At 42.4% G+C, this 133,235-nt stretch overlaps 2 protein-coding genes across 3 annotated transcripts; one reads left to right on the plus strand and one right to left on the minus strand.

The window, feature by feature from the left end:
- The first annotated feature begins 30,907 nt into the window (after positions 1-30,907).
- On the plus strand, positions 30,908-50,521 carry LOC127567020 (tachykinin-3-like). The gene is made up of 7 exons (XM_052009643.1): positions 30,908-31,004; positions 35,107-35,219; positions 40,926-41,028; positions 41,606-41,635; positions 43,209-43,262; positions 45,833-45,905; positions 47,212-50,521. The coding sequence occupies exons 2-7, from the start codon at positions 35,121-35,123 to the stop codon at positions 47,228-47,230; spliced, it is 378 nt and encodes a 125-aa protein (XP_051865603.1). The 5' UTR covers positions 30,908-31,004; positions 35,107-35,120; the 3' UTR covers positions 47,231-50,521.
- A 12,042-nt stretch (positions 50,522-62,563) lies between these two features.
- Positions 62,564-117,804, minus strand: os9 (OS9 endoplasmic reticulum lectin). 2 transcript variants are annotated; one of them, XM_052009646.1, is made up of 15 exons: positions 117,643-117,804; positions 100,007-100,183; positions 98,936-98,999; positions 97,302-97,378; positions 95,518-95,616; positions 94,389-94,590; positions 90,203-90,373; positions 89,368-89,486; positions 85,904-85,964; positions 85,368-85,453; positions 83,394-83,633; positions 82,550-82,730; positions 78,351-78,524; positions 65,995-66,110; positions 62,564-63,756 (listed from the first exon to the last, which is right to left on the minus strand). In XM_052009646.1, exons 1-15 carry the CDS (start codon positions 117,784-117,786, stop codon positions 63,619-63,621), a joined length of 2,049 nt encoding a protein of 682 aa, XP_051865606.1. In that variant the 5' UTR covers positions 117,787-117,804; the 3' UTR covers positions 62,564-63,618. The 2 variants fall into 2 exon arrangements, with proteins under 2 accessions (XP_051865606.1, XP_051865608.1); XM_052009648.1 differs by lacking the exon at positions 78,351-78,524.
- Positions 117,805-133,235: the final 15,431 nt, after the last annotated feature.

Below are 133,235 nucleotides of genomic sequence, written 5' to 3' on the forward strand. Positions count from 1 at the left end.
GATCCAGAAATAGAGCAACGGATCTTCCCTAAATTTAGATATGACATAACATCCCGTAACCACTGAGCATGAGTACGAGGAATAGTTTCCTTCCATTTAAGCAACACAGCCCTCCTGGCTATAAGAGAAATGAAGGCCGATATGTGTAAGTCGGAAGTCTCCAGAATTATATCTTTTTCTCCAACAATCCCGAATAATGCAGTTAAAGGATTTGGCTTAAAATTTATTTTAAAAAGTACGGAAAAAGTTTGAAATACCTCTATCCAGAATTTTTCCAAACTCGGACATGACCAAAACATATGGATTAAGGAAGCCCCTCCATTATTGCATTTGTCACAATAAGGAGATATATCTGAATAGAAACACGATAACTTGTCTTTGGACAGGTGGACTCTATGGACCACTTTAAATTGAAGGAGGGAGTGAAATTCTAGAAATTTGGAGACTGAGATGTTCTAAAAAAGACTGGCCAAACTAAAGTTTGGAGGCACAAGAGACCACAGACGCTGGAATCTAGAGCAAGAAACAATCTGCTGAAGGAACTCAGCGGGTCGAGCAGCATCTGTGGAAGGAAAGGGAACTAAGGTTTGTTTGGTCACTGAATTTTAAAATGCTTATCGAGGATGGAACAATGAAACCAAATCTTATGTTACCTTGCTGATCAGTAAATGTTTGATATCTGATGTGTCAGCCCCGCTTTAGAAAGGAAAACAGAACCAATTTCAGTGGAAGTTTGTGATATGTTTCTGGAGACTGTGGAGAAGGTGCAGAAGAGCTTCGCCAGGATGCTGCCTGGATTAGAGGGTATGAACCATAAGGAGAGGTTGGACAAACTTGGGTAGCTCTCCCTGGAGCGTTGGAGGCTGAGGGGAGACCTGATAGAGATTTTTAAAATTATGAGAGTCATAGATAGGGTAGACAGTCAGAATCTTTTCCCCAGGGTAGAAATGTCAAACACCAGAGGACACGCTTTTAAGGTGAGAGGGGGGAAGTATAAAGGGGACGTGAGGGGCAAGTTTTTTACACAGAGAGTGGTAGGTGCCTGGAATGTGTTACTGGGGGTAGCAGTGGAAGCAGGCAGTTTGGTGGAGTTTAAGAGGCCTTTAGACAGACACATGTATATGAAGGAAATGGAGCGAGATGGATGATACACAGGAGGAGGACATTTAGTATAAGTCGGCATCAGGATCGGCACAACATCATGGGCCCAATGGCCTGTCCAGTGCTGTGCTGTTCTATGTTCTGTGTATGTTCTATGTATAACAAGTGAAATAGAATCATCTCAGGTAACAAGTGCTGACAACCAAGACAAAATGAGTAAACTGACATATTGCTCTCCATACAAATAAAGAAGGCTACTGGAGGATGGACACTTCTATTCATGGCTGATTCAACTATCGGAAACAAAGTACGCAGGACACCAGTCACCCTGGAATTGCATTTACTGAGAAGGTCTTGACCTGCTTTTAGAAACCTCTGTAAACCAGTACACCAGGCTACATAGAGGCACGAGAGACTGCAGAGGCAGGAATCTGGAGCAACAAAACAATCTGCTGGAGGAACTCAGCAGGTCGAGCAGCATCCGTGGGGGGGAAAGGAATTATTGACACTTTGGGTTGACCTGATGCAGGGTTTTGACCTGAAATTTCGACAATTCCTTTCTCGCCACAGATGCTGTTTGACCCACAGAGTTCCTCCAGCAGTTTGCTTGTTCTACCAGGCTACATGGTGTGTTGTATTTTGGATTTTGTTGAGAATTTAAAACGATGGAAAACCTTATGTTGACTTGTGAGGTCAAAAGAATGGCTGACTGGTTGTCAATAGGTAATGTGAAAAAAGAGTCGTTTTAAAGTGTGGAAATCAGGGATGGAAACACAGTCAAAGTCAAAGTCGAGTTTATTGTCACATGCACAAGTCCATGTGTGCACAGGTGCAGTGAAAACTTACTTGCAGCAGCATCACAGGAACAGCATCAGATAAGCAGCATTCACAAGAAAAACATAAATTAAACATACATTATACACAATTTTTACAAATAGAACATAAATCGAACAAAAAAAATACAAAGTCCATTATTTTAGTGCAAAGTGTTGCTAAACTGTAGTGATTAAGGTTGTGCAGGTTGGTTCAAGAACAGAATGGTTGAAGGGAAGTAGCTGTTCCTGAACCTGGTGGTGTGGGGACTTCAGGCTTCTGTACCTCCTGCCCAATGGTAACTGCGAGAAGATGGCACGGCCCGGATGGTGGGGACCTTTGGTGATGGATGTTGCCTTCTTGAGGCAGCGCCTCCTGTAGATACTACCGATGGTGGGGAGGGATGTGCCCGTGATGTATTGGGCAGAGTCCACTACTCTCTACAGCTTCTTACCTTCCTGTGCATTTGAATTGCCGTACCAGACAATGATGTAACCAGTCAGGACACTTTCAACAGTACGTCTGCAGAAGTTTGTTAGAGTGTTCGGTGATAAGCCGAACCTCCTTAACCTCCTAAGAAAGTAAAGACGCTGGCGTGCCTTCCTTGTGGTTGTATCTGTGTGCTGGGGCAGGACAGATTATTCGATATGTTAATGCCCAGGAATTTAAGGCTGCTGTTTTTCTCCACTGCCATCAAGGACACCTTCAAGAGGCGGTGCCTCAAGACAGCGGCATCCGTCACTAAGGACCCTCACCACCCGGGACATGCACTCTTCACATTACTACCATCGGGGAGGAGGAACAGAAGCCTGAAGACCCACACTCGATGTTTCAGGAACACCTTCTTCCCCTCCACCATCAGATTTCTGAACGGTCCATGAACCCATGAACACTACCTCGTTATTCCTGTTTTTTGCACTATTTATTTATTTTTGTAACTTTTCTATGTCTTGCACTGTTCTGCTGCTGCAAAACAACACATTTCACGACGTGTGTCAGTGACAATAAACCTGATTCTGGTTCACCAATGTAGACTGGTGCAAAACAAAAGCAACATGGAATGTAGGTGAGCAAGTCAGGGTGATGCAGCAGTTTGGCACCTCAGGGACTTTGTTTTATTTCGTTATCAGAATGCGGGCATCAATGGCAAGGCTGTCATTTACCGCCTATCCCTAACTGCCCTTGAGAAGGTCGGGGGTGAACCGGCAACTTGAACCGCTGCAGTCCTTCTGGTGAATCTCTGGAATTTTCTCCAGAAGCCTCGTGGCCTGTGTATCTCTCTTTCCTCCTTTAAGTTATTCCTCAAAAAATCTCTTCTTTCAGTCACTTAGTGGAATATTTCTGGCCTGGTGTTGAATGTTGTTTGATAACTGTCTCATAAAATTTGTTAGGACATTTTACCACTTTAAGAATGCTTTAAAAATGCAAGTTTTCATTATGCAAGGAAGCTAAAAGCATTGACCTAGAAACTCAATTGCATAGTGTACACTTGTAATCTAAAATTGCCACCATATAGCTTGTATAATATATAATGCAACATCCAATTGTGCAGATCCATGTGCATGATGCATACATGCATGAAGCATGTAGAGCAGGAGACATTGATACTTTTCCAGAGAAATTATTTTGCATATATGCAATTAATTCTCAGGCATGCTGATGAAAGCAGGTCTGAATAACAGGGGCAAGGGCTGCACCTGTGCTTTGTAAAGGGATCGTCAATAACTTGCAGATTTGTTTGGACTCATTTGCCGATGAACTCAGTGTTGAAGCTTTGACGTCACAGAGCTGGATCACTCATTTGGTTTCAGTAACAGTGGTATCAGAGCTCCCTCAGCGACAGCCCTTCATCGGGTCTGGGAAGCATCTCCTCCTCACACGCGATTGCCAATAAGGACTGGTAATGTTTGCTGACCTCCCAGCAATGCTGTTGAAGGGATTCAAAAATCAATGCTGCAATCGGTCTGTTAACAGCAAAGCGATTTATTTCAGAGCTCAACCTAACTGATGCATCAGGAAAATGACCCAGAATGTTTCCCGGGTCCCGATGCAGGGTTTCGACCTGAAACGTCGACAATTCCTCTGCCCCCCACAGATGCTGCCCGACCCGCTGAGTTCCTGCTGCAGACTGTTTGTTGCTCCAGATTCCAGCGTCTGCAGTGTCTCGTGTCTCCAGAATGTTTTCTGGCCGGTTCTACTTGACCTACAGGGTCATGGCAATATAAACCGTTACGGTGCTTAGCATACGCAATGTTATCAGGAGACTGACATCCAGCTGCTGTGTCCTGTTCGTTCAGCAGTTGCCACTCACAAGATCACAATACATTTTATTGCAAAACAAGCAGATCACGTTGTCCTCTCGAAACCTGCCTAACTTTATTAACCTGCCCTAATTATATTAACCTGTCTCATTGTTCCTCTTGCAGTCCTGAACCTGCCTGATTATATTATTCCCCTCTTACAAACACTCCCCCATCCGTGAGTGATAATGAACAAGGAGCAACCCTAATCCCCACAGCAGCACAATTCCATGCTGCCATCCCTCTGTTGCTGATCATATCGATGAGATTTTTGCCTAATCTGCCAAGAAGTTACAGCGTGCTGTAAAAGACGGCTGATGGTTGTTGCACAGTGGGGGCTCCTGTGAGCTAGCACTGCCCACAGCAACTGGGATGTTGGTATTGAAGACTCCACTGTTGGCCGGTTGGCAGTGGGACATTTATTAAATGGCGGGTGCTGCTGTGGTTGGAGGGAGAGGGAGAGGGAGAGGGAGGGAGGAGGGAAAGGGGAGATGAGAAAAGAGGAGTCTTCAATACCAAAATTCCAAACAAACTCATCTCCAAGCTCCGAGACCTGGGACTCAACATGTCCCTCTGCAACTGGATCCTTGACTTCCTGACCAACAGACCGCAATCAGTGAGGATAGGCAGCAACACCTCCAGCACGATTATTCTCAACACTGGTGCCCCACAAGGCTGTGTCCTCAGCTCTCTACTCTACTCCCTGTACACTCATGACTGTGTGGCCAGATTCTGCTCTAACTCCATCTACAAGTTTGCAGATGATACCACCGTAATGGGCCATATCTCAAATAATGATGAATCAGAGTGTAGGAAGGAGATAGAGAGCTTAGTGACATGGTGTCATGACAACAACCTTTCCCTCAATGTCAACAAAACAAAGGAGCTGGTCATTGACTTCAGGAAGTGGGGCGGAGCACACGCTCCTGTCTGTATCAGTGGTGCTGAGGTGGAGATGGTTGAGAGCTTCAAGATCCCAGGTGTAAACATCACCAACAATTTGTCTTGGTCTAGCCATATGGACGCCATGGCCAAGAAAGCTCGCCAATGCCTCTACTTCCTCAGAAGGCTAAGGAAATTTGTCATGTCCCCGATGACCCTCACCAATTTTTATAGGTACTCCATAGAAGGCATGCTATCTGGATGCATCAGGCTTGGTACGGCAACTGCTCTGCCCGGGACTGCAAGAAATTGCAGAGGGTTGTAGACACAGCTCAGTCCATCACAAAAACAAGCCTCCCCTCCATGGACTCTGCCTACACTTCCCGCTGCCTCAGGAAAGCAGCCAGCATAATCAAGGACCCCACCCACCCCGGACATTCTCTCTTCTCCCCTCTCTCATCAAGCAGAAGATACAAAACCCTGAAAGCACGTACCACCAGGCTCAAGGACAGCTTCTATCCCACTGTTATAAGACTATTGAATGGTTCCGTAGTACGATAAGATGGACTCTTGACCTCACAATCTACCTCATTATGGCCTTGCACCTTATTGTCTGCCTGCACTCACTTTGTAACTGTAACACTATATTCTGCTTTCTGTTTTTCTTTTTTGTACGACCCCGATATACTTATGGGTGTAACGATCTCTCTGGATGGCACGCAAACAAAAGCTTTTCACTGTATCTTGGTACATGTGACAATAATAAACCAATAACCAAGGAAGAGGAGAGTGGGAAGATGGAGAAGGAACAAGGTTGCCAACACTCACACATTGGACTCCCCCTGACCATACCCAAATATAATATCAATGAAGAACATCCATTTTCCTATAAATCTTCCCAACCCAGAAACTTGACCTATCAGGATCGAATCCTGGGCTTATCCTGAATGGAATGATTCTGGGATTACCCTGGAGCCATCCAATGGACGTGCACGGCCAAGGTTTTGCGATCCATAGTGAGCTGCCCACCTCTGAATGAAATGAAACCTCCCTAACTTCTTCCTGGTGAGGCGAAAGAAATCCCATCTTCAATAGGCACCACCCATTTGACTTTGAAATACAATGTTGGCAAGCCTAATTGGAGAGTCAAAGCTGAGAACGATCAGTAGATGGGGGTGGATGGGTGGGGGTTGTTGGGGGTTGTTGGGGGTGGGGGCACTGAAGGATAGAAGGAGCCTGACCTGGAGTGGGTTCTAAATTCAGCACTGCACTGGTTAAACCTTCTTGTCCCGGGTACGTCCAATGACGGCCACTTCCGGGCCAACGCAGACTAATTTCCCCAGCAGAGCTCCAAAAGGAAGGCTCACACAGGGCGTGACATCATTTGATCGACATCTGATATGGAAGTCACATCAGACCCACGAGTGCAACCCATGCTGGGAAGCGATTGGTTCAATTTCTGGAGGGAATTGAAATGACTCCTGAAAAGGTTGTTATTTTGCTTCCTCCCAGAAAGAGGACATTTTCCACTTTGTATCACTGAGATAATAATTCAGTCCATAGTGAAACCATATGCAGGTAGTTCTGCTATAACACGTTTCCATACTGTGAATGCAATTGATGGATTAGGAAACACTATTTGCGTTACACAGGCAACTTTCGTTGTAGCACGATCGGGATATGTGCTTTGAAGGCAACTACAGCTTGTTTTGCTATAACGTGACTTTCTATAATGCGAAGTTTCTTATTAGTATTGGTATTCGTTTATTATTGTCACCTGTACCGAAATACAGTGAAAAACTTTTGTTTGCGTGCCATCCAGAGAGATCATTCCGTACATAAGTACATCGAGGTAATAAAAAGAAAACAGAATGCAGAATATAGTGTTACAGTTACAGTGAAAGTGCAGGGCAGGTCGATGAATACAGTGCAAGGGCCATAACAAGGTAGATTGGGAGATCAGGAGTTCATCTTTTAGCTCATGAGAGGTCTGTTCAATAGTCTGACAACAGCGAGATATAAGCCGTCCTTGACCCTGGTGGTACGTGCTCTCAGGCTTTTGTATCTTCTGCTCGATGGGAGGGGGGAGAAGAGAGTATGTCCGGGCTGGGAGGGGTCCTTGATTATGTTGGTTGCTTTCCCAAGGCAGTGGGAAACGCAGACAGAGTCTGTGGAGGGGAGGCTGGTTTCCATGACGTGCTGAGCTATGTCCACAACTCTCTGCAGTTTCTTGCTGTCTCGGGCAGAGCAGTTGCCGTACCAAACCGTGATGCATCCGAATAGGAGGCTCTCTATAGTAAGTAAGTGAGTAGGGTGTGAGATGTGTTGTTGGTAGATGTGATCTGTTACTACTTCCAATGACTCCTGGAACCCCAAGAGAGCAGGGTCTCCCTTGGTTATCTATTCTTCCATTGGGACCTCCGGGTTGGCATCAGTGTAGTGGGGTGGCTGGTGCTATGCTTGTGTGACTGCTGCTGTTGTCATTGTCATCCATACTCCACCAGTACACAGCAACCTCCCTGCGGTGGTTAGATTTGGGGGGAGTGGGCAACCCTGCCTCACTCCGGACTTGATGGGCGAGCTATCTGCTTCCCACCCATCGATTTGAACGACACTACGGATGTCTGTGTAGAGCAGTTGGATCCGATTCTTGATTCCTTCTCTGAAGGTCATCTTGGAGATCACAAAGTTTATTTTTGAAATAACAAAAAAGCAGTGGATAGATTCAGTGGCCACCCCCACTGGCGTGACATCAGTTAGCAGTGGTTAGCTCATTTGGTGCACAGGGCTCCTGAAATCACTTACACTTAACAGGAGTTAATGGGTAAAACACCACTCTTGGTTCCTTCTAAGCTCACAAATATTTGCATGAGGTACTCCTGTGAATATCACCCACTAACATCAGCAGACAAACTTGCTTGGATCCCTTGCGCAGTTCCATATTAGTGCATCCGTTCCTGTGCTTGTAAATTTCTAGGTCATTGTCTGTTAAAACTTTGCATTAGTGTCTGTTATACGAAATCCGAGGAACGTTTTATTTTGAAAAGGCAGGCGTGAAATATCATCTATGCAGCACTCCCTCCCTGTATTATTGGAAACTAGTGCAAGATAAATGGGCAGCCAGTCACCCAATGATGTTTAACAGTAATAAATGCAAATTTGTGCACTCAGGTGGGAATAACATTGACCTGGATTACAAGATGAGTGGTCACAGCCTGGAGGAAGGAAGCAAGTGATAAATGATGGATTCTACTGGCCATTTTTCTTTGCAGCATCTGCTGTGTGAGATGGTGACAGTCAAACCAGAGTGTTAGAGGTTGTTGGCCAAGGTTGCAGTATTCACTCTGCCCGATTCATTTGTGAGACTCAACATGTAAAGTTCAAAGTCAAAGTCGATGTTGAGTTTATTGTCATCTGCATATGTATGCACAGGTGCAATGAAAAACTTACTTGCAGCAGCATCACAGGCCTCTCACCTGGACTCACCTCTCCCCTGCCAGTGTGTGCTCCCCCCCCCCCCCCCCCCCCATCTTCTTATTCTGGTTTCTGCCCTCTTCCTTTCCAGTCCTGATGAAGGGTTTCGACCTGAAACGTCGACTGTTTATTTCCCTCCATGGATGCTGCCTGACCTGCTGAGTTCCTCCAGCACTTTGTGAGTGTTGCATCAGATAAGCAGCATTTGTAAAGCATAAGCAAAGTTGTATTAAGATTGAATCACTTTGCCACTAACTTTGAAGATATGGGGGCACTCAGTCAGTGTATAGCCATCATGGTTTTTAATCTGTCCACCAGATCCCCTCACAACCTCTCTGTTCCAAGGAGGACAACCCCAGCTTCTTCAGTCTATCCACAGAACTAAAGTTCCATATCCCTGGAATCATGAGGGGGTGGCGGAGGCAGAGACTCTCACATTTAAGAAGTATCTAGATGAGCACTTGAATCACCAAGGCAGAGAAGGTTTTGGACCAAGTGCTGGTAAATGGGATTAGTATAGACGAGTACTTGGTGGCTGACATGGACATGATGGGCCCAAGGTCCTGTCCCTGCAGTGTATGACTAGGATTCTATGACTGTATGTCATGCACACGGCAGTGCCTGAATCAAATGCTCAATATAGTGCAATGTATGCTGCCCGTTGTTATTTGCAGTTCACAAATGACCTTCTGCTCAAAACGGGCTGCATCGTGCTTAAAAACAATCATTACCTGATTGAATTTCTTGGTCCACTTATTTCATCACAACTGTCAATTTGTTTGATCTCTTTCCTATATCTGCGTTAAGAGGGTCATGACTTAAGATGTCAATCAGCTTGCTTTAAATTTGAGTCTTTGTTGGTAACTGGTGATTGCTTAGCAGAATTTAATCTGTGGCTTGCCTGTGGAAACTAGAGAAAACTGTCAGCTTTTCTAAACAGCTCTCATCTATTATATAAAGTAATTTAGCCAACATATCATCATTGCAGAGGCTGGTTCTCCAAGTAACACCTGAATTTTCAAAACTCCAAACTGAAAAGAAATTGGTTACTAATTCTGGATCTCTTCTTTTCAGAACAAGGAAACTGATTTGCCCTCAACATATTTTTTTTAAATTACAAGACACCTCTATCAAATGCTGTTAATACACAATCTTTGCCATACTTCCAGTATTTTATAGAATTAAATTTGTTATAGCATTGCTTAAAGATCACTGTGTGTGAGCTGTTGTCTAATATGTGGTAACAAGATACATGGTACCACTATAAAGTTGTGCAGAAACCTTTGTCCTAGATAGACAACTCAAATCCGTCTGGAAGGTATAAACGAATATCGAATGAGTCCAGTGTTTGGTTACGTGCCAGGGGTTTACAAGGAAGGTAGACCCTGAGGTGTGGAGAAGGGTTGGTGATTTTAAGTTGTGCGGTGCTGTTCTAGAGTGATCAGAAGTGTGGGTTATTTGGGCCAGGATCAGAAGGGGCCATTGTCAGGTAAGGATTGGGAAGTCAGGCTAGGGTAACAAAGCAAGAGTTGTTATTGGAGATGGACCCAAGGGAGATGCGTGTAAATGAGGACCCAGCTGTGGCCGATTGCTAGCACTAGACTCCCTGGACTGTGATCTGTTCAACCAAGCCCCTTTAAATACCACTGAAGCAGGCCTCCCAGTGCTGTGAAAGCCCATTCTTTTCACAGCACAGTGGCCCAGCTGGTAGAGCCGCTGCCTCACAGCTCCAGTGACCTGGGTTCGATCCCAACCTCCGGTGCCGTCTGTGTGGAGTTTGCACGTTCTCTAGACATTGGATGTGCATGTGTGGATGAAAGTCCCAGAAGTAAGCTCCTATGGGTTGCATGCCATTTAACACCACTCCCGTGCCCTGTTCCTTCCTGCATTAGTGCATCAGGCATACTTGAGCCTCATGCAACTTGTTGTATGTTCATGATTTCACATCATCTTTAATTTTTCTTTGAAATTGAGAAAGTGGCATCACCTGGACCAATTTTCCTCTCTCCCACTGCTCAGACTATTTTGTGCCCAGGTCCATAAACAGTTTTCAATTCCATGAGGTTCAAATTCAACTAATTGCTCCTTATGACAGCACTTAATCAAATGGATCCTATTGTGCATCTGTAGCCATTCCCTGTCTACTAGTGAATTACCTGTTCAGTCTGTAGGTTTGTCAGACATTATCTATCCCTTCACCATGCTGCTTAGTGTAGCGGTTAGCATAATGCTTTACAGCGCCAGCGACCCAGGTTCAATTCCGACCACTGTCTGTAAGGAGTTTGTACGTTCTCCCCGTGTCTGCGTGGGTTTCCTCCGGGTGCTCAGGTTTCCTCCCACATTCCAAAGACGTACAGGTTAGGAAGTTGTGGGCATGCTATTTGGCGCCGGAAGTGTGGCGACACTTGCGGGCTGCCCCCAGAACACTCTACACAAAGGATGCATTTCACTGTGTGTTTCGATGTACATGTGACTAATAAAGATATCTTATCTTTCTCTGATCAATGGAACATTTTCAAGGTAGTTAATCACTCAATCACAGATTCAAGTAATTTCCCAACAGCAAGCTAAGGGGTCCATCGTTCCTTGGCTTCCATCTCTCACATTTAAATAAAGGAAATGACATGCACAATTTTCCAGTCTAAAAGAATAGATTCCAGAGTGAGGGAACTTTGGAAGATTATAGTTAGGGCATCTGCAATGTTCTCACCTGCTTCAATTAAAATCCTGGGATGGAACCCATCTAGTCCTGAGCATTTGTCACACTTCAGAACTGTTATTTTCTTCATTATAGTTACATTGCTGGTGTTGTTTTTGGTGAACCCATGTCTCTAATTCAATATAAGTTCCTTTGGGGTGTCAGGGATGTTATCCACATATTCTACAGTAAATACTGATACAGAGTAATTATCCAGTATGTCTGCCATTTTGTTGTTTTTATTTATAATATTGGCATTATTAGTTTTTGAAATACTCTGTTTCCTAAGATAATTGTAGAAAAGTTTTAAGGTTCATCTCAATAACCCTTTCAGGTTTTTTCCATACTACCTCTTTATAGCTCTTACATCAGCTTTGTCACTGTTATGTTCTCACATTGTTCATCTGCTAACTAAATCCAGTTCATCTGTCAGCGATAAATTTGATTTGAATGTTGAGATGTTTTCACTAGTGGGAGAGTCATGCACAAGGGGACACAGTTCCAAAATAAGGGGCTGGTCATTTAGAACTGAGGTGTGTAGAAACTTCTTCGCTCAGAGGGTGACGAATCTCTGGAACTCTGCCCCCGAGGATGGGGGGAGGCCAGATCATTGGGTATATTTAAGGTGGGGATAGATAAGTGTTTGAACGATTGGGGAATTGAGGGTGATGGGGAACTGGCACAAAAGGGGAGTTGAGACTGGCATAGATCAGCCATGATCATGTGGAATGATGGGGGCAGGATTGAGGGGCCTGGGGGTCTACTCCTGCTCCCGTGTCCTTGTGTTCTTTTGTTTGATTCAAAATTATTATTTAAAACAACTTTTTTCACATGAGCTCTACTCTCAAAACAAATGGCCCAGGAAAGGATCAGATTTATGACTTTGATGTTATTATTACCATGCTTGAAGTTTCAGGAGTAAATGGTCTTCATTTTTCCAGACAGTGTCACTGACAGCTTGGTTGAGTTGTCATATAATGAAGCATAACAGAAATAAATCAATTGGACGATCTTAGTATCTCTGCACGCAAGTTACAATTTTACGTCATGCTCCAGCTCTAAGTATAGATTTCTATTAAGCGGCTGGTGATTGCTCAGAACAAATGAATTCAACTTCTTTCTCATGTTTCCATCAAGGCATGTGGATTGCATAGACTGACAGGGCCACATTTAGTGATTGACTGCATCCAGAGAGGTTTCCTTGAGTGACAAAGAGAACAGGGGGGAAGTGAGTGAGAAATCAGTGCTGTGACACTCTAAACAGATGGATACAAATAATGTAATGAGTTAAAAGTCAATTAAATTGTACCACTTTTCTGCAGGAGAGATCACCAAAGTACTACATGCTGTGTTAATGTTGAGTGATCTTGACATTTTTAAATGGTAGCATTAATATGCAATGCAAAAGGAATTAGAAATGCAGCAACTAATATCACTCAGGAGATGTAAATGTGTCCCTGTGGTTAGATGCTGTGGAGCGAGGAACAAATTTCCTTGAAGACTTGGACATATTGCTTTGGGCCTTTCTCCCCCAATGTTGGTTCCATCCAGGGATGTAATTTTAACTGAGCCCTCAGTTTAGAATCTGTCAGTCTGATTTCTCTGTCATTTAGATGTGTTGAAGAAGGACGTAACAAATCCCTGAACAACATTTTGCATCGCATTAGACAGAATCTGCAGCACTGAACTAGACCATTTGGCTCAATAGGTTCATGCTGGTCTTTAATATCCCTGGATACAATCCATCTGCACTTCTTGTTTTATCCCCTCTAAGCTTGTCTGGTTTGTCAATGGTCTCCCCACTATTTTTGTTAACTGCCTTGATATCCTTCTAATGCCATGAGCTCCTTGCCAAAAAAAAACTGAGTCAAAGTAATTATCCATACTTCTGCCATTTTACTATCACTACCTACATTCATCAGTGGTGTTGTCACTGTCAAAATGTTTTTCTTTGTTATTTATGTGCCTGTAGAATACCTTGTTTCATTTTACTTTTAACTACCATCAATGGCACCTCTGTAAAATCCTCCAAATCCATTGGCAGGATAACCACATTGTTTGTGTGCCTGACACTGAAATCCCAAAACAGGCACTGCTGAGGTCAAGTATTAAAGAGAACTAATTTTTGTATCTGAGTGATGAATGCATTCACTACTAAACTCAGGGGATCCAGCTGGACTCAGACAGGTACAGCTCCCCCCAACATTGAAGAACATCTACGAGATGTCTTAGGAAGGCGACATCCATCATCAGGGACCCCCACCATCCGGGTGTTGCCCTCTTCTCAATGCTGCCATCAGGCAGGAGGTACAGGAGCCTGAAGACCCACACCTCAAGGTTCAACAACAGCTTCTTCCCCACTGCCGTCAGGTTCTTGAACCCACCTGAAAAACCCTAATTCTACCTCAGACTGTGTTTCTTTTATCTTTCTCAACTTGCACTAATGTCATTATGTTTATTCTGTTTATTTTGTCATGCAAGTTATGTCATTTAAGTTTATGTTAACTTATGTTTGTATGTTGATAATGTTCTGTGCTGCTGCTGCAAAAAACTGATTTTCATGGCACTTATATCCTGGGTATGTACGCCTATGACAATAAACTTGAACTTGAACTTGGCTTTGGTCTTTTTCAGAATCAGATTTATTATCACTGACATATAATGTGAAATTTGTTGTTTTGTGGCAGCAGTACAGAACAAAGACTTAAAAATCTATAAATTACAAAAGCAAACAGTGCAAAAGAAACAAGGTAGTGTTCCTGGGTTCATGGATCATTCAGAAATCTGATGGCGGAGGGGAAGAAGCTGTTCCTGAATCACTGAGTGTGGGTCTTCAGGCTCCTGTACCTCCTCCCCGATGGTAGTAACAAGAAGAGGGCATGTCCCGGATGGTGAGCGTTCTTAGTGACGGATGCCGCCTTCTTGATGCACAGCCTCTTGAAGATGTCCTCGATGGTTTAGTCTGGTGTTCATTGCCTTGTGCTGTGCTGACCTGAATGGGTTTAATCTGTGGCAGGACATGGCAGAGAAGTGAAACATGTTGTCACTCTTGTATTGTCATCTTTTATCTGGATCAGAACACAAATAAAAACAATAAATGAAATATTCCTGAAGAGTGGATTCCTTCTGATTACATTCAACTTAAAAATCTCAAGGGCCATCCGCACAATAGCTTCAACAACAAACAATAGCCTATTTAATATTCATGTCCTGTCAACATAATGTGTACTGTTGGTTTAACATGATGGTCAGCTCAATTAATCAAATGAAGGACCTTATGTTAAAGAGTCTTGAATGCACCTTTGATCCAGAAAGACAATACAAGCAACTCTACTGCATCGCACAAAGGATTGTCATAAATAAATATCAACTGTTCATGTAACAAGAAGATAGGCAAAGGATTAGTTTGAAGTAGAAGAAATCATTTAATAGGAGATTATGCTCGTGCTGAACCTGACTGCAATGGCTCACAGTGACAACCCTACCGTCTCCCCACAGAGAACCAAGTTGTTTCTCAGGTAAGTCCAACCTCATGGTCTCAGCAACCCTTTCTTGGCACTCTCTTCTGGCTTTGTGTAAAGGCATACTGTCTCAGCCTTGCTCTTTGCACTCTTCCCGTGAGCTTTCTTGTCCTGAGGTTCGTTGGTAGCATTATTTCAGAGTTTACTGTCTGTTCTATTGAATACACGTCCAGAAGATCTCCTTCAAGACTTTTTTAAATTTCAAAAATAAAGTTTATTCACAAAAAAATGTATACAAGAAATACAAAAACAGTGCTTGGCTTTCTTTATTCAGAGTGTCATTCAGCCTATGCATTCACACTGTTCAGTCTATACCTTTATGGTGTTAGCACATTCTATCTACAAGACACCATTGCTACCTGTGGCCTCTTTGGACAAAACACACTTCAATGTTTGAGAGGTTTTTACACAGGGCCCAGCCCCTCAATGTCGAGAGGCAGCAGAAGCCCAGACTGTGGTCCTTCCCCACAGAGCCTTTGTATTAGCTACACCGAGCTTCAGTGCGTCCCTCGGCACGTACTCCTGCGGCCTGGAATGTGCCAGTCAGCAGCATTCCCTCACGGACATCTCCTTACACTGGAGACCAACAAGTTTTGAGCAGACCAAAGTGGGTTTTTCAACGAGTTGATCGCCCTGCTATAGGAAAGATGTTATTAAACTAGAAAGAGTGCAGAAAAGATTTATCAGGATGTTGTCAGGACTTGAGGGGTTATAAGAAGAGGTTAGACAGTTTAGGACTTTATTCCTTGGAGCATAGGAGACTGAGGGGTGACTTTATAGAGGTATACAAAATCACGGGGGGCATAGATAAGGTGAATGCACTCAGTCTTTTTCCCAGGGTTGGGGAATCAAGAACTAGAGGGCACAGATTTAAGGTGAAAGGGGAGAGGTTTAATAGGAACCTGAAGGGCAACTTTTTATACAGAGGGTGGTCCGTATACGGAGTGAGCTGCCAGAGGAAATGGTTGAGGCAGGTACATTAACAACATTTAAAAGACACTCGGACGGGTACATGGATAGGAAAGGTTTAGAAGGTTATGGGCCAAACAGGTGCAAATGGGACTAGTTTAGATGAGGCATCTTGGTCAGCATAGACCAGTTGGGTTGGAGGGCCTGTTTCCTACTGTATGACTCTATGACTCTAAAACCAGATTGTGGAGGGGCCATTTTCCACTGCTCAAATTGATGCCCCAGTAACCACAGAGCGCATCTGATGACATGCATGGGGTGATGCTGTACCAGCCCGTGCTCTTGCTGTGGTGATGAAGAATTAAAAGGGGCAGTGGGTAAGTCGATCAAAGTGCTCCGTTTCCTCTTGATGTCAGAAAGAATAAGAGAAATGGATGAAACATTTAGTTCTGCTAAATGGCAGCAATATAATGGGGTTATTGGTATTGATATTGGTTTATTATTGTCGCTTGTACCGAGGTACAGTGAAAAATGTGTCTTGCATACCGTTCATACAGATCAATTCATTACACAGTGCAGATACATTGAGTTAGTACAGAGTGCATTGATGTATTACAGGTAAAAACAATGACAGAGTACAGAGTAAAGTGTCACAGCTACAGGGAAGTGCATTGCAGGTAGACAGTAAGGTGTAAGGTCACAACAAGGTAGATTGTGAGGTCAAGAGTCCATCTCATTGTATAAGGGAACCGTTCAATAGTCTTATCACAGTGGGGTAGAAGCTGTCCTTGATCCTGGTGGTACGTGCCCTCAGGCTCCTGTATCTTCTGCCTGATGGGAGAGGAGAGAAGAGAGAATGACCCGGGTGGGTGGGGTCTTTGATTATGCTGGCTGCTTCACCAAGACAATGAGAAGTAAAGACAGAGTCCATGGAGGGGAGGCTGGTTTCCGTGATGCGCTGGGCTGTGTCCACAACTCTCTGCAGTTTCTTGCAGTCCTGGGCAGAGCAGTTGCCATACCAAGCCGTGATGCATCCGGATAGGATGCTTTCTATGGTGCATCGATAAAAGTTGGTGAGTGTCAAAGGGGAGATGCCAAGTTTCTTTAGCCTCCTGAGGAAGTAGAGGCGCTGGTGAGCTTTCTTGGCCGTGGCGTCTATGTGGTTGGACCAGGACAGGCTATTGGTGATGTTCACTCCTAGGAGCTTGAAGCTCTCAACCCTCTTGACCTCAGCACCATTGATGCAGACAGGTGCATGTACACCGCCCCCTTTCCTGAAGTCAATGACCAGCTCTTTTGTTTTACTGACATTGAGGGAAAGGTTGTTGTCATGTCCGTCAGTGGATTTAAAAACCTGGTGCCAGCTGGAGGTCTCATTACAGGTGTAACCTCCTACACAACTGCAGTTGATTGAAGCAACATTTTTTTGGCACAGTGGAAAATAAAGTGGGTTAATAAGTGTCCAGAAACCATTAAACTGCCCTGAATAAATAGACCTCTTCAATAGGTCAATTTATTTATGCAGCATCTGTTCAATATTCATGTTTTGTCTCCTTTATAAACTCCTCAAGGTTAGGGATTAGTCTGCAGACAAATAAAATTGATTGCATAAAGTTCTTCTCAAATGAAGTGTGTCATTGGCTGTGGATACAAGGCAAAGTCCCACTCTCCCTTCCTGCTCACACAGGTAATCTACACTTCCTCCCGTTAATGGCAAAACAATGGAAGGAGTTAGCAATATTTCCAGCAGTCAATACCTACTCAGCTAGGATGTTCTTAGAGTCACAGAGTCATACAGCACGGAAACAGGCCCTTCGGCCCAACTCGTCCATGCCAACTGTGTTGCCCAGCGATCTAGTTTCATCTGCCCGCGTTTGTCCCATAGCCCTCTAAACCTCTCCTATCCATGGACTTATCTAGGTGGCTTTTAAATGTTGTTAATGTGCCCGCCTCAACCACTATTTCTGGCAGCTCATTCCAAATACGCACCACCCTTTGCATGAAGAAGCTGCCCCTGATGTCCCTTTTAAATCTCTCCCCTCTGATCTTAAACCTATGCCCTCTTGTTTTTAGCACCCCGTCCCTGGGAAAAAGACCGTGTGCTTTCACCCTGTCTATGCCCCTCATGATCTCATACACCTTTGTCAGGTCACCCCTCAATCTCCTACGTTCCAGGGAATAAAGTCCTAGTCTACACAACCTCTCCTTGTAACTCAGGCCCCCAAGTCCAGGCAACATCCTGGGAAATCTTTTCTGCGCTCTTTCTAATTTAATAACATCTTTTCTATAACAGGGTGACCAGAACTGTGCACAATATTCCAAGCTCGGCTTTACCAGCGTCTTATATAACTGCAACATAACTTCCCGGCTCTTATACTCAATGCCCTGACTGATGAAGGCCAATTCTTGTCAATCCTGAGTTCAGCTTCCATCAGAAGAGTGGCTCCAGAACTCATCACATCCTTGATCCAGGCGCAGGTGAAAGAACTGAAAGCCAGAGAAGAGGTGAGGGTAGTAGCTTCAACAGAAAGCGGCATTCAGATGAATACGCCACCAAGGAGCCCTACTAAAGCTGACACCAATGGGTGTAAAGGGAACATCTTTGGATGTGAACTGCAGTTATATCAGAAGCCAGCACAAATGCTCTGGATCTGTTCCTCGGGACAGAGACCTTGGCCCAAGCACATGCAGGCCTTTTATCAATGATTTCCTCTCTGTCGTAAGGTCAGAAGTTGTGACTGCTTTCACACTCTTCTGGTGCATGGCTCCATTCACACCTTCTCTGATAATGAAGCAAGGAAGCTTAGACTGACAAGTGAAAGGTAATCTTTGTGCCAGGTAGTAACTATCTCCAACAATACGAGCGCAGTTCTATCCTGCTGATCCGAACAATCTCGCCGTCGTTCTCAACCAGAATGTTCATTTGACCAGCTTGGCTATTGGAACAGACTGGAGGTGGTGTACCCTGTGATAACCCTGTAGCCCTTGACACCTCGAGATCTTTTCTTATCAGATCTGGGGGTGCAAATCAAGTGGACTTGTGGGCCCAGGATCCTGTCAATGGAGCAGTGTCTGGACCCATCCAGAAAAGTGGATTTGCACCCCCAGAGCATGGGAGGTCCTGTGGCAAATCACGAAGGTGAACTTCAACACCGTCCTTCTTCCTTATCGAGGAAGAATTACAAGAACAGCAAGATCCTGTGATATCCCATGTTCACCTTTAACTTATACACGACCCTGACTTGGATATATGTCACCATTGCTTCATCACTGGTGCATCATTGTCTTGGAATTCCTTCCCTTGTACCACTGGCACCACAACAACCACAATGAGTCAAATAGTGGGCCTACTCAAGGGCAATAGATTTGTCCATGACAACATCCTGAGACTATGAAATAAAACAAACTGTGGCTAGGTTAGGGAGGAAGACCACTATGTCACAATAGAGGTACTTGGTCTCCATGGGATCTTAGCAGAAGTGGAAAGAACTACTAAATCTCAACTTCTACACAAAAGACCACAGGTACTGCTTGGGAACTTACAGCATATAAAGAGTTAACTGTGGTTGTAATGAATATAAGACAGCTCAGTGGTGCTGCCCAGATGGCATCAATAACTGGCTGGGATTGCAAGGAGAAGTCTTGGCTTCTTGATGGCAATTGGGATGACGCACTTGTTCACCGTCGGTAGGTTTTATCATTTCGTAAATTACAAAGTCTCTCTCCCAGTGTGGAGATTGAGGTCTCACCAAAGTGATGCTTAAATTCCCAATGCATGTTCTCAACAGACAAGACCCTGCTCTGAGGTGCAAGCACATAAAATTATTCCTTAAATCCGACTCACAGCACAGCACAGGGACAGGCCCTTCGGCCCACCATGTCTGTGCTGAACACAATGCCGAATCAAACTAAATCCCTTCTGCCTACACACAGTCCATCTCCCTCCATTCCCTGCACATTCATGTGTCTATCTAACAGCGTCTTACACACCACTATCGTATCTGCCTCCACCATCACCCCGGCAGCACAGTCCAGGCACCCACCACTCTCTGTGTAAAAAACTTGCCCCACACATCTCCCTTAAACTTCCCCCCTCTCACCTGATAATAAATTAATGAGTAAAGGAAGAATTTGAATTTACCTAGTTTCTTTCCTGGGTTCAGGATACTGTAAGTGGGCAGTGCGTAAATCAGGGTGAGGTTAATGGTCATGTAAGAAAGAATGGGTTACTGGGAAATAAGGGTGGGAATGGGTCTGATGGCAATGCTCTGCAAGCCAGCATACACTTGATGGGCTGAATAGTCCATTGTAAGAGAATGGGAGGAGTGTGAGCACATCTGAAAGCACTTCACAGCCAATGAAACACGTTTTGAAATGTCGTCACTGTTGTAATTCAGAAAATGGGGCAGCCAATTTGTGCACATTAGGTCCTCTAAACAGTAGTGATAAAGTAAGATCTCTTTATTAGTCACTGAAACACACAGTGAAATGCATCTTTTGCGCAGAGTGTTCTGGGGGCAGCCCGCAAGTGTCACCACGCTTCCGGCGCCAACATAGCACGCCCACAACTTCCTAACCCGTACGTCTTTGAAATGTGGGAGGAAACTGGAGCACCCGGAGGAAACCCACTCAGTCACGGGGAAAACTTACAAGCTCCTTACAGACAGCGGCCGGAATTGAACCCGGGTCACTGGTGCTGTAAAACATTACGCTAACCGCTGCACTACCGTGATATACTTGACCAGGTCATCTCTCTGCTCCTGATCTCCCCAGTCCCTCCTACACCTACCCCGGCCCCCACCACCCTGTCTCTTCCCCCTCCCCCACCCACTCCATCTACCCACCACCCACACACCCCTCCCACTGGGTCTCCTCCCCCCCCACTGTTCCCACCTGCCCTCCCCACCTCCCTTATTTGGTTCCATGCCCCACATTCCTCTCCTGTCAGATCCCACCATCTGCAGCCCTCTGTCACCTCCACCTCTCACCTCCCAGCCTCTGTCACTGTCTCCACTCCCCCCTCCTCCATCTGTCCATCCCCCCTCCTCACCTGGATCCACCCATCACCTCCCAGCTCATGCCCCACCCCTTCCCCTCACCTCTTTACACTGACCATCTCCCCTCTATCTTTCAGACCAGGTGAAGGGTCTCGACTTGAAACATCGACTGTCCATTCCCCTCCACAGATGCTGCCTGACCCGCTGAGTTCCTCCAGCTTTGTGTATGTTGATCTAATTTGCCACGTTGGTTGAGAAGCTGATTGTCTTTTTTTTAAGTTCAATAACCAAGACTTCTCATTGCAATCCCAGCCAATTCCGGGTAAAAACTGATGTTGCCATTTCTTCTCTCCCCTCCTCACTTTACCCCAACTCCCCTGCATTTTGATGCCGTCAGCAACAAAATTTAAAACCCCTCGTTCATTATCACAGCATTACGATATCTTGAGGTACTCTTGGCAGTTGTCTTGAAGCATAAAAGCAAGGCTGAGACTGAAGTTAGGGTGCAGTTCATCACACACTGAGGGATCAGTACATGAGAAGAGACTTTGGGTCAATGATTTGAGACTCTTTACGTAGAGAGCAGTTCAAATGTGGAACTGGTTAGCACAGGGATTAGATCAGGCAGGTGGTATCGGTGCCTTTAAAGTAGGACATCAATAAACATCATGGTAACCATCTTTTGTGACTGCACCATCACAGCCAACTTGATCCAACTTGATAGGCAGGGTAGATAGAATCTTTTTCCCAGAGTAGAAATGTCAAATACTAAAGGGCATAGGTTTAAGGTGAGAGGGGGAAAGCTTAAAGGAGATGTGCGAGGCAAGTTTTTTACACAGAGATAGATATTTGGATAGATAGATATTTATTTATTAGTCGCAAGTATGTCGAAACACACAGTGAAATGTATCTTTTTGTGTTATTGAGAATGTTCTGGGGGCAGCCCGCCACTCTTCCTGTGCCAACATAGCATGCCCACAGCTCCTAACCTGTATGTCTTTGGAATGTGGGAGGAAACCGAAGCACCCGGAGGAAACCCACGCAGACACGGGGAGAATGTACAAGCTCCTTACAGACAGTGGCCAGAATTGAACCCGGGTCGCTGGCGCTGTAATAGCGTTACGCTAACCGCTACACTACTGCACCGTGGTCGGTGCCTGGAACGGGTTGCCAGGGGAGGTGGTGGAAGCAGTTATAATAGAAGCATTTAAGAGGCATTTGGACAGACACATGAACAGGCAGAGAATGGAGGGATACGGACCGTGCGCAGGCAGATGGGATTACTTTAAATTGGCGTCATGGTCGGCAGAGACAAGGTGGGCCGAATGGCCTATTCCTGTGCTGTACAGTTCTGTGTTCTAAGATACGCCGTTAGGTGAGATGAGTTAGGGAAGGAGAAGTTACTCGAGGAGCAGTCTGAACCAGTTGGGCCACGGCCTGCTTCTGTGCTGTAAATACTATGTGATTCCATGTAAGATCTCCCTCCTGACACTGTGATAAAAGGACTGTAGGTTTCACCGAGCTTGGCCGAATGACCTCCCCCATCTGATCCTTTTGTCCTTTAGCTGCCTTTTTTTGAAGATGTTTGCACTGATGACATAATTGGAGGATTGCAGACGGGAGGAGTTTCTGAGGCTGACTATCTGAGGGAGCTGAAGTGGTCCACTGATGGGATAAATGCCAGGAGCAATGATGCAGGCTGTGTGACTGACAGCATCTCTTGCAGTGTTAATGCCCAGCTTCTTCTTCTCACAATGTGGGGTCCAGTGACTCCTTCAAACCACCCTCCCTGCTATCATCTGGACTGCTTCTATTAAAGAACTATATTCAAAAAAGTTACCTGGAAGAGAAGCTAAACTAAGCTAAACTAAGTTATTGCAATTTTTTAATTAACATTCAGTTTGATATTAAGAATCAAGTTTAAATCTTGTATTCATTTGTCTTCCTACTTTATTTCTTGTCTGTTCTAAAAGATCCTTTTGTGCTGGGATATGGTCAAATTGATGTTAATTTAGGTTTATGTCTTTTTTAAAATTTAAAAAAAAAATTTTTTTTACAGTGTGGTAATAGGCCCTTCCGGCCCAACGAGTCCGCACCGCCCATTTTAAACCCAAATTAACCTACCTGTACGTCTTTGCAATGTGGGAGGAAACTGGAGCACCCAGAGGAAACCCACGCAGACACAGGAGAAGGTACAGCTCCTTACAGACAGTGACGGGAATCGAACCCCGATCGCTGGCGCAGTAATAGCGTTGCGCTAACTGCTACGCTACCGTTCCGCCCACCAATGTAATTTATGTTTGTCATGTTTATAATGTTCTGCAGCAGAAAGCTAACTTTCATGGCATTTATACTCTGGGTATGTACGTCCATGACAATAAACTTAAATTTGAACTTGAAAAGACACCATGTTCAGATATCCATTCTTTCCTGAACATGGTATGTGATGTCGAAATATCTAATGCCAGAGGGCATGCGTTTGAGGTGAGAGGGGGTAAGTTCAAAGGAGATGTGCGGGGCAAGTTTTTAACACAGAGAGCGGTGGGTGCCTGGAATGTGCTGCCAGGGGTGGTGGTGGAGGCAGATATTGGTATTGGTTTATTATTGTCACTTGTACCGAGGTATAGTGAAAAACTCGTCTTGCATACCGATCATACAGGTCAATTCATTACACAGAGGTCAATTCATTACAATAGAGGTGTTTAAGAGACTCTTAGGTAGGCTCATGAATGTGCAGAGAATGGAGGGATACGGACATTGTGTAGGCAGAAGGGATGAGTTTAATTAGGCACTTAATTACTAGTTTAATTAGTTCGGCACAACGTGGTGGGCTGAAGGGTCTGTTTCTGTGCTGTACTGGTCTGTGTTCTGTGTTCTATGAATGCCAGAAAGCTATTTGCTCAGTTACTACAGCTGAACCAAGTCCCACTCCTGACTATAGAACCATTCCTGAGACTGTGACTTCAAGAAAACAAATACACGTGTGGTAATCCACCATCAGTCTCTCCCCTAACCCATCACACCAGCCCCTCACCCCTCCCAACCTATTCCAAAAACTGAATGCCATTCCTAGTGTCAACAAAGTGAGTGAGGGAGGGGCAAGGTGTTCGCAGTTTTGGGGGAAGATTGTTGTTAACGAACATTCCAATCATTTGAAGTGCTGGCTTCAAATTAATGGACAGAGCAACCTATTACCCGGAGCTAGGAGCACACACAGGGTATTGCATTGTCGAGAGAGGGTAATAGTCTTGCACTGCACTGGGCTTACCTGTGAAGGTAGTTGCTGTGGAGCAGAATCAACACTTGACAGCATTTACCTCAGAAAATCTGCGCGTGGGGATGTCGATTTGTGGGATGGATATCAAATGCAGTCACCAGGAAATTACAGGGAAACATATTATTATCTGCCTCCTTTAGCAACAATGAAATAATTTGTCTGTGAAATAAGAACTCACATAAATATAGCTTAAGGAGTAGAAACACGACAGACACACCAAATAACCTGAGTCAGTTTTGGAATTCTCTTGTATTTCCGCATCGACATACAGAAGGGCACCTTCTTGACTCCCTGTGGGTACAGCAGTGCAGGTTACTTTTCTGGAATCCAGAGGGGTACTCACAGTTCTGTTACCTGTGGAACTGGTCGGCCCCCAGCTCTGACCTCCGATCTGACGTCGAGCCACAATTTTTACGTTAATAAGGGGTTTATTGTCTGAATCAGATGGGTACTTTCACAACTGAGCTGGCTGCATTGTCAGGGCTAATGGGATAGACCTATTGACTGTGTTGTATTGGCCACTTAGTCAACATCACTTTATATCTTGTCATTGTCTGATGTTTATGTGCACATTGGTAAGATAAGATAAAATGAGATATCTTTATTAGTCACATGTACATCGAAACACACAGTGAAATGCATCTTTTGTGTAGAGTGTTCTGGGGGCAGCCCGCAAGTGTCGCCACGCTTCCAGCACCAACATAGCCATGCCCACAACTTCCTAACCCGTACGTCTTTGGAATGTGGGAGGAAACCGGAGCACCCAGAGGAAACCCATTGTTGCATTTCCTACATTGCAGAAGTACCTTGTTGGCTGGGAAACTGGTAAATTGGTAATTGGTTTATTATTGTCACATGTACCGAGGTACAGTGAAAAACTTAGTTTTGCATGCCATCCATACATCAGTATCAATTTCATTACATCAGTACATCGAGGTAGTACAAGGGAAAAGCATTAACAGAATGCAGAATAAAGTGTTACAGTTACAGAGAAAGTGCAGCACAGGCAGACAATAAGGTGCAAAGCCATAACAAGGTAGATTGTGAGATCAAGAGTCCATCTTATTATATAAGAGGTCCGTTCATTAGTCTTATAGCAGCGGGATAGAAGCTGTCCTTGAGCCTGGTTGTATGTGCTTTCAGGCTTATGTATCGATGGGAGGGGGGAGAAGAGAGAATGTCCGGGTGGGGGGGGTTTTTGATTATGTTGGCTGCGGGAAGTGTAGACAGAGTCAGTGGAGGCGGGGGTGGGGGGGTGCAGGTGACCTTTATTTTACCACTGACATGACCATCAAGCATGAAGCACCCCGGGTTCAGTGAAGGGGGAAGAAGAGCATGCTGCAGAGGACGCAGTGCACAGAGCTAAGTGATCCCACAAATAATCGGACTTGGTTCAATGCTCTGTGGTCCTGCCACATCTATCAGTGAATGGTGGTGAACAACTAACAAGAAGAGGATGAGAATATCCCCAGTCGTAATGTGAACACCATATTTGTTTTTGCCTTTGAGAACAACCCTTCTGTGATCCCTGTTACCTTGAAGTTTTGAGTGTACCCAACACTATAAAGCTGAGGGGGATGTAAACTTCATGTAATGGTATCCCTCCAGGAGAGGTAGAATCATAGGGAGATGCAGCAGAGAGACAGGCCCTTCAGCCCATCGAGTCCACACTGACCATCAATCCCATTTTTTATTCAGCAATTTTCCCAAGATTCTACCGCTCACCTACACATGAGGGGCCCCGATTAACCCACCAACCCGCACGTCTTTGGGATGTGGGAGGAAACCGGAGCACCCGGGGGAAACCCGCACAGTCACAGGGAGAACGTGCAAACTCCACACAGACAGCACCCAAGGTCAGGATTGAACCTGGGTCACTGGAGTACGTTTATTCTGAGGTGAGAACGGGAACCATTAGGAGAGAGGTGAATGGCCAGGTGGAACCAGAACCAAATGGTGGGGGCCGGGTTCCTGCTTATCTCCCTCCAGCAGCCGTCTCCCACCTTCACCCCTCCCCACACCTCGCTCCATCTGCCTCTCCATATCTTCCCTCTCTCCTTGTCCGCCTCCATCTATCACCCACCTGCCACTGTCTCCCAACTCCACTCCCGCTCCCCTCCCCTACCTGGCACCACCTGTCCGTCATTTTACACCCCTCCTCAGTCCACCAATCACCTCGGGCCCCTGTCTCACCCCTCCCCCTCTCCTCTCTACACCGGCCATCTCCCCTCTCCACTCTCAGTCCTGATGCAGGGTTTCGACGCAAAACGTTGACAATTCGTTCCCCCCAACAGATGCTGCTCGACCTGCTGAGTTCCTCCAGCAGATTGTTTGTTGCTCCAAACAGCTAATCGTTGACTTCAGAAAAGGAAAATCAGGAGACCACGTATCAGTTCTCATTGGTGGGTCAGAGGTGGAGCAAGTTAGTAGCTTCAAATTCCTAGGTGTTATCATCTCCGACGACCTGTCCTGGTCCCAGCACGTTGATACAATCATGAAGAAGGTACACCAGTGCCTCTACTTTCTTAGAAGCTCCTTCCTCCCTTCCTGTCCGATGAGATAACTGTAGTGATCTAAGAGACTGCAGATGCTGGAATCTGGAGCAACACACAAAAAGCTGGAGGAACTCAATGGGTCGGGCGGCATCTGTGGAGGGGAATGGACAGTCGACGTTTCAGGTCGAGACCCTTCATCTGGACTGAAAGAGTGGAGGGGAGATGGTCAGTATAAAGAGGTGAGGGGAAGGGGTGGGGCATGAGCTGGGAGGTGATGGGTGGAGCCAGGTGATAGGCAAATGAGGGAGGCGGGGAGAGTGGGACGGATGTCCGAAGGTAACCGTGGCCATTCCTTCCAGCATCGCAAACATCATTAAGCAGACGGAGGAAAAAAGTTCACACGATGCCATTAAGCAGGGACACAACACTGGTTGGATTGGATTAATTGAAACTGTTGACATTGAAAGGGTTAAGTGCAAAAAATTAACCCTTTCCTTTTCTTATTGGTAAACTCTGCTCCAAACTTTGAATGACAGTTTTGTGGGTGATTATATTGGTAATGAATTTGAATTTCCCCAGCCCTAAGTCGCCTCATTACAGGAAGGATGTGGAAGCTTTAGAGAGGGTGCGGAGGAGATTTACCAGGATGCTGCCTGGATTGGAGAGCATGTCTTATGAGGATAGGTTGAGTGAGCTAGGGCTTTTCACTTTGGAGAGAAGGGGGATGAGAGGTGATTTGATAGAGGTGTACAAGATGATAAGAGGCATAGATCGAATGGACAGTCAGAGACTTTTTCCCAGGGCGACAATGGCTAACACGAGGGGGCATAATTTTAAAGTGATCGAAGGAAGGTATAGGGGGGATGTCAGGGGTAAGTTTTTTACACAGAGAGCGGTGGGTGCGTGGAACGCACTGCCGGCAGAGGCTGTGGGGGCAGATACATTAGGGACATTTAAGAGACTCTTAGATAGACACATGAATGATAGAGAAATGGAGGGCTATGTGGGAGGGAAGGGTTAGATAGATCTTAGAGCAGGATAAAGTGTTGGCACAACCTTGTGGGCTGAAGGGCCTGTAATGTGTTGTGGTGTTCTATGTTCTGTGTTCTAAGTCCAGATAAAAACACTGTGGAGTGATGTGAAGCCTGTACACCCCACCCCCACCCTTCATATGCTCTGTCACTCACCTGAGCATGGGGTAAATGGTCCTGTTATGCTTCTTGTCTGTTTTTCTCAGTTTTTTGCTCTCGTCTTTCTTGCTTTGGAGACAGTCGCAGAACTCATGCATGTTTGAGTCCAGATGAAGGGCCTCGACCCGAAACGTCCACTGTCCATTTCCCTCCACAGATGCTGCCCGACCCGCTGAGTTCCTCCAGGAGCAGTTTGTGTGTTGCATGTTTGCTACTGTCTCCTTTTACTCTATCAGAAGTGGCAGGGGAGGGTGTGTGTGTTTTAAAAGGGCAGGAAACAGACTTCAAGGACGCGGCCTGAAGCCAGTCTTTGAAGCGATTAAAAAGCAATTAATTATTAGTGAGATCATTTATATCAAGAACAGCATGCTGTGACCCCTTCATTGCTGCTCCAGTCGAACTATGCAAATACTGATAAATGTGTGGATATTCCCATTATAATTTGTGCTAATGACAATCATTAAAAAAGTCAGTGCTTAAGTAAATATTAATGTATTAAGCATGAATTTTAAACCATTATCACTCAAGTATTGAATCATAACACAGAATAATTGTGATCATTTATGTTTTAATGAGGTTAAGTCGTTTCTGAAACAGGATTCAAACTGTTTATAGCTCAGAGATGTACCTACACTGTCCAAGACAGAAAGTTACCAAGGTTCATCCCATGATAGACCTCCCTGAGTCAATGATTCCCTGCTCCACACTGGCTGGGGCCAACCACTGCTTCCCAAGTGGTCACCTTTGCAAATGAGTGAATGTTGGTAACCCCTCCCACCCCACCTCTAGTCAGAGCCTAGAACCCACCGGATTGATACCCTCACATCTACACAGATTGCACAGGAAAGGTTATTGTGGAACGTCTGTCATTTCTAAACTTGTCGGAGCCATTGGTTAGTCATCGGAACCTGTGGCTTTAGCTGATCGAAACCAGGGTAAAGTTGGTCATGGTACTGTAGTTATGGATTCTCAGTTTTGTTCAGCTCCAAACCTTGTTGGTTGAAACATTGGACGAGAAGGGTGAATTCCCAAAGTGAGGTGAGGGAGACTGCCCTTGAAGTCAAGATTGCTGTTCTCTCAATGTTGCCAGGTCAAGATCCTTGGACTTCCTATCCAACACTTTGGAAGCACCTTCACTGCAGAGACATCATCACCACTTTCTCTAGCGCAACAAAGAATGGGCAGTAAATGGTGACTTTCCAACAGTGCCCATATCCTGAGAACGTGTGTTTCATTAACCCTACTGGAGGGAGGAATAGCTAGCAGGGAGTCTGGCATTTCCATTGCTTGTGGTGGTGGGGGCCAGAAGGAGATGATTGGATCCCTCCCTCCCTTCAACCCCCCCCCCCCATCCTCCATCGTAACAAGGACTGAGGAAACTAGAGGTGGATAAAAACGGTGAAATGTCTTCTGAAAACACAAGTGGTGACTGATATCTCACTTCATATCAGTTGTGGAGAGACCTAATCTCGGCATGTGGCACTGGCAACAAGATTGGGAAATCAATGGTAAAAGTGGAAATAAATGGGTGCAATCTAATTGTCCTCATGGAGACATGCTTGTGAAGTGACCAAGGTCGGAAATTAAGTATTCCAGGAAGCTCCATTTTAAGGCAAAATGGAAAAGGAGGTGGGATAGCCCAGATAATAAAGAATGCAGAAGAGGGGAAGGGTCTTAGCTCAGGAAAGCAGTAGAATTGGTTTGGGTGGTGCGAACAAACAGCGAGGGGCAGAAAAGATTAGTAGGATCTGTATGCAGACCTCCAAACAGCGATGGTACGTCAGCGCATTGTATGAATCAGGAAATTAGAGGTGCATGTAACAAGGGTAATACAAGAATCATGGGGAGCTTTACAGATAGACTGGGGAAATCAAATTAGCAGTAATAGTGTGGAGGACTAATTCATGGAGTGTATAAAAGATGGTTTCCAGATCTGTACATTGAGGAACCTATGAGGGAACAGGCTACTTTAGATTAAGTACCTGTATTGTGTAATGAGAACGGGGTTAACTGATGATCTGGTAGTGAAGAGACCTTAAGGAAACAGTGATCAGAATACGATAGAACTCTATATAAAGACCAAAAATGCACAGGATCACTAAAGGCTGCAGAGGGTTGTAGACTCAGCCAGCTCCATCACGGACACAACCTTCCCTGCCATGGAGAGCATCTTCAAGAGGCGGTGCCTCAAGAAGGTAGCATCCATCACTGAGGACCCTCACCACCCGGGACATGCCCTCTTCTCATTACTACCATCAGGGAGGAGGTACAGGAGCCTGAAGACCCACACTCAATGATTCAGGAGCAGCTTCTTTCCCTCTGCCATCAGATTTCTGAACGGTCCATGAACCCATGAACACTTCCTCATTATTCTTTCTTTTTGCACTATTTATTTATTTTGTAGTTTATAGTAATTTTTATACTTTTGCACTGTACTGCTGCCACAAAACAACACATTTCATGTCATATAAATCAGGGATAATAAATCTGATTCTGATTCTGATTCTGAAAAGTGATTTAGTTCAATCTGAAACCAGGGTCTCAAACCTGAAGAAAGCAAACTACAAAGACACAAGGTGTGAGCTGCCAGCGGTAGACTGGGGAAGCTACATTCTAAACAAGCAATGACAATCATTTAAAGAATTAATACAGAGCAAATGGTTGAGCCAAACAACACATTTACAAGGACACTTGGTAAACATGTGAGTGAGAAGGGAACAGGAGAAGAGGACATGTAGGGTGAGAGGATTTTTGTGTGGTGTATAAAAATTAGCATGGACAAGCTAAGCCAAATAGCCTGTTCCTGTGCTGTAGGTCAACATGCCAATAAACTGCCTGGCAGTGATGATTCCTTTGTGAAGCTTGACTAACACCATGCTAACTTCTTGCTATCAAAACAGTGTCATTCCATTAGCACTCTGTTTAAGAGTGAAAGTATTCTCCTATTTAGGTCTGACCCTTAAATAATCTGTGATCTGAAGTCTTTTAAAATTCTTTGCATGCTCAGTGGTGCTGAGCATGCAAGCAGCATTCGAGGCAAAAGGAGGATTTAGTCTCTCCCTGGCAGCAGCTGCCCAATATCTGGTTGTTAGCTTCAGTGTGGGCGTCCTTTCAAATCTTACAGCAGGCTTTGATTGGTCCCCAACTCTCCATTCATGAACAGGAGGGCCACAATAAGCTGATTGAAGAGACAGACAGAAAGCCAGCTACTCCCAGCTGTGGGGACTGAGGTATATAAAGGGAGAAATAAAGTGAAGCACCCCATGTATTCAAACTCGGAGCAGGCAAAGGGAGGCTTGGAAGCAGTGCATTTTCCAGAAGAAAGTTTGCATTGAACAATTTACAAGGTTGGCTAAATAATATTATAGTGAAGTATTGTTTTAACTGATGTATATATTTTGCATGTGCATTTAAATATATACTAGAAGACATGAAAAAAAATAATGTACAAGGAAAGCCTAAAATAACTGTTGATTTCTCTTGTGCTGTAGGTATTTCAGAAATTTTTGATTTAAGCTTCCTAATTGTGAAATTTTTAAGTTTCTTTTTAAAACATTTTAAAATAACTCACTTTAGATGTCTCATTTTTTATTTGCTATCATTATTTGTTTCACAAAATAAAGTTGTTTAAATGTCCGTAAATTGCTCTTTTTTAATACATTGTGCACTGGCTGTATCTCACTGCTGCTTTGTAAACCAGTGTCTGAATTTTCGTTTAGTTTGGTTACCTTTGCTGTGATCTTGTCATTTATTATTAAATATCTGATAGCTCTGTATGTCCTAACTCAGTAGTCTTAATATTTAATATGCAAAAGAACCCCAGAATGCTGTAAATGGACAGCAGGTCTAACAGCATGGGGCAGAGAAAAGACAGGTCTGGACCCATGATATATGTGACCCTTTAATATGCAACTGTTGTGCTGTTTATGGTAAGCAAAAACTATTGATTTACTCTGTCAATGCAGTCTATCATGACATGAAAAAATTCACAGAAAGTTAGAACCCATGGACACATCATAGTCATGTCTTACAAGGCATTTCAGATTTATCTAAAGCTTTAGGTGACAGACTATGTTCTGAAGCTTTCTACTGTCTCCAGACTTCCCTGTGCTCCTTGACAGAATGAAATAGGAATGCTCTAAATACCAAACAAACCAACTGGCACCTGAAAGAGTAAAGTTGTCCTTTTGAATGCAGTGTTCCAGCAGCCCCAAGTTCTGAAGATGAAGCCTACCTGGAATTTTCAGCATTGAATTCAGATTTTCATTATTTTCTTTTAATCTTCACCCTGCAAAGGCTGTCTTGTTTTATTAATTGTGATATCTATATTTGAATATTCTTCCTTATTTCCTTATTGAGTAGATAGCAGTGTATGTGTGAGGAAAGTGCTGTGATTTGGAATGCTCTATTCGGTGCATTGTACTTTGTTATTGAAACCTAAAGGTTTTCCTCTGTTGTCACCTGTATTCTCACAGTATCGTTGTTCAATTAACAAATATTTACCGTTAAGAGCAGTTGCAATGTAACAAGATGCCCCAGCTGACTTGAAGGAAGGACTCCTTTAAGATGAGATGAGATATCTTTATTAGTCACATGTACATCGAAACACACAGTGAAATGCATCGGGTGTTCTGGGGGCAGCCCTCAAGTGTCGCCACGCTTCCGGCGCCAACATAGCACGCCCACAACTTCCTAACCCGTACGTCTTTGGGATGTGGGAGGAAACCGGAGCACCCGGAGGAAACCCACTCAAACCCACGCAGACACGGGGAGAACGTACAAACTCCTTACAGACAGCGACGGGAATTGAACCCCGGTCGCTGGCGCTGTAATAGCGTTACACTAACCGCTACACTACCGTGCCTGATAAGTAGGTGAGTGATAGGTTCCTCCTATCCACTTTCTCCACCAGGTCACATTGCATGGAATATAAATGGGTTTAGAACCCGAGCAAAGGTCCTTTTTAAACACCTGTGTACCAACAAAGGTTTATTAAGTGCTATACACCCTCATTTTGATTGCAAGTCGAGACAGTAGTCACAGTTTTCAAATTATTAGGTAATTATGATAAGCAAGATAAATAAAGGAAAAGTGAACAAGTATGTGTTCTAAAAGTATTGTATGACTTTTTGCATTATTCAATTAGGATTAACATACAACAGATTGGAGTTTATTTTGCTTACTTTCAGCCGTAGAGTAATTAGAAGCACTTGTCCCTCCTAAATCAGAAGGTTATGGTTTAAACCTCAATCCAGAGACTTGGCCACATCATCTATACTGACACTTCACTGCAGTGAAGGGAGTGCTGCACAGTTGTTTGCTTGTGTGTGTGAAAACAAAAATCCCACAGTACTATTTAAAAGACAACAGGTTCCTCCTGTGTCCTGACCGACATTTCTCTCTTAAACTACATGCAGAAGGAAATTAAAACAGGTTTTTTTTTGATGCTCATTATGGACCTGGCTGTGCGCAAATTATCTGCTGCATTCGCTTGCAACTGCATTTCAGTAAGTTTACTCTTTGATTGTGAAGCATTTCAGGATGTCTGAGGCGCTATACAAATGCAAGCCTTTTCTTTTAACTGAAAGGGGACAGAGAATTCTGGAAACTTATCTCTTCAAGCCAAACAATATGCAATTTAACCTTTGCCGAACTGTGGATAAAGAAACGTATTCATGTAGTTCAGGTGAGATGTGTCTGTTAGTTTGAGCCGACACACTTAACGTGTACTAAGTTTAAAGTTCAATCTCTGAAGATAATTTTCATTCTATCAAAGACAAATTCCTTCTAAAAGATGTTCTTGCCTCTGTGAAGGAGATGGGTAAGTTATTTACAATGTAAAAAGGGCTAACTGATGAAGGAGATTTTTGATACAGGGTAAAATAATGGAAATAAGTGCACAAAAAGTGTTTAAGGATTATGATTATAAGAGAATTGTCCCTGATGTCTGTGGATCTTAATAGTTTAATATTATGTTTATTTTAATGCTGTAATCGCAATGTTTTGCAACTTGCTGACCCAGGGATCCTCTGGTTTCCTTGAGCCCAATAGTGTGTTAAAAGAAAGGAGTCAAGCAGTTGGATAAAGGAGTGTAACAGTCCCATTGAATTAAATGAAAGATGCCGAGAATCTGAACCAGTCAGATGACCATGACCAGTATGTTCACAGTTCTCTTTAGATTGCTTCTGACTAGTGATTAGGCTTTAAGTAAAAACACTGATTTTTTCCTGCTTTTTATGGCTCCCTTACATTCCAAAGGATAATTGAACTGGATTACTTATTTTTAGACACCTTTCCCTCCTCCCCCAATGTAACCATTACATTCTCAAACTTAGTGAAGCAAGTTTCCATTTACTTGTCACCAACACTACCTTTCCCATCCCAACCAACCTCACACACCCACCTCTGTCTTGTCCCAACAGTGGATGGAACACCAGAATTTTGCTTTTAACACACGTCAAAACATTCCACTAAAACAAAGTTCCTTTGCGAGACAGCCCAAAATCAATGCTAAGTTGATATCTTGGTTACCACGCGTTTCTTTGTCCTGAGTTGGGGAGTTGTTGTACTGGAAATAATGTGGGGTGAGAGGTTTATGCACCAGAACCATTTGCTGGTGGTTTCGACCTGTTTTTAATAAGTCTAGCTGCAAGCACATGTGTGCAAGGGATAGATTTCACTCTGGACGGATGGTACTGAGTTGTGTGTTCATGATTTCCTGAGCCTTGTTCCATACTGTGTTCTCTCAGTTAAGTGCTGTAACTTTTTCTTCCTGTTAGGGATATTTCCTCTTGCAAGGTACCAGTGAGCAGCTCTGTAGGGAAGCCTATAGAGGGTGGTAGGTGATCAGTGAAGATAGGCAGGGCTGACTCCCTTATGACCAGTGACACATTGAAAGGATGGGACTTGAGGCGGTGCTTGGTTGCAAGTGTCACTCAGGGTTGATGGCTTGGGATTCTAACAGTGCTATCTAACTCTGGGACATCCTAGGGGGGAAGAATAGTCAACAGGGAGCACTTAGTACTGACTGAATATACATCTTAGACGTTGGCCCAGAGTATTTTATTGAGCAAGACACAATGTTACTCCAACTGCTCTGGCATCAACAAACCAATCATTTCAACTGAGGAAATCCCCAGCTACAAGAATATTTCATAGCAGCTTGGATAGTTGTGAAACACTTATTGAATATCGCTCTGATAGGTGAGAAAGTATATCAAAGCAGCCCTCTTTTTGATCTCTGGTGGTTGATCATATGCCTTGCAATTCAATTTTATCCAATTAATTTAAATGTTATGAATTATCATTTGGAACGTTAATTTGGAGATTTTTTTCTCGACTTGTTTCCCACAGACCAGCTCCTCCCTGTTTGATGAAATGCTTGTGCAATTATTTTCCCTATGATCTTTCTCCTTTGCTTTTCTTGTTAAACTTCATTTCAAATCACAGCAAGAGCTGCCAACATGAAAGGTTTCATTGTCTTGGCCTTGGTTTCTGCCGTCCTGAAAATGTGCTGGGCAAACCACGAGGGACAGCTGGCAAGCGGTGGCGCTCTGACCAAGGTACGTCTCCTGTTTCTTAAGGTCTGGGGGATTTTTCATTGAACATTTATTTTCGTATCTGTTCTGCCATTTCGGAGATTGTTCCAATTTTTGCACAGTGCAATGTTCAGCAAACCACCACTTTGACCAAGCTTTTAGTCACCTGCTCTATTTCCTGACACATCAATCTTTGATAGGCCTCATATCTGTATAGTGGAAATGTTATTCCCAGTTGAGGTGGAAGTGATTGTGTATTTGCCCTGTCAATCAAACAAAGTGAATACACTACTCTGAGTTATTGATCTCCATGTACCTAATTTGTATATAATTATCCTCCACTTACAGGCCGTTCCCAGGTTAGGAATGTCCGACTTATAGACCCTCCTACTTGCGAACGAGCTCGCATATTATTAAGGTCCAATGTACATACAAATGTTCATTCCTACCAACAGCAGAATTAGTTTCCTCTCTCTCTCCAGTCTTAGTAATTGTTCTTTCTGATCAGTCTCATGTGCTTTTGATGAATTCATCACAACACTGTGGAGGTGTGGTTACTGCATCAAGTGATTTTTGTGTATTTTCCGACTTATGGACAAAATCGACTCGTGGACGTCTGTAAAAATGGAATCCGTTTGTTGCCTTGGGACGGCCTGTACTGTATTTTCTGGAGGAATGACCCTGCTTTTAGTGGGAGAAGTTGCTGTAGCTTTCCGTAAATTAATGTTTTCCTCTGCTGTTTAAAAATACTGTTTTCTGAGTAAATTGACTTTACTTTTCCATGTACTGCATGAACCCAAGGCATTCATATGCTCACCTCCAGTTTATTAATTGACAATGTTGTCAATTGATGTTGATTTTGATAATGTACGTGTGAAACACCTTGGGACGTTTTACTCCATTAAAGGTGATGCATGAACGTAGGCTAATATTGTTGTTAATACATTCGAACAAAAGTATAAATAGGTCAAAAGCAGCGAGGTTAATGCAATAAAAATTGTCCGAGTGGATGACACTTGTTGCTAAATATTTAAATTTTAGATTGTTGTATAATCTAGTCAAGTTTATTGCCATGTGCACAAGTGCGGTGGGGCACAGGTACAATGAAAAACTTGCTTGCAGCAAGTAGGTACAGACAACACACAGAACATTAATTATGCATAAATTATATGCATATTAAACAAGACAGTGAAGAAAAAGACTGAAGAAAACAAGACATTACTGCAAAAAGATACAATCAGAGACAAGTCCACGGCAATGCAAGAGGTGGTCCGTAGTGTTCCGTTGCTGAGGTGGGGTTAGGGTTGTGCGGGTCGGTTCGAGAACTGAATGGTTGTAGGGAAGTCAGTTTTGTATCTTTGGGGATCTAAGATTGTTATATGATCACACTTGGGGTCACTGACTAATAACACTGGGAATGAACAAGAGAATATTATCAATTGTAAAATCTTCAAGGAAATTAGAGTATTGGATAGAGCGGATGTGGAGAAGATGTTTCCAGAAGTGGGAGAGTCTAGGACCAGAGGGCACAGCCTCAGAATAGTAGAATGTCCCTTTAGAACAGAGATGAGGAGGAATTTCTTTAGCCAGGGCATGGTGAATCGGTGGAATTTGTTGCCACAGATGGCTGTGGAGGTGAAGCCATTGGGTGTATTTAAGGCAGAGATTGATAGGTTCTTGATTGGTAAAGGGGTTAAGGGTTATGGGAAGAAGGCAGAAGAATGGGGTTGAGAGGGAAAAATAAATCGGCCATGATTGAATGGCGGAGCACACTTGAAGGGCCGAATGGCCTAATTCTGCTCCTATATCTTAGGGTCTTATGATCTTATAAAGAGAACTGTCTTGCTAGGAATTAAGAAAAAATAGAAGAATTGAAAAAGAAAATAGATGTGCAAGACCACCACAGTTAAGGGCGGCACAGTGGCACAGCGGGTAGAGACGCTGCCTCACAGTTCCAGAGACCCAGCTTCGATCCTGACCTCCGGCGCTGTCTGTGTGGAGTTTGCACATTCTCCCTGTGACCGCGTGGGTTTCCCCCGGGTGCTCCGGTTTCCTCCCGCATCCCAAAGACCTGGGGACTGGTGGGGTAACTGGCCACTGTAACTTGCCCCTAGTGTGTGGGTGAGGGGTAGGATCTGGGGGGAGTTGATGGGAGTGTGGGGAGAATGAAACGGGATCAGTGTAAATGGGTGGATGATGGTCGGCACGGACTCGGTGGACTGAAGGGCTTCTGTGCCGAATGACATATCCAAGAGAAATACTAGTGTGCCATAGAAGCAGGCCACAAAATGAACAGAGGACAGTTCAAAAGCAAATTACAGAAGCACCATGTGTTAAATATACAGGGTACAGTGAGCAGGGAGTTGGCTGGCAAAAGGAGTGCTCAAACTGAGCAGGGAGAAGCACAGTGAAAGGCAACAGAATGAACCCTTAGTATTATAACAGTGAACGATTGGGGCAGTGGAGCCAGCAGACAACTGTGGAATTATCCTACCTGCCAGAAATATTCACCGGGAAGGCTCATTGACCAATCTATTTGGGAGTACAATTCATAGGATTATGCAACAAGGTAGCATGAAGGAATGGATACATGGAAGGGAAAGGTTTGGAGGGATATGGGCCAAATGCGGGTAAGTGGGACTAGCTTAGATGGGAATCTTGGTCGGCATGGACCAGTTGGGCCGAATGGCCTGTTTCCGCGCTGTATGACTCTATGACTCTGAGGGCTTAAATGATACTGGCAACTATTCAGCACCTTTCATGACCTAAAGCACCTCACAGCCCAATTTAAAGTGTAGCCACTGCAGTAATGTTGGAAATGTGACAGCCAATTTGTGCGCAGCAAGCTCCCACAACTAGCAACGATGTATTTTTGTCCGGTGAAATTGACTTTTGAGAAACCTACAGGGCCCTTGCTGTAGTCATGAGAGAATTATTGGGTACCAGAGAGAGTCTGTAGGGTTGGTAGAGGAAAAGGTAACCTTCAGGTAAAAAAAGCATCAATGTGACCCAGGCAACAGGTCTGATACCTTGTCATTAGTAAGTAACTCAAAGGAAACTGGCCTGGGAATTAGCTCCAGGAGGACCGCTATTGTATGAATTACGACTAGCAGGGATTGAGAAGTGCAAAGTCCTGTTACACACTCTTCCTGGATTATTTGAGAGTGTTACAATGAGAATAACAAAAACCTGCATTTGCATAGCACCTGCAATGTTGCAAAATCATCTCAAGATGCTTCACAGGACTGTTATCAAACTAAAAAAATCGATGAGAAGATCGATGAAAAAATCGACAAGAACGTGAGAACACAAGAAAATAGGAGCAGGCCCGATCATGGCTGATCCACACTGGTCTCACCTCCTCTTCTGTGCCAGTTCCCCATAACCCTCAATTCCTCGATTTTTCAAATATTTATCTACCCCCACCTTAAATATGTCTAATGATCCAGCCTCCACCACCTTCAGGGCAGAGAATTCCATAGATTCATCACCCACCGAGAGAAGACATTTCTACACACTTCAGTTTTAAAAGACCAGCTCCTTATTTTGTAACAATATCCCCCTGCTTGTGACTCTCCCACTATTGGAAACATCTCCACATCCACCCTGCCAAGCCCCCTCAGGATCTTATGTTTGAATAAGGTCCACCCCTCATTTTTCTAAACTCAAGGTCCAAGCTGTCTAACCTCTCTTGATCGGACAATCCTTTTGACCCAGGAGTTACCCTGGTGAACCTCCTTTGGACTGTCTCCAATGTTACTGTATCCTTTCTTAGGTAGGGGGACGAAAACTGCACACAGTTCTCCAGGCGTGGCCTCACCAACACCCTGTACAGCTGGAACAACACCTCCCTCTTCTTAAACTCCAATCCCCTTCACAATAAAGGCCAACACCTGTTTGCCTTAGTAACTTGTCTGTTGAATTGAAATGTTTTTAACAGAATCCAAAATATTTCCAGTGGTGGAAGGAGCCCAGTTGGCAGGAATCTCCAATTTAAGCTTTAATAATCAAGAAAGAGAGAGGGAGAGAAGAAGGGGAGAAAGAGAAAAAGAGTGGGTAGAGAGAGAGAGAGAAATAGTGAGCTGGAGAGAAGAGGTGGAGAAAGAGAAGAGTGAGTAACTTTTATGCCTTGCGCTGTACTGCTGCTGCAAAGCAACAAATTTCACGACATATGTCAGTGATAATAAACCTGATTCTGGTTCTGATTCATACACCAGAACACCCGGATCCCTCTGAACTTCACTCACTTGCAGTCTGTCTCCATTTGGACAATAATCTGCTCCATATGAGAGAACTACAGGCTTGGACATTTGGTGTATGTGCTTGGCTGAGGTACTAATGAGGGAGTGTCATTGACCAGCTCCAAGTCAGAATCCCACCTAAAAACGTATGAGGGGATATTTTGGGAGGGAATTGTTGCCAACAGTGACCAAAACATGATAGGAAATCAGCTTCAAAGATCACCTTAAAGGAGGGGAGAGAGGGAGAAAAACACTTAGGGAGGGAATTCCAGGGCTTCGGACCTGCGGCAGAAGCATGGCCAGCAGTGGTGGATGAGCAAGAGTCCAGGATCAGAGGCATGCAGAGATCGGAGGGTTGTTGGGCTGGAGGAGCTTACGCAGATGTACAGATCGTGTTGATCATGGAATTCCTTAAATGTAGTTGAAATGGAAACCGTACTTGTGGGGAATGTATGCCCCAGTATTACTGTCCCTCCCCTTGGCAAGGGGCAGGAGAATGTATGAGGGGGTTCGGGGTGTAATTTTGAAAATAAGAAATCTGGCAATGCATCCCCAACTGGGCTAGCGCACGTCTGTTACCATTCTTATAGTGACTAATTTTACAGTCTGAGAGTCCTGACATGGAAAAGTAGGACACTTCATTAACCTGTTTAAATCGGGCATTTCGAAGCCTGATTTAAACTTAAACAGCTGTCGAGGGGGACTGAACCTGCCTGCTCAAGATGGTTAATACCTTTTCTAATAATTGTGGGATAACAAAGTTTAGGTTCTTTCTCTCTCAACATCGCTCCCTCCCCCTCCCCCTGCCCTCTTGTCTCTCTCTCTCTCTCTCTCTCTCTCTCTCTCCCCCTCCCCCCCCTTTTCTTTCTCTCTCTCTACCCCTCCTGCCCTCTCTCTCTTTCTCTCTCTTGCTTCCTTGCCTCCTTTTTCTCACATTTACCCTTGCCTCTTTCCCTCTCCGCCTTTTTGTCTCCCCCTTCTCTCTCTCTCTCTCCTTCTCACTATTTTTCTCTCTCTCTCTACCCACTCTTCTGCTCTGTCTCCCCCTCTTCTCGCCCTCTCTCTTCTGATTTTTGACTGGGCTCCTTCCACCACTGGAAACATTTTGGATTCTGTTTAAAAACGTTTCAATTCAACAGATAAACAAGAATAAAAATTATCATCACAAAGGATGGTGAATTTAGGAAAGGCAAACCAATTGACGAAGATTTTTTTGGATCAATGGTATTGGTGGATGATGCTAATGTTGGGGGCGACATTTGCAAATCTGCTCGTTCTGCCTCAAGATATTTGTATCTCAAAAGCTTTCGTCAAGACAAAGTAGGATATTCCACATGTAATAATGATGAGGCTTAATCATAGGAACCAAATGGTGGTAACTCGGGGTAACAGCCACTGTTTCTGGAAGTTATATTTGAAGACAATGAAAGAAAGTGGTACAACAGTGACTAGTAGGCATGTGGGCTGAAGCTCCTGTCTTCTGTTGCAGGGAAGCCTGAATGAGGAGAAGCTGCCTCTCCTCTTCCTGAAGCGTTTCTATGACGGTCTGTCCTATGACGGATTTGTGGGATTGATGGGACGGAGGACGGCTGGCAAGTACAAAATCAATTAGAAAATCTAGAAACTCTCTCTTAAATTCATTTTGCGGTGCTGGCGAGGCTTGGCCCGGTTGACTTCAACTGGGTAATGTGTTTGGTCAATTGTTGTACAAATTAAAGGCCAATGTTTTTGGAGCCACGACAGATGGAGATTGGCAAGTTCCCTTCCCTGAAAGACTGTATGGAACAAGTTAGGTTTTATACCAAAAAATCCCATCTCTTTATGGTCAGTTGTGCAATTCCAGCATTTTACTTCCAGACTGAAACTGTCTTAATGTAAACTTGAGTTCTCTGCAGTATTAGTCCAGGCCTCTGTGTTAATAATCGCATAACATAATCACCATGTTGCTATACCCCTACAGTATGGCATTGTCGTGTTATTATGTGGGCATTGTGGGCAAGGTCAGCATTTACTTCCTATCCTAAATTGCCCAGGGTGAACCACCTTCTTGAGCCCCTCTTGAGGTAGGCAGGAAATGAAATACGGTGTTACGACCTTGAAGATTATAAATGTTGACAGAAGTGCCATAAATACACGCAAACCAAACTATATTTCTTATTTATTTTTCAGGTGCAAAGGAGATTCCTGTGGCTCAGAAACGTAAGTGTTTCCCAACAGGTTTTTGCAATAGACATTGGCCAGACGATGCTTTATGAGGGTCCAGCTATGTCTTAGAGAATAGACATCTCTATCACCCTACAAACCCACCTACCATCTGATGCAGACAATTTTTATGGGGTCAGCGTAATTCACGTGACCATCATTGACCAGGCCTTAGGAATTTGCCAACGTGGACGGTAAAAGTAGAGAAGGCTGTTTGCAAGATGGTCAAGTCTCCAATAGGTATAAGGATATATTTATTTCAGAAATAAACTTCTTATCAAATAAAGGATGATAAAATGTGAACATAATTCCAAATGTTGAATGATGCAAGTAGCGCATTGGGAATTTGATTGAGACTGGGTGTATAAGGTATAGATTTCAGCAGGATAATACGCAGTGAGGTCAAAGTCGAGTTTATTGTCAGATGCACAAGTCCATGTGTGCACAGGTGCAATGAAAAACTTACTTGCAGCAGCATCACAAGCACATAGCATCAGATAAGCAGCATTCACAAGAAAAACATAAATTAAATATAAATTATACACAGTTTTTACAAGAAAGAATACAATTAGAACAAAAAAAACCAGTCTGTTGGAGTGTAAAGTGGTCATAGTGTTGCTATACTGAGGTAGTGATTAGAGTTGTGCTGGTTGGGTCAAGAACCGAATGGTTGAAGGGAAGTAGCTGTTCCTGAACCTGGTGGTGTGGGACTTCAGGCTTCTGTACCTCCTGCCTGATGGTAGCTGCGAGAAGATGGCACGGCCCGGATGGTGGGGATCTTTGAAGATGGATGTTGCCTTCTTGAGGCAGTGTCTCCTGGAGATCCTACCGATGGTGGGGAGGGATGTGCCCGTAATGTATTGGGCTGAGTTCACTACTCTCTGCAGCTTCTTACATTCCTGCGCATTCGAATTGCCGTACCAGACCATGATGCAACCAGTCAGGATACTTTCAACAGCACATCTGTAGAAGTTTGTGAGAGAGTTTGGTGACATGCTGAATCTTCTTAACCTCCTAAGAAGTTAGCATTCAGGAGGAAAGTTGGACAAAGGGGTGTGATGGGCAGGGTTAATCCACTTGTGCCTGTGTTGTGCTTTTGCCCAGATTGAGTTTCACTCACTCAGTCTCTGATCTCACATTTGGCTTGCGTAAGATAGTACAGATCACTTTACTTGTGTGGAATTATAGGGTGGTAATGAACTACCCTCAGGAGAACAAAGGAAGATACAGGGGGAGAATGAACATGAGCAGGAGTGTCCAAAGCAGTTGCATTATTTTGGAGCATTAAGACATCAAGGCTTTATTTACCAATTCCGATATTCGCAATGAGAAAACAGCACAAAAGGCAACCCTGTCCAAATCACTAGGCCTACTGGATAAAATAGCAAGTTAAAAGGTGTTGTGATAAACACAAACTGGGCTTTTCAGGGCCACATTGCTGGTGGGCAAGGATGGTGTGAGGTTTAAGATAGCCCTGGTATATGAACATATAGCTTAGGGAACCTGGGACTGAAATACAATAAAGCAGCCTGCTAGATTAGTAAAATGACGATTTTCTTTTTGTCCGCAGGGGACCTGGATGATTTCTTTGTCAGTCTGATGGGAAGACGAAACATGGAGCTTGGTGAGGATGAATCTCTTGAAGTTACTTATTAGCTCTTTATTTTAGCTTTCATAGCAGAAGTTTTGCCTTTGGATCTGAAAAAGCTTAAGGGGCTATAAAGTAAATGGTGAATATTAAAGCCACCCAATTATCCAATGAGTCATAGAGAGACGTGGAACTTGAAGACCTTTACCAAATCTTACTACAAAGAGTCTATTTAAACAGAATCTCTAGAACTGCCACAAACAGAACTACAAAGTCTCCAATAAAAGCAGGATTATTAAAAATGCAGTGAGCAGAGGATAATTATAAAATGCAGACACTCTCGGTGTAATAGATAGAGAAAACTCCCCACCGTCTCCATTCTGGCTGAGAATAATGCAAGCCCAGCATTTATTGCCCATCCCTAATTGCCCCTTGAGAAGGTGGGGGTGAGCTGCCTTCTTGAACCGCTGCAGTCCCTCTGGTGAAGGCGCTCCCACCGTGCTGTTGGGGAGGGAGTCCCAGGGTTTCGACCCAGTGACGATGAAGGAACGGTGATATATTTCCAAGTCGGGATGGTGTGTGGCTTGGAGGGGAACCTGCAGGTGGCGGTGTTCCCCTGTACCTGCTGCCCTCGTCCTTCTTGGGAGATAGGGTCAGAGTAGCCTGGGTGAGTAACTACAGTGCACTTTGTAGATGGTGCTCACTGCAACCGCTGTGCGCCGGTGGTGAAGGGAGGGAGTGTTTAGGGGGTGGATGGGGTACGGTCAAACTGGCTATTTTGTCCAGAATGGCGTCAAGTTCTTGAGAAGTGTTGGAGCTGCACTTACCAAGGCAAGTGGAAAGTGTTCCAACACACACCTGACTGTCTTTCCCTTCCCCTGGGAGACCTCTGCTGTCCAGGATCAACAGATATTAAGAGATACAGGATTAATGGTGGAAAGTGACGATTACCTTGCTGAATGTGTGGACTTGGCACATTGGGGTGGATAGCCTTCTCCTGCTCCTCATGTTCCTAAGTTTTTGGCAACTGTGAGCAGTTCTGTTTATTACATGGGGGTCTCACCGGTAGAGGCCTGTAATCTTTAACCTGTTGTGAAGCTACACCTTGTGGAATTCTCCTCCTCAGTAAATTGTTGGTGAGTGGCCAGCAAGCCCCATAAATTTATGCAAATAATCTGTGCTTCTCAACACCTGAAGCTGGTGCGTTGCACTGGGAAGGGAAGAAATTCTACAAATTGTTTTAAACTTAAATGCTGGAAAAAGTAAGGGAAACATTTTTTAAAATTACCATCTGTGTATTAGCTACTAAGTAATGGAAGTAAGTACAATTTTAATCCTGTTTGCTAGAAATTTTGGTGTGTGCAGATAGAACTGGGAATATGCTACACTAAATCTATTCACCTTTATTTCTTGTGTGTGAGATAGGTACTGTCACTGCTAATGCAAAGCATATGAAAGTTTCTTGGTGCTGTTTTAATGCAGATGATAACCCATCATGTACCGGGGATTTGGTGAGAGCCATGTTAAAGAAAAAGCTTGCATTTATCAAGCGCCTTGTAGTAGCTCTGGCAAAAACATTGCAAAGTTCTTCGCTTTGAAATGCAGCGGAAAGCCAGCCAGCGCACAACGAGCGCGCACGAGCGGCAATGAAATCAGTGAACGCATTAATTTCTATTGTTCGATGGTGCTGTTTAACGAGGAGATGTTGGCCACGACATACAGCTTCCTGAAGTTCAAAATATTAAAATACTGCAGATGCGGGAAATCTGAAATAAAAACAGAGAATGCTGGAACTATTCAGCAGGTCAGGCAGTAACTGTGGAAGGAGAAATGGTTGATGTTTCGGGTCAAAGACCCTTTGTTCAAACTGGGAAAGAGAAAACTGAGACAGAGAACAGTTTTCAGTAACAGAGAAGGTAGGGGAGGGATGGGTAAAAGGGAATATCTCTGATAGGGTGAGACTAAATGGGTAAATGGGGGCAGTTAGAGTCCGATTACACTTCTTTATCTGTGTTATGTGTTGCTAAAAGAGTGCTGTGGGACATGCCCAGCGGGTCAAGCTGTACTAATGGAGAGAGAAAAACTGAGCCTACGTGATGACAGGCAGAAATGGCCAATTCGGATACAGACAAAAAGATAGAGCAAGTTACCTAAAGTTGGAGATTTCTCTAACTGGAGCTTAGATGATCTTTAACATCCACAGAACATTAGCCCGAGGCTTCTCTGCAGCTTAAAACTGACTTGATTTTTCTCTTTTTCAGTTCTGATGAAGGGTCTCAGACCTGAGACATTAACTCTGCTCCACAGATGCTGTCTGAGCTGCTGAATGTTTCCAACATTGGCTGTTCTTATTACTCAAATTCAAATTATGCCAGATGATCTTAAACATCTATAGAACAGCAGCCTGGGCTTTGGTTTAATTTCTCATTGAAAGATAGCACCCCTGACAGTGTAGCACCCCCTCAGTGCCTCAAGGTGTTAGCTCTAGTCACTGGAGTAGGACCCGAACCCACAACCTACTAATTCAGAGCCTGGCCAAATTGTGCCATGGCTGAAGAATGAGTAAAAGAATCTGAGTATTAATTTCAAATATCACATTTAAACAGATGAATCAACTGCTCTAAATAAAGATGTTCCAGAAAGCAAAGGACACAGCATTTCCAGCAATTGCAAGCTGAGGTAATAATTACATACCTTGCAAATATTTACTTATGTCATTAAAGGTGGTACAATTTCATTGCAACCTACTGTTGTTGTTGTTGTCTAGGCTCCTTTCTGACTCGGACATCCCCTGTCAAAGCATCATTGAGATTGGTCACTTGGAGCTGTGTGGCCCAGCAGGCTGACCTGTCTTGCTTCCACCAACACTGCTGCTCTGTTTGGGCGCTCAACTGAGATCAGGAAGTTGGTGCAGTAACTTAGATGTCAGCTGCAGCACCTGCCTTAACACGGACACACGGGGGGCTGAGAGAGGCCACTCCCTCTCTTGGGCCTGTTCCTCCAGTCAATCAGGTTGTGTCTGATCTGTGCCTCATTTATTCATCTTGGATCCTTATGCCTTAACACCCCAACAAAAATCTAGCAATCACTTTTGCAAGTCGAGGAACACATCTTGTTCCTTACACAGCATGTATACACCAGGTCCTCGTTATCCGTGGGGGATAGGGGCACAGACATTCCTGCAGATCATAAAAAACCCAGATACCATGAGGCTCTCTCCTTTGTACTCAATGCACTCTGCAAATAAACATAAATATGTCCCATCATGTTCTAAGAGCAATAACATGCATTAATATACACATTAAAATTTTTAACTACCTAAAAGGAAATGATATGAGCTAACTAACTACTTGTATTAAAACTTACAAGCAGTGATTGGTTTTGAAATCACAAGGTGCAGCTGTGCAAATGAAGACTACTCTCTATTAGAAGAGTGCACAACAGGGAGCCAGTTGACACAAGTGGTCTGGAAACTGATCACCTTTTTTATACAGGCAATGATTGGTTCCTCTGTGTGTACATGTATATAGATATATTTGTTCAAAAACAATTCGAGATTGGGCCTGGGGGGTAATCTCACGAGTAGGTGGATTCCTGGACAGCAAATCAGTGGATAATGAGGACTGGGTGTATTTTCAAGTTGCACTGACTATTGTGTGGTCACTTTTTCTCCCCCTGCCCCTCCTCTTCACTTAATTTTCTCTCCTCCTCTTCTCCTGAAGGTAGTGGCTCACCAAGTGAGCCTGTCTTCACTTTGTCAGCCCAGAGGGCATCAAGCTGTGAGCTCATGGAGTATCACATTGACCCTGCCCTCATCTGTCACCCACCCCTTGCTGAGTGGTCCAGGTCAATTGTCCTTCCACTGAGCCACCTTGAGGCGAGGTCGGTTCGCAGCACAGATCAGCTGTGACTCTTGCATCTTCTGGGGTTGCATTTACTGACTGAGACCAACTGCAAATTAAACAAAGCTCTGCTCTGTCTTTAGGGCTTGTGGGTCCGTTTAACGCTGGAAGGAATCGGGGCCATAAGAAGGAAGTGATTGCTCCATCTACCAAAGTGCACACCTTTCCAAAATAAGCTAGTAAATGTGTTTTACACAATGGAGAATCGTATTTACAGTAGAATTATGTTTGTATTCAAACCCTGCATGGGTGTGGTGACTCTGGTTTGAGAGAAAATCAGTGGCCATCTTCATGACCAGCCAAGGCGATGAGGAAGAAATCAGTGGTAAGAACATGATTCTGCAGCTGGAACTGGTGTTCTGCTTTATACCATCTTCCCTACTGTCCACTCCAAATAAATATGCATTTTCACTTACTGTTAGGATTTCAGTGTATCCTGAAATCCGTGTTTCGTGTTCCTGCAATCTGTGTGTGCAGAGGTCAAAGTATGCTTCACTATGTTACACTTATGTTCTGTGTCTCTCGAACTGCTGTCAAACACTGTCAAATCCACACTGCCTTTGCAATTTCAAGTAATCTGGCTGCAGAATTCACATTTCTCATCACAATCGACACCTCAGCTTCTTCCTTTATGAGCTTCAATTCAAGGGACTACTTAGGTATTTCGGTTTTCAGAAAAATTCCATCGTGCCTGTAACAGTTCTGTCAAGCTCCAAGTTGCCTGCCTGTTCAATGTGTTCCCCATATAAAGCACGTGCACTCCCATTACACAGTATTCCAAAGGAGTTACATTTCAACAAACCCTTTCCTAACCACTCTGCTTTACAGAATTCAACCCACCAAATGATTAGAATAAGATTCTCCAGAATCTCTTTTTCTCTCGTCCATAATGAAAGCAAGTTTGCGTCCAACGGCCTTTAATCTTGTAACTGTGTCCCCTCATTCGAGACTCCCCCACTGATGGGAACATCTCCACATCCATCCTGTCAAGCCCCCTCAGTATCTTATAAGTTTCAATAAGATCACCCCTCATTCATCTCAACTCTGAAGAAGACAGATCTAATTTCTTTAGCCGCTCACAACAGGACAACCCTCTCATTCGGGAATTAGCCTGGTTTAAGTAACTCTTGTGCACATAATAATCTGGGGCAGTGGGTGCTCCATGAGTCATTGACCATTTATTTCCTCTGTAGCAATGAATAAGCTCATGTCACACACTTGCAGAACAGATAATGTAGCCTTTATAGAAAAAGCCCTGAGGAGCTGAATAGTCAGATAAATTTATTTGATTGACCTTTCTGGAATAAGATGGATAAACGCTGTTAATCTACTTCTTTCATGTAACTATATCATGCACTTTAATCCTTTGGACAGGCTTATCCACAACTATTACCCAATTGTTTCATTGTTATAACCTTGTCCTTTTAAGCAATCAGTCTGGAAGATGGAAGTACTTGACTCAAAGGAAATATGGGATACTCACCCACCCAATCCCACCTATACAACAGCACACTGTGGTATTCATAACACTTGCTAAGTTGGCGAACTCCGAACTGAATTTTCTTGTAGCCTGGTGTGATCTGTTCATTACATCTTGTATTTGGGTGTGCTAGCTGACTGGTACCCACGCTACTGTTAGCAATTACCTGTATAGTCTTGACGAGCTTTTTTTTTCCTTGAAGTAGGTCATGCAGTGCCAAAAGAATAAAAGCCAGCATGCAGTTATAGGAATGACTTAGGGGGTGGAATCTCTATTAAAAGAAGCTATTTTTAACTGAAGGAACCGAGCAGAAATAGCTTGATTTTTGTCACAGAATTCCCTCCCATTAATTGATGACATTAATAATATTTATCTGACCTTAACATTTCATTTTAAATGATAGTGGGAGAGAGAAAATTCTTTACAAAAATAAATGACTCCTTGCTATAAAAGGTGCATTGACAACAATAATTAAGTGGTTACCAAATGACTCACAAGGAGTGTGGCAGAAATGTGTCCTCTCTTTGGACAGCCTATCGAGGTCTACGCACACTGTCAAGGATGTGGAATTAATAAAAGGTTCCAACTTGCTTCTTGCCAGAGGTTGGGAGGACAGGCAATGCTTCCTGGGCATGGGAAACAGTGTGCTTCAGTTGCATGTCCTCCTGGCTGAATGGAGAATGGCATGCACACCAATTGTGGCCAAGCTTTGGAGCCTTGTCTTCCCAGGTTGATAGTATCGGTGGCTTTAAAGACAAACTAGAGGGGTAAAAAAAGTGTAAAGAAGCTGTAACAGTTTCCATTCCTTCTCCCTAAAAATGAGATCATTTGTTGGATATCTCCAGATCACTGGGCCCTCAGTGGTCTTTCACTATCATCTTGACCCATGAAATGTTACTCATTGAGACTGAGAATTCCTCACGCTGCTTTAAAGATTGGAACCAGTTTTGGTGAAGCCTGTCCCAATTTAAGTGTGTTCGCAGAGCTACAGTCCTGACTGTTTCCAACATGCACTTTGGTGTCCTTTTACAGTAACGTCCTTTACGAGGATGTTGCCAGGACTAGAGCGCCTGAGTTATAGGGAGAGGTTGGCCAGGCTAGGTCTGTATTCCTTGGAATGTAGGAGAATGAGGGGTGACCTTATAGAAGTGTTTAAAATTATAAGAGGCAGAGATAAGGTGGACGGTAACAGTCTTTTCCCCAGGGTAGGGGAGTCCAAAACTAAGGGTTATAGGTTTAGGGTGGGAGGATAAAGATTTAAAAGGGACCCGAGGGGCAACTTTTTCACATAGAGGGTAGTGAGCGTACGGAACGAGCTGCCAGAAGAAGTGGGTGAGGCAGGTACAATAGTATCATTTAAGCACTTGAATAGGTACATGGAGGGGCAGGGCTTAGAGGGATATGGGCCGAATGCAGGAAATTGGGACTAGCTGGGCAGGCACCGTGGTCGGCATGGACTGGTTGGGCCGAAGGGCCTGTATCCATGCTGTATTGCTCTCCGATACTGACCAAAAAAAATCACCAGAGTGGTGCATGAGTGGATCAATCTTGCATTGTGGAAGAACCGGATATTTATTCTTCTAGAGAGACACTGGGAATCAGATGCCTTGAGGCGTGGCTACTGAAATGATATATATGGCACGCGTTTGCTACAACGCAAATCCATTTGTGCTCCAACAGGAACTGGAAAAATATTTGTCCTTTTAATTAACCCAAATGAAATGATGGCCCTGTTATTGTGAAGAAGGTTAATGAGACGTCCCATGCCCTTCTCGACATAGGCAATGGAGACTCAAGTGAGACTGCTACATTCTGCATGCGTTGTCGGTTATCTTTGTTGTTTTTGCTACCATTAAAATCAAGCTTTGAACAGACTGACAATGGCCACAGAATAAAATGGGTTATCAATACACTCCTATGTGTAGAAAATGGGTTTTTATATATTTAGACAGTAGCAACATAAATGTATATGTTTAAACATCATAAAATCATATTATTTAACATTTACAACGTTTAAAGGACAAGTACATGGACAGGAAAGGTTTAGAGGGATCTGGGTCAAACACAGGCAAACGGGACTAGCTTAGATAGGTACCTTGGTCAGCATGGACTGTTCGAGCCGAAGGGCCTGTTTCCGTGCGGTATAACTCTGACTCTATTCGTTGAGCAAAAGCACACTCATTTACCAGCTGGGAAACATACTGCCCATCATTTTAGGGAAGGGAAAAGTGGTATCATTAGCCTACCCTGTCTGTGGGCTCTCCAGCACGAACGTTTATGAATAGTCAGGCTGCTTGGATGTGAGTCACTTGGGCTCCAAGCTCTGGATTTCCCTGCCTCCTCTCCATCTCTCTGCCCTAATTTGAGACACTCTGTAAAACCTACCTCTTTGACCACAAGCTCAGCTTACTTGACTCTGCGCATCCTCCTCACAAAAGTCATGAAGACTAGTCAAGGAACTAGTCATGGTCACAGAATCATACCCTACTGTTAGTCTGTCACACTCCCCCATCACAGTTCCTGGGTGCATCCTGTCCCACTGTGAACGGACACACCAGAGGGAGCAGCCCATTGGAATACAGGTGGATAGAAGTAGCCCTGAAAGTCTCAGCATTAACTCCAGACCCCATGAAGTCCCGTGGCATCAAGTCACATTTAGGCAAGGAAACCACCTCCTGATTCCCACCTCCCACCCTCCCTCAGCGGATGAATCAGTGCTCTTCCACACTGAGCAACACTTGGGAGAAGCACTGAAAGCAGCACAGGGACAGAATGTGATCTCTGGGTGAGATGGGGTTGGATGTTCATCACCGGGAGCTGGTCAGCAGCACTCTCACTGACTAAGCCGATAAGTCCTGAACTGCCAGACCAGGTATTGAGTGAATCAACACCAGGGCTAAACCATCAGTCTCAAATGTATCAGCCCAGAAAATACCCAATAGGAGTGACCAATGTATTTGCACACCACTCCATTCCCCCAACTACCTCCAAATCTCCCCAGCTACCCACCACCCCATCCCCGACCCAGTACCCCAGGCTACATGTCTTCTCCATCCCAACCCCATTACTACCCTGCCCATTCCAGGTGAGTAAATCAAGTTCAAGTTTATTGTCAAGGGCGTACATACCCAGGGTATAAATGCCATGAAAGTTAGCCTTTTGCAGCAGCAGCACAGAACATTACAAACATAAATTACATAAACTTAAATTAACACATATTATACATAACTTACACGACAAAATGAACAAAACAGTGATAATAGTGCAAGTTGCGGGAAATTCAGTCTGAGATAGCATTAGGGTTTTTCAGGTGGGTTCAAGAACCTGATGGCAGTGGGGAAGAAGCTGTTGTTGAACCTTGAGGTGTGGGTCTTCAGGCTCCTGTACCTCCTGCCTGATGGCAGCATCGAGAAGAGGGCATGGCCCGGATGGTGGGGGTCCCTGATGATGGATGTCGCCTTCTTGAGACATCGCCCTGAGCTGTACCCACAAAGGAACAGGCTGAGTCCCACCATTCTCTGTAGCCTCTTGCGTTCCTGTGCATTGGAGTTTCCATACCAGGCTGTGATGCAACCAGTCAGGATGCCAAATACAGGCTAATATACAGGATCCTCCCTCCACCCTGCCCCATCTCCAAACCCTCACTCCACCAAAGCTGTTCCTCACCACAACTCCCTGCCCCTTCTCTGCCAGCTCCCAGTACATTGTTCTTTTTGGAAATTTGTCTTTGTGGAGACAAAATTCTGTCTTTACTTTGAGGAAAACCTCCAACTCATCTCCAGTATATCACTGTCTCTTCATCATCACTGAGTCAAAATCTTGGGACTCCCACACCAACAGCACCATGGGAGAACCTTCACCAGAAGGACTGCAGCGGTTCAAGAAGGAAGCTCACCCCCACCTTCTCATGGGGCAGTTAGGGATGGGCAATAAATGCTGGTCTTGCCAGCGATGATCACATTCCATTAAATAAATTAAATACAACGTTTACTTTTTCATCATTAGTTTTAACAGCAAGAACAGCCTAATACATCAAAAAACTATCTGTATTTATTGAATTCCCTCATGTGTATTATTAGTTTCTGACACAGCTTTTTACTCTGTGGTGCTGAAGTTGAGAAATGATCTGGATTCACAGCCCAGGTAAGAATCAAATCACTTTGGATTTCACAATTGCAGATCAGAGAGACAGCACTGTTTGTTAATGTAATAAGGACACCATATTGTAGACGAGAACAAAAAATATTAAATGCAGATGCTGGAAATATGCAAATTAAACAAAATGGGGGAAGCCCTGAGCAGTGAAGTTGTGTGGGTCCTTTATTAATAACGCAGGTAAGCACCCACCATCCCTATTAATGATAGATTAATCTGAAGAAAATCTGTAGAATTTGGAGATAGACCTCAAGATAAAAAGCTGTGCCAATCTGTATGACCTGAGCAGTAGCACTGCGACTTACAAACCCAGTGCAAAATCCATTTCACCAATATGACATAAAAACTTGTTATACACAAGTGTAATGGGAGACTGTCACTGCACTTGAAACCAGGACATGTCAATTCCATAAAGCCCCATGGAGTAAAATTAATCAAAAGGAATTCTTACAGGCTTTTACTGTCCTAAGACAGGCCATAGAATATTACCTGCAGGCTCATAGTTATCGTTCATACCTCTTGGCTGAGGGACACTGGTTTAAGAAACCAAAAATGGGACACTAATTTGGATCATCCATACTTTTAAATGCTGCTGCACTTTCAGATACTTAGCGTAAACTATGAACGACCAAGATGTATGAATGTAACACCACTTTGTTCCTGGCGGTGGTAGCTTTGAAAGCGAGCAGTTTGATAAGGTCAGCAGTGACACCAACTGGCTGCAGGAGGTACGCTGTGCACTTGCATTGAAACGTCAACTTCAACATGTGAAATTTGGTCCAAATACCTTTCACAGTTGAAGGTCTTTTAAAGTGCTGTTGTAACATTATTACATTCTGATTATGTACAAGTTAGGGGAACGTCAAGGGATCACAAGAACAAAACATCACAGAATGAGGCCTTCCGTCCCCGTGCTAGTTATTTGGTAGAGTTAGCCACTCAGTCCCACGCACCAGCTCTCTGCTGGAAGCTCTTCATTCTTTTTTTCCTCCTGCCAAGGATTTATCCAGTTCTCTTTTGATAGTTACCACTGAATCTGCTCCCACTGCCCCTTTCAGGCAGTGTTCCTGATCACAATTTGCCTCTGGTTACACACTCTTCTGCGCGTGGAAACAGACTCTCTTGTTTACCCAGTGATGTTAAACATTTGACCCATACCAGCTGATTTAGAATAAACAGTGGGCCTATTAAAAAGAGGGCTGACAGCATTGGAGGATGATACATTTTTCATTATTTATTCATTTTCCAGGATCTGTGCATCACTGGCATGACCAGCATTTACTGCCCATCCCTAATTACCCCTTGAGAAGGTGGGGGTGAGCTGCCTTCTTGAACCGCTGCAGTCCCTCTGGTGAAGGTGCTCCCACAGTGCTGTTAGGGATGGAGTCCCAGGGTTTAGACCCAGTCAGTGACAGTGAATGGCCAGTGATATATTTCCAAGTCATGACGGTGTGCGACTTGGAGGGGAACCTGTAGATGGTGGTGTTCCCCTGCCCTGCTTGGTGGTAGAGGTCACAGGTTTGAGAAGTGCTGTTGGAGTAGCCTGGGCAGTGCATTTTGTAGATGGGGCACACTGCAGCCATTATGTGCCAGTGGCAGAGGGAGGGAGCGTTTGGGGTGGGGGGGGGGGGGAAGGTGGTTGATGGGGTGCCAATCAAGGGGGTTGCCTTGCTCTGGATGGTGTTGAACTTCTTTTGAGTTGTTGAAATCATCCAGGCAACGGGAGAGTGTTCTATCATACTCCTGACTTAGGCCTTGACAATGATGGAAAGGCCTTGGGGTGTCAGGAGGTGAGTCACTCACCACAGGATACCAAGCCTCTGATCGGATCTTGTAGCCGTGGTATTTATGTGACAGGTCCAGCTGAGTTTCTGGTCAACAGTGATCCTCAGGATGTTGGCAGAGGTACTTGGCAATTATAATGCCTTTGAATATCATGGGTAGGTAGTTAGACTCTCTTGTTGAAGGCAGTCATTGGCTGGCACTTTAGTCGTGTGAATGTTATTTGCCACTTATCAGCCCATGCCTAAATGTCATTGAGGTTTTGCTGCAGGCAGGCATGAGCTGCCTCATTTGATAATAAGTTGTGAATGGAATTGAACATTGTGCGATCACCAGCAAACATCCCCACTTCTGGCCTTATGAAGGAAGGTCATTGAGTCTCAGAAGATCAGTTCTGAGCCTGTCCCGTTGAGCACAGTTGCTGTACCACACAACTCGATGGAGGGAGTCCTCAGTGTGAAGATGGGACTTTGTCTCCACAAAGACCATGTGGTGGTCACTTCTACTAATGCTGTCATGGACGCTGCCACTGGTGAGGACAAGGCCAGTAGGTTTACCCCTAGTGTTGGTTCACTCACTACCTGCCACAGACCCAGTCTGGCAACTGTCTTTTGGGATTTGGTCAGCTCGATCAATGGGGGTGCTACCAACCTACTCTGGATTTAGACACCTCAGCCAGGGGAAACATTCTTCTTGCATCCACCCTGTAAGAATTCAGTAAGTTTTGATGAGATCTCTTCTCAACTCTAGAAAATACAGTATATACAGCACAAAAAATAGTCTACTCAATCTCTCCTCACATGGTAAACCTAGTGAATCATTGTCATATTCCCTCTATAGCAAGTATATCCTTTAAGTAAGGAGACCAAAACAGCACACAATACTCCAGGTGTGGTCTTACCAAGGCCCTATACAATTGCAGCAAAACACCTCTACTCCTGTACTCAAATCCTCTTGTAATAAAGCCCAACATGCTATTTACCATCCTAATCACTTTCTGCACCTGCATGTTGGCTTTCAGTCTCTTGTGTACAAGCACACCCTGATCCCTTTGAATATCAACACTACCCAATCTCACCATTTAAAAGAATACTCGTGTTCCTTGGAGGGGTGGGGGTGAGGGAAGGACCTGACAGAGGTATTCAAAATGATGAGGGATATAAATAAGGTAGATAGAAGGAAAACTTTCCCTGTAGCTGAGGTGTCTGCAACCAGAGGGCATGGGTTTAGGATAAGTTTAGTGGAGGTCAGAGGGGTTTTTTTTGCACTCAGAGGGTGGTTGGAATCTGGAACACACTGCCCTAGGAGGTGCTGGAGATAGAGATTCTCACAACTAATTATCAAGACAGGCTGTGGTCGTTGAACTGTTTGTTAATAGCAGCTCCCCTCTATTTATCCAGTCTGAACCTGTTGTGATCCCATACGCATCTATTGTCTCCTTTGCTCCAGGGGGAACAAGCCCAACTTCTCCAGTCCAACGCTGCAGCTGGAACCCCTCACCCCCAGAACTGTTCCAGTAAATCTTTTCCGCCCCTCTCTGGGACCTTCACATCCTTCCCAAAGTGTGGTGACCAGAAATGGCCGCACTCCTCCAGTTGTGGCCGAGCCAGCGTCGGTCCGGGTTTCACATTACCTCCCTGTGTTTGTTCTGTGCCTCTCTGAACCCCAGGATCCCGTATGCTTTACTCACTATTCCCTCAATGTGTCCTGTTCCTTTCAAAGTCCTGGGCACATACACACCCAGGTCACTGTGCTCCTGCACACCTTTTAGCATCCTCTGGCATTCTATTCCAATCCTTACTTAACCACATTTCCAAGCTTTGTCATTTTTAAATTTGGAAATTTTATCCCGTATACCAATGTCCAAATCATTAATATACATTAAAAAAAAGTGACCCAATACCTCTGGAGAACATCACAATCACCTTCCAGTCTGAAGGACAAAGTGGAATGACTTTCTGCTTTCTGCCTTTAAGCTAATTTCCCATTCACAGCACGACTGACCCCTTGATTCTATGAGCCTCAGATCTGCAAACCAGCCTTTTGTGTGGGACTTTATCACCTTATTAAAATTCATACAAATATCATTGCATTCCATTGTCTTCAAAAGATCAGATTAGTCAAATATGATTTGCTTTCAACAGATCTGTGCTGGCTCTATTTTAATCGGCGTATCAAGAAGTTTGAGTGTGTCAAGTTTTCCCTGATTATTGTTTCTGAAAATTTGCCGACAACCAAGGTTAAACTGGCTGGTCTCCAGTTGCCAATATATCCTTGCATCCCTTTTTGAACAAAAGTATTATACTTGCCACTTGAGTTCTCTGGCACCAGACAGGATTGGAAGATTACAGCAAGTCACTTGTTTAACCTCCACCTCCCTCAGCAACAGAGGATGTATCCCAACTACACCATGTGACTTGTTTACTTTAAGCTTTTGGATTTGCATACTCTTTGTTCACCTCTATTTTGAGCCAGATTCCCAGTTGAGAATTTTAGCTGACATACCTCATCCATTATCTTCATCTCTATCATCTGGGGATCTCTGGCTTTGGCTCCCTAGATTTCTCCTTGAAGGTATGTAGTAACCTGTACAAAAAACATCTCTTTTCAAGCTCACCCATTGTTTTGCTACAATCTTACCCACCAATTATTTGGTTAAAATTGACTCCGGCCAGATCACTCCTCAGAATCAGGTTTGTTATCAGAGACACATGTCATGAAATTTGTTATTTTGCGGCAGCAGTACAGTGCAAGACAAAGATTACTATAACTTACAAAAATAAATAGTGCAAAAGAGGAATAATGAGGTAGTGTTCATGGGGTCATGGACTGTTCAGAAATCTGATGGCGGAGGTGAAGAAGCTGTTCCTGAATCGTTGAGTGTGGGTTTCCAGGCTCCTGTACCTCCTCCCTGATGGTAGTAACGAGAAGAGGGCACATCCTGGGTGGTGAGCATCCTTAGTGATGGATGCCATCCTCGAGGTACCACCTGTTGAAGATGTCCTCGAGGGTGGGGAGGGTTGTGCCCGTGATAGAGCTGGCTGAGTCTACAACCCTCTGCAGCCTCTTTTGATCCTGCACATTGGAGCCTCCATACCAGGCTGTGATGCAACCAGTCAGAATGCTCTCCACCGCACATCTATAGAAATTTGCAGGAGTCTTTGGTGACGTACCAAATCTCCTCAAACTCCTAATGAAGTACAGCCGCTGGCGTGCCTTCTTCATGATTGCATCAATGTGTTGGGCCCAAGATACATCCTCAGATGACGATGCCCAGGAACTGCTCACCCTTTCCACCACTGACCCCTCGATGAGGACTGGTGTGTGTTCTCCCAACTTCCCCTTCCTGAAGTCTACAATCAATTCCTTGGTCTTGCTGATGTTGAGTGTAAGGTGGTTGTTGCAACACCACTCAACCAGCTGATCTACCTCACTCCTGTTCACCTCATTGCCAATGTATCCTGTCCAATTGAAAGTTCTTGGACATTTCTGTAATTTCCATGTAGATTTTCTCCTCCATCTCCCACTCACTGCTTGGTAACTTAATGAACACTTCTGAACTCCATCTAAGTGGATTCTATACTTGACTCCTCAAAGGCTTCCCCTCTCGCCACTTTCTTTTAGTCTCAGTCTGATCCTGCTCAGAACTCTATTGGTGTCTAACACTCCCAACCCCTTGTGCATCGTAATCCTCTTCACCTACTGCCCTGGCACCACCTCATGTGGGATGTGTGCTGATGGCTGGAGAAATTCCCATCTGCTCCCTGACAATGAAATCTGCCACAGCCACTTTACTTCTGCGCTTTTCAATCTCCACTCCAGTATCACGGTCCTGTCTCAAAATGCCACATTCTGGATTGTATTCCAAAGTATCATAGCCCAACCAGTTCTAATGTTGAGTGCTAGCTTATGAGTGGCAAGCACCTTGAAGATCTCCTGCACTTCCTAACATTAAAGAGAGCCACCCAATTGCTGGGGGGTTAGCCACCTACAGGAACCTCTCTGCCTCCCTGTTGCTTCACAGTAACACCAGTTGCCCTATATGTAGAGATATCCTGCTTCAGAGCAAACCCACTACAAATCATCCCCCAACCCATTCCACTTCAATAATATCTTAAAAATCTGCTAAATGTGGGAATCTTGTTGCAACTCATTGAAGGTCATCACTTCTACTTACCATTTTCCAAAACCGACAGGGATGCTCAATGAAGTCTATTAGTATACCAACAATATTCTCATCTGAAAGAAAACAGCATTCAGAAAAAGTAAACCATACATAGAAAAAGCAAGCTTTTAATAGCCACCTTGTGCAAGCTAATAGATGACATGCTTGGTATACAAGTGGCGCAGCGGGTAGAGCCGCTGCCTCACAGCTCCAGAGACCCTGGTTCGATCCCGACCTCCGGCGCTGTCTGTGTGGAGTTTGCACGTTCTCCCTGTGACCGTGTGGGTTTCCCCCGGGTACTCCGGTTTCCTCCCACATCCTGAAGACATGCAAGTTGGTAAGTTAATTGACCACTGTAAATTGCCTCTGGTGTGTAGGTGGGGGGGGGGGGGGGGTGGGGATGTGGGGAGAGGAAGAATGGAATTAGAGTGTAATGGGCAATTGATGGTCAGCACACACTCAGTGGGCTGAAGGGCCTGTTTCCATGCTGCATCTCTCCGTATGACTCATGCAGAGATGCAGAAAATATAATTCTCGACCACTAGATGATCCGGAAACATTGCTGAAGAAGTGATGCTTTTTGGGAAGTTATGCCAGGCAGAGTTCTTGGCAGTAAATGGCAGGGCTCTGAGGAGTGTTGTAAAACAGAGACCTGGGGGTACAAGTACATAGCTCCCTGTAAGTGGTGATGCAGGCAGACAGCATGGTGAAGGTGGCATATGGCATGCCACGTTACAGCTGTACAAGGCATTGGTGAGACCGTACTTGGAGTGTTTTGTGATGCTCTGGTTGCCACACTATGGGAAGGATGGGATTAATTTGGAGAGGGTGCAGAAAAGATTCAAAAGAATATTGCTGGGACTGGAGGGCTTGAGTTATAAAGAGAGGCTGGGCAGTTTTCCCTGGAGCAAAGGAGGCTGAGGTTATAGAGGTTTATAACATCATGAGGGGCACAGATAAGGTGCTCAGTCTTTTCCCCAGGGTAGGGGAGTTCAAAACTAGAGGGCATAGGTTTAAGGTGAGAGGGGAAAGATTTAAAGGGGACCCAAGAGGTGAGCTTTTCCCACACAAAGGGCAGTGGATATATGGAACAAGCTGCCAGAGGAAGTGGTAGAAGCAAGTACAACTACAATGCTTAAAAGACATTGGGACAGGTACCTGGATAGGAAAGGTTTAGGAGGGATATGTAGGCAAATGGAAGGCACCTTGGTCAGCATTGAGGAGTTGGGCCGAAGGGCCTGTTTCCACGCTGTACAACTCTTATGGCTCTGTGTATAAACAATGGGAGAAAAGTGGTCCCCTGACTTAAGGTTTTGTTCCAATTAACCTGCTCATTTGATAGTTGTACATTCATATTAGCTAGATCAACCTCAAATCTCAATGGAAAAAGTGGATCTCTGACACATGCGGTTTCAAACAGTGATGATTGGTACATGGAGTATTATGTACAGGGTGATCATAGCATAGGAGGCTGCAGTCAGTCTGAGGGATGTTACTTGGCCATCTTTTCTCCTTGCTGCTCAATGAGAAGACAAACAAAGTCTCAAAGTAGGGAAGAGTCACATTAAGGAGATCGTCTCAACATCATCCTGTATAACAATAGTTGCATTTTACTGCAGGCTAGTGAAAATATCCTCTCCAAGATTATAGGACTTTACAAGCATGTCTTTGTAGGTTTTAAACAGTTAAATATTTACATCTGAGTTTCAGTATTTGGATAGTCATGTTTAATTACACGAATATTGTAGACAACATTCAGGCTTAAGATGCTAATTTGAGTTATAACTGCAAAATCCCTCAATGACTTGAATGAAAAATAATTTAAAGTTACTTGTGCAATTTCTTCACTGCTTTAATGTTCCTTTTTCATTCTGTATACAGTCCTGAGAAACTACTGGATCCCAAGTGTGGAATATTCAGTCACGTGCAGTAATCTTTCATGACTGAAGGAATGGAACTGTACTTTATAAATATTAAATTTTAAGTACTGAGAATATCTGCACAGCAGTGATCCAAATAATTTGCACATAATTGCATGAATATATTGTTACATTCAAAATTTATCAAATACTTAGTTGATCCAAGTACAATAAAACCATAGTGTGCAAAAATTCTCACTGTTGTTCTTGCCACCTCAACAACCTCCCAAATCAAAATTAAAATACAATTTACACTTAGTTTATTAACACAAGCAAGCAGACAGATCTGGGGCAACAAGTCATGGCCAAGGTATCCAGCCTGCAATCATCTTCTTCCCCAATTCCCATTTGTTAATAGGCAGGAAATTAGCGGGTGGATGAGAAACCCATCGGCAGTTTTCAACAAACAACAGAAAATGGGTTTTACCAAAAGTAGGAAGTAGAAAATTTAGACTGGTGATGCCAATTGAGAATGGAGCATACATGACTCTAGTGGTTTACATTCATCTCAAGCTTGCATGCTTTAGTGTTATCCTCAGCTCTGCGAAGGGACTTTCCTCAGTCAAAAGGAGTTCCAGTCTGGCTCATGACTGAGCACGATCCAAGAGTACTGCACTAGCAGAGATGTGATTTTAAACCAAGGCAAAAAGCTGCTCAGGTGGACGTAAAGGAGAATGGAAGTTCTCCCTACTTTTACATCTACATTATACAACCTGCAACTAAAATCACTGAAAATAAAAGATCAGGTTATGTGGCCCACTAATTTGTTCACTGCCATGTTTAACCAACAGCAGTTACAACATTGATCATCCTTGAGTTCTTTGAAATGCTTTGGATGGCCAGAGGATGGTAAATGTCTACATAAATGTACCCACACTTTCATTATATACAGCAATATAGTGATGTAGATACTTGTATAATAATGCGACACTGCTACAGTATTACAGAGCTGTAATAATCTCATCAGAAAGGAAGGACAGTTCAGAGTTCCATTATACAATGCAAGGGAAATAAGTGTTTTCTTACATCAACCCTGAATGGCTGATTTTAAAGTTCTGTACATTATTTCTCAAAGGAAGTAGTTTCTCTTCATCTATCCCATCAACTCCTTTAATCATCTTTAATAACCTCAAATAGATCAATCCTAAATCATCTATATTGAAAGGTATGCAAGACTTGCCTGTGCAGCCCCTTATAATTTAAAGCTGAATCCTTATATCATTCTGGGCAAACTGTGCTGCAGTACCTACAAGGTAAAGACCAACATCCCATTTGTGATTTCTGTACATATACTCCTTAATCTCCCTGTTCCTTCATTGTCCCTGACATCTAGTGATTTAGAAAATATTTTGACCTGTTTTTCTTGGATCTAAAGCAAGTGACTTTTCATTTCTTTACATTGAACTCGTGTCTCTTTGTAATTTTCTGCTCCAATCAGTTACTGTCAACTAACTTTGTGCCACCAGTAAATATAGATATATGGCTTGCTGCTCCTTTATTCAAGACTTCATTAAATAGAAATATGCTATTGCTTCAGCAAAGGTCCCTGGGGAAATACCTCTACTTGCACCACAACAGCACCATTTCATTAATTGGAGTACATTCCCATTATCCAGCTTCCTACTTCCTGTCCAATTCCCTATTCAAATTAATTAGTTGCTTGATTTAGTTTCTTCACAAGGAACCCTGTCACCCATCTTCTGGTAATAGCTACATCTTCAACATTTGTTACCACCTTAAAACATTCAAGTAGCTTCAAGTCCATGCTGGCTCCTTCCCAACTGGATCGTTTATCCAAGTTTCTTTTCAGCCAAATGAAACCCCTGGATTGATTAAAAACATTAAAACAAACAGTTTGATAAAGGACAACATGCAAAACCATCAAGTCACCCATTAAGTGCTTGATTCAGTAAACAGAAGGTTAAAACACTATGTAAACTGGATACTGTGTTTTATTAAACATTATTCAATCACAGTGTTGTCCAAATATTAATCAGAGAAAGTAGGTATCTACTTGGTCTTACGGGAAACTTTCATTGCAATTGTTGCATTATTCACAAAGCAAATTCATACATTCTTGAATTAAAGCAACTAGCACAATAAAATTCATATTAAAAGGTAAGAGGCAGACATACATACAAATTTTAATAAAATGACTGGTTAGCTACCAGAGACAAATATCTGGTATCTAATTACTAAAGGCAAGATGAATGTTGTTGTCAAGCTGGCTATATTTTTAGCAGCAAGTTGCCATTTCAAAATTACCACAAGGCAATCTTGGTCATTGGTTTGTATATTAGAAGAATTGGGTTATTTATGGTCTCTGACTTTGGCTAAGATGGCTGAAACATCACAAGTGGGAAAGAACTATACCCCTCCCAACAATTTGAAGCTAATGGATCATCTAAAGATTGGAATTGCAGGCTTCATCTGAAACTTTGGGTCCAGGCTGTTGCCTCTATACTGATAATGTAGTGATCCTAATACGATTTCTGTCACCAGGTTGCTCAGCATTCTTAGATCTCGATTCTTCACCTTTCTTGCTTTCTACTTTCAACTAAGAGAGAAATCCATTTTGGGGATTTAAACAACATTACATTCATTACACAGAGTGCTCATTCTCCACATTATGGATAGTCCTTGCCCCCCTATGAAAACATTTTTCTCTGTAGGTCAAGGAGGATGCCCAATTGCCTGTCTTGATGTCCTGGTGGCAAGATTCATTACTAAGAAACACATTCATAAAATATTAGCATTGCCCATACACACCATTTCCAACACGCAAAAATGACTATCAGATAAACGCAAAATTCCATTTTAGCTCATCAATAAAAATAGAAAATTATGACCATTCTTCTGCAGGTTCATTTATTGATTGTGATCGGCGATCACAAAAAAACGTGCCATTACACATGGCAAAGTGCAAATTGGCTGGTTCATGTGCTCACACCCAAAGATGTGCTTGATTTATACTGAGAGTCACATGTCCCTAGAAGTCCATATCATCAGAATCTGTGCTGCTCGATGACTGCGCTTCTTCTTGGCTTTCCCCCCACACAAAGCGGTAATTATCCTCCAACTGCTGTTGCCGCTGTTGTTCTTTATAAACCTCTTCACTGCCGCCAGTCTGTTTGAAAAGAGGAAATGTTAAGCTTTTAATGTATGCACATTTCCATTTGTTAACAGGTGAAAATCTTGACAAATTTCTTCATGATCTCCCAAATTCTAATAGGTAATCACCCTCCTTCAGACTTCCATCTTCCCACAATATGCTCTGTCTCATTCACTCTCTCAGATAACAACACTAATGATCACCAAACAACTTAAGCCTAAAATTTAGTCACATTCTGCAACAGAATATATTAATTAATACCCAGTGACCTTATACCGTACAGCTTAATCCTGTCTCAGAATTTTATCAATATCTGAATGCATGATATGCTATGATATTTAATAACTTGGAGCAATAGGTTTTTCTCCCAATTCACATGTCAATGTCACTAGTTATACCAGGATTTATTGCCCGTCCTTAATTGCCCTTGATCTGAGTGACTTACTGGGTAAGTAAGAGTCAAACATATTGCTGTGGGTCTGGAGTTGCATTTAGTCCAAACCAAGCAAGGATGACAGAAACAACACACAAAAAGCTGGAGGAACTCAGCAGGTCGAGGCGCCTGGACTGGATGCAGATGCAGGGTCGACCCAAAACGTTGACTGTCCAGTTCCCTCCGTAGGTGCTGCATGACCCACCGAGTTCCTCCAGCTTTGTGTGTTGGTCCAGATTTCAACATCTGCAGTCTCTTGTCTCTCCAAGGATGATGGAAAGGAAAAATCCCAGTATCAGCCAGGTTTTTAGAATAATCCAATAATTTCAGTCACCACTAATAATATTAGTTTTCTTTTAATTCCGTGTTTTATTTAATTGAATTTAAATTCCCCAGCTGCCATGGGATTTCAACTTGCATCCCTGGATTACAACTCCGATAGCATTACTATGCTACCACACCTCAAAATAAAAGCAAGTTTCAAGTGAGCATTAACTGCCCCACAGGATTAAGAAACGAGATGAAAAGCTCACAACTGTACAGAAGAGTTGGCATGGAAGCTATTACTTCAGTGCACCGATGCCCCCGATTCCAATCTTGAACAGCTGGACAGGACACAAGCCACCGGGGGCCTGGCTTGTGTGCAGGATTTAAAAAGATGACAGGATATGCTCAAACCTTGGTTAGCAGCAAATGATCAGGTACAAAGTTTTTGTCAAAATCAAAATGCCCTTTTCCCAATTTGACCTCAACCACTCAAACAACACTAAATAAACAGTCAAATAACTCTGCATTTACCCTTGGAATTTTTCCTTAAGACTATTTAATTGTCTGAAACCCTGCCAGCTGTGTGTGGCTTCGGTATCTGTACATTAGCACCCAGGGGAAAGCTTTATTTAACAAAAAGGAGAGGAACAGAAGTTGATGCAAGTTGCATATTTTTAGTTTATTTCTTGGTATCCATTCCAGATGTCTCCAAATTTGTATGCAAATTGATCCTCAAAACCAAAGCAAAACCTCAAAGTTGAATGCTTTAGGAACTGTAACAAATAATATGACAGCAAAAGCTTGTGGGTAGAGTTTCTTCTGTTTAGAAAAAGGAAGAGCCTCCACCAGCAGGTCCAGACTTGCAATGAATTATCAGAAAGTGGAAGGTGCACTATATTAACAGATGCTAATATATCAGGAATAGTATGCAATGGATCTATGATTTTCTGATGATGCTGGAGGAGCAGGCTGAGTTCCTACAGCATCATTGTGTTTCCAGCATCTGCGGTCCTTTGTTTCTCTGTGATTTTCTGATATTGGTGCAGCTCCAGAGACCCAGGTTCAATCCCAACCTCTGGTGCTGTCTGTGTGGAGTTTCCACATTCTCCCTGTGACCGTGTGGGTTTCCTCCAGGTGCTCCAGTTTCCTCCCACATCCCAAAGATTTGCGGGTTGGTAGGTTAATTGACCCTAGCGTGTAGGTTAGTCGTGGCATGTAGGCATGTTGTAGAATGTGGGGGGACTTGGTGGGAATGTGGGGTGAATAAAATGGGATTAGTGTTAATATGTGCTTGATGGTCAGTGTAGACTCAGTGGGCCAAAGGGCCTGTTCCCATGCTGTACGCCTCCATGACTGATGAAGTCCCCACACTGTGGGGGTCCTGCTGGTGGAATAGGGTCTCAACAAATGTCACCTTGGTGTTCCAATTGAGAGGACATGAAAGAAAATAGCACAACTGCTCACGAAAACTGGGTTCAGAGTAGAAAACAACATCAACTGTTGTAATCACAGATTCTCTTCTAGTTTGCTCTCTATGGAACAAACATTCTTACCAGTAAGTTGATGAGAAGCTCTCTGAAGGATTTGGTGTCTTCTTCCGATAGCCAGTGCATATCATCATCATCATCTCCAAGTGATCCAGTTGTTACAATCTTCACTTCAATTTTACCTGAAAGAAAAGCCAGTGGTTACGCACAAGTAAACTGCCACACTACATCCTTAAAAGCTTGATCTGCAGAGACCGCATTGTTAAAACATGAATATATTATTGCAACCTGCAAAATATTCAAATGTTTATTCAAATTCCTAAAAATGTACTTGATTGCCAAGAGCGACTGAAGATTAGAGCAACTGCGCAAAAGGGAGAATTTACATTAGAGTTCCATACAGTCCTGTGCATATTGCATCGAGAATTTCATCATATAATTGGATGAATTTCTTTCAATGCTTCAATCGCCCTCTTCATCGAAACATTTCAATCAGTCCATTGCTTTTTTTTTTACTTGACTGCACTCACATATTTACATTTTTTGGGCACTAAAGGCCGGAATTGTGACTTGCAGGAGCGTGAAAAAAAATGACTTTGTTGCAATAGGGTCTGACTGCCTGCCAGTGTCTAATCCAGGAAGGAAAGCCAGAAGGACATCTGCCCAGTGGTTAAATCAGCAGTAATGGTTGGAAGCCAAGAGTTTGAGAGAAGTCAGAAAGAAGCAGTAGGAGCTATTTCTACCTTTATCAGACATTCACTGAAAAATGATGCATCTCATAAGGCGCATGAGAAGCTATCCAGAAACAAGTACACAGGGAGGTGCCTGCTGGACAAAGCAAAGCAACATCTGCCTTGCACTAGCGATTACTGCACTCACGGGAGTGAGGAGTGACTATGGAAAAGCAAAGAAACCGATAACCAAATTGGAATCAAGATCCAGACAGCCAGATTGATAACAACTCATGGATATCTTATAACAACAGCAATTGAATAATTGTGCCACTGCTGGTCATTTTGTTCAGTTAGTTAAGCTACAAAAGAAATATGATATTTGAGAGAAGGATGCAAAAGGAGTTGTGCATAAATTTTGAATCAAGTCCAAGGGCTGATTATAATCAGAGTGAGCTTTAAGTTGTACGATTTTAAAGGAATTGGGAAGATGCAATGCAATGGTATTGTCAATTATAAAAGGGAAAGGAAACAGTGGTGGGGAGGGGGGGGTGGAAATAATGATGACAACTGGTATGATCTAGGCAGAAGTACTTTATTAGAATAATCTGGACAGTGAATCAGAGCAGCCACAATTCAGTCCCTCTCCAGTCAGTGTGGTCACTGTCTGTACATTTTACAATACTTGGGGACAAGCAAAGGAAAACCACTACCATGTCTGAATTGATCTCTCCAGAATCCTGCTCAACATCCGAGGCAATGGTGTCACCTGAGCTGGTCACTCCCAATAAAGGGATTATGACAACTTTAACTAAGCCCACCAGAAAATTTAGAGATGATTGACATAAAGGATAACTAACAGAAGCAGCAAGAAGTCATTCAGCCTCAGTAAGATCATGGAAGATCTTCTATCCCAGCATCACTTCCCTAACACTAACTATATCTGTTGATTCTTTTAATTTTCACAAACCTAATGATGTTAAATATACTCAGTGACTGAGCCTTCACAGCCCATTTGGAGGGAGAATTCCAAAGATTCACTAAGATTCACTAACCTCTGGGTGAAGACATTTCTTCTCATCTGATTTCTTCTGTCCTGAACCACTGATGCTCAATATACTAATCAGGGGAAACATTATCCCTGCGTGTACCCTATTAAGCCCTGTAGGAATTCTGTACGTTTCAATGAGATCACCCTTCGTTCTTAAAACTAGAGTGTAGGCTTGGTCTGCTTAAATCTCGCCTTGGAGGACGAGCACTGCACCAACCTCCTGCTCACACCTCCTCCCCACCCAAAATCCCAGGAGTGAATCTGGCGAACCTTCACTGCACTCCCTTCACTGCAGGTATATCCTTCCTTAGGCAGGGAGACGTGACCTGTACACAATATTCCAGGTGTGGTCTCACCAGGGCCTTATGTAATTCACTAATTTCAATTCTTCTTGCAATAAAGGCCAATGTATGACTTACTTTCCTAATTGCTGCTACACCTGGATTTTAATTTTTAGTGTGCACAGGGACACCCAAGTTCCTCTGAGCACCAACACCTTTTTAAACCTCTCCCTTTTAAAATAATACTGCACCTTTATTTTTCCTACCTAGAAGTGGATAACTTTGCAGTGTAGTGGTTAGCGTAACGCTATTACAGCACCAGAGACCCGGGTTCAATTCTGCCCACCGTCTGTTAGGAGTTTGTACATCTTCCCTGTGACTGCGTGGGTTTCCTCCAGGTGCTCCGATTTCCTCCCACATTCCAAAGACGTATGGGTTAGGAAGTTGTGGGCATGCCATGTTGGCGCCGGAAGCGTGGCGACACTTGCAGGCTGACCCCAGAACACTCTACGCAAAAGGTGCATTTCACTGTGTTTTGATGTACATGTGACTAATAAAGATATCTTATCTTATCTACATTATTTTCCATCTGCCATATGCTCACTCATTCACAGAGCCCGTCCATATCCTCAAAGCCTTTCTGCATCCTCCTTGCAACTATTTATATTACACTTGGTCCCTCCATCCAATCCATTGGTATTGATGTTAGTTAGTTACCACCTCCCAACACAAGATTTACCCTTTTATTCCTCTTGCTTTTTGTCAGTTGATCAATAATCAGTGGTACATTACCTCCCTATCCCATGTGCTTTATCTTGTGCTTTAATTTTGTTTAATAACCTTATGGTATAGTATTGAAGGTCTTTCTGAAAGTTTAAATACAACACTTCAACAAGCACACCCTTATTTATTCTGCTAATGGCAATCTCAAAAAGTTCCAACAGATATGTTGGACGTGATTTCCCTTTCATAAGAAACAATGATAGGAATAGGCTTAAGTATCATTAGTAGCCTCCAGGTTGATGCCAAGGGAACTTGGTAATAGTAATGCCATAGAACATCAAGGGTAGGTGGTTGGATCCTCTCAACAGATCTGGCTACGTCTGGCCCATTTGAGGTGCAGCCAATTGTAACATGATAAACAAGGTCATCCCAATGACTGTGCCATTTTAGTCAGAAGGCCACAGCAAAACACTAAATAGATACTGGCTTGCCTGTTATCATTCACTCTATGCTCTTAGAGTTGAGGTGTCAGCCTGCAGAAATGTCTGGAATTACAAGGCTTTGACAGATCAATGCATTTGAAGGCAATGTTGGTGCCAACTGCTGATTGCCAAAGATATTGAGAACAGATGTTCCCAATCAATATATTATGGGTTATAGTAAAAGATGGTTGTGGCTTAGTCGTGCAGCCGCTAGAGTACCTGCACAAACAATCGTCACTGGTAACTCTGTATACTGCGTTAAGTAAATGATCTGTCTTTACCCCTTTTTATAGCAACACACAAATTGTGCATTTCTATGGGACTTTTTTTTTGTCATTAAGTTTGCATTTTTCTACAACAGCCCTGAATAAAAGTACATTAAGTGCTTATTTTAAATTTGTCAGTGTGCTTTAATTAAAAAGTTATTTCAAGTTTTAAAACGAAATTTAAATCTGCTTGAATAGAGACATTTAAAAACTGTTCAAAAGCCTTTGAGAGTGATGGGCTGTCAAAGGTCATCAAGATTTTCTCCAGAGTGGGGCCTCAGCAGTACCCCACCTGGGGACTACTTGCTGCTTGAAGCCCACTCCACCTCACAGGACCCTCTGCATCCTGAGAAAGCAAGTCACTGTGTGGGGACTGCAGATGGCAGGTCCAGCATGATCCAGCACACAACTGGAAAGCAAATTCAGGTCATCTTTGTTCCCTAGTGTTTCACAAGGTTGCAGCCACTTTGCCTTTGAGAGTCCTGGTTGCATCTGGAAGACCAGTACAAGGTCTGAAGATTAAAGCTATACCTGGAACAGTCTGCCTCAGAGTTTCCACAATATTCCTACCTCTTTTCATTAATGAATGGTGGGTGGCTTGAAGGAATTTCTCAAAACCCTAGTCATTGCTGCAGTATCTTGATACCTTACTACTTACAATGGAGGGTATAGAAGAGAACAGAAGCAGAAATTCTCGGGCAAGAACAGGGTTAAAATGGTGCACCCCCCCATTAGATTCATTGCACACATTTTATGGAAAGGAAACCAGGAACCTCACTCCTATTTGGGCATTGAAAAAAATTTAGGGACCATCTTCTACAGCATTAGAGATAAAAAGAGAATAGAAGAGCACTTCACTGCTTTCAGAACAGTTAGAAGTTTCATAAAAGGAACATTTAAAAATCACAATTTTCTTTCTTGGAATTACCATTTCAACTACCAGACTGTCACCTGACCAGCATAAAAGTACATATTATCCAGAGATTACCATTGCTGAAATCCAGGGCAGCTCTCCAGGTCCTTTCTCAAATTAGTAAAACAAATGAATTTTATTTCTGTGTGCAGAACCTGCTAAACCTCTTTTCAGTCCATTAAAGGCTACGTACAAACAACAGACTGGCACACATGCTACCTGTTGTCTGTCAGACTGGATAGGTACCTCATCAACCCAAATTCTAATTTTGCTTTTCACCTAGAGATTAGCATACAAAGTTCCACAGTACGTTATGAGGTGCAGAACAAATTACTGCTAACATTTATGCTTGCTGTCAGGGGTGAAATGTAATACATTCTCCCAGATCATTTGTTACCTGCTACTTATTGGCCAATGAAGCATTTCACTTTAACAACTGGATTGGCATAGATTATACTTTGTTTTCTTCTTAATTTACACCTAACAACCACATCTTTTCCATTGGAATCAGCAGCTGGACATTGCACCAAAATATAGTATGTCACTCTCAAATACTATTAATGGATGGCAATGTCTGCCACTACTTGGATTTGAAACTACCCTAGTCAAAACTTCCATACCAGATTTCCAAATGTGCACACAATCATTTTTTTTTATGATGACCAACCAGTTTCCTCACTGTCATCTGGGATTTTGTCATCCAATATTAACATATTCCATATCCTGCCCAATTTAGGGGGATTGCTTCTCACTTAATAGCTGAGAAATTAAACCAGAAAACCACCTGTTAATATCTGGTTTGACAGTGGCTACGTCATCAACATAATAATCTTTACTCTGGTATAGTACGCATACAGAACTCATTATCTGCTGATTTTTTATCTATGGACCTACATTTTTGTGAGTTCCTCCCTCCAATCTTGAATTTTTTTCAAACAGAAATATCGACACGTATGTACACGTTAAGGAATCAATTGTCTGTTTAAATACCGTGATGAGTTTCAGACCACTTGTGTCAAATGTTTACAGCTCTGCGCTGTTCTAATAGAGAGCAGTTTCTGGTTACACAGCTGCACCTTGTGATTTCAAAACCAAATCACTGCTTTTAAGTTTCAATACATTAAACTGAAATAGTTTGTTAGCTACTTTCGTTTCCTTTTAGGTATTTAAAATGTGGTAATGAACATTTTCAGAACATAGAGAATATTTGTATCTATTCGGGGAGTGCACTGGGTACATAGGAGAGGGCTTTAGTGGTATCCATGGGAAATCTATACCTTATCCAACAAGGACTCTTATGTAAATATGATTTTAAGGTGCCTGTTGGACAGCAGCAAGTTCATTCTGTTATATTTAAGGCCTTTGTGGGACACTCCAATCCTGCATCTTTTAAATTTGGCAACAAGCATCCCAAAAGACAACTCTGATGCAGATAATACCAGACACCATGATGAAGGCTGTTTGAAATAGCTACCACGATGAATGATGGCCCCATAGACCTGTTTGCGTAATTATTTCCCCAGGTCTACCTTTGAACAAAAAGCAGCAACTACAAGAATATCAGGTGAGCAATATTCAAGGTATCCATTTTCGGAAAAGAGAGCAAATGCTTGAACTGGGATGCAAAGGACACTTCCATATTTTAAATAATTCCAATAGACTTCAAAACTGAGTTTATCAGGGGTTAAAATGGTACTATTTCAACATCAGTTAACAGCTATGAAAGAATAAATTACACACAATCAAAGTGAAATGTGGAAGTTGAGATACACTCCTAATGACACTTCCAACAATTACAACTATAAAACACTTTCAGGAAACATGTATCACCCTTTACTAGCCAATGGGTTTGACCTAGATCAGGGGAGAAATCCATTGCACATCATCAGCTCTGGCAGGGAGGCAGAAGCTTGTATTCTTTGATTAAAAAGAAAAGGAACCTACTATTGTGTCACCACTACAGCCACTCTCCTACATGAAATCAATATGACCTTCCCAGCACAGGGCCAAAGTTTTACTTCACTCCACCTGCCCACTACTATTTGTCAACATGACCCAATGAGTATCAAATCACATCTAGATCAATACAACTGTAACCAATGCTTTTAAAAACAGAATTGCATGACTACATTGCTCAGTTTGGACATATTATTATGCTAACTGAAGATTTCTCAATTGGTCTAATGCCCTAATTCCTTAAATTACTCATGTGCTACAACAGGCAAGAGATTAAGAGATGAACAGTATGGGAAGTAAGGCACACTGGTGAAATATAGGACTTAATGTACAAGCTCACCCTGGGTCCACAGTGTTCGTCACACCCATTGGTGGTATTAATAGCAATGTATTTGGTATGTGTTCTAACTTGAAGCCAACAGGGACTGAACTTTCAATTTAGCAGTATGCTGTTTACATTTTCCATCCAGTAATGGGTGCTGACTGACTTATAACAAGAGCTTCTCCCATCCTAAGCTGAGTTTAAAAAAAAAGAGTAACAATAATTTGACTTGATCATTTGCATCCTTTGTATTGACCGTGTTAATTGAAATGCTTAATCAAAACATAAGCACACATATTCTTGATATTACTCAATTTTAATTTTGCTTAGTTTTATATTTGCTCTGTTGAACACAGAAAAGGCCCGTGTAGGTGGTTGGCACAGAGGGCAGTACGGTGCAAAGAATTAGCCAAAATAAAAGAGAAAACAAGAACTATGAAGGCAGAGCCCTCAGGCTGACACATCTTGGGAAAGAAATGCTTTCAGCAGCACAAGTAGAATTGTGGCACAACACAGCCAAACTGATACTTGTGCATAGGAACTAAGGCCACTATGTTAGTTGGGTTTAGTCAAAAAATAGTGACGACAGGCATCAACTGGTTATAGACTTACTTGCCAAGGACAGTCTCATTACTGTTAGTGGAGAAACTGACATTTGTCTGGATTACAGTTGCACTGGATAAAAAAAGTCTTAGCGACCACGTGGCTAATTTGTGCCAAATAAAAAAAGCCACCATACTTCATGTGATGCAGCTTTTCTCGATATATAAAAATGGCAGATCATCATGGTGACATTTCCTAACGTAGTATGGCATTGCAAGTAGAATTGCACCATCCCTGAGACTTGATTGGGTCGTGCACGTGTCAACAGTTTTCTGCAACAGATGTAAGCATAATAATGCCATTCCCGGTGCAATGCTTATTTAAAACATCGCTGGGAGAAAACGGTTCAGACTGATTCAAAGCACACAGGCTATTGAGGACCCGTGACCCAGATTTTCTTGGTGTTGCTTGCCTTACCAGCTGTGCGATTCTGAAAGTGTTTCCCTGAGCAGGTCCCAGCCCAAAGCTGGAACCTCAACTCAGGTTAGTCCCTCATCTACAAAATGTTGGAGGAACTCAGCAGGTCAGACAGCATTTATGGAGGGAAATGAACAGTCAGCGATTTGGGCTGAGACCCTTCATCAGGATTCAATGAAGGGTCGTGACCCGAAACGTCGACTGTTCACTTCCCTCCATTGATGCCGCCTGACCTGTTGAGTTCTTCCAGCATTTTGCGTTCGTTGCTCCAGATTTCCAGCATCTACAGTCTCGTGTCAACCCCTCATCTAATCAGCTTTCTTCACTGCACGAAGATATTCAAAATAACCTGCCAGTAAACAAGAATCTGTGCATACTAAGGAACACTGTACAGATCTAAACCATCCTCATATCTGAAAATGTGAAATAACCTGGTAAAATATGCTCCAATAATATTTAACAATTTGGACCAAAACCAAATGACTAAGCAAATTTTAACTGTTCCAAGGATAAAAATAAGACAAAAAGCTCACAATCACAAGGTTAGTTTGGATGACATTACTTCAGCACATGAACTTGCCCCATTCTAAATAATTTTTCTTAATCTTTCTGTACCTGTAGACAAGGCCAGAATTTATAAATTAGCCCAAGGAATGGGCGATAAATGTGGAGGGCAGGTTATAGTGTACACAGTGTGTATGTGCAGAAATTTGAAATGGGCAATTATTGCCCTTGGAAAGGTGGTGGTGATGTGCCTTAAACTGCTGCAGTCCTTCTGGTGAAGATGATCCGACAGCGGAGTTGGGCAGAGTTTTCCAGGATCTAGACCCAGTGATGAAGGACCGGCAATATACTTCAAAGTCAGGATGGTGTGCACCTTGGAGGGGAACCTGTGGCATTCCCCTACACTTGCTACCCTTGTCCTTATTTGTGGTAGAGTTACAAGTTTGGAAGATGCTGTCTTGAGTAGCCTGGGCGAGTAACTTTATAGATGGCACACACTACAGTCACTGTGTACTGTTGGTGGAGAATGAAGTGTTTAGGGTAGTAGATAGAATACCTAGCAAATAGACTGATTTGCTCTGGATAGTGTCAAGTTTCTTGAGTGTCATTGGAGATGCACTCATCCAAGCAACTGCGGAGTGTTCCATTACACTCCTTACTTGTACCTTGTAGATGATGGAAAGGCCTTGGGTGTCAGCAATCAAGTCACTTACTGCAGGATACCCAGCCTCTGACCTGCTTTTGTTGCCATTGTATTTATGCAGTGGGTGCAGTTGAGGTTCTCGTCAGTGATAATCCCCAGGATGTTGATGGTGGGGGACTCACTGATGGTAATGCCATTGAAATATCAAGGGTAGGTGGTTAGATTCTTACTAGAGGTGGACATTGTCTGGCACTTTTGCGGCACATTACTTGCCACTTATCAGCTCAGACCTGAATGTCGTCCAGGTCTTGCTGCACACAGACAAGGGCCACTTCATTTGGTGAGGAAATGTGAATGGAATTGAACATTGTGCAATCACCAGTGAATATCCCCACTTCTGATCTTGTGATGGAAGAAAGGTCACTGATGAAGCAGCTGAAGATGGTTGAGTCCAGGGCACTGCCCTGCGGAACTCCTGCAGTGATGTCCTGGGGCTGGGATAATTGACTCCAACAACTCGAATAATCATTTCTCTTTCCCAGTTCTGAGAAAGGGTCCCAGACCTGAAACGTTAACTGTTTGTCCTTCCACAGATGCTCCCTGACCTGCTGAGTGTTTCCAGCATTTTCTGTTTTTAATACCATAACCATCATCTTTTGTTCAAGGTATGATGCCAGCTATTGAAATGTTTACCCTTCAATGCCCATGGTCTTCAGTTTTTACCAGGGCTCCTTGATGCCACACTTGGTCACATGCTGCCTTGACATTAAAAAATAGTCACCCTCACCTCAGGAATTCAGCTCTTTAGTCCATGTTTGGACCAAAGCTGTGAGGAGGTCTGGAGCAGAGTAGTCCTGGCAAAACCCAGACTGGGCACTGGTGAGCAGGTTACTGGTAAGTGCTGCTGGATAGCACTGTTGACAATCACTTCCATCATTTTGCTCCGACTGATTGGGTGGTAACTAGCTGGTTTAGATCTGTCCTGCTTTCAGTGAACTGCACATAGGTAATTTTCCACATTGTTAGATAGATACCAGTATTGCAATGCAATGGAACAGCTTGGTTAGAGATGTTGCTGGTTCTGGAGCACAAGTCTTCAGTATTACAGCCACTGAACACACAGAGGAATAATGCATTTTTGGTGGCAAACCTACACTTAGGTTCAACTTTTTAAACTAATAAAAATGACCTTCATATTTTCCACTTAAACCATTCTCAATGCAAAATACACACTTTGTACTTGGACAGAACTTAGGATACAGAAATAAGTCTCACACGGCTACATCTCCAATTGTTAAGCAGACAAACTACTTGAAAAGATTCAGTGCTCACAATAATCTTAATCCCCCATTCAGTAATGGAATCATGTTTAAGGACTGAAAATTCAACTAGTTCATGATTTGGAATAAATGAAGAAAAAGTTGCGCTGAAGCTACAAAATTTCAGTTACTGGATATCTCTTGTGTGGAGAAAGATTGAATTATCAAAACTACCACGTGGCTGAACTAGGCACCAGAAGTCGACAGGTGCATTTTCTCTCAAGGCCTTCACCTTAGGGAAAAACAGAACTAAGACCAAAAGCAACTAACTTGGCAGCTAAATATCAGAATTCCATTGCAACGATGTGTAGTGCTCAAACTTAACTGGAGATGGTTCCAACACTTGCACACAATTGGCAGCAGGCGCAATAAACTGCATTGCTAGGTTAGATTACATGTGTTCTAATAAATAAATCTTTTCCCTTTTACAGTTTCTGACATATAGAATGGAGGGAGGCTAGTGCCAGATTGGCAGTTATTTCCACTTTTGGAAACACAAATGTTAGGCAAGGATTAGATGCAGGAAAAATAGTCTCCACCTTGTCAAAATGCTAACATCAAAGTGAATAATGTGGCGGACTGCACACGCGGGACTCGAACTGCCATGGGGAGCCGCGGGCGTACGTGTGGTAGCGCATTTTAAACTACCCGCTCGGGGTGGACCTTCCGGGAACAGTCGGACGTCACATCCGCCCCGCGGGTCACAGTTGCCCATGGGTAGAGAGTTTTGCACGCTTTTCTGTTCTTGGAGTAAAGAGTCTTGAGTTCAGCACCCTCTGCCTCCGTGTGTTTCTTCAGTAGCGCGTTGCCTACAGCCACAATAAACTGAATAATAACTTTCATTTATATAATAGCTTTAATGTAGCAAAAACATACGAAGGGACTTCATGTTTTTTGCATTATTAAATAAAGCAAAATAGACACCAAGCTGCAAATAAGTATTAGGGCAAATGATCTGAGGCTTGATCAAAGGTTTTTTTAAAAAAACTTATTGAAAAAGAGATTGAAAGGCAGAAAGGTTTAGTGAAGAAATTCTAAAGCTGGGTTCTTTGCAACCAAAGGCACGAGCTCCAATAGCTTAAACTTAGACATGTTTCAGAGGCCAGAGTTGGAAGTGTGCAGATATCATGGATGATTACTAAAATGGAAGAGATTATAGAGAAAGGAAGACATTTCAAAACCAGGATGGTTTTTCTTTTTAAAGAACCAGCCTAGTTCAACAAGCGCAACAACAATGGACAAATGTCACCTGGTGAGAGCTCAGAAGTGGGCAGAGCTTTGGATGACCTTCAGCTTTCAGAGAGCAGAATGAAGATGGCCAGCCAGAGAGCATTGAAATGATCAGGTCTACAGATACCAAAGGCAAGGATAACTGTTAGAGCAGCAGAAGAGTTGAGACAGGATTGGAGTTGGATGACATCACAAAGATAGATATTGGCAGACTAAGTGGCAATATGAATATAAGTAACCCAAAACCCAACTCAGGGTCAAGTACGACAATGTTGCAAAGGGTCTTGTTTCGGTTTCGGTTTCAGATAGTTTCCAGGAAAAGGGATGAAGTCATTGGGTATGGAATGGAGTTTATGACAAGGATTTTGGCCTTTCCAAAATTTAGTTGAAGGTAATTTTGCTCATCCAATATTAGATGTTGGGCAAAGAGTCTGAAAATGTAAAGACAGTGGAACGGTGAAGAGGAATAGTGGTAAAGTAAAGCTGGGTGACATCACTGCATTGATGTTTTGGGGACAGAGGTGGTGGAGGAGCAGCAATAGAACCCATTACTGGTGGACTCTCTGGCTATGACAAGATAGCTAAGAATGGAACCAGGCAAGTGTAGCCCATCAGTGGAGCAGTGTCAGAGGACAATGGTGTGCTGAACTGTGTCAAAAACTATAGGCAGGTGAAGGGGAAGGGATAAATTACTCTTGTCACAATCACATAGAAATCAGAGTGTGCCATCATTTAATTTCCCACACCATCAACCATCCTCATGACTTGCAAAATCCCAACCCGTGTCCCCTTATACCTTTGTGGTTTAATGAAACTGTTGTGGTTACAGATCACTTGATTTAGGACCCTTGTGGCTGGTAACTATTCATTCCATCATTCTAGGCCAGTTCAAAATTCAAACCACAGAAAGGAAGAGCACAGATTATTTTGACACAGATGTTCTGAATGAAATCCTCCACTCTCTCATTGAAAACAACCACTTGGATAGAGGGGTTGTAGAAGATTTGTCGTTTCAGTACAAATAATTAGTCTCCAAACTACCTTCTGCTTTCAATCCTGCTTTCTCCAGCTGCTCTTTCACCACATTCTGAATCTGCCTGAGCTGGGGGTCTGTGCCACTCATTTCACGCACTTTCATCTCTTTATGCAGTGGACTGCCTGGGTTGATTTTTGTGACTCGAACTTTAACGTGCCCTTCAGTCTCTTCATCAGTTTCTGAAATGCAGCAAGAAATCAATAGCAAAGGTATAAAGGCTATTTGAGTTTTTTTAAAAAAACAGTACTTAAATCCTAGGATCGTATTTAAACACCGTGTATTCCACAAATAAAATGTGAAATACTGACTGCCAATGGTCTTAAGATAGTTGGAGATAAAATTGAGCCACCTAGGGGTTTCTGAGGACTTAAAAGCTCAACATATCCCAACACCACAGCATAGCAACCAATAAATAAAGCAGATAACTAAAGAATGCAGTGAATACAATAGACTAATTGTTGGAGAAAGCCACATTCAGTTCAACCTTGTGTCCCAAACTGGACACAAGGGAGATGTGCTAGCACTGGAAGACTTTGAGAAGGACCACCAGCTACATTCCTAACATTGGATGCCTCTGTTATCAGAGTTGGGAAAAAACAAAATTTTCAGCCTTTAAAGACCAAGAGATAATTGCAAGGTCATGCAAAAGATAGTGAATGGTATGGAAAAATGGTTTAGTTTTTAAAAAAAATCATTTCTGGAAAGTGTGCTTTATGGACGTGACCTGCATTTATTTGTCCATGACACTAATTGCCCTTGTGAATTACCTTCTTAAAACTGCTGCAATCAACATGAAGGTGTTCCCACAGTGCTGTTAGAAAGGCAGTTTCAGGATTTTGAAATGCATCAGTCAGCGGCAGAAGGATGGTGTGCCCATGCACTCACTTGCTAGCTCTGGACAGGGTGTGTTTTTGTTGTATCCAGTGCCCAAGTAGATGCAGGGTGGTCTGTACAGTTTCATTATTGTCTTTTGTAGCAGTTCTGAATGACTTGCTGGACAAATCATCAGTCCAGGTCTTACATTACTAGTCCAGGAATTCAAGTGCGATACTACTGTACCTGCAACCAGATTCCAGTGTTGGATGTCGAGTTTCAAACCCAGGCAAAACTCTGGAATCACTCAAGTAAAAAAAAACTATGGTGGGAAGGGGAAGGGGAAGGAAGATGTACAAAGTAGAACCATAGCTGTATTCAGCAACAATTGACAGTGCTAGCACTTTGAAAGAGCAGTCATGCTTGGCTCACCCCCATTTTATCCGTCACTGTACAGTCATCCTTTAGTAGCTGAGTAAACACTTTTCAACCTGTAGAGAATCAGCTTCTGCCATGTTTTCAGGTAGAAAACTCCAGATCCACAGAACAGTAATTTTTTTCCTCATCCTCCTAATTTGTTTTGTTAAGTGCTACATTTCGGTAGGAAGAACAAGGACAGACTGCAGAGGGTACAATTCAAGGTCACTGAATAAACAGAAATGTGCACAAATCCTTGAAGGTGGCAGAACAGATTGAGAAAATTAATTAAGGATAGACATTAATTCAGCTGTGCCTTAGGAGGGAGCAGAAAAGATGGTACTAGAATAGCCCCCAAGAAAGCATTGATAGACTGAAGCAGCTGGGATTGCTCTCCTTAAATATCAAAAGGAGAAAGGTAACTTGACAGAAGCGTTCAAAATCATGAAGGATCTAGGCAAAGTGAATAAGCAGAACATGTTCTAATTGGCGAAAGGGTCTAGAATCAGATGACGGATACAAGGTGATTTAGCAGAAGAACCAAAAGGTGATTTGAGGAAAGACTTTCACGCAGCAAGCAGGGAAGATCTGGAATGTACTACTTGAAAGGACGGTGGCAGATTCAATTGTACAAGGATTTGTACAAGTAATTTAAGGAAAATCAAAAAGTATTAGGACTAGCTGGATTCCTCTTACAAAAGCTTGGCATGGGTTCAATGGGTCAAATGGTCTCTTCCCAATAACTCAGTGTGCTTTGGGCATTCTTGTACACAAATCATAAAATGTCAACATGCTGGTGTAGCAAACGAAAGAAAATTATGTTATGTTCCAATCCTAGTGTAATAGTAATCTTACTGCAATTCTCACACCTGGAGCACTGCATACAGTTTTGGTCCCCTTTTCCAAGGAATGATATACTTGCATAAGAGGTCAGTGAAAGTTAATTCAACTAATTTTTGAGATGAAGGGATTCTCCTATGCAGAGAGATCAAGTAGAATGGGATTGTTCCCTGAAGGAAAATAAAATTCTTTGAGGGCTTGACAAGAGTAGACGTGAGAGGACATTTCCCCTTGCTTGACTTTCTAGACATGGACCCTCAGCCTCAGACTTGCAGTCAGCCATTTAGGACTGAGAAGAAAATTCTTCACTTAAATGAAGAAATTTTAGAATTCTCTAACCCAAAGGGTTGTAGACACTATGTTAAAGATAAACAGATGTTGGGATACTAAAAGACTACAGAAAGTGCAGGAAGGCAAAAAAAAATCAAGGTACAAGATCAACCACCATCTTATTGAATGGTGGAGCAAGTACTGAATGACCAATACTGGCTCCTTTTTCTAAAAAATGTTTAGATTAAGCTTTAATGTATTCCTGAGAATGATTTCCAGTAACTGCCACACTACTGACATTAGGCTGACTGCCTGGTTGATGTCTCTCATTTCTTTAACATTAGCATGATTCAATTGAGGATGGCAAGATTATCACAGATGTCTCTGCTATTTTTTTTAAAAATTGGAGTTGGCAGCTCATTTTGGCGACTTCCCAACTTTCAGTAATGCTCCCATCTTTAGTTACCTCTATCCATATCCTGTCCACAACTCCTTTTTATTACAAACTTCACAACATCCTGCCCAATGCCTTTCCTTAAAGATTTTCCTTAATATATCCAAATTTTCACCCAGCTAAACTCATGTTTTAAATACAAAATCTTAGAGGTCAATGTCATCTGCCAATGTTTTCTAGTAACTACAACATTAACTTTCTCTCCTGTACTTTCTGTAATCTTCCTGTTATTAGCAAAAACAAAACAGGGCTTGTATCTTTTCACCTAGGTTCTGATGCTCTACTTTTTTCCTTCAAAAGATAAACATTATACCTGAACTTTCTCCTAACATCTTCCGTTGCAATTTGGAAACAAAATAGCTGGTTTCAGAAGCCTCACCCGTTTTAATAAGTGAAGGCAAACAATGGTCTACACACCTTGGTTATCTTTAATCCTGAGTTAATGAAACTAGTATTACCCAGTTATCCACTGAAACGTGACTAATTCTATACTTTTTCCCTCCCTCCCCTCCTTTTAACAAGTCAGGCTTAAAACATTATAAAATTTTGGGTCTTTCAACAGTGGAACTTTCAATCATAGAACACTACAGCACAGAACACAGGCCATTCGGCCCTTCTAGTCTGTGCCAAAACTTTATTCCGCTAGTCCCATTGACCTGCACCCAGTCCATAACCTTCCAGACCTCTCCCATCCATGTATCTATCCAACTTATTCTTAAAACTTAAGAGTGAGCCCGCATTTACCACATCAGATGGCAGCTTGTTCCACACTCCCACTACTCTGAGTGAAGAAATTCCCCCTAAACCTTTCCCCTTTCACCCTAAAGCCACGTCCTCTCGTACTTATCTCTCCTAATCTAGGTGGAAAGAGCTTACTCGAATTTACTCTGTCTATACCCTTCATAATTTTGTAAACTTTTATCAAATCTCCCCTCATTCTTCTACGCACCAAGGAATAAAGTCCTAACCTGTTCAATCTTTCCCTGTAACTCAACTCCTGAAGACCCGGCAACATCACATGGAGCTTAAAGCATACTTGGCATGCCAAAATGGCAAACGCATTGAACCTTTATATACCGACATTACTGTGTTGTGGTACAGAAGTTGTACAGATTTTCTCCAGGGCCCTTGGCTTTGAAAAAAAACAGGAAAAATGGCCCAAATTACACTGACTGGTAAGGGTTTGATCCCTGCTCTCAAGCACATCATCAATGTTAGCCAAGCTGGTATTGGTATTGGGTTTCATGGCCATAAGCAAACACTTTCTCTGTCTGAACAAGGCACCAGATATTTGCTGTTAAAAAAAAGTTTGGGTCCAACTGTTGTCCCTTTCAGCATAAAAAGTAAAAGAGGGAGGGTGATAAAGGATAGCTCTGTGAACTAGTACTAACAAAATTTAACACCTTGTACCTGTTTGTTTCGGAGAGTGACTGGGACTACCCTTTGCTGAATCACTATCCTCCTCTTTGTTTGAAGTTTCTTTGTCTTCAAGCTTATCTATGAGTTTGTTTAGGGTAGTAACCAAGGTCTTGGAGGCTTGATTACGATCAAATTCTCCTTTGAGGCCCTCTGCTTCAAGTTCGTCTTGTGCCTGAGAAACATTATTACACACAATTTCATCAATTGTAATGATAAAAAAATCATGTTCTGTCCTGTTTTCCATTCTCCAACCACACAAAACATTACACAATATAAATCGTTGATGAGGTAGAAGGCAATTTGGCTAGAAGGTATAATGTACATTCTATGAGCAAGGAAGCTTTCACACAATAGCAAAGAACAATTCCCAGCAATCTACTGAAGGACTAAAAGCCTTGTAGTACTTTCACAATAACCTTTACCTTCAGATTCTAAACCACATCCCAGTTTTATAATACAATTAGAAGTTCAGCAAACACATTTGGTAGTTCAATCTAGCTGCTTCAACTCCTGATGGCATACTCCATTAAATATTATTTTAATATCAAGGGCAGCACTCTTGCCATATCTTTAGACTGTAATGATGTCTGAATCTGAGTGGCCCGGGCAGAACCTGTCAGCTGATGTTTAACTGCTGCTTGATCATCCTATTATCCCAACATACCTATAACACTACAGATCTACTCGTGATTCCTCAACACAAGTTTTACATAAGACACCAGCACGTTATCCATCACACTGATATTCGTTCTAAATAAAAATTCTCAGGCCCTGTCAAATCACTCAACCTTCAGCGATTTTAAAATTTATGCAGTCCTTTAAATGTATTACTCACTTCATCAATAAGATTTTCAAACTCCTTTTCCATTTCTTCCTTGACTTCCCTTTTAATTTCAGCCATTTTCGATTTTGGTAGAGATACTTCCTCCAGTTCTTTTTCAAAGTCTTTAAGGAGCTCATTCTCATCATCATCATCCACCATCTCCTCTTGTTTTCCTGAGGTGTCTTGGTCAATGGGTTCCTCAGAATGTTGTGCAGAACTCTCGGTGGTTGGATCCTTGTCCTCGCCTTTCCGCTTTCACACACACCAGAAAACACAAATTAGCTTCAGTTCTGACAGAAACATCAGCTCACTACCCTATGTATTCGCCCAAGCAAAAACAAAATTTAAACGACGGTTTACTTAAGTATTTGAAACTAACAATTTATAGAACAACAATTCTATGGCCGGATGTTGTACTGCAGCATGTAAAGTAATACCAAAAATGTATTCCTTGACCATTAGTTACAGTAGAATTATTTCTGATGGTATTGCTGCAAATCAAAAATTCACAACCTAATCCTGTTCAAAAATAGCCCAGAGGTTTCAGTCCAAGTCTCAAAATATGACAAAGTTGCAATGGGAGAGCGTTAGAGTACTTCAATGTTATAAATGCCATAACAGGGTTAAATTCCTTACTAAATGTGTTAACACTACAGGACAGCAAATGCAAAAGTTAATTTGGGCACTCGAGTGATTATTTTCACCCATTCTGGTCACAAAAACTTGGTTCATTTAAGCTTAGTAGGGAGGGGATATTGGTTAGGTATTCAACCAAAATCCTGCTTAAAATGATACACCGTTCAAAGCCACATTCAAATAGAATTAGGTCTCAAAGGCTCAAAGGAGGCAGATTGGAATGCAAACTGGGAATTAAGGTATATCTGGCCATGTATCCCAGTTACATATGGAGTCAAAAGAAAAATAGAGCCATTATTCCATTCACAACAGGATTGTGCAGCATGATTTTGTTTGTTACAGTAGGAAGTGCTGCAGAGGGAAGGGCTTTAAGACTGGAATTGTGACTTGAGTTCAAAGAATGCTTGATGCAAATTAAACAAAGTTCTTGGCTGACCATTGATCACATCACAGAGTGTTCATCAAATTGGCCTAATGCATGAATCAGTATTGTCAGTGGCAAGAAGGATGTGGGGGCATATGTGCATAGCTCATTGAAAGTGGCCGAGCAGGTTGAGAAAGTGGTTTGTTAAGAAAACATCTGGGACCTTAGGCTTTTTTTTAAAATAAAAGAATAGAGGTATAGAGTTCAAGAGCAAGCAAGTCATGAAACACCAGGTTTAGCCATAACAAGAATATGGTGTTCAGTTCTAGGGTCTAAGCTTCAGGAATGATGTGAAGGCTTTGGGAGTGGATTAAGGGGATTTACTGAAATTATTCCAGGGTTGAGGAACCTTGGTGATGTGGGTGGACTGGAAAAGCTGAGGTTGTTCTGCTTGGAACAGTGGGAGTTGTGAGCAGATCTGATAGAGACCTTTAAAAATCATTAAGATTCTAGTCAGAGTAGATAGAACCGGATGGTACAGGATGAAAGTGAATGACAAAAAGAACCAAAAGTGACATGAAGAAAAAATTCTTCTCTTGTTTAAATACAAGTGAATGAGCTGCACTGCCAGGAATATTATTAGAGGCAGATTCAACTGTAGTGTTCAAAATGGATTTGGATAAATATCTGAAAGGAAGGGATGGGCAGAGCTGTGGGGAAAAGGCAGAGGAGTGGGGCTAGTTGGATTGCTCAACAGGCCAAGTGGTGTCCTTCCCTGCTGTAAGCATTCTGTCATCACGTAATTTGGTCATGTGACTGACGCAGTGAAAAGGAGCTCAGTTAACCTACCACAAAATGTAATCAAGCAAATTATAATGGTACACCATTATAAAGAGGATTGAAATTTCATTGTAGCCATTTCTGTTTCAAGATCAACATTTGAGGATTATCCGAGATTGGAATGGACAGGATTATTTTATCAGTACCTTTTTAGTTTGGTCTTCTAATTCTTGAACTAATTTTGCAAGATCATCATGGTTCCGTATTATTCTGAATTGCATTTTCTGATTTCCTGAATAGGAAAATAGCCAAGAGTGGTGAGAGAAAAGTGGTGGTAGGAAAGATTATTACCACAACATCTCTTCAGGAATGAGCGTTGCAAAGTGACAAGACTAAAATAAAAAATAAATTAAAAATCTAAAAAATTCTAATATCAAAATTTAATCTTTATCTAAAGCATTTACATTTAAACTTTAAAATTGAATAAATATGAAGTTTACGATGATAGATTCATACTTCAATAAAAATAAAATCTAATAAAAAACATTTATTCACAGAAGTAAAAACTGGAGTGCAGTACTTTCTAAAACTGAAGGACTGTAATTCTGTTTAAGATCTGGTCAAGGACAAACAGAAGCAGTCCGCTGCACACCTGGAGGGCAGCTGTGGAAAGGCTGCTTTGTCCTTCTGTCAATGATTTACTGCCAAGGGGAAAACAGGACATCAACCTTTTAAATTTTACCTTGGTTATCTAGAAGATCATCTTCCTCAGTTTTAACTGTATCGCTCAATTTAGAGTCAGCCTAGTGAATAAAGAAACTCGTCATTACTGCAAATCACCAGAAATAGAGCAGTTTTGCACATTTGCCATTGCCAGTTGTTTAAACATTTATTACAACATGGTTCATGAATCCCTAAAGTTGATCTTGTCAAAAAGATGATTCAATTTAGGCTGTTTATCTTGTGCATTTGGGGGGGGGGGGGGGGGGGGGGGGGGGGGAGGGAGGGAGGGAGGGGGGGTGGAATTTGAAATAAGCTACTTTTCATTTGGGACATTGCAAGTGGTCAAATAAACAAAGGCCTAAACAGAATCAGGTAAACTAAATGACAAATTGTACTCACTTGCAAAGCTGCGTAATGGTCCAGCTAAAAATGCATTTGTGAATTTACAATGCCCTATCTTTGAGGTAAAGAACTTAAGTCTTTGGAGAAGATGGACACCATTAATATTTCAATTCTGTACTCTTTCTAAAATACAGTAGACACTTGCAAGTTCTCTTCTTTCAAAACCCTCTCACAATGTAGATCAACTTCTTACACTGTTCTTTGGTACTGAGCACACATCTAATCCTTGAGACTTTACCTATTACTACGCAAGACAATGGAAGTACGTGCAGCCAACACAATGCAGTTAATAACTAACTATAGAGTTTAACCTGAGGGGAATTAAACTATCTAAAACAGCAAGGAAATGTCTTCAATTCATAACTTAGCAGGAATAAAATCCATCACTTGGGGTGGTACAATGCTCTCTGTGTGGACTTTGCATGTTCTTTCTGTAACCACTTGGGCTTCTCTCTGGTTGCTACGATTTCCACCCACATCCCAAAGACATGCTGATTGGTAATTAGCTACTGCAAATTTCCAAACTGCCCCTCGTGGTGGGGGTGAAAAAGGAGCTGATGGGTGATGGGCAGTTGAGAAATAATAGGTTATAGGGAAATGAGTAGGGGGAATGGGATTGCTCAGAGAACCAGCGTGGACTCAATGGGTCAAATGGCTTCCTTCAATGTTGTAATATGGAAATGTACGTTTAAAAAGACTTGGCAACTGCATAGATATTCACTTTTGGACAGTGGATTACGTATTCAAAACTAGGCCCAAAATGCATTGAATTAGTGACAACATGTACTGCATGACATATGTAGCGCACCTGTTAAAAGGATTATAAAAGCAAGGTCAACTTCAAGTATTGCATCCTTTTCAAAAGGAGGACACCTTCACTGCGCACGTATGCAGCAGTCATTGAATTCTCCATTCATGAAGTACCTCAATTTTGATCTGGTTCTCTTTCAAACACTTTCCTACAGCCTTCTTCAGCGTTTAAACACAAAATATAGATTATACTCTTCTTTGCAAAAATGTAACAAGCTTATCTGTAATAAATTTAACCAGTGGTACAGCACAGAACACAAAAAGAAAAGGACTTCAAAGCTAAAAGGATGGTTAAAATAACAACATTAAATTTCTTGAATTCACCCATCTCAATTCTTATAGCCAGCTATTTTCCCAATTCCTTAAAGATTCAGCGCCCCCAAATCCGAACAATATTAAAAAATTTCACTCAACAGGAAAAATTCTTAACTATTGGAAATAATTATTCACAGAACACTACGACCTCAAAGTAACAGAATCCTTAGATTTTCTTCGGGTTGCAAGACTTATTGGAATGAGATGGAGGGAAACATGCCTTGACGTCTCAAAATTCTACTCTAGATTAAAAGAACAACAGAGTTTTGTGTGTTTGCTACATTTGTCAAAACAAATACTTTCAACAATGAAGCACCAACTTTCAAAGCATTGCCAGTCTGTGTAAAATGCACCACTAGTCAACGTGAATGGAGCACATTGCCTCATTTTTCTGGTGTATCAAACAAGTCAATTATCTTTGAGGACTTTTGCTGAATTTTCCATTTATCAAATAATCAATTTACTGCAAGGCTTGTATAGTTATCTGAACAAAACCCCCTGATGACCAATGGGACTTAAAATGTTTAGTTACAGGAGCCATAACACAAAAAGCAGGAGTAGGCCATCTGGCCCTTTCAGCCTGCTCAGCCATTCGTTAAGATTGTGGCCAATCTTCTGCCCGAGCTCCATTTTCCTGTACTACCCCATATCCCTCTGTTCCCCTGATATTTCTGTTTGAATGAACACAGCCTCTACAATCATTCAGGAAAAAAAATTCCAAAGATTCACCACCTCTGAATGAAGAAATTTCTCAAGTCCAGTCTTAAATGGCTTACCCCTTTTTCTGAAATAATGTCCCCTTGTTTATGAATTGCCCAGCCAGGGGAAACGTACTTCATGCATCCAGCCTGCCAAGCCATTTAACGTTATTGTGAGTTTCAATGAAATCTTCTATCATTCTTCTAAACTCCAGAGAATACAGTCCCAGTCTACTCAATCTCTCCTCATACGACAAACCTACCATCCCTAGAACCAGTCTGGTGAATCTTTGCTACACTCTCTCCATGGCAAGTATATCCTTTATTTTAATAAAAGAATGGAGACAAAAACCAGTGCACAATACTCCAGGTGCAATGCTACCAAGGTCCTACACAATTTCAAAAAAACTGTATTCAAACCTTCTCATAATAAAGGCTTGCATACCATTTGCCCTCCTAATTTCGTGCTGTGCCTGCACTTTGGCCTTCAGCAACTTGTGTACAAGTGCACCTAAGTCCATTTGAACATCAACACTATCCAATCTCTCACCATTTAACAAATACTCTGCTTCTTTGTCATGTGCACTGAGGTGGATAACCTCTCAAATTTCCACATTATATTTGACCTAGAGTGTCCTTGCCCACTTGCTCAGCTTGTCCATATCCCCTTGAAGCCTCTTTACATCCTCCTCCCCACTCACAATTGCACCTAGTTTAGCAACAGCAAGCCTATAAATATGACATTTGGTCCCCTTCTTGACCTGTGCGGGACCTTATCAAATGCCTTCTGAAAATCCAAAAATACCATATCCAATGGTTCCCCCTGATCTACTCTACTAGTCACATCCTCAAAGAACTCCAACGAAACCAAACCAAACACAATTTTCCTTTCCATAAATCCATGTTGGCTCTGTTCAATCCTATTATTCTTTTCAAGTTCCAGCCTTCATTATAGATTCCAGCATTTCCCCAACAGATTAGTAGCTTCCAGTTTTCACCCCCTCCTTTCTTAAATGCTGGGGTCACATTTGACATCTTCCAATCCACAGGAACAGTTCCCGAATCTATGGACCTTTGGAAGATGATAGCTAGAGCATCCACCTCTTCCAAAACTCTGGGATGTCAATTATCAGGTTGCTGGGATTTATCAGCTTTCAAACTTACTGATTTCACTAGTACTATTTTCTGAAGTTACAGCAGGTGCTGCTTTTCAAACACAAGGGTTCAATGCAAAAATAAACAAAAATCCTGACAATACCTCTTCTAGCCTTTCTTCTGAAAAGGGATCATCTGTCTCTGGTTTGCTGATTTTATTCCAGAAATCCTCACCATAATCATCCTCTTCAATCACTTCCTGTGAATTTAAAGCTTCACTTCCTGGAAGTTAATCAAACAAACCTACAACTGTTAGTCCGTAGTCAGAACTGTTCTTTAAATTGTACACAGTGTGAATAATAGGAAGAGTATAAAAGTCCATTTACAATTAAGAGTTTTTTCCATTTCACATTTTTCCAATGTACGATAAAGTGAATTAGCACAAAGGATTTAAGATTTGAATCTGCCACACAGCCAAAATAAGTCTATGTCTTCCAGCAGCAAAGTTCTGTGAAATTGATTGAGGTTACAGTTCAAAATCAGACGGTACAAACTTAAATATTAGTGCATCCCATTGGTGGGTGCTATGATTAGTTGATCACCACTAATCATATCTCTTGTATTATATGGTTACCAGGAACAACCTCTGTACCACTCAAGTGAGCCTTCCTACAGACCGCCAAATCTGCAGAACTGTCTCCCACTTTTCCTTCACCTTAAACAATGGGAGATATATACAGAGGACAAAACAAGTATTTAATACAGATGACCCAAAGGACAAGGAGAATGATTATTAAAAGGTCTCCATCAGCTCCCAGGATACATTACCTGCCCTACTATCCCTATTAAACATTGTTTTTCTTTAATTTATTTTACATTTAAGAATGCTGCTCTGTAGAGTTCTGACAACTAGTCAGATTTGTCTACTCTTTGGAATTTCAGCCCAGTAATGCCCTTCAGAATAAATGTTTTGTGCATGGCTACAGACTCTAATATACCTTCCAATTCAAATATACTCTCGTTGCTGCTTGGAAGCTCCTCAGCTTGATTTGCAGGTTCCTGAGTCAGATCATTCTCTTCCTTGCTCTCTGTACTTTGGTCTTTCAACAGCATTTCATCCAAGGTTTTCAATTCTTCTGAGATTTTTTCTACTTTGCGCTTGGTGTCAGCTAAAGGTTGTATTGGGAGAAAGTCAATACTTAGAACCTGAAGAAAAAGCATCTTCATCAACAACTGGCCTCCTGTCAAGGATTGGACCTCTGGACCTTCCAAGTTAACTTTTGGGTGCTAAACCACAATGTCAATCTGGAAAGGCAGCATAACAGAACTGTCCGTATGGAAATCTAGATAACTAATAAGTTACCACAAAACTAACTCAGTCATCGTTTAGCCTGGGTTGAAAAAAGATATCATGTTAGATACAATTTATGTTGTAAGCTACAAATAAAACAAATCAACAATTTAAATCATTAATAAAAATGTGAGCAGGTGCATTGCACAGAAATCTCACTTTGAGCTAGCACTACTTATCAGAAGATCAGCTTCAGGTTCAAAGTTGGGATTCCAAATGAGATGTGACATCAACAGCCAACAGGTAGATGATTGGTGGGTATTACATTCTTTTAGCCAAGGTGGTGTTTTGAATTAAAGGAGGAGTTAAAATTTGCTATCATTTAATTTATCAGAGAAAATCCATTATAGCTTTAAGAATATTATGAGAATAATCAAGTGAATAAAAACTAAAGTAAGGTATGATAGAGACAGTAGACAGTGATGTGTTGGATCTGCAACACGTGGAAGCTGATGGAGATCAGCAAGATCCCCACAAAACACACTTGAAATAAGCTTCTGTATCTTGAGGAACTCTGCTCAGAGTTGCTGGACTTGAATTAGAGGTACAGACATTTGTTTCAGGGAGGGGCAAGTTACCAGGACAGAAACACCCCTCAGGTCAGGTCAACGTCACTGGTCAGGAGGATGCAACTACAATTAAGACATAATGCAGGAGCTTCAACCTCTGGCCTTGACCAAGGGGTACAAGTTGCCTGCGCAGATGAGAATAAAGACAGAAGGGATGGCAAATTGCCCATGGTGCCACGTTGCAGAAAACATTCAAGGGGAAAGTAGTAAAATAAAGTACAAGGTAGGATTGGGACAGTGTGGTCAGGGAGAGACACTTCCCTGCAGCCACAACATAGCCCTGAACCCCACATTGTCTGCCCAGTACCAGTGTTAAAGACATGTCCCTGGGGCTGGAGAATAATTCAGGAGTTTGGTGGGTGGGGGACAGGGAGAAGTGGAAAAGATATCCTGTTACCATAGTCCGTGCAGGAAGTAATGACATGGGTAACACTAGGAAGGAGGTGCTGCTGAGACTGAGTTTGAGGGTCTCTGGGTCAAATTAAAATGCTGAACAAGGGTAATTATCTCAAGATTCTTACCCAAACCCACACAAACTGGCATGGATTGATAAATGCATGACTCAAACACCCACTTGGATTTTTTTTTCCAGCAGTTGAAGGATGGGGGAGGAATGGAGTGGTGAAATGGGGAGCGGATACAGGGGTTTAGGTTACATAAGAACAGGAGTAGGCCATTCAGCCTGCATTACAATTCAATATGATCATGGCTGATCTGTCCCAGGCCTCAACTCTTCTGTGTCAGCTCCTCAGAGCCCTCAATTCCATGCTCTTTCAAAAATGTATCTACCTCTTCTTTAAAATACCCCCAATGGTGTAGCCTCCACAACTCACTGGGATAGGTAATTCCATAGATAGGTTTATGGGACACTAACTTTGGCACTGAGGAAAGAGTGCTTGTTCATTGTGGTGGGTTGCACTTAAAGTTCACTGGGACCAGCTACCTGGAGAATTGAATAGTAAGGACTTATAGACACCTTTAAACAAATAAGCACAAGGGAGGGGGTGGTGGGCAGAAGAGGAGATTTGAGTGAGCAATGCAGTACATTTAAAGGGAATGTTTAAGACTACAGAGCAAAGCCGAAATCTGATGAATAGAGAGTCACACCAGAACAGGTTTAATGATAATAGTACATCAGTAAATAAAGGAAAAATAATAAAAATGTGAAACTAAAAAGGCTTCAAACACTCATAACATAATGGAGAAACTAATGGCACAAAGACTTTGGGTTAATCCTAACAGTCTAGAATTAGACAATAAAATTTAAATTAGTGCAGCTAATTGTGAAATTTTGATTATTCCATTCTACAAGTTACCCATTTAAATACCTAGACACAGCAGGTACTATTTTGTTAATAAACATTACTTGCAAATGAAATAGCATTCCAGCCATAGAGGAGAGAGAGGTTAATAACCCGTTAGCCTGAGACAAGGCCATAATCCCAGGGTGCTTCAGGAGCAGAGTGCACAGTTCAATTACTTGATGTTAATTTAAAAACACCACCTTCTTCTAACTATCACAGTGTGGAACCTGGATTCTGCTTTGTAAATTATTATTGTTGCAGAGGGAATATTTTAATCTGGCTATCTTTTTCCCTTCTAAGCTTGCAACACCAGTCAACTGTTCCCCTCAAACAAAGACTTAACATATTAAGATTGCTAAATGGAAAAAAAAATTAAAGAAAAAAGTGCTACATCCAAGCAAGGCTGATATGCCCAATTATAACAATTGTGATCTGAGGTGGTTTGACATTAAACCTCCAGACCCAGTTAACAATCAATTCTTCACCCTCATGTCCCCGTCACTCACTGGATTTCAATGTTTGCTTTATAGTTTTTTTTCCAACCTCAACACCATTTACCTGCACTAACCCATTATTCCTTGAATCTTCTAATATCTATACATTATCAATCTCAATTTTGAATATGACTGAGCCTTCACAACCTCCTGGAGTAAAGAATTCCAAAGGTTCACCACCTTTCAGTAAAACAAAATTTTCCTTATTTCAATCCTAAATGGGTTCCCTATTTTGATACTGTGACCCTTTGTTCTAGACTCCTTAGTCTTGGAAAACATTCTCCCCATATTTAACCTTTCAAACCCTCTTAGACTTCTGTTTATTTCAATGAGGTCAGCTCTTATTCTCATAAACAGGAGAATGGAACCCTAAACTACTTATTCTCTCATGATAGGAACCAGTCCAATGAATCTTCACTACATACCTTCTACAGCAAGTATATACTTTTATATTGTAAGGAAACAAAAATTGCTGACAATTCTCCAGCTGTGGTCCCACCATGACCCTGTATAATTGTAGTAATGCATCTTTACTCTTGCACTTAAATCCTTTTACAACAAAAAAAACAACATATCATTTGCTTTTCTAACTGCATACTTCACCTGCACATTGGCTTTCTATGAGTTGTGTACAAGGACAGCCCAGTCCCTTTGTACATCAACACTTCCCAATCTCTCTCCATTTAAAAACACACTTAAATGATTATGGAGCTTTTGAGAAGTACAGAAGGTGAAACCTTCAATATACAATTTATCAGTGTTTAAAATTTTGTTTTTTGTTAACTCTTTCATTAGTATTCCTTCTCCAACACTGCAAGACTCAAAACCTTTCAGACCTGAGTCCAGAATCAGACTGTTCAGCTGATGTCAGTGACTAGCCCTGCCGGGAAACAACCTGATTGGGAGTAAAGTGAATTTGAATCACCTCTATTCCTTGACGGAGAATCAACAGGCATTTAAGCAAGGAAAAGATAAAGAGAGGCAAGCCAGAGCATTCAACAATGGGAACACCAGGACTGAAAGCAAAGGCCTCTACAGCAAAGGAAAGCAGACTTCTACATAGTAGATTTTCATTTCTGCTTTCAACTTTAAAAGAAGAGGAAGGAAAGAAGAAAAAGGATAGAGTATAGGAAGTTATTTCATTTTGAACATGTCCCATACACTCAATGAGCTTAACATTGCTTTATTGTTTATAGATGATATGCCAAGCCTTATTGCCTAATTTTTTTTGCCAACTGCTACTGCTTTCCAAATCAGAGGGACAAATCATTGCTGCAAGATAGGTTAAGGGACTACAATTCACAGAGACAAACTGGCCACAGGATTAAGCTTCATTACAGAAAAGCAGCCAATGAAAGGACACTTCATAAGGAAACAAAAATAACTTAATGTCAATAGAAGTCAACTGGTGTGTATTAGTTAATTCATCCTTGTTAGATTGAAGATGTTAAAATTTCATTACTCACAGACTTGGGCCTTGACATATTCAACATACTGCTCTGGGCTGAGGGCAGGCTGGCACTTAATTGGATGAGGCTTGGAAACAATAGCGGGACGCAAGTAAGGGTGATGGCAGATACGAGTGGTGTGGATTGTTAGCACATAATTGCAAGACTGAGGTTCATCCACTCGAGCTATGAAATCTCCTGATCCTTCTTCACACATGAACTATTAAAAATACAATAAAATGAAATTAGAAAATTTGGTTAGCACAGGGAAATTAGTCATTAGTAAAATTAACGTCAATTGAACAGTATATTTACCCAACAAGCAAATGTGATCAACGCTCCCTCTACTTTGAAGCAATTCACCATTTCAGCTTCTCCAAACATCAGAGGGACATACCTAAGCAGAAGCCTAAGAAACACTTGGACATTTAGGAGCTAGTTGGGTTCTTTATAACAATTTAGAATTTGATGGCTATTCATCTGATGCCAGTTCCAAAATTACTAGGATTTATTGAATTCTATTTCTCAATTTGCTCTGGTAGGATTTATACTCACAAGTTCCAGGTTGCTAGTCTAGCACTGTAGCTATTGGCTTAAGGTTTTTTATAAATCCCACATTGACAATGCAGAGCAATATTTCACTCTTGGGTTCAAGTCAAGGCAAACTGCTAAGTCAGCAGTTATTTCTCCCATGTTATACCTACTCAGAGGAACAAATTACATTGCAGGTGCTGGAATCTCAAACAAAAACCTGAACTGGTTTCTTTTTCCACAGATGCTACTTGACTGGCTGCGTTCTTCTAGCATTTGTTTTTGTTTCTTACACCTACCCAGATCTGATGCTGCCCTCACCAACAGACACTTTTCCCCAAATGCTTGCCCTGACCCCAAAGGGTGACCTGCTATAATGACTCAATCAAGAAGTGCTCTGGTTAAAGGGATTGTGTCCAAGTATTACACTCTCACACTATTAAATGGCAATAATATTTAAAAACGCAACCCAAAGTAAATGGCGTACCAAAATTGAAGTAAATCTAAACAGAAAGGTGGATTGAAACCAAGCAGAATTTTAATCCTTTGACTGAACACAAGCAACTGATTTCTGGATTTAAGTATATTATTAAGCCAGTTTCTAAGATAAACTTACTCTCACTTCAGCCTCTCTTGGCTTTTCATTAAGGTCACACTTAGATCCATTCACATAAGTCTGACTATGATATCTCTTCAATTTGTGCTGTTTTGAAGCCTGCAAATAAAAGGTTTTTTTTAAATACAAGCTTTTAAAATTGCAAATTACTTGTATTTTATTACCTTTAAAATTCAATCCACTTTAACTATAATCAGTAATCAATTAAAATATCATGCTGTCATTGGAAGCAAACTGCACAGATAGCTGCCTTCTTTTACTGGGTTCAATTCCATGGGTACCAGCTGTCCTTCACGTCTTGGTTGAATTGATCACTTAACATCCAAGAAAGAGTCTTGGCAAGTCATCCAATGTTTTTTTGGCTGGGAATTGTGGATGAAAGTGGAACAACTGGGAAGCACATTGCCGCCATCTGATCCTGTCCTCATCCACAAACAGTTTCTGGCAGTGGTGACTAAATAATGGTCAGGTTTGGAATGCTGTGCAATTTACTTATCCCACCAATACAACATTCTTATTGTAACACTCGTATCTCTGCCCTGACTGATGTCAAACAACTCATTAACCTGGATTGGCAACGACTCACTATCTTAACTCGTTGACACAATGTATTCTTTACAAGTAGAGGGGAAAATTGCCACAATGGCACAACTGCAACAATGAGAAAACCGCAGTTGTTTTTATAGTTATAACTACACATAATCAAAAAAGCTGTAGGCTGGATACAGAAAGAGGATTAAGGTATTTTATGCATTCATACACAACTTTTACAATTTGGATATTAAATATCTCAAGTTTCTTTTTATTAAAATATCATTTGAAAGCTATCTGATTATAACTTTCATCTCTGAACAAAGCACCCATTGAGGTATGAGTGAGAGAAGGCAGACTAGCATAACATTTGACTTGGGGCATTTTAAAAAAAAGTGCAAGTTTTTTTTTGAATGCAACATTTAGCCTCTGCATCCAGAGAGCAGAAACAAACAAGTCAGTACCAGCACAATTACAGGATGCCTCAAATTGGTACATTCTTGTGATCTTACCTTGTTGTGCTACATACTTCCAAGGCTCCAAAGCAACTTACAAAAGTACAACATTTGTATTTATGCAAGGAAGCTAGAGATAGATATTTGCGCATAATTCAGTAATGCAGTAACCATGGAGAACCAATACGTGCAGGAAAGAACATTTATATAGCGCCGTTCATGACATCTCACAGCAATGATGTTTTTTGAGGAGCAGTCACTATTGTAATGCAAAGAAATGTAGCAGCCAATTTGCGCACAGCAAGGTCCCACAAACAGCAATGACCAGATTATTTGTTTTAATTATTTTGGTTAAGAGATGAATATTGGTCAGGACACCAGATTACTTTCTGGCAGAAGTGGCCTCTGTTTAACATATCATTCAAAAGATGCTCCAATAGTGCACCATCCCTCATTCAGCCCTGAAGCGTTAGCCCAGATTACGTGCTCAAGGCTTGAATGAGGCTCGAACACATGAACTTCTGACTCTAGAGGCCAGAATAAAGATGGCATCATCCCATTAAAAAGTCTTGAGGTCAGCATTAAATGTTCAGAGCAAAAAAAAATAAAAATTTATAAACAATTCAAAGAATAAAACTGGAGAGAGTTAAATCACTCATAACCTGTAGAAGGTTAGTAGCCAAAGCAGTTTGGCTTGAACAAATCTGAATAACAGCATATATTTAAAACTTTGATCTACTGGCACCCACAACAGTATGACACCGGATCAGCCTACCTAGGACTTGAATTCATCCTTACCTTTGCAGTTTCATTGTTCCAGTCAAATTCAGATTCATAAAACCCAAGATACATCACATCTCCTTTAACTTCAGAATCTGAACACAACAAAAAAATTACAGCTAAAATGCAAACTCCATCTTCAAAGTAGAGTTAAAAAGAGAACTTTATGCAGTGTTAGACAAACACAGCATTGATCTTGAAGCTGGCAATATAGGCAACTTCAATTCTTTCAGCAGTGCTATAATATAAAGCAATTGCTGTTATACAACACGACTTCTACAGCATGGAGACTACCTTTCAGAGGCTGTTCCTTTCCAAGTCACTTGTTACATCCAGTGCTTTGCCTCCAACCACCATTTTGTTCTTGCCTCTGAACTCTTAACTCACCTGTTAAGAGATCAGCATTGCAGTTTTTACATTCCTGGTCTATGCAGAGATTTCCCGCAATATGTGGGAAGATTTCTGGCCAGAAATCCTGTTGCAAACATGTCTTGAGTAACACTGCAGATGCAGTGCTTTGCCTAATTGCCAGCGCTCTAAATTTTGTCCCATTATATAAACTGCAGCCTTAATGTATAATGCAGATGGTTTCACAGTTAAAAAATAAACTGCATTTGACTATTCCACTCAGCTCTCACACTCACAGCAAACTTTTAGGCACACCGTAAGAATAGGCAAATAGTTTAAAAAAAGTCTTGTATCACAATTATTTTCAGCATTGCAGTATAGCAAACCTTGTATTTTTGGGAATGACTTCAAAGAATTAGAGCAAGATCGTGCTGTTATAATTACCCTCTCTACAGCAGATGGTCTGCAGCTTCAATGGGGGTGGGGCTGGGATAGGGGTGCAAGACTATATCCTTGCACAAGCAATAAGACTCAAAATCAGTAGGCAGGAGTCTCTCACAGCCAAATACCAAGTTTTATGTAATTAGATTATTTTTATAGCTCAACTTTCCAGCTTTGAAAAGACACTTTGAAACTCATTTCTTTTGACACTACACACTTATTAAAAGTCTGTAGAGTGTAGAATGCTTTGATAATAAAAAAGGCATTTTTGTCTAGTGTTGATGGTGGTTATTTCTTCAGATCCAGTCAATGCATGTGAACTTTACAATAGATTCCTGCTCTTCTTATTTTTATACAAATAACAGCAACTTAGACATTGGGGTGGGATTAGTTCAGTTTCTACGACTGAAAATTTTAAGTCCCAGTAACTCATATCTAGAGTAAAAAAAAAAGACAGGCCTGAAGAATCAGGCCACTGAATCAATTTGAAAATCTCAGTCAAAACAGATGAAAGTTTGGAGATTGACGAGTGAAAATATAGAAAGAGAAAAGAGTGATATGGGACAGGGCAATACGGAAAGAATTGGTTTGAAGTTCTTGGGGATTGTCCGAATTTACTTAGCCTCTATATAGCCCTAAAAAACCATGAACATGGGAGAGAATGTGATGAAAGATACAAATGCCAAAATAATCTGGAGTTGTCCAGAAGGACTATAGAGGTTTGATGTGGCAGCTCACCACCATCTTCTCAAGAGCAACATGAGATCAGCAATAAATGCTGGCCTTGCCAGCAATGCACAGATCCCGAAAAACAATTAAGAATGATTCAAAGTTTGGCTATCAATACAAGCTCTTATATTTACCTTCTGTGTGATATTGCTTGATATACTGGCCATAGCAAAACTCGTATGTCCACCACTCCTTGACCTGTGAGGGAAAAATGAAAAACAAAATAAACATTTTAACAAGATCACACACGTCGTTCTGACTTGAAAATATATAACTGTTCTTCATTTAAATCCTAGAAGCATCTTCCCAATAGCAATGTGGGAGTATCTTCACCACAGGGATAGTGGTTCAATCAGCATCTTTTCAAGAACAATTAGGACTGGTGTTAAATGCTGATCTTCCCAGATATACCCCATACCCCAGGAATTAATAATAATTGATATCTTCAATAGTGATGGGTCATTGCATTGCTCGGAAGTTAGAAAACAAAAAGCAATTTGCTTTGCACAGGTGTTAAGGGAAGGGCTGGTGTGACAACAGCATGGAAATATCAACAATTTTGCAGGACAGAGTCACTATTCAAGACTCCACATTCCAGGAGATAATTCAACAACTTGCTGAGACATTGAGCAAAATAGACAAGAATCTGGTCTTCAATACTTGACCTATTCAGAATGGTCATGAACTGAGCACCACGTGAGCAAGAGGAACATAAAAGGAGGCAAAAGCTTTCATTCCCGGGCACTATTTTAGGATTACGTACACACAGACATAGGGCAAGGGCAGGATTAGGATTAGGCCCTCTCAACTTCTTGAAGTTAAATTTAAAAAAACTTGTGGACATCCTCAAAACAGAAAAAAGGCCAACTGATAAGTTATCAGAGAATCTCTAGTGCCCACAGAACTATACAGCAGAAAGCAGTAAACATCCTAGGGAGAAGAAAATCAGGTGATGGCTCTGTGAGGGAAGGTATCCTTCCAAACGTTTTAGAATAGTAATACATATTCTGATTTTACAGTATAGAACAATATTCATCCCTTTCTTTGTTATGGGGGCAGTGGGTGGGGGAAAAAGCAGCAAAGGAGGGGAAAAGACAAATGAGAGATGGAATTATTTTCCTTTATTTAAAAAAAAGTTCAGGTCTAAAAGATCACTTTAAAAGATACAGGTATTCAGCTTAATTTCTTCAAAACAATAACTTCACCTTTACAAGGCAAGGTGCTGCACGCATTGGCTTCAACAGTTCAGAAATGTCTAGCCCAGTATAAGACTGTTCTTCATCTTCAGAGTCTTGCTGAAACTTCATGGCTTGAGCAGGCAGCCTGCACTCATACAACTGCTTATATTTTGAGGAAACTATTACAATATCATCGGATTTTGACTGTGGAAGAAAGAAAACACCGAGTTAGACAGCAGTTGCAGCCTGAAATTGTGTCAATTATTGACAATGACACAGGTAATCAAGCAATTCTTTTAACATAAGCCTGGGATTTAATTCAGCTCAGACTGAACATTTCTTCAATAACCATGAACCTTTTGTACTGAAGCATTTCTATATAGTGAAATGCACATTTTGTGTCCTGCATATCTGCATTTTATGAAATGCTGTAATATTGTAACCATTTTAGTAATACAATTAACTGCAGGAATTTTTAAACTCTTATAAATATGAGCACTGAGAATTACAGGCAACCTGAAGGAAATTTCCAGTGTGAAATTTCTGCATCTCTTTAAGAGGCATAAAGCAGATGTCCTTGAACAAGCTTGTTTTTCATCCTTTTATTTGAAACAAATGAACGTGCAAGCATTCAGCTCGCAAAGTTTGCGCATTTCCATGTTCCCTGTCAGCTATCTGGTTCAAGGCTTCAATTTCTGGGGCAAGTTTTGTGCTATCAAATTATACTTGCTGCTAAATTGACTACCAATTCCTCTTCTCAAGGCCCCAAATTGGCCTTCCACATGAAGTAGTGATTTACTTGTACTTTTAAGTTAATACACTGCACTCACCATTCAGGATCTGGTCTCTCTTACCTTTGTGGGGGGGGGGGGGGGGGGGGGGTTCAGATTGACAATGGCTTTGCAGAACACCTCCGTTCAATTCCCCAGCATGACCCCAAAGCTTTCAGTCCCTTAACAGGTATTTTACTCCTCACCCCCACTCTGACCCTCTGCCTCCGACACTGTTCTAAAGCAGCTTAATGCAAGCTTGAGGACTAGCACTTCGTCTTCAGACTGGCACATTACAGCCAGAGTTCAGTAATTTCAGATAATGTTCATTTCCAACATTTCCCATTTCTTTGTTAATTTCAGATAATTATTCACCATCTACACTTCATTTAGATGTGTTATCTTGCATCCTCTCTGCTGCTGTCATTTAATTTCTTCTGCCTTCCATCTCAGCACAATCTTCCTTTTGTCCTCTCTCTGCCCCCCAACACTTCCCCCCCACCTTAATCTGTTTAGCTATTCCTAACTTTGATGCTTTGATGAAAAGTCATTGACTTTTGATGAAAAGTCATGGTTCTTCTCTGCAGATACCAACTGACCTATTACGTCAAACCATAAAAAAACCATAGAACCATACAGCACAAAACAGGCCCTTCGGCCCACCATGTTGTGCCGTCCATCAAACCACCCTCACACTATCTAACCCTTTCCTCCCACATATCCCTCTATCTCACATTCCTCCATGTGCCTATCCAACAAACTCTTGAACCTGTCCAATGCATCTGCCTCCACCACCAACCCAGGCAGTGCATTCCATGCACCAACCGCTCTCTGGGTGAAAAACCTCCCCCCCGACATCTCCTCTGAACCTCCCACCCATAACCTTAAAGCCATGCCCCCCTCGTCCTGAGCATTGGTGCCCTGGGAAGGAGGCGCTGGCTGTCTACTCTATCTATTCCTCTCAATATTTTATATACCTCTATCATGTCTCCTCTCACCCTCCTCCTTTCCAGTGAATAAAGCCCTAGCACCTTAAGCCTCTCCTCATATTCCATACGCTCTAATCCAGGCAGCATCCTGGTAAATCTCCTCTGCACCCTCTCCAACGCCTCCACATCCTTCCTATAATGCGGTGACCAAAACGGAACACAGTACTCTAAGTGTGGTCTAACTAGAGTTTTGTAAAGCTGCATCATCACTTCACGGCTCTTAAACTCAATCCCACGATTTATGAAAGCTAACATCCCATAGGCCTTCTTAACTGCTCTATCCACCTGTGAGGCAACTTTCAGTGAACTGTGAATATGAACCCCCAGATCCCTCTGCTCCTCAACACTGCCAAGTACCTTGCCATTTACCTTGTACTCTGCCCTGGAGTTTGTCCTTCCAAAGTGTACCACCTCACACTTCTCCGGATTGAACTCCATCTGCCACTTGTCAGCCCAGCTCTGCATCCTATCAATATCCCTCTAAGTTCTGACAGCCCTCCACACTATCCACAACACCGCCGATCTTAGTGTCGTCTGCAAACTTACTAACCCAGCCTTCCAACCCCTCATCCAAGTCATCTATAAATATCACAAAAAGTACAGGTCCCCGAACCGATCCCTGCGGGACACCACTAGTCACTGCCCTCCAATCCGAGGGCACTCCCTCCACCACAACCCTCTTTTCTTGGTACTTTAGAAAATGCAATTTTGTTAGTGAGGATAGAAAAAAAGGAAAAAGATAATTATTTGTCAAGATAAACAGGGGGGGGGGGGGTGGGTGGGGATGTGGTGAGGTGGTTTAAAAGGTTACCCAGAGTAGATAGAAATGTGGAGTGGACCTTACAGTCAAATCATCTGTGATCTTAAAGGGTGGAGCGAGTTCGAGGGGCCATGTTACCCATTCCTATCTCTAATTCTTATATAAAAAAAGGTACAACAGAGATACATTGGAGGCTCCCATGCACAGGATCACAAGAGGCTGCAAAAGGTTGTAGACTCTGCCAGCTCCATCACGGGCACAACCCTCCCCACCATCAAGGGCATCTTCAAGAGGCAGTGCCTCAAGGCAGCAGCATCCATCACTGAGGACCCTCACCACCCAGGACATGCCCTCTTCACGTTACTACCATCGGGGAGGAGGTACAGGTGCCTGAAGACCCACACTCAACGATTCAGGAACAGCTTCTTCCCCTCCACCATCAGATTTCTAAACGGTCCATGAACACTACCTCATTATTCCTCCTTTTGTTGTACTATTTTGTAATTTATAGTAATTTTTATGTCTTGCACTGTACTGCTGCCGCAAAACAACAAATTTCACGTCACACAAGTCAGTGAGAATAAATCTGATTGGAAGAAAGAGCACCAGCATCTCACCCCATCAGTTGCCCCACCAAATAGAAAAAGGCAACAACAGGTGCTCACTTGGGAGTTTAGAAGTAGATCAAGAGACTGAGGGAGACTCTCTGGGGAGATAAAAAGTTATTTCCTCTACCAGTAGTCTAGAACTATTTTGTATTTCATATTTGCTTAAGATGTAGAACGCTGTCATTTGGCCCATCTACTCCATGCCAGCTCTCAGAGCATCCTCATCAGTCCCAATGGCCTGACTTATTTCCCTATAATCACATGCTCATCAACTCCCTCCTAATTCTCTTGGTGGGTGGGGTAAAACAGCCATTTAGGACTGAGATAAAGAAAATGTATTTTATACAAGAGGTCATAATATTTCAGAATTCTCTACGTCAGCTGTGGACCAATTGGTTCCCTCAGTGCCCACGAATCTGAGTACATGGGGAATGGGCAAGAGAGTGGACAAGGCACGGGATCAGCCAAGATCACACTGTGTGGCAAAGACCTCATGGTCTATCTGTGCTTTTATTTTTCTTTTGTCCTTAAATGCAGGAAAATGTCAGTGAAAGAGAAACTCCACCTTGACAGTTCTGTGGACCTTGGCTGGATGTCTGCACAAGATTAGTATGCCATCACAGTGCTGAGTTTATATATGGGAGGAAAAGCCACCTACAAATTTAAAAAAAATTAACTGCAAACATTAGTATTGAAGTAGTGAATAAGCTATTTAAGAAAAAAAATCAGAGGGATTCAAATTACAGTGCACATTGTGAAGGATGGCATGCAAGTACAAATGCACAAAAATAATAAGCTCTGCAGCAGTAGATGTTTTATATACAAAAAGAGATTTGTAAATAAGGCAGGGCATAGTTCCCTTTTGATTATGGTACTTTTGGCTTGGCTACAACTGAATCAGTAACTTTACATTCACAATGAAACAATTAATTAATATTTACATTTTGTGCTAAATTTAACCAATAGAAATGTCAGCGAAGTACAGTGCACAACGGGCCAGTTATTTCAGATAAAGCAATGAAAACATGTGTTACCCCAGCTTATAATGACAATGCTGTCAAAGAGATGCAAGTGGGATGGGGCCCACAGCAGTCAACTGCACTACCTAATACTCATTAAAGAGCATCTATTTAAAGAGCAGGGGAAATGGAACTAAATGAAAGAACCCGCAGTAATTTTAGTCAATCGAATCAGGGTATTTCCACCAGGTATGTAAAAATGTAGAGTTGCACACAAATTAAGCATTTCATTTCACTCAGTCACTTTCAGCAATGCAGTCACAAGATTTGACTGATGAAGTTATACAATCATGCCCATTCTGAATGGGAGTAGCATTGTCAGAAAATGTAGCCGAGAGCAACAACATCTTTTCTTGCAGTTTAATTGTATATTTGACCTTTACAGAAGCTATGTCACTATTTTATCACAATACAATGGGATCAAATCTCATGCTAATTTGCAATGCTTTCCAACTCAAGGGTAGCTGGCTATCATTACACAATAAATCAAAACAAATTAATAATGCAGTTACAATGTACATTTAGTGGCAGCGTCATGGACTACTTTGACAACTTTTTACTACACTTCACAGCTATCTCAAATAAAGCATGACTAACAAGTCACACTTGGGGAACCTGGAACTAGCTATTAACTAAAGAACAAGTCATTCCTGCTAACACTGAAAGTCAATTGCAACAAACTACATACCATATTGATGCCCTTTCTTCGCTACAAAAAAAACATTCAGTGATGCATGTATGGTAGCCCACAAACAGGAGCACATATACAAGTAGTTATTGCCACAATACTTGCTGAACCACTGGAAAATAACACCTGTACCCGAGGCAGAAATGGGCACACAAAACTAAAAAAAGTTTTTGCACTGGGGCATAAAAACTGCAGAGACAAACCTGTCAACTTTGAATGCCAATTAGGATAGTCTAATACAACAACAAAACCTCTCAAGCAAGTTATCCACCACAGAAGCAAGAAAGATCCAGATTCATACATTAGCTCTCAATGCCATGAGTTGAGATATCTGTGCTTAGACATTTCATGCACCCCATTTGGGACAGGGGTGAATTCAAAGCAGCCGACATGTTCTGGCAAGGGATCAGGAGGAGGACAGGAATGCAGATACGGGAGTGGGACAGGAGGACAGAAGAGAAAGATAAGAAATAAAAGCAGGGGAAGGAGAGACAGACACAAAATGGGGGATCTGGGGGGCAAGCTAGAGATCAGGGTTTTTTTTTGGGGGGGGGGGTGCCACGAGGATTTGGGCAAGTTTCTCACATACTTTCACACCTTCCTATTTGGCACTGTCAGAGCAAGATCTAGTTATCTCAGGAATTCCCCATAATGGGCATCACTGGATAAATTGGTCCAGATTTTCATGCAATGTTGCTTTTGAAGAATGACATAATCCTGCATGTCCCTGACTTAGAAACTGCATCTGGGTTGACAGAGCAATTCATAACAAGTTTCCAGTCTAATTTCACAACTGGCAATGATTTCACCCACAAATGATTTTCAATCACAGTATGGAAAATAAAAATCTAGCACTATGCAATCCAAATTTCTCAGCATAAAATTGGTCTTGGTGCACCAAGCTTTTTTTGTAGTGGCGAGGAAAGGTGAAAGAGCTGGAAAGGAGGGAAGAAAATAGCTGGATGTCCTGGAATGTGTATTCTTCAACCATTGCATAGTAAACTTAAGCTCCAATCCACGAACAGATACCATGGCTTGATGCTGCTCTCAGAGGTTGAGCTCTCAAATCTAACCATCAATTCAAATTGATCTGGTAAATTGTAGGTTGGCATCAAAAAAACAAAACCAGCTTGTCATTAAAACCCCAATTAATTCACAAATATCAACAGAGAAGCGAATATGATACTTTTTGCCTATTCATGACTAAATGGCCTGGTGAACCACTGGCCAAATATCTCATGGACAAAAAAAGCAGCTTACTAGCATCTTTCATATATTAAAAACCTTCTGACACTCACATTCAAGGCTTCTAAACGGCACTGCATTCAAGAAAACACTTCTCCCAGAGCAGTCAACACCAGGAGTGGAAAAAGAAAACTGACTGCTACTCAGGGAAAACCCTTTTCAGGGCTTTCAGACTATCCACCCACGTGTGTCACTGGAAAGAAAGTAGAAAAAAAATTTTAAGAATGGCACCAGAACTAGGAGGTTACAATGGTAGGGAAAGATCAAATGGTTGGGCCATTCTACGCTTAAAGGGGGAAAAAAAATACTTGGAAGAGACTTGATAGAGGTCCTTAAAATGATGACTGTTAGGGCAGGGTAGATTGGAGAGCACCCAAAACAAGAGGCCATCAATACATGTCCAATAAGGAAATGAAGAAATAGGTGCTGAGAATGTGGAGCTCACTGCCACATGAAATAGCTGGGGCAAATAACACAAGTGTTTAGTGCATAAACAGTATAGGCAATGTTCCTGTGCTTTGTATTCTATGCATATCTACTGCCAGAATGGTAGTACAGGCAACCCCCGCATTACTGCCATTTGGGTAACAGAAATTCACCCTTAGAGAATTCACAAATCACTACCCAAAGATTTGCAATATGGAATAAAATTCATTCTCATGGAATTTGTGAAAAAAAATCTAAATAAATAAACAAAATTTTTTTTTCAAACTCACACCTCTTGACAACATGTACAGATGATGCAGGCTTTGCATTACAGAAAACAGTGATGCAGATTGTTTTCTAGGAATGCAACCCCCCTGTACAGTGGATCAGGATGGTTCTCACCAACATGCTGCCTCAGCAGTGAGTAAATGCACACTTCCCACATCACATTCCTGACCTCAGCTATTTTATGGTGGGAATTGTCAAGTGGAAGTCAGGTGCCTCCAACACTAAAAGAATATCACCAAGCACTTGTCACTTCATGGATACAGATGTGGGCTCAATAGCCCTTAATACAATTAAAGATCCATTGATTTCAGGAAAACTAACTTGAAAATGAGTCATTTGCACAAGAACCCTTAGGTTACAGAAAAATTGGCACAAAGGAATGAGAACACCCAACTGTGCCATATGCAATGAATCAATACTTGTGCTTTATTTACAACAAATGGCATTCAGACACTGTTACATAATATAAAGAATCAATAGAAAGGGGAAAAGTGGAAACTGCATACGTTCTCTCCAAAATTTCCATAGAAATTACAATGTGCATCACGCAACGAAAACCAAACACTTGTTCTAACTGGTGTTTATGCTCCCCAGGAGCCTCTTCATCTAATTCCATCAGCAAGAACTGTCTGTTACCTTTACACTTTTATAATGAAGTGCATTAATGCTCTCTGCCTCAACCACTTGCTGTATAACGAGTCCACATTAACCAATCGCTTGTAAATGTGGTTTCTCCAGAATTCCCTACTGGATTTATAAGTGACCATCTTTTATTGATGGTGTCAAGTTCTCACCTACAACCATTGATATCTTGAAGGTGGTTTGTCAGGTTCCTCCTCAAACTTCCTCTTAAAAGGAAAGGGTACTACCATCGGGCAGGAGGTACAGAAGCCTGAAGTCCCACACCACCAGGTTCAAGAACAGCTACTGCCCTTCAACCATTCAGTGCTTGAACCATCCTGCACAACCCCCCAATCACCACCTCAGTAATAGCAACACTATGACCACTTTCATTACTGCACTAAAATGGAATTTGTTTTTTTTTGTTCTAATTGTGTTCTTTATTGTAAAAATTGTGTATAATATGTTTAATTTATGTCTTTTCTTATGAATACTGCTTATCTGACGCTACGTGCCTGTGATGCTGCTGCAAGTAAGTTTTTCATTGCACCTGTGCAGACACGGACTTGTGCGTGTGACAATAAACTCCACTTTAACTTTGAGTAATACATTAGACCAACAACTTCATACATTCTTGAAAGTGAACTCAGTCTGCATAGTGATACGCATAGTTTCTTTTCTCTCCGTACCAAAATTTAACATATCACAAATTTTTCGTCGTGCAAGTAATCTTGCCACATTGACTTTTCATGCACATATCTCAACTGTTCTGGAAATAAACAGGTGCAAAACTATTTCAGCTGTGGTTTCTGTAATTTGCATACACCGGGACACAAATTTAATTTTGGTTCCTCTGTGAAAGAACCAAACTAAATATTCTGCTGATGCCACCCACATTCAAGCAGGTACCGGATGCTGGGCAAGCTTAGAAAATGAGAGTCAAAAGTCAGTCTTGTCAGTCCATGAAACTGAATGTGAAAATAACACTATTTATTTTGGAATACAATTTGCAAGGTATTTACATACTTCTAGGATAGATTTTGAAATCATTCTGAAACCCACATCCTCTGTGAAATTATAAGTCACTAAAGATTTCCATCTAATCTATTATTTAGACATTTGCAACCCCCAAAAGTGAATTGCAAGTGCATGCATGTTTCAGAAGCACTACAGCTCTGCCTTCAATACTATAATTCCAAGCAAAATCATCTTCAAACTCCTAAACCTGGGACTCAACACCTCCCTTTGCAACTGGATCCTTGACTTCCTGACCAACAGACTGCAATGCAAGGACAGGCAGCAACAGCCCCGCCACAATTATCCTCAACACTGGTGCCCCACAAGGCTGCGTCCTCAGCCCCCTACTCTACTCCCTGTACACTCACAACTGCGTGGCCAGATTCTGTTCCAACTCCATCTACAAGTTTGCAGATGACACCACTACAGCGGGCCGAATCACAAATAATGACAAGTCGGAGTACAGGAAGGAGATAAAAAGCCTAGTGGCATGGTGTCATGGCAACAACCTTTCCCTCAATGTCAGCAAAACAAAGAGCTGCTCATTGACTTCAGGAAGGGTGGGGGCAGTGCACATGCTCCTGTTTACATCAACTGCGCTGACGTCGAGAGCTTCAAGTTCCTAGGGGTGAACGTCAATAGCCTGCCCTGGTCCAACCATGTAGACACCATGGCCAAGAAAGCTCACCAGCACCTCTACTTCCTCAGGAGACTAAAAAAATTTGGCACGTCCCCTTTGACCCTCACCAATTTTTATAGATGTACTATAGAAAGCATCCTATCTGGATACATCACAGCTTGGTACAGCAACTGTTCAGCCCAAGACCCAAGAAACTGCAGAGTTGTGGATACAGCCCAGCACATCAAGGAAACCAGCCTCCCCTCCATGGACTCTGTCTACACTTCCCACTGCCTCAGTAAAGCAGCCAATGTAATCAAGGACCCCTCCCACCCCAGTCATTTTCACTTCTTCCCCCTCCCATTGGGTAGAAGATACAAAAGTCTGAAAGCACGTACCACCAGGCTCAGGGACAGCTTGTATCCCACTGTTGTAAGATTACTGAATGGTCCTCTAGTCTGATAAGGTGGACTCTTGACCTCAATCTACCTCATTACGGCATATTTTAGTTAATTACAGAAAAGTTATGATCGAGGATCAGATTTTTCTTTTTCAGTCACAAGCCCAAATGAATTAGTTCAATATACTAAAACTGACAAACATCATCAATAATTAAAAACTGAAGCAGTGTAGTGAGAGAAAAAGTCCTGAACTTTTGGAAAGAGTTCCGGAAGTCATTTATATTAAATATTGCTGTTCATGTTAAAACAAAGAGTCTTGCATTTCAGTCTCAGGTCTGAGTAATCTACAAAACAAGGAAGTCCAATTAGGCATAGCAAGGTCCACAGATAGGAATTTAGTGATTGGATAATCTGCATTTTCCATTGGTTTTTAAAAAGTGATATTAAATAAAAAAAGAAAATGCCAGAGATACACAGTAGGTCAGTCTGCATCCACAGAAAGAGAAACAGTTCACGTTTCAGGTCAAAGGACCTTTGTCAGGACTGGGGAAAAGAGAAAACAAGTTGGTTTCCAATGAAGGTTGATGTCCTTTTATTTCAACTTTCAACTAGCAAAATGAGTTGTTGTTTAAGGGATGAACTACAATCATCAAGCCAAGGTGTCCTGTTGAATGGTAGTGTTGAAGATCAATACTCGAGTGCAGTACTGAGGGCATGTGACTTAAATAAACAATGTCTTTCAAATCAGGCATTAAAATGGCACCCTCATCTACACTTGGATGGATGCAAAAGATGGGTCAGTACTCTCCAAGGAGGGGAATTCTCCCAGCACTACAGCTAAAGGCTATGCTGGCACATTAGGTGAATTTTGTCATTGATATCTGCCTTCTCCGAGATGTGGGAAATGATCCACATTTTCCATGGACTTGTGGATTTTGATTGCCATTGCTGTGTGCTTGCTGTCTGACATATTTCCTACATTACAACAGTGATAATACTTCAAAAAGTACTTCACTGTCTGCAACACATTTCAGGTATGGAGTAGTCATGAAATGCTAGTCTTTTGTTCTCCCTCCGTTTGCCCTCTCCATTTTTCAACTAATTACAATGAAAACCATCAAAAAGTCAGATTAAGGGTGAGATAACAAAATTTCAGTTTATAAATTTAATAAATAACATCTTCCTATTGTTGTTGGGTCATTTCTATTCAATCAAGCCAGCATGAGGCTACAAAATAGCTCCACAACAGTATATACATTTTGAATTAAATCAGACCCAGTAACTTTTATTTTAAATAAAGATACTGTAACAAAGTTGAAGCTCACTCCCAATAATACATATAACAATGGAACACCCACTCTGCTAAAAATGAAGAGCTTGCATAAATAAATCCTGCATATTTTAACTAAAGCCTCGTCAAGTATGACAAAGTCTCCACTGAACATCTCATAATATACAAGTATCATCACTGCTAAGGGACCAAAAAATTTAACCCAACAATATATTCCCTACTTTGAGTCCACAATTTCAGACTCCAGAATTTACCCAATGTAGCTTTTACAAAATAGAATATTTATTCATTCGTTACATTTGTTGCAAATTAATTTTATTTTAAATGAAAATATTACAGTAAGTGCACATCAGTTCTTACCCCTCTCATTTCATTCAGAAAATGCAGTGTTGTCCAGTAACCAATTCTAGTCTGTACAAATGATGCAAAGCCATAACACTTTAAATGAGACTGCAACAATTTCAGCCATCTCCAAGAGAGTCACTTAACATTCACAGCAAGTCCTACAAATAAAACTTTGTAAACTATTGTTCTGAGGTAGTTATACTTGGTGGGGTGCAAGCAATTTGTAGGCACCCTGAATTCCATCACAAGGCATCTACAAAAAAAGGTTCTTTAAATACTTTGAAGCATTGTTACCAAAATAAGGAACAATCATTTAGTAAAGAAAAAAATTCAAGCGGAGCAAAAATCAAATTGAGCCCAAAAGGTTTCAATGTATAACACTGCTGAAGTTTTCAATGTTCAAAGGATAATTAAGGTCTGATTAGACCAAGTATTAACTTAGAAGTGTATATATTATTGTAAATCTTTCCAAAATTTGCTGATGCAGGAATGGGATTTGAAATGAACAAGGCTAGAAATGAAAGCCAAAGACCAAAATGGGTGGAAGAAGGTGCTGTACAAGACATTTCCTTTTGTTGTTAAATTCCACTTCAGAACCCAATTTGCATTTTTCAACACCTTCCTCTTTAGTATCTGTGGAGCAAGGAATTGATCCAATTCCCCTGGTGTATGTATCAATTGCATTTCTATTGCACTGGAGTACAAATGACAAGAACTGGTCAAATCTGAAGATATTTCCTGTTTCACCCACCTTCCCAATCCTCCAATTATTTTTTTCCACTTGCTTAGAAGAGCAACAGCGTCTTCTAAATGCAACCAATTAAAATGTATTTTGCCTTCAATAAAAGAGTGGATTCAAATCCCAATGCAGAAATGTGAGTACATAATTTAAGAGCTGACACTCCAGTGCAGCACTTTGAGTCATGCAAAGAGGTGCTGACTACAAATGGAAATTTACTTCACCACAGGTTGTGAAAAGTAATGTTGTAAATTATTCCCAGCAGAGGGAGCACAGTACTTTTATAATTTTGTGCCAATATATTATCTGCATTCAAAGAACAGCAGTGGTATTCTGCTTGGTGCCCTGGTCTCCACCAACTTCACTTTAAAAAAACACATTATATTGTTTTTGCCTCACGGCTGCCTGTGGGAATTTGGTGTGTGCAAATTGGCAGCAAAGCTTCCTTCATTGCAACAGTGAAAACACTTCAAAAGTACCTCATTAGCTGTCAAGTATTTTGGGACATGAGGTAGTGAATGGCACTACAGAATAATCACATTCTCTGTTGTGGGGCACACTAAGAACACAAACACTTCTGCTGCTCCATGACAAGATATTAGAAAACCATGGTAGCAGCCCTCCTTTGTTTGAAAATTGCCAGCATTTAAATTGTCTCCACTAAGTTATTAAACTAGTTATAATAAATATATTAAGCTTGCCAAGTCTACACACACGGTTGTACAAAATGTCGATTAGGCCACACTTGGAGTTCTGGTTGCCACACCACAGGAAGGTATGTGATTAAGCTAGAAAGGGTGCAGAAAAGATTCACAAGGACATTGACTAGATTGGAGGGCTTGAGTTACAGACAGAGATCAGATAGGATGGGTGTGTTTTCCCTGAAGCAAAGGGGGCTGAGAGGTGACAATGACGTGGGTACATTAAAATTATGAGGGACATTGAAGCTAATCGGTTTATTATTGTCACATGTACCGAGATACAGTGAAAAACTTAGTTTTGCATGCCATCCAGATAGATCATTCCATAAGTACGTGGAGGTAGTACAAAAAGAAAAGCAACAACAGAATACAGAATATAGTTACTGAGAATGTGCAGTGCAGGTAGACAAATAAGATGCAATGGCCATGACGAGGTAGATCGAGAGACCAAGAGTTCATCTTTATCATTCAAGAGTCTGATAACAGTGGGATAGAAGCTGCCCTTGAGCCTAGTGATGTGTTTTCAAGCTTTTGTATCTTCTGCCCGATGGAAGGGGGGAGAAGAGAGAATAACTGGGGTGGGAGAGGGTCTTTGATTACATTGGCTGCTTTCCCAAGGCAGCAGTAAGTGAAGACAATAAATGGAGGGGAGGTTGGTTTACGTGATAGACTGGGCTGCGTTTACAACTCTCTGCAATTTCTTGCAGTTTTAGGTAGAGCAGCTGCCATACCAAGTTGTGATACATTGGATAGGATGCTTTCTATGGTGCATCTATAAAAATTGGTGAGGATCATCGGGGACATGCTGAATTTCCTTAGCCTTCTGAGGAAGTAGAAGCATTGGTGTGCTTTCTTGGCTATAGTGTCTATGTGGCTGGACCAGGACAAGCTGTTGGTGACATTTCCACCTGGGAACTTGAAGCTCTTAACCATCTCCACCTCAGCACCACTAATACAGACAGGGGTGTGTATTCCACCCTGCTTCCTGAAGTCAACGATTTGCTCTTCTGTTTCCCATGGTAGGGGTGTCTAAAACTAGAAGGCATAGGTTTAAGGTGAGAGGGAGATGGTTTAAAGGAGATCCAAGGGGTACATTTTTCCCCCCACACAAAGAGTAGTTGGTATTTGGAATGAGCTGCCAGAGGTGGGGAAACAGGAACATACAAGATGCATCTGGACAGGTACCTGAATGAGCAGAGCATAGAGAGATATAGAATTAACGCAGGCAAGTGGGATTAGTTTAGATAGGCACGATGGTCGGCATGGACACAGTGGGCCGAAGAGCCTATTTCTATGCTGTACAATTCGATGACAAACAAACCAGCCCCTTCTTATGCTTCGCCCCATTTATTTGCTCATTACTATAATTTTGTCACTGCTTAACTGCATGCAGCTTTGCACATTTTGAAAGTTGTCAACCATTATATCACACCTGCAGCATCAGTCACACAGAGGGAAATTAGCTTTGCCTTGACTCACTGAGACAAATTACAGATGATTTAATTAAATGCACACTCACACACTCTCTCGGGAATAATTTATAACATTCTTTTTCACAACCTGCAATCAAGATCATTATGTACAAGGGAAATAGCTCAGACATCCCTTTACAGGGTGGATAGGAACGGACACTAAAGTAGGACCAGAAACCAGGAGAAAATTGCCATAAGGATGCAAAGCACAAATCAGGGATGGGGGAGATAAAATGGTATCTGAAGGTAGAAAGGAGATGGTACAGTTGAAACGCCAGGGCAAGCAACTTGGAGGGCAGGGTGATAATGTTGAGAGGATCTGTCAATAGTAGAATGGGTGGTGAAGAAGATATGTAACACTAGAACAAGAGATCAAAAGAAAGTAGGAAGGGCAAAAACTACGAGCAAAAAGAAAACAAGGTGAGGTTTAGTTTCCCCCCCCCCCTGAATGTGAATAGTCCAGGATTAAGAGAGGAGGAAGCAATTTCAGTTTACAAGGATAGATTGATGCATTTTTTTTGATAACATCAACTGAGCTGGAAGACAACTACAGCATCTATTGGACTTAGGCACTGTATCTATTGAACTAAGGTACACTATCTACCTTGCATGCGCTTTTAAATCCATTTGTCAGAGACTCTTATTAACTATTTACTTCCCCTTTATCACTGGACACCCTCTGGTGTGTAACTCATGTGGCCAATTTTCATTTGTGAATATATATGGCCAAATGCCAGTGGACTTTCAGTCACCTGTACTACCTGACATTGACACAAATAACTCACTATGTTAAATGACACGTCTTTTGTATTACAAGGACACATTATTTCCAACTTCAAGTTATCTTTCCAAGAGGTGTACTGAATTGCAATAGTCAGAGATTTACTGCTCTCAAATTTTCACAAAAGGTGTGACATCGAGCACAGTAGGAATAATGGATGCCATACCATCAATTTACTTGCTAGATACACCCTGAAAAAAAAGCGTAAAGCAGAGTAACGAGATAGTCCCACTGCTCCAGCAAATTCCTTATCTATCATACAAAGTAAACACAAGATAACTCATTATACTTTTAGCTGCAACTTGTGCTGTTCTACTGGTGACATTAAAAAGCACACAGTATCTGGAACAATCTCAAATTGTCCGAACCCCAAACACACACACACAAATATCCAGAGGGAAAGAGCACAAAGTACGCCCTATTCTGCAATATTTTAGCTTTGTTGATCAGACATTTCCAAAGGGAACAATGAGTTTACATTTTTTTTTAAAAAGTAAAAAGATATTTGGATTTTCTGAAGTGATTTTGTAACCTCAAGACATCAAAATGATTTACAGCCAATGTAGTAACTGTACTATAGTTTAAATTAACATACAGTGGCATGCAAAAGTTTGGGTACCCCTGGTCAAAATTTCTGTTACTGTGAATAGCTAAGCAAGTAAAAGATGACCCGATTTCTAAAAGCCATAAAGTTAAAGATGACACATTTCTTTAATATTTTAAGCAAGATCACTTTTTTATTTTCCATCTTTTACAGTTTCAAAATAACAAAAAGGAAAAGGGCCCAAAGCAAAAGTTTGGGCACCCAGCATGGTCAGTACTTAGTAACACCCCCTTTGGCAAGTGTCACAGCTTGTAAACGTTTTCTGTTTCTAGCTAAGAGTCTTTCAATTCTTGTTTGGGGGATTTTCACCCATTCTTCCTTGCAAAAGGCTTCTAGTTCTGTGAGATTCTTGGGCCGTCTTGCATGCACTGCTCTTTTGAGGTCTATCCACAGATTTTCGATGATGTTTAGGTTGGGGGGACTGAGGGCCATGGCAAAACCTTCAGTTTGTGCCTCTTGAGGTAGTCCATTGTGGATTTTGAGGTGTGTTTGGGATCGTTATCCTGTTGTAGAAGCCATCTTCTTTTCATCTTCAGCTTTTTTTTAAACAGACGGTGTGATGTTCACTTCCAGAATTTGCTGGTATTTAACTGAACTCATTCTTCCCTCTACCAGTGAAATGTTCCCTGTGCCACTGGTTGCAACACAAGCCCAAAGCATGATCGATCCACCCCCGTGCTTAACAGTTGGAGAGGTGTTCTTTTCATGAAATTCTGCACTCTTTTTTCTCCAAACTTTCCTGCGTCCTCACCACAAAATTTAGCGTCAGAAGTTTGCAAAAGAACATCTAAACAAGCCTGATGTATTTTGGAAACAAATCCTGTAGACTAATGAAGTTAAAGTAGAACTTTTTGGCTGCAATGAGCAAAGGTATGTTTGGAGCAGAAAGGGTGCAGAATTTCATGACAAGAACACCTCTCCAACTGTTAAGTACAGGGACGGATCGATCACTCTTTGGGCTTGTGTTACAGCCAGTGGCACGGGGAACATTTCACTGGTAGAGGGAAGAATGAATTCAATTAAATACCAGCAAATTCTGGAAGCAAATATCACACCGTCTGAAAAAAAAGCTGAAGATGAAAAGAGGATGGCTTCTACAACAGGATAACGATCCTAAACACACCTCAAAATCCACAATGGACTACCTCAAGAAGCACAAACTGAAGGTTTTGCCATGGCCCTCACAGTCCCCCGACCTAAACATCATCGAAAATCTGTGGATAGACCTCAAAAGAGCAGTGCATGCAAGACGGCCCAAGAATCTCACAGAACTAGAAGCCTTTTGCAAGGAAGAATGGGCGAAAATCCCCCAAACAAGAATTGAAAGACTCTTAGCTGGCTACAGAAAACGTTTACAAGCTGTGACACTTGCCAAAGTGGGTGTTACTAAGTACTGACCATGCTGGGTGCCCAAACTTTTGCTTTGGGCCCTTCTCCTTTTTTGTTATTTTGAAACTGTAAAAGATGGAAATAAAGTGATCTTGCTTAAAATATTAAAGAAATGTGTCATCTTTAACTTTATGACTTTTGGAAATCGGGTCATCTTTTACTCGCAGTAACAGAAATTTTGACTGGGGTGCCCAAACTTTTGCATGCCACTGTACGTTTGTCCCTGTCTTGTAATGTACTGTGCTGCTGCAAAAGCTAAATTTTCATGTCATTTATACTCTGTGTGTGTATGTATGCCTATGACAACAACCAACTTGAACTTCTCAGTAGCCATAACCACTTTGGCATTTTCTCTTCTACAAAACAAAGACTGTAGTAAAGGAAGTTTTAGAAAAATATTTGGCTTCACGATGGAATATCAGCCTCAAAATCCCATGGTGACTCATTGGATCCAAGAAATAGTACCAGAAATTAATGTATTTCACCTCAGCTCATCCTTCTCAATTCAGATTAAAATGCACCACACAACGTAAAGCACGCTCAACATGAAATACTAAACTGGTATCCCATTCACGAAGAGATAACGAACAGAACCGCCCCCGCCCTCGCCACCACCACTTTTTGCTTAAAATATATTAATCCCAATGTCACACCATCACTACCTGCCCGTGATGGGTGCGTGACAGAAGCTCACACGTAGCTTTCTTTCGATCATCCCACAATGAAGTGAACTGGGCAATGAAGTGAATCAAGCAGGGCACTTGAAAGGATAAGTGCACACAACACCTCGAGCACCTCTGGCGCTGCGTGAAAGGGGCGAGATTTTACACTCAAAGACAACGGTGCCCGATCACTACAGACCGCCCCCGTGACAACACTGGCCAACTCACCTGCCCTTTAATGATGGGGTCAGAGAGGATCTCGATGCCGTATTTCATCTCGTTAAGCTCTTCGATGTTGAGGAAAGCTGAGATACATAAAAACTGCATTGAACATACGATGACAACCAGGAGCCTCCTTGTTATGGCGGCCATCTTGAAACATCGCGGAGGCGTGCGACTTCTCACCCTAACTTTATCAGAACGGATCCCGCCTCCCCTCGTAAGCTATTGGTCAACAAGAGCCAATCATGCCGTGACGCGCCACCATACCGAACATAATTGCTAACTATCACGTCACTCAGATGATACAACCCTGTGAACGGGAATCTGAGAAGCAACCTAACCTGATTATACAAGCTTCACCACGCTGATTGATCGGAGATCTTGTCATTTTCTGTCACATGCTCTGAAATTTGATTGGATAATACTGTTGTCACTCATGATACTGGCCTTCTCCTGACTGTTATAACGGGTCAAGAATGATATTGGGTGAATACCTTTGTCTCGTCTTACTGGATATTGACCGGAAGATTTGCCACTATGCGCACAACGATTGGTTTACTAGAATGTCAATCATGGTGATTACTCCGTTGACTTTCGTCGATCACGTTGTACTGCGGTGGTGACTCGAGTACATTTTCTTCAGAAAAGTACGTGTTGAAAACACATTTAGTTCTATTAATAGGTTTTTAGGTCACCGAATAATCTGCAATGGTCCTCTCTGGACATTTTTCTAATATATGATGCTAATGTTCAAAATTGCGTCTAAAAGAATACTATTTTTACTTGTGACATTTTTACCAGCAAAACTGCAATTGAAAATGTACTGTCACTTATAGAAACCCCTTAATTTAAAGTCAGAGACAATCTGAGGGAAGCTATTCAGCCCATCTAGTCTGCGCCAGCTCTTCAATACCTCTATCCACTTAATCTCACTCCCCTGCTCTTTCCCTATTACCCCTGTAAATTGTTCCCCTTCAAGTATTTATCAGTACTTCGAATGTTCCCATTGAATCTGTTTCTACTACCTTGGCCCTTGCACCCAAGTAGTCTCTTGCAGGGTATGATTTTATAATGGGGGAATGCAGAATAGTGTGGACTATAAAACAAGCAGGGCATACTTTAGGATACAATGTCTAGGATATACACTGGAAATGGTCATTGCCCTACTCTGGACTTGTTCCAAGGCATCAGTGGACTTTTGGCCGTGGAGGATGCTAGGAGATGGCTGTGGTGGTTGGGTAAGGGGTGGATGACAAAAACATGTATTACTCTTGGCAAGATAGGGAAATGTACTGGATACCTTCAGGGGCGTATGCTTCTGCTGGTTCTTCATCCGATTTTCATCCTGACAAAATGTCTGGCCCAGGTGGGCAATACAGCATGCCTTGGCATACTGGTGCACAAATACAAGTGAGGTGATGGCATAAGATGTTGGAGGTCCTGGCACTTTTGCCACTATTATACATCAACTCTATGTAATGCATGAAGACATAAAAGAGTACAAGAAAATAGGAGTAGGCCACTTGGACCTTCAAGCCTCCCCTGCCATTCTAATGCTGGCCTCAATTCCTGTCACTCCTATGCTGGCACAGCCCTGTCAAGAGCATATCCTCTCTGTAAAGGTGATTCATTGAAAGGGACCTGGTGCCTGTACAGTTTCCCCTTATACGTTTTGAGAGTCTCGGGGGATGAGCTACCGGCCTCTGGTATTCAGCTCCACAAACTGCAAGACATTTCACAAATCAACACATTCACATATGGAATCTCTCCTGTTTGAAATCTTGATGGAGAAAGAGAAAAATAGAAGGGACCAAGGAAATATCAGACCAGTATTAGGCTCCACAATGAGTCAATAGACCCTGAAGATCTTATGCGGATCTAGAAGAGGAACTTTGACTTCATGTTTCTATTTCTTATGTTCCTATCAACTTCAGTTCAGCAAGGGAGCCTTGGGTGAGTACATTGCTCACAGCATGATGGTAAGTAGTGTAAGTGGCTGCCAAAATTAGTGAACCCATGATCTGTCATGCCACTGACTTCAGTCTAACTGCAATAAAAGAAGGTTACACGTCTTCATTGAGACACAAGAGACTGCAGATGCTGAAATCTGGAGCAACACACAAAGTGCTGGAGGAACTCAGCAGGTCAAGCAGCATCTATGGAGGGAAATGGACAGTTGACGTTTTGGGTCGAGACCCTTCATCATTTCTGAATCCTGGTTTGATGGATCTGAAGCAGTTTTCCAGCCTCCAGATGGGTCCCCTGCATTGTGGCAACTTACGGTATGATTCACAAATTCTTATTTCAGTAAGTACAGGAAATAGAATGCCAGATGCTTGTGGTTTTGCATATGTTGGAGTCCAATAAACCTGAAACTCAGTACCATTTAAGTTAATACATAGATAATTCTTCTGTGCTACATGCCAGAGAAATAATGTAGTGACATATCTACCGTGGCTGTCTGGATCTACCGGTTGCAGCTATTTTAACTCCCCTCCCCATTCCCTCACTGACCTGCCTGTCCTCGGCCTCCTCCACTGCCAGGGTGAGGCCAAACACAGACTAGAGGAACAGCCCCTCATACTCCCCCTGGGGAGTCTACACCCCGACGGCATGGACACTGAATTCTCCAACTTCAGGTAACCTGCTCCCCCTCTGTCCCTTTCCTCTCTCCTCCTGATCTCCCCAGTTCCTCCTACACCCACCCCAGCCCCCACCACCCTGTCTCTTCCCCCCTCCCCCACCCACTCCATCCGCCCACCACCCACACACCCCTCCCACTGGGTCCCCTCCCCCCACTGTTCCCACCTGCCCTCCCCACCTCCCTTATTTGGTTCCATGCCCCACCTTCCTCTCCTGTCAGATCCCACCATCTGCAGCCCTCTGTCACCTCCACCTCTCACCTCCCAGCCTCTGTCACTGTCTCCACTCCCCCCTCCTCCATCTGTCCATCCCCCCTCCTCACCTGGATCCACCCATCACCTCCCAGCTCATGCCCCACCCCTTCCCTTCACCTCTTTATACTAGCCATCTCACCTCTGTCTTTCAGTCTAGATGAAGGGTCTCGACCCAAAACGTTGACTGTCCATTTACCTCCATAGATGGTGGCTGACCCGCTGAGTTCCTCCAGCAGTTTGTTCTTTTTCTCCAGATTTGGGCATCTGCAGTCTCTTGAGTCTCTAATGTAGCACCATTATGAGTTTTAGATTTTCCATGGGTTAAAGTGGTGCTCTTTGAAACTCCCCATCAGTAAATAGCCCTAACCTTCCTACCAGTTCCAATCTGGGCAGCTCAATGGTGCAGATGGTGAGTTGCTGTCTTATACCACCAGGGACCCAAGTTTAATCCTGACCTCCGGTGCTGTCTGTGTGGAGTTTGCACATTCTCCCTGTGATCATGTGGGATTCCCCCTGGTGCTCCCACATCCCAAAGACGTGCGGGTTGGTAAGTTAATTGGCTGCTGTAAATTGCCGCTGGTGTGTGGGTGAGAGGTAGAATCTGGTGGGGGGGGGGGAGAGATGATGGGAATGTGAGAGGAATAAAATGGGCTGAAGGGCCTATTTCCATGCTGTATCGCTCCATGACTCCTTTCATTTTGTGGTATTTTGACATCTATTTAACAAAATTTGCTCATTTACAGAGATAATTCTGAGTGCAACAAATCTATTTTACAAGAAGTACTCAGATCTACCTTATCATCATGTTTCAGCAGGTGGTTAGATATCATCTTCCATCACAGCTCCTTTAGTATCTAAGGGTTAAAGAGTTTTTGGGACTGCAGTGACCTTCATCTCATGACAGTTGAATCCTGGGAGTATCCTGCTCAGCCTACATCTTTTGTGGATCTGCCTTGGTAATTGACTTTGTTCCCTTGTATGCTTTTGAGGGATGAAGACTGAGGTCTGGCATTTACTGCTATTTAAAAAAAATAGCAGTTTCACTTTGGTCAGCATTAATCAAGCCAGTGGTACTGAGCGCAGGTTCAGAGTAGCCACTGTGGTGGCAAAGCAGATCTAACACTTCTCAGCGGATCTTAAAAGCTTTGACAGAGTGCCTGTCAGTGAGAAGTGTCTAAAAACTGGAATGTAGCACTCCCTAGCTGTTCCCCAGAATGTACAAGGTGACAGTCTGTCCTGATGTGAAGGAAATTCCCACTTGTCCTTGGCCACTGGTGAGAGGAAGGAAGGTCACAGACTCCAATGAAGCCGCCCCAAGCTAGACTGATGTCTGTAATGAGGAAAAATGTTCAATAATCTTGTTGCATTTGAGCTAAATGGATTCCAATTTTATTCTTGGAAAAACATTACTGTCTGGACAAGCATTTGATCTTGTGTTACATTATAGAGAAAGTTACTTCCTCAGCCAGGGGAATATACTCCACAGCATTTCCTTTGGAGTATTTGTATCCTTATCTGCTGTCCATTTTTCTAGCTCTCTGAGAATACCTGAAGCAAATCCTTAACTACACTATCACGAATATCACGCCCCACCCCGAAAGTCTCAGACTGAGATGGTGCATGAGGTGAAAAGGTCAAGTGATGAAGAAGGTGAAATGGACATGAGGGAGCATGGGGACCAGAGGTCACTTTCACCTTTGTGATCATTCTCTGCATCCAGATTGATCTACATCGAGCATTGCATAATTCCTCTTCTTCTGCCTTCCCCTTACTCTGTTGGATCTGCAGAGCAGGAAAACAATGTAAGATTACATGAGAGACAAGAGATTCTGCAGATGCTGGAATCTGGAGCAACACACACAATGCTGGAGGAACCCTGGTCTCGACCCGAAACGTTGACTGTTTATTTCCCTCCATAGATGCTGCCTGACCTGCTGAGTTCCTCCAGCACTTTGTGTAAGATTACTTGAGATGCCTGTGGAGTTCCATTGTGCAGTAAAACTCCAATTATCAGACACACTCAGGATTATAGTGGACTGGTGTAGTAGACTTTCCAGACTATTAGACCATACCACTCTTTTAATTCATTGCTACAAAGTATGATAATAAATTTTTGAGTGAATCAGGTAGGTTGAAATAGAGCACAGGAACTGGGGCTGCCCCGGGGAGTGGAAAAGGAGTGCATCAAACATTACCTTGTGAACCAGGTACCAAACCATCGGGATTCCCAAATAGTCAGATTATTGGACTGTAGTTTGCTTTCTTGGAACTCTGTGCAGGTTGTAATTTTCACCGCCATGTCCACATCTGGTATGGCCCACTAAACATTCCGCCAGCAACTAACACTGCGACTTACTTATCCTGCAGTTCAATAACCTGCTCTCTAAAATCTCAAATCCGATGGCATACCTTGCTGGGCATCAGTGGAAGTACTGGTCGATGGGCATTACAGAAATGTAAACATGGAGTCCAGAATGCCCAAATTTGAATCACACGCATGTTGAATATTTGATGAATCACTTAATATTTTGGTCAACGATCCCATTTCTTTTGGTAATTAATCTGCCCTATCAAATGAAAGAGACCTTGGCCTCGAGATTGCTCGGTACCATTTCTTTTATTGTGGCATTAAGGCAGTGTTGTGGGTCAGTCTACCGCTGTTTGTGAAGGTCGCATAAAGAGGCAGAGCACTAATTGCGGGGTTCATGGCACAACACTGTCGGGGTTCTTGGTGAAACAGCACACCAGTTTCAGTGTGGGGTCCTCTATTGAAATGTAGCAAGTTCTTTTAGTTGTTACAATGCAGCACAGCAGACATGATCTTTGTAGCCAGCACTTACGAGGTACACCACAACATAAGCTTAACACTTAAGCTAACTCCATTTATAAGCTAACTCCATTTATAAGCTAACTCCACTTATCACCTTCCAGCCTCTGTCGCCATCTCCATCCCTCCCCCTCTCTCACCTGGCCCCATCTGCCCATCAACCCTTACCCACCTGGATCCACCTATTGCCTGCCAGCCCCTGCCTCATCCCTCCCTCTCACCTCTTTATACTGGCTACCTCCCCTATACACTCTCAGTTCTGATGCAGGGACTCGACCTCAAACCTCTACAGATGCTGCCTGACCCGCTGAGTTCCTCCAGCAGCTTGTTTTTTGGTTCAGATTCCAGCGTCTGCAGTCTCGTACGTCTCCATAATCTTAACCCTTACAGCTAAAGGGAGAATTGTCAATGAATGAATGGATATTGCCATGATGGGGGAGTGTTCCCGAGGAGTGAGAGGAACCTGGACAGGCTGGTGCGGAACAGTGACCACAGGAAGCATGTTTTCTATACTGGAGACCACGGAGACTCTTCAGGGCTACAACTAGGTGCTGCTGGTAAGAGGTTGCCAGGGAGGTCTCAATAGGGATAAGTGCAGTCTCTGAACACCTGTACTCTGAGTAAACCTGCAGTGCAACCAGATGCCCATGGCTACTTTGCCTGTTCCTGGGGACTGGAGGAAAGGAGGTGAAGTCTTCTCTCCTTGAGTGTGGAGTTTGGAGACCTTCCTAATGAAGCAGTGAGCAGCAAACTGTGAGATAAAACAGAAAATGACCAGTGCCTCTACTTCCTCAGGAGGCTAAAGAAATTTGGTCTGTCCCCTTTGACTCTCACCAACTTTTACCAATGCACCATAGAAAGCATCCTATCTGGATGTATCATGGCTTGGTACGGCAACTGCTCTGCCTAGGACCGCAAGAAACTGCAGAGAGTTGTGGACACAGCCCAGCGCATTACAGACACCAGTCTCCCCTCCTTGGACTCTGTCTTTATCTCTCGTTGTCTTGGTGAACCAGCTAGCATAATCAAAGACCCCACCCACCCGGGACATTCTCTCTTCTCTCCTCTTCCATTGGGTAGAAGATACAGGAGCCTGAAGGCACGTACCACCAGACTTAAGGACAGCTTCTACCCCACTGTGATAAGACTATTGAACAGTTCCCTTATACAATGAGATGGACTATGACCTCACAATCTACCTTGTTGTGATCTTGCACCTTATTGCACTGCACTTTCTCTGTAGCTGTGACACTTTACTCTGTACTCTGTTATTGTTTTTACCTGTACTACTTCAATGCACTCTGTACTAACTCAATGTAACTGCACTTTGTAATGAATTGATCTGTACGATCGGTTTGTAAGACAAGCTTTTCACTGTACCTAGGTACAAGTGACAATAATAAACCAATACCAATACCATATTCCGGTGACCCACTTATCTGAAGAAAGAACATTTCTTATTTACTCTAGTGACAACCAGGTTTTACCATCCCTGTTCCCCTGAAACCATGCTATCGGAAAATCTCAGCAAATCAGGCAACACGTTGGAAAGAGAAACAGTTAATGTTTCAGGTCGCAGACTCTTCACTTTTCTCCATAAACGCTGCCTGACCTGAGTGTTTTCAGCATTTTTCTGTTTTTATTTCAGATTTCTAGCATCTGCAGTTTTTTGTTTTCAACAAATGATTAGAAGTGGCAGAGATCAGTGGCAGCCTGAAATGGTCCTGAGGCTAGAAAGCTGGTATTGGCCCTGAACCTGACTTTCACGGGTAAAACAATCCAGGCACGTGTTTGAAGGTGCAGGTGATCAGATAAAGAATGCCGTTGAGTGTCGGTCCTTGAAATAGCATCGTTTCAGGGAAACCAGGTTAGTAAAACCTGGTGGTTATTTGAGTAAAAAAAGAACTCTCCTCAGACAAGTGGGTCACCCAAAAATATGTGTACAATTGCTCCACTCCAGGATGACCCAATTTTCAACAGCACGGCATCTATTCAAATGACTTTCTAGCTCCTTGAGTCAAAAATAATAGAGTTAATTTTTATGGTCACAATTTTAGTGTTCAACCCTTCAACACCATCTGCTAAACTTGGACTGCAAGATGGAAAGAAAACTCCATTATTCCATGAACAATAAAATTTGCACCCATCTTTTATTTAAGCATGGCAAGCTACTGTGAATTTAAAAATCAATTGCTGCTATCTTTATTCTTAAAAGGATTCATTTGTTCAGATGGCTTTTCCAGAAGAAGACAAGATGCAAAGTTAGCAGTGATCATTCATTCTGCTACTCTAAAATACCCAGTAACAGCAATTGTCGTCAAGTAGGCATTAGATGTTTTACTTACACATGGATGTAGCAGCCCACTTCATAGGCACTCCATCAACAACCAGGTCTTACAAGGTACACTAAACTAATTCCATTGATAAGCTAATTCCATTGATAAACTAACCCCACAGCACTGGCACACAGTAGCAGCAGGTTGTACCACCTACAGGATGCACGGCATCAACGCACCAAGACTCCTCAGACAGTACCTTCCAAACCCACCACCTCTGCCAGCTGGAAGGACAAGGGCAGAAGCACGAGGAACACCACCCCCTGGAAGTTACCCTCCGAGCCACACACCATCCTGACTTGGAAACCTATCGCCGTTCCCTCACTGTAGCTGGGTCAAAGTCCTGGAACTCCCTCCCTAACAGCACTGTGGGTTCACACATACCTCAAGGACTGCAGCGGTTCAAGAAGGCAGCTCACCGCCACCTTGTCAAGGGCAATTAGAGATAGGCAATAAATGCTGGCTCAGTCTGTGAAGCCCACACCTCTGGAAAGGGCCTGTCTTATGTGAGTGCCATGGATGGAAGTCCTTCAGGCATTCTTTTTGCATGGGATGTTGGTCTCTGAAAATGGTCTTTGCTGTCTCCATTACTTCCTGTTAACTCAATGCAATAAGGTGGTGCTTGTACCCAATATGTCTACATCCCTAAGTCAGTTGTTTGAAATATCCCCATCTTTCATTGCTGAGTTCATCCAGTTGTTGGGAGGTACTCAGAGGTGAGTCATGGAGTCAAGCTGAGGAACAAGCAAAGAACATTAATACATAAGTCTGATGTCCCAGCTGGGCTAGGAGCTTTTCACACTGCTTGAAAGGGAGTTTGAAGCTATTAGAATGGAAATGATCACCGCTTTACATTAGGTTTGGCCAGCAGATTTTAATCTATAACTACATCTTCGATCACAGAATTTATGCATTGATTATCTATTGGTAGGTTAATTGGCTACTGTAATTTACCCCTTAATGTAGATAAGAGAGTGGTGGGTGCCTGGAATGCACTGCTAGGGTTGGTGGTGGTGGAGGCAGATACGATAGAGGTGTATAAGAGGCTCTTGGATAGGCACATGAATATGCAGGCATGGAGGGATATGGACCATGTGCAGGCAGAAGGGATTAGTGTAATTAGGCGTCATTAATTTAATTAGTTTGGTGCAGACATGATGGGCCGAAGGGCCTGTTCCTGTGCTGTACTGTTCTGTGTTCTGTGTTCCAAATGATAAAACAATCAAAAGGCATGGAAGAGAAAATAATTTCCGAGGCTGCAGGAAACAGGGAAATAAAGAGAGGAGTAATACAACTAAAGGGATTGCACTGGTGGGAACCAGCATGAAACCAATGGACCAAATGGTCTCCTTCTGTGTCGTAATAAGTAAGTAGACTCATTAGAGCAGGAGCTGATGTCATGGAAACCCAGGAGTGCGTTGATAGGAAGAATGACGTTAAGGTACCAGGGTATGGGATTTAGATCAGGGCACAGACTTTTGGCTGGGTTGTTAAATAACAATCTTGTTTCCCTCTCTTGGTTAACAGTAAAAATCTTGTGTCATCAATGCCAAAGGATGAAGTTTAGTCCTGGTGGCCTGGCCAATATTCCGTTCTCATCTCATTGCTCAGCACCTCTCAGGACTGAAATGCAAATAAGATTTGCAATCACTTCGGATACAACCGTGTAAGTAAGTTTGAACAAGAGATGTTCACCATAATTTATGCTTCCTTAGTCCAGTTAGTCATTCAGTAACAATAATGCAACCACATATTTATACTTTAAATTATTCATGAGTACATCATTATTAATAATTAAGGTTCAAGGATTTCCTTTCAAATGAACCTGCTTGATAGTTTTGTACATGTTGAAGTGAGCCCATTTTTGTTACCCTCATTTCACACGTACACAGTGAAGTGAAATGACAGGCACAAAATTCTAACAGCTGACAAATGCTTTGCAAGGGCTTTCACTGTCATTATCTGGCATTAACAGTGCAGTTATAGATGCAAAATAGGGAGTACCATCCCATCAACACCAGTAATATGGCCTGCTCCACTTATAATGGCAACAAGAAAAATTACAATAGCAACAAGACCAATAAAGACCAACAATAGCAACAAGAACCAGAACAGAAAGCAGAATTAATAAGGCAATGGGAAGAATTACAAAGAATGAAGCCAGAGTGACAAGAAAAATAGGAAAAAGAATAAGAAACAAGTAAAGGAACATAGTCAGAGACGAACAAAAATGAGAACAGGAATTGAGACAGGAATTGAGAACAAGAACTTAACATAAGAACAGGAGTGAAGAACAAAGACTTTGACAAGGAAAGGAAGAAGATATATTGAAAAGGAGCAGAATCAATTACAATAACAAGCAGAGCACCAGGCAAAAGAACACATGACAAAGGGGAAGATTACTCAACTACCATCTATAAATTCACTGATGACACCACTGCTGTTGGTAGAACCTCAGATGGCGATGAGGAGGCATACAGGAGTGAGGTAGATCAGTTGGTTGAGTGGTGTCGCGACAACAACTTTGCACTCAGTGTCAGCAAGATCAAGGAATTGATTGTGGACTTCAGGAAGGGGAAGTTGGGAGAACACACACCAGTCCTCATTGAGGGGTCAGCGGTGGAAAGGGTGAGCAGCTTCAAGTTCCTGGGCATCAACATCTCAGAGGGTCTATCCTGGGCCCAACACATTGATGCAATCATGAAGAAGGCACGCCAGCGGCTCTACTTCATTAGGAGTTTGAGGAGATTTGGTACGTCACCAAAGACTCTCACAAACTTCTACAGATGTACGGTGGAGAGCATCCTGACTGGTTGCATCACCGCCTGGTATGGAGGCTCCAATGTGCAGGATCACAAGAAGCTGCAGAGGGTTGTAGACTCAGCCAGCTCCATCATGGACACAACCCTCCCCACCATCGAGGACATCTTCAAGAGGCGGTGCCTCAAGAAGGCGGCATCTATCACTAAGGACCCTCACCATCTTGGACATGCCCTCTTCTCATTACTACCATCGAGGTGGAGGTACGGGAGCCTGAAGACCCACACTCAATGATTCAGGAACAGCTTCTTTCCCTCTGTCATCAGGTTTCTGAATGGTCCATGAACCTCGTTTTTCCTTTTTTTTTGAACTATTTATTTATTTTTGTAATTTATAGTAATTTTATACCTTTGCACTATACTGCTGCTGCAAAACAACTAATTTCACGTCGTATAAGTTAGCGATAATAAATCTGATTCTGATATGCCCTGTCTACAAAAAGCAGGACAAATCCAATCTTGCTAATTACCACCTAATCAGTCTCCTCTCCATCATCAGCAAAGCGACGGAATATGTTGTCCACAATTCTATCAAGAAAGACCTCATCTCCAATAGCATGCTCATCAATGCCTCATATGGGTTTTGCTTGGACCATTTGGCTCCAGATCTCATCACAGCCTTAATCCAAACATGGACCGCAGAGCTGAATTTCAAAGGTGAGCTGAGAGTGTCTGTTCTTCACATCAAGGCAGCATTTTACCAAATGTTCCTTTCGGGATCCCTGCTAGTACTGAAGACAATGGGTACGAAGGGGAAAACACTCCAGTGGTTGGAGTCAGACCTCGTACAAAGGAAAATGTTCGTAGTTGTTGGAGGTCAATCATCCCAGCCCCATGTTATCACCACAGGAGTTCTTCAGGGCAGTGCCATAAGCCCAACCATCTCCAATTGTTTCATCAATGACCTTCCTTACACCATTAGGTCAGTAGTGGGATGTTCATTGATTGCTCAAAGTTCAATTCTATATGTATTTCCTCAGGAAACAGCCCATATTGTATACAGCAGACCTAGAAAGCATTCAGGCATGAGTTGAGAAGTGGCAAGTAACATTCATGTTGCACAAGTGCCAGGCATTATTCAATTCCAACAAGAGAGAGTCTAACCTACCTGCCCTTGATACATTGACAAGTCCTCATCATCAACGTCCTGGGGGGAGGGGGAGTTGGGGGTGAGGGAGCGGTGTCACGGGAAATCTAATTGGACAAGCCACACAAACCATTTGTCTACAAAAGCATATCAGAGGCTAGAAATCCTGTGGGGAGTGACGAACCTCCTCATGCTAAAAGCCTTTCCACTCTCTACAAGGCATAGGTCAGGAGCACGGTAGAATACTCTACACTTGGCTGGATGAGTGCAGCACCATAACTCTCAAAAAGTTCAATACCATCCAGGATAAAGCAACTGCTTTATTGACATCCAATCCTCCAAAGCTTCTTAGACAACAACTCCCAAACTCACTAGAAGAACAAGGGCAGAGGGCACATGGAAACAGGTTTGCCACCAATTTGCACAGCATTTTGCATTGAAATCCATTGCTGGTCCTTCATTGTCACTGAATGTAAATCCTGGAACTCCCTGCCCAACATTCCTTAGTGCCCAACCATTTACTGTATATGTCCTACCCCTATTTGGTTTCCAAAAATGCATCACCTCACGCTTGTTAGGGTTAAATTCCATCTATCAATGCTCTGTACCCTGCTGTAGCCTTGGACAACCATCCTTACTATCCACAACACCAACAATTCTTATGTCATCCACAAACATACTAATCATACCTCCTACCTTCACATCCAAGTCATCAATATATATCACAAACAGCAATAGTCCCAGCACAAATCCCCGTGGTACACCACTAGTCACAGACTTCCGATCAGAAATACATCCTTCTACCACTACTCCCTGCCTCCTATGAACAACCCAATTTTGGATCCAATTAGCCAGCTTGGATTGGATTCTGTGTGCCTTAAACTTCTAGACTAGCCTACCATGCGGGACCTTGTTAAATGCCTTACTAAAGTCCACACAGACAATATCTACTGCCCTGCCTTCATCAATTTTCTTTGTTTCCTCCTCAAAAAACTCAATCAAGTCAGTGAGACAGGAATTCCCCCGCACAGTGATAATTCCAGCAAAGTGATTGCCCTCTCTTTTTGTTCCTGTTTTACCTATAGGGCCTTGTTGGATGATTCTTCCAGATATCCTCTCTACATACAGCTGTTCTCCCTAATCAGCAGTGCAACTCCCTCTCCTCTTCTGTGTCCTCTTCTATCACGTCTGAAATTTCTCTATCCCTGAACATTAAACTGCCAGGCCTGCTCTTCCTTCAACCATATGTCTGTGATTGCAATAATATCATAATTCCGTGTGCTGATCCATGCTCTGAGCTCATCTGACTTACCAGTGAGCATCCCTCTATTAAAGTAAATGTAGTCAAGCCTACCAGCCCTCCCTTGCTCCCTAACCTGCCTCTGTCTACTCTACCCACTGGACTTGCTTGTTTATCCCCTACATTCAGGCCAATATCCCTACCTGCCACTCTGCTACTAAGTTTCCCTCCCCCACTGCTGAATTAGTTTAAACTCTCCTGAGTAGCATGAGCAAACCTCCCTGCAAGGATATTGGTCCCCTTTCAGTTTAGAGTCACAGAGTCATCAAGTAATACTCGGAAATAGGCCCTTCAGCCCAACTCATCCATGCCCACCAAGGTGCCTTTTGCCTGTGTTTGGCTCATATCCCTCTAAATCTTTCCTATCCATGTACCTGTCCAGATGTCTTTTAAACGTTGTAGTTGTACCTGCCTCTACCACTCCCTCTGGCAGCTCGTTCCATGTACCCACCACCCTCTGTGTGAAAAACTTGCCCTTCAGGTCCCCTTTAAATCTTTCCCCTCCCATTTTAAACCTATGCCTTCTAGCTTTAGACTCCCCTACTCCCCTTACCTATGCCCCTCATGATTTTATAAACCTCTATAAGGTCACCCCTCAGCCTCCTTCACTCCAGGGAAAACAGTCCCAACCTATGCAGTCTCTCCTTATAACTGAAGCTCTCCAGTCCCGGCAACATCCTTGCAAATTTTTTCTGCACCCTCTCCAGCTTAATCACATCCTTCCTATTGTATGGTGACCAAAACTGCACACAATATTCCAGATGCCGTCTCACTAACGTCCTATACAGCTGTAACATGATGTCCCAACTCTTGTACCCAGTGCCCTGTCCGATGAAGGCAAATGTGCCACATGCCTTCTTCATCACCCTGTCTACCTGTGTTGCCACTTTCAGGGAACTATGTACCTGTACCCCTCGGTCCCTCTGTTTTACAACACTCCCCAGGGCTCCGTCATTTACTGTGCAAGTCCTGCCCTGGTTTAACTTCCCAAAATGCATCACTTCACACTTGTCTGAGTTAAATTCCATCTGCTTTTTAACCTTCTGCCTAACTCCCTAAATTCATTCTGCAAGACCTCATCCCTCTTTCTAGCTGTGTCGTTAGTACCAATATGTCCTACAACCTCTGGCTGTTGTCCCTCTCCCCTTCAGAATGTCCTGTACCTGCTCCAAGACATCCCTGACCCTGGCACCAGGAAGGCAACACACCATTCTGGAGTCTGTAGCCTTTTGGACCAGTCTCCCATGTTGGACTTTGTTAAAGACTTTACTGAAGCCCATGTAGGCTATTTACACCAGCTCACAACAGATCAAATTTCATAGTCTGTCATATGTGTTAAATGTTCTTCACTAATCTACTCAGATACATATCCCTCCTCCAATATTTCTCAGTTATAATGGATGTGCTCTATCATCAATTATAATACGTCATACATGGCTGCCTTGGAACTGGCATTTTGTTTTTTTCTGACTTGATCCATCTTCCTTGTCATACCTAAAGCTTCATATTGTTGTCACTGTGTTAAACTACTGCCTTGCTGAAAGATATTTTTAATTTGCTGCTTTGATCTCTATAATCCACTACTCATTGTTACTAAATCCACTCTATTATAAGCCATTCCTGCCATATTAACTCCCATCACTGTAAAGTTAATCAGATTCCTTCCCTTTCTCTTCCTTTGGGTTGTGACCATAGAAGTGGCTGATGATAACCATCCTTCCTCTTGTTCCAACTGACTTTCCCCAAGTCTTATTTTATCTTTAGGCCTTTGCGTATACCTCATACATGAGTTTGGATATTTAGACCATAAGATATAGGAGGCCATTCAGCCCATCGAGTCTGCTCCACCATTCAATCATGGCTGATTTTTCTTTTCAACCCCATTCTCCCGCCTTCTCCACGTAACCCTTAACCCCTTTACCAATCAAGAACCTATCAACCTCTGCCTTAAATATGCCCAGTTACTTGGCCTTCACATCCATCTGTGGCAACAAATTCCACAGATTCACCACCCTCTGGCTGAAGAAATTCCTCCTCATCTCAGTTCTAAAGGGACATCCCTTTATTTTGAGGCTGTGCCCTCGGATCCTAGACTCTCCCACTGATGGATACATCCTCTCCATGTCCACTTTATCCAGGCCTTTGAGTCTCCTGTAGGTTTCAATGAGATCCCCCCTCATCCTCCTAAACTCCAGACCCAGAGACATCAAATTTCACATTAGTTTAATTTAAAATAAATGGAATTGTCTGATAAAGTACATTCTGATACAACATCTGATTAGTTGGGATGAATACCAGACCATTTTTAGGCCCTGGTATCTGTTTTGGACAGT

This window comes from Pristis pectinata, chromosome X (genome assembly GCF_009764475.1).
Source record: "Pristis pectinata isolate sPriPec2 chromosome X, sPriPec2.1.pri, whole genome shotgun sequence".
NCBI classification, from domain to species: domain Eukaryota; kingdom Metazoa; phylum Chordata; class Chondrichthyes; order Rhinopristiformes; family Pristidae; genus Pristis; species Pristis pectinata.

What these genes read in the sequence shown, in the direction of transcription:
- os9 (XM_052009646.1), bottom strand. Translation starts at nt 117,786, where the DNA reads ATGGCCGCCATAACAAGGAGGCTCCTGGTTGTCATCGTATGTTCAATG. An exon ending in TTGAAAATCTTATTGATGAA is followed by an intron (nt 82,731 to 83,393) that starts GTGAGTAATACA and finishes AATGTTTCTCAG; the next exon opens with GCACAAGACGAACTTGAAGC. An exon ending in AGCAGGATTGAAAGCAGAAG is followed by an intron (nt 66,111 to 78,350) that starts GTAGTTTGGAGA and finishes CTTTTCTTTCAG; the next exon opens with GTAAAATTGAAGTGAAGATT.
- LOC127567020 (XM_052009643.1), top strand. Translation starts at nt 35,121, where the DNA reads ATGAAAGGTTTCATTGTCTTGGCCTTGGTTTCTGCCGTCCTGAAAATG. An exon ending in GATGGGACGGAGGACGGCTG is followed by an intron (nt 41,029 to 41,605) that starts GCAAGTACAAAA and finishes TTTATTTTTCAG; the next exon opens with GTGCAAAGGAGATTCCTGTG. An exon ending in AAGACGAAACATGGAGCTTG is followed by an intron (nt 43,263 to 45,832) that starts GTGAGGATGAAT and finishes ACATTTAAACAG; the next exon opens with ATGAATCAACTGCTCTAAAT.